Genomic DNA, 143,863 nt, shown 5'->3' with positions numbered 1-143,863 from the left:
GACTCACTCCAACAATGTCCTTCTTGTGCAGGGACCCCAGGGGTGGATGCAGCCCTGCAGGTGGGGTCTCACCAGGGCAGAGCAGAGGGACAGAATCCCCTCCTTCTGCTGCCCACAGAGCTTTGGATGCAGCCCAGGACATGTTTGGCTTTCTGGGATGCAAGGGCACATGGCTGGGTCATGCTGAGTTTCTCATCAGCCAGTATTACCGAATACCTTCTCCTGAGGTTTGTTCTCAATCCATTCCCCACTGAGCCTGTGTTTGTGCTTGAGATTGCCCTCACCAAGGTGCAGGACTTTGCATTTTTCTGTGCTGAATTTAATGAAGTTTACATGGGACCAGTCTTTCAGCCTGTCCAGGTGCCTTTGGATGACATCCCATGTGTCCAGCATGCTGACCACACCACACTGTAACCCTTTTTGATACTCCTTGGATTCCTTCTGTCTGCATCACTGATTCCCAGCAGAAATATCTGTTAGTGTTCAAGGCCAGGTTGAATGAGACCCTGAGTAACCTGATCTAGTAAATGTCATCCCTTCCCATACCTGAGGTGTTGGAAACAACTTTTTTTTCTATGATCAGGAGAGGATAATCGTCAGTGGACTGTACCAAGCTTGCTAGTGCCTGAATGGCACTTAATGCATGGCTGCACTACTAGCAAATTTTCTGTGACATCAAAGTATATTATTGAGATGGTTCTCTTGACCTCTTTTCAAAGGTGAGTTTCAGAAAATCATAACACTGTCATTTTCCTTTTGCTATATCAAGCCCGTGACTGAATTGCTATCTGTTCTTATTTTCCCTGAAATTTCACTCCTGGGCTCTTAGAGGAAACAGGTCTTGGAATACAAGTTCCAATTTGCAAAAGCTTGGAGGCAAAGCGTGAGAAAGTAGCTGAACTTTTGACTCAGCATTCCATCTTGAGGCTTACAGATTTATTGGTAATATCTGCTACGGTCAATCTGACCTGTGAAGCCAATATGTCAGTGTGCTGCTGTCACCACTATTTTACTCATTTGTAAAGACACCCCATTGCCAGCATTGACTTTTAGCCAATTTCCCCTTCTCTTTCAATCCTCAAGCTCTTATCGTTTTGTTTATCCCTTTCTGATAGGTAGAGTGGGAGAGAGATGAAGAAAAATGTATTCCAGAATAGTGTACAGTAGGTGTCCTGAGATGAATCATCCTTCCTGCCTATCTACCTCTCCTAAAGTGAGTCATTAGAAGAAGAACACGAACCCTCTTAAGGGTTAGGCTTTTCTTAGCAAGACAATCATTCACTGTATTCTCATGTATAAGAAGATCCATTCTAGTTAAGCTATTATTGTGCCAACATGAAATAATTGCTGAGATATTTTAAGTATTTGTCTAGTGCAAATATAAGGAGGCTCTACAATGCTGGTGCTCTGAGAAAAAGGAGCCTTATGGTTTAGTATAATGCTATTGATTTATTTAATAGCCCAAGCTTCAGTTGGTTGCTTGTTTATTTGTTAAGAAACTAAGATGTTCTGCCTTTTCCTTACTTGCACATGGAACAGTGGGAAGTAGCAGGTGGCCAGCTCTTCCTTGGGAGCCCACAGGGACTTGAAACCCTTCTGAGAGCTTCCTAATATCATTTGTGTACAAATACAAAAGCAAAGGTTATCCCTCCTGTCTCTGAGTGCCAGCACCACATGTACTTCTGCATTATTCCCTTCGCTACTCAGAAAAATCAAGAGCCACATTCAAGTCCTTTGAGAGCCTGGAAGAGCCAGCCTACCACAGCTGTTAGGGCAGTGAAGTTTTGAGTTCAATGAACCATCCAGATAATTTTAGTTGCAGAACTACCAGAGCATGACCTAATCAATGAAGAGAAGTTACCATGGTGCTTACACTATGCACCAATAGCTGAAGTCCTGAATGTCTCCCATGTTAAGCATTTATTCCCACCTTCTTTCCATCTTTCTTTGAGTGTCTCATGTAGAAGTCAATGACCCTTCTGTTATCCTTATATCTCCATAATGTGACCATTAATAAACTGTTTCTTGAAAACTATTTGAACTGGGGAGTGCTTGCACTGAAAAGAGCATGAGCTGTGAGTGAACAAACCACTGTGAAATATCTAAAACAAACAAAAGCAAGAAATGGCCTTTGCAGAAGGTGTAGAACTGCATGGTAGCACCCTTAAAAGTCTCTGCCTTTCCTGTCTCTCTTTCTCTAACTGCTGAAGTAATTAGAAGGTAAATCCATATTCATAAAACCACCATGGTGTCATGTGCAATGAATTCATTAAAGCAAAATGACACTCTCTTGAAGGAGCTCAGACAAGAAATGAAAATTCTTAATGAGCTGAACCCTTTCAATTGGCTGTGGTGGCTCTGAGCATTGTACCATGGCTGCTGGAGGTAAAGACAGCACAAATGAACTAACAAGGCTGGAGACCTGGATTAAATTAACTTTCAAGTCTTAAACTTGTCATTCCAGCACAACCTTCTGTCTAACTTTGTTCTCCAGCAAGGTAAAGCTGAAGTGCCCAGCGTGGTGGAGTTCAACCACAGCAAATGTGCCATGATGGCTTTCTCTAGCAAATGAATCAAGAGGGAAGCCTTTGGTGTTGTGTTTATTGAGCTTTTGGGAATGAAGTTATTTGATTCATCCTAAAATTGTTCTAGCCCTTCACACCTCTCTAAGATAATCTAACTGAACAGTAAAGACAACTGTGTGACATTTTTTGTCAAGTAGTTTTGTCAAGTAGCAATACTTCATGCTACTGCAGCTGGCAGTGAGGGAAAGAGTAATATATTTTGCCACGTTTTCCCAAATATTTTGAAATCCCGGAGGTATTGACAGCTGCTGGTACAGGAGAGGGTGGCACCAAAAACTATGGATTTTCCACCTACTGTAGGGGAGCCCTGATGAAGAAGGCTGAAGATTGGGTGTGGAGCAGCAGATAGATGTGGGCTAAAGTTGTCCCTGTGACTGATCCCCGGCTGCACCGGTCCTGTTTGCAGCACCAGCCAGATCCTGACTCTCCAGGACACTTCTACTTCACATTTGCTGTCTCCTCCTTGTTCCTCTTCCTACAGAGGGAACAGTGCATTCTCCTGCTTACCATCTCTTTCCTAGGGCAGCAGAGCTCAGTTTTTCCTGCTTCTGCAATGAGCTCTGAGCTGGCCCTGGACAAGAGCCCAGTTTGCATTTACACTGCTACATTTGCTAGGCTTTCAAACACCTGTGACCTGTCTGCAAGAGCTGAGCAGTACCAGTGAGCCACAAAGTTAGTAAGAACCATCTTTTAGAATGGTATTCACAATTTTCAGGGGTTTCTCACTTGAAAAATTCTTCCAAAGCTATATGAAAAAAATCCTGTCTGATAGGATCATGCTCAGGGCCTATTCAAAGAGTCAGTTCTTTAGTATATGATTCTTCTGCATACAGGATAGAGTAAAAAATATTCCCTTGACAATTTTTCAAAGGCAATTCAATTTGAAGAAAGACTTTAATGGCAAATGTAAAAACACCTCTTGAAAATGTTCATGGCTTTTTTTTGTCCAAAGACCTTAATCTTTTCCCTTGCAATGAAGAATGTTTCCATTTGCAGCTTTTGAAAACCAAAATCTTGTTGATTTAGTTTTATAACCAAAATAATTGTATGTCTGATATGTCAATAATGTAAAAAATTCTAGGCAGCTCTCTTTATTTATGTCACCATAGTACCAGTAGTCCTGGAAGGGGCTGGGAATTTTTACAATATGTGCAATACACTCAGAGTTCTCAAAAAGGATCTCTTTTGCAGCTTGATCCTCTTTCACTGAAACCCAGTTTTCTGCTGTCTCTCTTCCACAATGAAGGAAGGTGAGGTACTGAGGCAGCTGTCATCAAGCAATTAGTGAAGGCCAGTCTTAAATCACTAGCCAAAGGCTTGTCTTGTCTAGCTACAGTAAGATAAAACCAACAGGATCTTGTTTCTGTTAGGATTGCAGGTAGAGATGGGATGGTCTATTGAAGATAGTTAACACAACATCTTTATCTGAAAATTTTAATTGCTAGCCTCTTCTTGTGGTATTACTAAAATCTTTTCATTAGGATTAATTTAGTCTGTGTTTAACTTTGCCTTATATACTTAAATAACAAGCTGAGAAGAATATTTGTTACCTTGGGCAACCCAGAACTGACTGACAATAATTTTAGTTTTTTTTCTTTTTAGCATTTTGTTCCTAAACAGAGCTAAACAAACAATTAGCAGCAGGCAATTCATGCGTTTGTTTATTTATTTATTTCTATTTTCAACTTCCTTTTTTACAGGTTTAGACCTGATTCTCAGTTGATGTGAACTGCTGTTATGCTGCTACTGCTGCTGCTGTAGCCATACAGATTTGGCTCATCTAGACTAGACATTCTGTCTTTCACTAGGATGTGAATTACCTTTACAAATTTGCTATCCACAAAAGCAGGAATTTGTACCTTTAGCTGGTTAGGACCTAGTCTTTGCATTAATGATTTTGAGCTTTGGTGGTTCTTTATTTTTTCATGGTGCTTGTGGATGTTCACCTAAATCACCCAGCTTTGTTTCTGCTCCTGGCTGAATGCCTGTGGCTGGCACCTCTGGTGTAAGTCATGTTCTTTGCTCGTAGGAGTGTGCATGTTAGAGTCTGAGTTTGATAACCATTGGATAAATTTCATGCCAGCACCATCTCACTTGCAATAATCTTTATGGAAAAAATACACACATATTGCAGAAAAACCAGTCAGGATGCCTGCATTCACAATCAGTCACTGCATTCATTAGCCCCAGCACACTTGTTTGCATGCAGAAACTAGGGAAGCACTAGAGTATGGACCATGCCAGGTCATATCCAGCTCAGTCCAACCACCTGAGGTTCTCAAGATCTCAGACTGCTGCTGGTTTATCTTCTAACCTACAACGGTCACTTTTTGTAAAGGGGGAAGAGCCTTGACCCTGGCTGTACTTCTCCTACAGAGCTGGTGTGGCATCAGGTGAATTTTATGTTCAGCTTCTCTTGATGAGATGACAAGCCCAATTCTCCATCATATCACAGGAGTTTGCTCCTCAGTTCATGTCTGAAGAACATTTTCAGAGCTTTTACATGATGATGTTGAGCAGTGAGATTTGTAGCTGCTGTTATGAGGCAAATCTGTTCTTGCCAGTGAGACAAATTTATTCCTAGAGACCTGGAGCTGCTATCTTTAGAAGGCTTTTCTGAAATAATCCAGTATTTCTCTTATTGTTTAGCAGTTATCCTTTTCTTTCTTTCTTTGACTTTTCACCAGATGAACCTGGACTCTGGACCAATCTCAGTTTTAATTTGTATTTTATTTGATGTTTCCTCTTTTCTTGTGTACACCAGCCATTGGGATATACTTGCTTAACAAAACACAAAGAAGTGAAGCAGAGGAGGAAATTTAAGCTGAAGCTCAAATGTTCAGCTAGCCCCTATTTAATTAAGGAAAAAAAAAGCCTATTACCTAAAAAGTCCACATCTCTTTCAGAACTGACAGTTATTCACTATTTACATGGGACTTAATAACACTATTTATTAATCAATAGGGATATCCATGGCAACCTTGGCATTACAGGGCTTGATATCTTGTGGGAGCACGGCTGAAGAAACACTAATTCTTAATCTTTAATACACAGTTCTTTTGTGCCAGGTTTCAGAAGAAGGTAAATTTTCCATTTTGTGTCTTAATCCTTTCCTTAAAGAATAAATCTGCTTTTGGTCACCACGCCTTTCATTTCCTTTCTCTTTTAACACCTGCAGTGTGTGATACAAGTAAAATGCTACCAAGGGACCAGGAGAGGAATGATGCAAGGTGCAGTGGCATCAGATTGCATTTGTATCCCTTTATCTGCATCTGTATCTCTAGAGCTTTATGTGGACCTAAATATTGAAATCTGTAGGATGGACTGCTCAGATGCCATTTATTTGGCCCAGAACATATCACTGCCTGCAATACATTTTTACCTACCTTTGGCAGGTTTTTTTTTCTGTTGCACAAGAGTATTCAGCTTTTTCTTCCTCATATTCCTGCATTTTGGTCACAACAACCTCATGCATTGCTACAGACTGCTGAAAGAGTGGCTGGAAAGCTTCCTGGTGGAAAAGGACCCGGGGGTGCTGGTCAACAGCCAGCTGAACACGAGCCAGGGTGTGCCCAGGTGGCCAAAAAGGCCAGTGGCATCCTGGCCATCAGTACCAGGGTAGTGATCACCCCCTGCACTCAGCACTGGTGAGGCTGCAACTCAAGTCCTGAGTCCATTTCTGGGCTCTCCACTACAGGAAAGACATTGAGGGGCTGGAGCATGTCCAGAGAAGGGCAACGGGCTGGGGAAGGACGTAGAGAGTGAGGCATATGAGGAGTGGCTGAGGGAGCTGGGGATGTATATCCTGGAGAAAAAAAGGATCTGAGGGAGGCCTTATCACTCTGTGCTACTCCTGAAAGGAGGTTGTAGCCAGATGGGAGTCGGCCTCTTCTCCCAGGCAACCAGGAACAGGACAAGAGAAATGGCCTCAAGATGCACCAGGGCAGGTTCAGGTTAAAAATCAAGAATTTTTTCCCATTTATTAAGCATTGAAACAGGCTGTCCAGGGAGGTGGTGGAGTCACCATCCCTGCAAGTATTCAAGAAACAACTGGACATGGCACTTAGTGCTATGGTTTAGTTGGCATGATGGTGTTCAGTCAGAGGTTGAAATCAATGACCTTGGAGGTCTTTTCCAACCTTAATGATTCTATGATTCTATTCAAATTTCTATTGCTGTTATTTTAATTGCAAAATAATGAAGGTTTTTTTTTTCTCAAATTGTTTCTGGTCCTCCAATCAAGTATCATCACCTAGTTCTGTTTCAGCCCAGATTTTATTAATATGCTGGTAGAATTTTAGATAGATTGTTAAGCTTTGATTTTCTTTGCAATAGTCTTTCTGCTTAGTCCTTATGGCATTTGTACTTGAACATTTTATTGTTCTATTTTTAGTTAGAATTTCAGCCAGTTTCCTGGTATTAAAATGATAGTCTGGCACAAACTCTCAGGGAGGGCCTTACAGACCTGCTGATAGGTATGATTAAGGCTGGCTGAAAATTTTCCATTGAAACTCTCAGTTAATGAAAACTGGTTCATGACTCAGAGACAAGTGTTGAGGTTTATTTTTGCCACAGAAGTTTTCATTGAACAAAAAACAACACCAGTAGAGCCATTTCAGAAAAGTTGTGGTACCCCATTCCCAGAAGGCTTCAAGGTCAGGATCAATGAGGCTTCAAGCAACCTGATCCAGTGAGGGACATCTGGGACTATGGCAGGGGGGTTGGAACTAGTTGATTTGTAAGACCCCTTTCAACCCAAACCTTTCTATGATTCTATAATTTACATTGTTGAGTAGCAGCCCCCATGGAATCTGATTTTTTTTTTTTTTTCTCCAAGATGCATCAAGATGATTCAGGTATAATTGCCTGAATAGATGAAAACATCAAATAATACATATCTGAACTCTCAAAGTAGAAGGAAAATATTCTTTCTCACAAATGGAGTGTAACCTTTTACACCTGCAGCTGGGCTTAAATGGAGTCAAAACATGTCTGTGAATAATAAAGCAGCTATAATCCCAAGTACATCTTTACAACTCCACAGGTCTGGGATGGGAGGCTTTGTGATGTAAAATAAGCTTTCAGAAATGGAGATGGGAGAAAATTTAATTCTGAATTAATTGCTGCAGCATCTCCTTTCAGGATCTGGATGCTGATAATAACCCTCAGAAAGTAGCTGGAGGGAGCTGGAAGTTTGATCCCTCATGGAAATGATCTGTGTTTGTGGACTAATATTTGTGTAGGGATGGACACACACCTTCCACCAGCCTGCTGCCATGTGACATCTTTTTCTCATTTCCTATCAGCTTAGGGCAAATGGTAAAAAATGCTAATCGCAGAAGGATAAGCCTTAAGTGTCTAATGAACACTCTATGGTCACAAGTAAAAATGCACATCCCAGTCCTGAAGGTAAAATGTGTATCTCAATCCTGGAGGCGAATAAACATCCTGCAGGTCAGTTTCTGCAAGGAAAGCTGTGCCTGATGTCCTGTAACTCAAGGGATGTGCAGGCCCTAGCTTCTCCCCGGGTGTAAGGAGAGTGAAATTCCTGGAACTTGAATATGAACTGCAATATCTCTGTATGGTTAGTTCTTACAAAGGTGATCTGCAAGTAAAAGTTTTACAGAATTAGATATAATTATTTCTTCTCTATTTAATATTTGCTGTTTCCAATACTATTGGACTATGAGAAGATAAACCACTATAGAACATGGAGCAAAAATATGTCTGGACATTTGCTCAAATTGTATTTGAAAAGATTAAACCAGCAAATGATGTATACTGATCAGAGAATTGATTGAAAAGATATGTCATTAATATTTCAAAAGATAGTGGCTTCCATAAATGCAAGGTTTGCCTGCAAGGTCCTCATTGTGACGTGATGAAGGAAGAATCCTGATGAACTCTGCAGAAACTTCAATGACAACTGAAGACCATAATCCTGTAGGAGAAGTGTTTCCAGAAAACTCTGATTTTCAGTCTGAGTTCTTGGAAAACCAGCTGCTTTCAGGTGTCTGCTGTGGCTTTTAAGAAATGTCCTATTCCTATTCCAACACTGGCTTCAGTGGTATTTAGACTTCTAGAGCCTTTGAAAACCTGCTAGGTACCTTTGAACACCTGTGTATATTCATAATCAATCATGGCAACTGTTGCTATAACTCAGTGCTTGCTGAAGCTGAAGGCACATTTCCTATTCCCTTTCATAAGATTAGGCCAGTGCTTTCAGCATTCTGGAAAGATCAGAGTTTTGCTTTCTTCCAATTTACCTCTAAGTTGGATTAATGCCCAAAAATGCATTGACACATAACAACAACTGAATTCAGCTCTGTTACGTGAGAATACAAATACATTCACCAAGATAGAGCTGTATGGTCTTACTGACTTTTCCAAGAAAGCACAGATTTGAGGGGGTGGGGGGGAAATAATCTGTTTGTTTCATTTCTTTAATTTTTAAAAAATCTAGAAAATTTAATTTTTCAACTTGCAGCCCCCTCACGTAGCAGTGATCTACCAGATGAACAGAGATGAAATGACACTTGCTATACAAATAAAAAAAATGTGGGTCAAACAAATGTGTAGTAGAAACAGTAAAATGTTAAAGAAAATGAAAAATAATCATAGAGCTCAACTGATACAAAAAGCTAGAGGCACTATAATGCTCCTGTTTCAAAGGCACAAAAGCTGTACTGGTTTCATGCTATATGAAGGAGGAATAGAAAATTCTTTTGAGGTATCAGCAATCATGAATCAAATTCCTAGATTATGTTATTTAACTTTCAAATGTTGTTCAGAGCTTCATCTAAGTGCTACATGTTTGAGAGATTGTTATCTGTTGGCTCTTTTTGACTGTGAGGGATGATCTCCAAGGTGATATTTAATTAGAACACCAGCTATCACCATGATATCTCAATGTTGGCTGAGTCTTTCTTAAGTTTTATTTGTAGATAAAGCATGATATATTAGAATTTGCATTAATTTTCTCCTTTGCTCTAAATCTTTTCCTTGGTGTGTCTGTGTGTTTTGTGTGAGAACATTGGTAGTTTCCAGGTCCTCTGCACAAGAAATGTTGAATGTGTAGGCAGTGGCAAAATCTCACTGATTTTGATGGGGCCAGGATTTCACCTGAGAAATTTCAGCCCCAGTGAATTTTAGATGAATGGTTTGTTTCCAGCCAACAAATGCAAACTGGAAGTCATCTGTCCTCTTAAAATGAGTCTTATTGCCTCCTGGTTCCAAATTAGTTTTGGTGTTAGGAAAACATCCTCCCTTCATGCAGTCCTTCAAACAATGAGCTTTCCTGACATCTGGATGCTTATACAGATAGAGATGTGAGACATAGAAACTACAGGGAAAAAAAAATGAAAAAAAAATAAAAAAGGAGGGAAGAGAAGGTGTCCTGTTTGCAGATGTGTGTGTTGATGGCTGGCTGGCTTAGCTAAAGTGCCATGTGTGATTTTGGTAGTGCACCACATCGCTGCCTTAGCAGAAAGTAAATTACTGCTGTCACATATGGGGTCTGATGGAAACACACAGGAGGCCCCAGCTTGCCTGGGGACTTCAGTGTGAGATGGCCCAGCTGGGCAGGTCTGTTTGCCAGCAGATGTGACATGGAGAAATGCCCTCAAGGCTTTGGAGACATTGATGCAGGAGAGGCCCTCAGCAGGGACCTGTGTCGTGTGGTCTGATGCAGAAAGAGACTCCAGGTACCTGTCCCAGCAGCACTGCTGTCCAAATCCTAACCATGGCAGAAATGTGGCTGAGAAGAATCCCTCCAAGTGGGGGATTTACTTGGGAGGTGAAGTGATACCGTACATGCTGGCTCTTCCAGCTGCCTGCCTGTGTTGTAGGTGAAGCATTTGAAGATATAAAGTCCTATTAAATACAAACAGGGTTGTGTTTTATTCCTAAGAGCATTTTTTTCTTTTAAATTTTAGCATTTTCCTTGAGCCTTAAAATATTTGTCTTTACTCTCTCCTATCATTTTTCCCACTTGTCTGGTACTGTACAGCAAGCAGAATCCAATTAAAATATCAAAGTTAGGGTGCTCTATTTTCTGCTGTGGATGACACCCTCAGGTGATGGTTTCTTAGGAAACAATGTATGTCCTCTTGGACAGGAGGAAATATATTCTGTCAGTCATTGGAGAGTCAGTGTTGGAGCTTATGCTGACAGGTGCTGGCTCTTGGAAGGGAGCAGATGGCAGAGAGACATCCAGCAGATCTAATTAAACTGTGAGGCATCATATTAACTATGAAGGAACTGTACTTAGGTCCAGTCCTGTCACACTTGGAAGAAGTTCTGTCAGGGTTGCTTGGAACTTTAGAAAAAAATGGTATGTTATTATTATTTATTTTATTAGGTGTGTTGACAGAGGGGTTAGCCTCTCCAACACACACTCATCTGTGCCATCTCCTCCTTGGGATGGGAAATCTTCAGGAAGAACCAATGTGAAGAGTACACAAGGCAGGAAAAGCAGGATGCTGAATTATGGCCTACAGAATAAGAGGGGCTATTGCCTCCTGCAATAGCCCATGGATTAGACCTCATTCTCTAATGATTTTTTTTTTCTTTTTTTCCTGGTTTTTTCTTTGCAAACAAAGGTGGTCAAGAGGTTACTGTCTCTGATCTCCTTTCTCTGCAATATGAATACAAGAGATTCAGAATGCTTGAAAGTCTCATTTTTCAAGTGAATGCTTGGAAAATGCTAATTATTGCATAGTAAAAAGGGTTTGTATATATTACAGGATTTTTTCTCTCAGAAAATATCTAGTTTTTGTTGAAACAATTTTTCTTTGAAGCTGCAAACCATTAGGCATTGTATACAGCTAGTATGCAGATATTATGCTTACAACCAAAATATCATTAAAACACCACTTTCTAAACAAAGCTGGAAACTTTTTGTGTAAAAACCGTTAGGATCACTCATATGCACAGATACCAATTCACTAAGTGGTAGGATAATGAACAATCTAAGGCATACACTAAAGTGCAGATAATGAGACTCCTACTTATTCACATTTCATTAGCAGTATAAAGGATCTAAATCAGCTCTGTTGCTACTCATTCCATAAAGCATTGTCATCACTTTCATTTAAAAATACTGATCTTAGTTCTCTATAATTACTGTATAAAAGCCTGAGATATTGTTTCCAAGAGATCAGGTTTACTTTCCTGGACAAAAATGGGTATGGTCATCATAATGAGCTTCGTATCAGCTAGTCAGGTTTATTCACCCCTACAATGGCTCATCTTACTCTGGAAATAAAGGGACCTCTGGCTGACCTTTTGTTTCAGAGTTCATGGGCCAGGAGCCTCTTTTAAAGCACAGCTGGCCCTGCTTTGGAGCCAGAGTGGCTGTTCCCTTCAGACAAATACACCCACTGAGATAAAACTCTCCATGAGCAAAGGTCTCAGCAGCTCCTGCAGACTGGGAACCCCATGAAATGCTGAGGGTGTGAGGAAGAGGAGGTTTTACCTCCCTGGGCCCTGCTGCAGAACCAGGAGGCTGCCCCTCTGCTGCAACCCCTCAGTGCTCATTGCTGCAGCTGCAGGGAGCAAGTGTTACCCAATATTGTACCCTGGACAATTACATTGACCCTGTCCAGAATGGTTTCTACCGTGAGGATGGTTGGTTTGCCCCCACAGCTCAATTGCCTGTCTCCTCTTTAAGACACTGTAATACCTACATAAAAGTTACACTACTGGTTTTTTCCTTCATCAAACCCATAGTTCTCAAATATTTTGAGTATAAAAACCTAGAGCAGATTATTCTGAATGCTGCCAACTTAATATTTAATAACTTTTATACTCTTTTCTACCTAAATGTGCTCTATTTAAAAGGAAGATAGCTCTTGCTTATGTTCAGAGAGCGTGATTGATAGTCAATTAATGTTTGGTTCACTGGTACACCTCATCCTGAACCTGCAGCTCATCCTAGACAGGAGTTACTAAACTTCACTGCATTTATGTGAGAAATATTCTTGAAGTGTAGTAACTTTACTTCACATGAAGGTTCCCCCAAGTAGTGAGTAAAGGATTGAATTGCCCATGGTCTCCCAGCAGAGCTGTGGACAAGACAGACAGAAGACACTGTCCTGGGTATTCTTTGAAGCTCTGTGTGGCCCATTGCTCTGAAAATACAGCACATTACTTTTATTTAGAAACAGTGAATGGATCAATAGAACAATGCTGCAGCAAGATTAATTTTGGATCACAGTCGTTCTTGGAAAATATTCATGATGACTGAATAATTGCTTCACAGTACAAAATAAAAGGGACAATCTTGGTTATTTAAGCATATTCTTATTATGTAACAATCACTTTATTTAGCAATAGAGTATTATTTTTAAAACCACCTTACTGAGAAATAGAGCATTTTTGGGTTTAGTAGCAATCTTTGAAAGCAGAAAAAGATTTTTTCTCTACAGTACCAGCAACCCATTTATTGATTAGGTTGATAAATTTTTGTTCTTGTTTTTAAGGTTTTGTTTATTTATTTATTCAGTTTGCGTAGGATTAAGGAGGTTACATATTTGTAACATGATTTCATTCAAAATTCATTGATGTGTCACTCCATTGAGTAGAGCATGAAAATGCTTGGGTCGTGGTGCCCAGATGCTACAGAGAGAAATCCTTCCTGAGCTTCACTGGCACCACCATGGCTGAGACCAGTTTGATAATATGGTGGCTCCAGTCAAAGAAGCTTTGGTAGAAGTTCTGTTGACTCATAAAAATACATCAGCTACTATGCATGACACTGATAATCAGAGCCCTGCTTATTAAAAATAAAATTAAAAAAAGAAAAAGGACAAAAATTTCTCAGTATTTTTAGAGACATGAGCCTGAGTGAGCATTTTAACATCTGTAAGCCCATGTTTTGTTTCTTGAAAAGGTGAATTCAAATATTTCTAAGTGCTTTATCAAGGAAGAAAAGACAGGAGCTCTTCCTCCTGGGCTTTGCAATTTAACCCTTTAAACCTGTGAAAAAACAGCTCCAGAATGCTGCTGGATCTATGTGGGAGTTTGTTTTTTCCTTTCCTGCTTTGCACCAGTGAAAATGATTTCCCAGAATGCTGTAGTTAGTAGACTTATTCTGATATTCCTATCTACTATGTCAAATTTCAATCAAGAAACAAAGTCTGCATCCAATTAAATGAGGAAAAAGTGGGTTGATTTTTGCAATGCTGTTTCCATTGACCTTGATACACTAGTGGGTCTCTGAGCAGTTTCCAAAGGTGGCACAGTGTTTTCTGTTCCAAGCTGAAGGCTAATCAGGCTGGCAGGGAGGCAGTAGGAGCTCTTGGGAGGAAAGATGAAGCTGATCACTGCTGTTCCCCCTCTCTGCAGGCTGTGGTGGCTTTCAGCCCTCATATTCAAGCCCAGATATTCACTGATTTTTGCCACCCCAGGACTTTGCACTGCCAGCCAGTACAGAGGCTGGGTTCCCACTGGCTTGTTCAGTTTGTTGTGCCCTGACTTGGTGCAGGTTACATCTGTCCTGAGAAGTGAGACAGTGAGAGCTGGCAGAAGTGGTTTGTACTGCACGTGATGGTGATGACCCTGGCTCTACAGTGAGTGCATTTCAATGCTTGTGAAGTCCTGCTCCTGGTCCTGTGCACTGAATTCCTCTTAGAGTATGGTAAGTGGAGACAACTGCCAGACAACTCCTTTCAAAGCTGCACCCATGATCCAAACACATTACAGCTCAATGCACTGATGCAGGCAGAAAGATCAAGAGGGAAAATAATGATAAAACATCCTGGTAAGTGGCCCCAGAATTTCACTGAGGATTGTCTTGAGAAGAAAACAAACCCAGGGACATAACAGAGAGTGAATAAAAGGCCAGTGAAATTTCTGAGAGTTAAATGCTTAATAATAGCAAAATCCCAGAGAGAAGTTGTCAGGGATTTAGTTTTTAATTACATTTTTTATTATAAAATAGGTGTGTAGGAGAAGTTCAAAATGGCAGAATAGAAAGAGGATTATTTGGAAAATAAAATTTCCCCATATTCTTGTGCTAAGCAAGAGCCCAACAAAAGGACGAGAGATTAATCCCTTAGGCTTTTTTTTTTTCAAAAAGCAAACTGTATTTGGACAATGAATTTTATTTGTACCATTTTCCTATAAGATAATGTAATGATAAATATTATTCATTAGTTGCAAAATACTTGCTTCTTAGTCCCTTAGGATTGTCAGTGAGATACACTGCCATAGTTGTCTGCTCCTTTCCCTTCTTTCTTAAGTAAAAATTAGTTCCTCCCTCCCCTGGTTTCCAAGTGTCTTTCTAAGAAAAAAACATAGCAACTCATTGTCATCTGGTTGGGTGGAGAAAGGGTGTGCAATGGAAGCTATCCAGAGATGTGTTTCCAGGGAAAAACATATGCCATGAAATTCTGAATGAACCAAACTGCAGACTGCAAGGACTAAAACACAGCAGAGGGGGGAAAAGGAACAGGCATTTAAACAAATGTGCATTAAAGCACCTGAGCCTTTCTGGTCTGTTTAGAAACTTCTTGCCAAATATAACATTTAATTTCCATGCCAGCATCAGCCTCAGATATTATCTCTTCTACTTGATGCCAAGTAAGTTATTATTAATTGCTGTCTGAGTGCTCATCTTTATGCAGCATGTAGAGACTGACTAATGTAGCATTTGGGGACTTTCAATCAATTCACATAAATGCAAGCCAAGGACTATTGCAGGGAAGTTCCACAGCAAGCATGGGACTGGATTTAAAGTTTATTTGCTGGAAAGACATTAGGCAATCATCTTTTACTGTCCAAGATTTTGTTTGGGTTAGAATCTGACATAAAATTACAATTGTTGTAATTCTGACGGTTTCCATACTTTGGTAGAGAATGAATTAAAAAATGTAATTTCCAGTTTTACACATTTAAAGATAGTATTGATACTTCTCCCCTCTTTAAATTTCTCCAGTTACTGCCTATTAATCTTTGCTTTTCATAGTAAATTACAATTGCTCTTTGCAAACCCTTTCCTTCTTAACTGCTGATTTTTAAGGGTGAGTTATAATAGCAGATAGATTCCAGAAAATTCTTTACTCTGAGCTGTTTTCAGTTCTCCTTCTGTTTTTATGATAGATTGATATCCTTGCATGCATACTGAAATCTTCAAAGCCTGCTGTTCTTTTCTGAAAGAAAATAAAATTCTTCAAACAATAAAAATTATTCCTTCTTAATCTGTGTATCTGATGTCACTCAACCTTTCTTTCTGAAGCTAAATAGAGCTTTTTCCAACCAAGCATTAGTAAAACTAGGATATTATTTTTCTCCATGTCTAATGTATTATTTTCTACTCACCTGATGATTCCACTTATTTGGAAATCTTTAAATACATCTTAATCTGAAAAGGTACACTGATTAGAGTGCTCCTACCCTTGTTTGCAATCAGGCTGTGTTTTGTTCCCTGAACTTCAAAGAGCTGATTATAATGTATCCTGGCTTCTTCTGGGTCTGCATTTTGATCTTATTCATAATAACATAAATGGGAAAAACTTGCTTTAAATCACTGTCTCCTGTCAACAAAAATAAGATCTGACTTGGATTTTATTAAGAGAGAACTGTATTTGCTCTATTACTCACACTTCAATTCCCCATCCCTTTTCTGTCTGCCTCCAAATCCTCCCTGCAGGGTATCCATACAATGCAGAGACACCTCAAGAACTCTAAACCTAACTTCTGTTTTTCCCACTATTATTTTCTGCTTCTGGTGCTCCTGCCTTCTGCTTGCTCTCTCTCAATACCTCTACAGGGTTTTTCACCCTCTCCTCACAAATCTCAGCTCTCTGTCCTGAGCTACTTAGCTACTTCAGCTGTTTGATTCATTGGAAAAGGATAGACACATGGGCTTCAAATCTGTATGGATCTGAGCTTCATTAACTGCACAGTTCACAGAATGACACTTTTGTCCTTATTCTGGCAGCTCATGGGCCAGTGATGGTCTCCTATGAAGAGAATATAACCGAGTCAGGTCCTTAATCTCTCCCCTTCTAAAATCTCTCTCCTTCCTAAATCCTCACTGTCCTTCCTACTATTGCTACAGAAACACCAATTTCTCTCTACATTGACATTTCTCCCCTTCCTCAGCCCCAGCCCCAGGCCAGGGGCAGAGCCCAGTCTTTCTGTGGTGGGGATGGAGGCAGAACATACCCTGGCTGTTTCAGGGCAAGAAGCATGCACTCACTGAATGCCTGGAAAAAGGCTGCACTGAGGAGGGAGCTTCAGAGCTGCCTCTGATGGAGCCACTGAGTTGGCTTTAATTCCTTAAACTCACAGAAACTTGATGCAAGCAGCTCTTCAGCCAGGGAGAGTGTTTGATGACATTAAAAATGATCAGGTTCAATATAGCTTTATGCCTGTTAAAATCATGTAAGATCTCCCCCCAGGTTTTATGGCAAAAAAAAAAATCCTCTCTGCTTCTGACCTTCTGATTTTCAAGTACTCCAGGACTGCATTAGGAAGTCTTTACTGTTCTTTTAATAAACTCTTCATTGGGAAAAGAGTTTTAATAAACTCTTCGTTGTGGAAAACACAATATCAAAGTAAGTGCAATTAGTATGTGTAATAATATCCCTTCCAAGTACATTTATCATCATGGATCTAATCACCTTCTCTGCTACAGCTGCATATGCATTGTAGTATCTTAAAAATGTAAATTAAATAATCCACTGCTGAATCTGTTGAGGAGATTTAGCATATTGATGAAGAGGATTTCAGGTGCATCACAGAAGGGTTTTTTTTACAGCATGCATCTGGTTATTACTGATCCTTGGTGGGGAAAGGCTGTATGGTGGGATCTCTTTGGTCATCATGAGCACAAGCTCCATCTCAATGGCTTTGCCTGCATTCAGCTGGGTTGGAGTCTGAGGCTCAAATGAGATGCCCAGCCCCAAGAGGGACACCTGAGATTTACATATGTGTTTTAGAATCAGCCTCTGTGATCTCTGAATGTCTGAGGCTGTGTAGTCTAATGCAGAAAGGTGAGTTTAAGAGACTTTTAATCTTTGGCTGCTATTGGATCTTCTCTGACTTCCATATCTTCGAGTTTGGATATTTTTCTGCCTATCCAGAGGTGCTACCTAGTAAGAAGTAAATTTCCTAATCTTCCCACATAGTCAGTGGAACAAGAAAAGACTTGACTCCTGAAATTGATTTTATCTCCATTGTCTCAGTTGTGAGCCTGTGAGAGTTGCAACCCTAGTTTAGGTACTTAAAGATTACCTTGGGTGCATTTAGACTTGATTTCCATTCTCTCTCTGGTTACAACATTTCACCTCTAAGGAATGAAAGATTTCTGTTACGGTGCTGATACTGTAGCACATCCTTTAGGAGAAGCTGAAAGGCAGAAAACAACAGTGATCACAAATGAAAAAGGAAAGCACTGTTGCTAACAGCAGAAAAATAACTTCTGCCCATCCTCCCATCCTGAGCTGTCAGCCTGCCACTAGACCTCCCTACCCCCTCACTTCTGCCTCCCCTGCTGGGCTGGGCAGCAGTTTTCCTTCTTTTCTTTATTTTTTCAGTAGAGTTTATAGAAATCAATGAAGGTAAGAAAAAGAAGAGAGCAAAGGAAATGATGAAGAGACATGGGTGACAGTTAGGGGGTGGAAGTGAAAGGGTGGGTGTGAATGCTAGAATGAGAAAAAAAGAGAGATTGCCTTTTAAAAACAGGAAAGAGCTGATAAATAAATATAAGAGCCCTGAGTAAAGCCATGAGTACAGGAAAGAGTAGAGTAGACATGGAGAACACAGATCAAATGAAGACGAAAATACATGGAAATGAAGAATGAATAAGAAGAGTAAGACAAGAAAACTGAGTTTGGATAAGCTAATTTTATTTACATTTCCAAATAAAGGCTTCTTCCTGAAGTCATCCTACATCACAGTTAAAAACAAAACAATAAACAAACCAAACAAGTGATTTCAGGCAGATAAGGATGACAACTCATACTGCCTGCCTTCTTCAGTCTTCACAATAAACATATGCAAATGGCTCTAAGCACGGAACTCCTGCTGCAGAACTCCACTTCTGCCAGAAGTCCTGCAATGGAGAGATTGCAACATGGATAAGAAAGTCTTTGGAAGCCAGGCTTGTATCCCACTTCATCTTACACCACTTGCCTCCTTTTTCAGGTACATCTATAAAAGTGACTGAGAGGAAGATGGGGGCAGATGTACACAAGAAATCAGTACTTTGATAGAAAGCAGAGGCTTGTGGTTGGGTGTGTTTATCTCAGCTCTCTGGACTTTCAGAGGCCTCCCTCTACCCCAGGCTCCAACCTGCTCCTGCTGCTGCTTTTCCCTTGAAGGAGTGTTAGGTTACTGCTGCAGAGTTTTTAAAACAGGGATGTGAAATATCCTGCTTCTGTCACTCTTGCCTAGTTGATGCTTTTCCTAAGACTCCTTGAATTAGCTGGAGCAGGACCAGCTGGGACTTATTGACAATTACTCTGAGGGAAGGATTGAATTCTTCCCCATCTTCCATCACTACAAATCAAGCTGGTCAGAGGGAGGAGAGGTTATTTTTATATCAGATAACAGTGTTTGATGGAAGATAAGCAGAAACAATCAAAACTAAACTATAGTTTTTCTATTTCTTGAAAGTAGCCTTGTCTACCAGCTTTTGCTAACTATAGGACTTCTGCTCCACAAAATTACCTTCTTATGGATCTGCTCTAGATTCACTATAAGCATCTGCAGATCATGCAGAAACAGGAAATAATGGCAGGGAAGAGGGAAGCAAAGGGCACCCTCTTTCATCTGGAAAAATTAAGAGAATGGGCAAAATTTTGCAAGCCTTGGTAAGATAGTGTAGGAAAGATGAAGATTAAATATCAGCCATAAAAATAAGCAAGACAAGCATAGAAACAAAAAATTAATAACTAAATTACTCTGATCTTGCCAAGGGCCTTTCATTTATGGTGTTTAACTTTAGAAAAGCTGCAGGGAGTCTATAATTGGAAGATAAGCCAATCCAGAATGCCTACAGCAGCTTCCCTGATATCAGTAGATTTGCCCTGAGGCATGTTCCAGGTTTTCCTATGGTGATGAGCTGGTGGTCATGGCAATCCAGCTAGATGTTTGTGTGGTGGTGGTGTGTTGAAAACCCTGTCTGTGGCAGGGGACCTTTGCTGTTCCCCTGTCAGTAGGCTGCTGCTCTTCTCCCAGATAAGGAACATGCACTTCAGTGTGTGTTCAACCTTACCACGTATGAAACAGTACATCCCCCAGGAAATAAAAAGCAGATTGCAAACAGGCTTCAGTTTAGCCAGTTGAATTTTACTAGTCCAGTTTAAAAGATTGTTCCTACATCTTCTAAATTAGCTGATATGGGGGTCAGCAAGACTTGTAAGAACTGCTTTGGTTGGGTGACTTACCAAAAAGACATTAAAGCAGATTAGTTGTGTGTGTGATGTGAATGGGAACATATTGACAAATTTGTCATACATGGCTTCAGTCCTGTTTCTTCCAGCAAAGACACATGGTAGTCAAGTTGCTGCTAGGACTATCCCCATAGAGTTGGAGTCCTGGCAGATGTTCTCAGCATATATAATCCATTTGGAAAGGATGACCTGTAGGTCATTGAGAAATAAAATATGAAATCCAGCAAGTGCCAGCATGAAGGCTGGTGGGAGTCCGCTATTCTGGAATTCCTTGACACTCATTTTGTGGGCCAGTGTCCTCTGAAAATATCCTCACTGACCCTTGTTGATGCCATATTGATACATTTTGAATTCCAGCTCAGTTTATCAGATGGTATCACATGCTGTGCAGTCCAGGGAGAGAGCCATGGTCTTAATTTGTTCCCTCTTTCTTCTACCCTCCCTATGCTCCCATTAAAAAATATTCTTCGCCTGGCTCCACTGCAGTCAACCCTTTAGTTTTTCATGATACCTTATTTTATTGTGGCTTTCAAGTAAGAAATCATGAGGACAAGCAGTTAATTTGGCTTTTATTTTAATGAGCTGTAAAGACATTCTTGTCTTCATCAATTTCTTTGGACTGTACCATGGAAATTTTACACTTATGCCATTTTTTTCCCCTTCTGGTTCTTCTAGTGTTTATTTTTGTCCTTTCTAGAGAGTATCAGCACTGAGCCCTTCTGTTGATGTGTCTCAGGTTTTGTGTTGCACCAAACTTCTTCGTGAGGGTCCCCTCTTCCACATCATTTTAGCATGCACATTATTTAGTTGTATTTTCTTAAAGTTGCAATTTGGGCTGTGTTGATTCACATTCATTTCTGAGTTGTGTATGTACAGAGAAGGAGCTGTGCATTTTTTTTCAAGACATATTTATAGTTGTTTTTCTGACCGCAGATAGCTGACGAGGAGATTTCCTTGGAGATTGCTTGAGTTAACTTTGAATGTGGTCAGTGGTGATGCAGACAACATACTGAGCTCTAACACGGTTGCTACAGTTCCCACAAGTGCAATTACTGAGTAATCTCAGTGTAAGTTGCTGTAAACAGGGCAAGCTTAGTGTGGATGAGCCTAAAGTGAGTCCAAGTGCTAATCAGCACACTGAAGCACGCCAGGTTCATATCACAGGTGCTGTAATTACCAGCCAGGAGGAATCAGAACTGTTCTCAGTGAACTGAGTCAACTAAATACCAGTAAGTGTGGACATTGGCGTGGCTGTGTTGGCCTCAGAGCTGATATTCTAAGTTAAGCTGCAAGTCAACTTCTGAAAATACTGAGCTTTTGGAAATAGTTCTGTGACATGAAACTGGAAAAGGAGGCAATTGAGAGGCCCTGAAGAGAGATAAAAATTGGCAACTAATATCTGGTTTCAATCTCCTCAATTACAATTTACAGAATTGCTGTAGCTGAACCAGTTAAGCAAGGCCTGAGTTTGCTGGTACACAGAAATTACCTGTGTCTGCCTGCTGTGATGGCAGCCACAGCTTTCTCCTCTTGGTTGTGCCAGCAAGCCTCCACCTGTGCTAGGAGTTTAGCTACTCCCAATATCTCTAAAATATGTACAAACTCATCTTCTCGTGATGTGCTGGCTGAGTCCAGGTGATTAAAACAGAGCAGGAATTTCTGCTGCCCTGGGATCAGTGAACACAGATTATCCTGCTGCAAAACAAGTTATCAAAAATCAGGGATGTGGTTTACTAACGTAGAAGTAAAAAGCCGCAAAGTGTATTTCTCTGGGGCAGGAGTGACTAGTGTAAATTAATTGTGTGATGTCACCAAAGCTTAGAGGCTTGAAAAATAAGGGAAAGGAGGGGAAATATTTGGTTGCCACCCAAGTAATGACTACAGTACTGCTATTGTCAAACCTGCATTATTCAGGGTGTAGATGTTTCAATCAAAGGGGACTTTCATGCTCTCAGCACAGGGGTGGGATGTGCTCTTTGCCTGACAGATATTGAGAGGGATAATTCTCTAGCAGCTTCCAAGTAAACAGAGGTGAAATTGAAGTTTTCACTGGGAGATCAAACTTTATTAAGCAATAAATTTGCTCTGACTTACACTGTGAGTGCCTGCGCTGGCTCCCAGGTGGGTGAGCACGACAGGGGCAGCGTGGGTGCCACTACTGCACATTGTTTGTTTCTGTCACTATTCTTCCTGTTTCCCGAGCACTAAAGCTACCAGTAAGTTAACCAAGAGCGACAAAAATCACTTTGGCATGTCTCCAAATTCCTCCCACCAGCTGTAACTCATTGTGACTTAATTTTGGGCCAATATTTCCTTCTTGTTGAAAAATTGCCCTGCCATTCCCTTTAGCTCTTTGACCTATGACTCAAAAAGCAGCAGCCTTGGCACTGCTTGTTTCTGTGAGCCCTGGCACTTGATGAAGAGCACTCCAAACAAAACTCTGTGCCTAAGTAGACAAAAGATACATGCCTAATTAAAACCTCTCCTGCTGGCCACCTTTTTTTTTTTAATAATTTATTTAAAATGTAGGATTATCGATTTCTCTTCACATTAATTAGATTAAAATCCAGTGGGTATTTTCCTCTTTTTTTTCCCCCAGAGGTATTATCCTAACTTCTTTTAGATTCTTGTCTGCTCAGTCCTGCTTCATATATTGGCTAGAATTTTTCATCCCCTCTGCACCATCGATTACTGTACTCCTCAATGCCCCTTGCATTTCACCCTGAGAGGTTGCAACAAGTGTTGGAAAGCATAAATAAAGAAATATTTTTGCTTCAGTAAACTTGACTGCTGTTCAAACATCAACCAACCATGCTGTTTGTTTTAAGATACAATTGTTAGCATGACCCCATTAACTGCAAATTTGCTTGTTATAATTTCAGAAATCTGAAAAATCAATAGGTAAGGACCATGAACCCTGGAAAAATTCACCCCGTTCATGCGACATAGGAGGGGAAAGCTGAAAGTGGAGTAGCCCAGGTGATGTCAAAAATTAAGAAGTTCCCTCTCAAAAAAAACTTTTCTTTTGAAAATTTTCCTTGTGAAATGCTAAAACAATTTTTCTTCTTTCTGGGAAATTTGAAAGAGTAAAAAATAGCTTTTTAAATTAAACATGATCTAATTAATATATATATAGAGAGAGAAGGGGGAAATAGAAGAAAACAATAAAGGAATTTGATGAAAACAGCAGAAAAATGCAATGTCTTAAAAGGGGTAAGTATGGGGTCAGAGGTTGTCATGCTCATGAAAATTTGGCTGTAAATGGCTAAAGGTAGGGAGAAGGAAGCTGGTTTTGTTTTGTTTTGGTTTGTCTTTTTTGTACTTAAAGCAATCATAGTGAGAGTTACTGAGCTCACTGAAACACATTGCATCAAAACTGTTTCTATTACAATTTAGTTTTCTGAAAATTCTATTGATCTGACCTGTACAATAGGTAGGTGCTGAAAAAAACAGAAAATCTCCTGGTTTTGTTTTCCCTCCCCCGCAATGTTATCAAGACCCCCAAATTTTCAAAAGGAAGAGTGGTGGTAGTGGCAATGTGGTAACACACACCACCCAGATGGTTCTTTCTAAAAACGTTTGTGCTGCATATATTACTAGCCATAGCACATATTCTCATTCTGCTCTAGACACTTTCATTTGCTGCAGCTTCTTATAACCACCATGTGCTACTTGGGATTCTGCTAAGTGATGTGACTTATATGTATCACACTTCAGTGGTTCTTCTGTTCTTTTCTAAGGCAAGTTACTTAGAGAGTAGGAGTTTTGCATGTATGTGTTGCATACATAGTGTGAGGCTGTTGGAAAGGCTCTCACAGGCAGTGCTGGCTGTGGAGTTGGTGCTTTGATAAAGGCTTCATTTTGTCCTAAACTAGCCCCAGAAATTTCCCTTTCTTCAACAGATGAGGCTGTCACCAGTGACAATGCCCTGGCTGGAAGCTCTCTGGGTTGGAGAAAGAAGGTGAACAGCAGTTCACCTTCAGCCCAGAGCCTTGCAGGAGGGTGCTCAGCTGCCCTGAGGTACCTGCAGCATGAGGCATTAGGGTTTGGTGTGGGGGCAGTTATTGTGTTTTACTTGTTTTGTTTTCCATTCAGTGAATATTGCAGAATGAAATTCTGTCTCAGTTGTGGCTACAACAAAACTGAGCTGTGCTGTGGACACTGATGAAAGCCATCCTTAACCTTACTACTATAAACCAGCTGAATAAATCTATCCAGATTTTCTACTGAGGTACAGAGCAGCATCAGAGATTTGTTGTGATCCTTCAGCATCATTCCTCTTTATTTGGGTTGTCTCAACTCTTTATGATCTTGCAGCTTTCCTGTGCTGTTGCATATACCAGTATAAACTGTTACACCATGGAACGTCTGGGATGATGGTGTCATGAATAAATTGACAGCATTTTCACGAAAATACTCAGGGAAAGGTGTTTATGGAGAACTTGCCTTGCACCAACCAAAAATATTCTGGAGCACTGTGCTGGGAAGAGATAACAAGATATTAGTAGCATAGTTAGAGCAAACTTTGTCTAATCTGAATTTTTCTTGCATAGAGAAGGAAATCCCATCCTGTAGATGGTAACAAGTCCTTTGGCTTGGCAGCAAGCATGGACGTAATATGGGTCCATGCTAGGACTATAACTGTTCTAGGTAAAGGCATTTCTTACCACTGAAGCTTTGTTGAACATTGCAAATTAGAGTTGATTCCCAGGTGCAGAATTTGTGCTTCCTTTCTATGCAGACACAAAGTCCATCTGACAAAACAAATGTAAAATAAAGTAAACTTCAAATTGGAAACATGATTTGTATTTCTTAGAATCTACTCCCTTACTTATCTGAAGAGACAATGTTTTTCCTTTGGTCAAATATTTAAACTATTTATCCCACATTTGACCTCAGTAAAGCACTTGTATTTATTATATTGATTTTGTCTGCTTTACTATGAAGCTACTGAACTGAATAACATCATATAGAAATTTCTAATTTTCTTTTTTGAAGGCTTCTGTCCTGCACACTATCTCTGGCTCACAGATGATCAACACATATTATTAGTATGGGATTAGTTGGAAATTGTCCAGCAGATAATATATCATCATCGTAGATCACTTCAGTGGTTAAAGCTACCTTTTAGCTCTGCAGCATTTAAAGGATTTTCACAGTTCACTTCTAGGCATGCCCAGTCCCTTTTCTTATCTTTATACATCCATGGTTATAAATTGTACAAGTCAGATCAATAAAAAAGGATTTTGAAGAAGGGTGAAAATAAATGTCATGCTTCGTAATTTCTTTTAAGACATCACTATCTTTATTATTGTCACACCTACACTTTGCTAAAAATAAGCACAGGTTAGAAGCCAGAGTTAAATTCATTTTCAGATATGTCCTTTTCAGGTGTTCCCAAAGAAATATTTGGAACTGATATTATACACCACCACTCTTCCAAGTTATATTGCCTTCAAAAACTCAGAAGCAAATCTTCTCCGGGCTTCCAGTGCAAAGGATTCAGGGCATTGCCACTCACTGTGAAATCCCCTGAGAGCCTTTTGGGCCCTAAAGCACTCTCAGAGGAGAAAAAACTTGCCTGATGCTGAATTTGGGGGCTAAAGTTGCTGGTGGTTCTTTTAGATTTTCATGTGTATAAAGACCTGATGGAAAGGAAGAGAGAGGTGAGTAAGGAAGTGAGAGGGGAGTAAGGAAGAGAGAGCCAGATGCTGACAGTGCAGGAAATACTGGGCCCAAGTTAAACCCCATGGAATTCCATCTGAAAACACTTTTTTCTCTTGTGAGGATGGTGAAATTCTGGCACAGGTCACCCAGAGAGGCTGTGGAATCCCTGCTGTTGAAGATGCCAAAACCTGACCAGGTATAGTCCTGAGTATCCTGCTCTGAAAAGGTGAGGTTGGATGAGGTGTCCTCCAGGAGAAACCCAGCTACAAGGGGCTGAGGACCATTCCAGCCTCATCCATTTTGTGAGTCTGAAATTTCCCACTGGCTCCAGGAGCTGAATGTATCTTGCAGATGCCTTAACACATTGAAAGGGATGGTGCAATTCAACATCCCCTGAGAGAAATCTACCTGTGTGTCTCCTTTCACATGTGTGGAAACCTATTTCCTTTGGAATACACAGCATGCAGACTGAGCACTTGCAGAGATCACGTCTGAATGTACAAATATAAAAGCAGGGAGGGAAGAGAGAAATCTTGCTGGGCTGAAAGCTTTATTGTGAGTTATTGTCTCCTGCAGTGATCAGTGAAAGCAGAGGGAAGCTTCTTCCTGCTAGGAATTACCAGGTCAACCCCTTCATCTGTGAAGACTAAAGCTGTTGAGAGAACCAGCAGAGGTTATATTGGAGTTATTGACATCCCAGAGACATCTAATTTACAACACCAGGATTACATTCCTCTGAATTTTCTTTGTGATCCAACAGCTGAGATGTGGTATAAATGCAAAAATAAAGTATGAAATAGATAATTTAAATGCTCTTTTGGTAGTTTTTCTCTCTTTAAGGAAGGTAGGTTGCTGTATGTATGTGGATACTTTTTGTTTTGAAGTTCCCTTCCTTTACTTTTGTTACAGGTTTTATTATGGTTTTACAGATGATGGGATAAAATGAAATTTAAGGAGTCTGAAAGAAAAATGAAAGCTAGAGAAACAGCACTTACTGGTGCCTCCTTGGTGAGTTCATGCCTGCTACTTTGGTCTGGGGCACTGCCTTGTCCAGCAGCCTCACCAGACTGCTCCTAGCCCAGATGCTGCTTGTACAACACCAGGGTTGGAGGGATGTGGAAGACAGACCCTGTGAAGTGGGGGATGATTTGGAAATGTTTAGGAAGCTCTGCCTTCTTTAGTTTTAGCACTCATCTTTCTTTGTTCCAGCTAATCAATAGTGTCTGTGGCATTTTCTTTACCAGGGAAAGTATTCTTCCCTGGAGTGCAGAGCAAGGAGAGGTATTCACATCTCTGGTGGGGCTTGACTGTTAGGATTTATTGGCTGAGGCTGCAGGAGCACTTATCCTCACACCCCATTGCAATGGTAATTTCTACATTTTTACACATGCTACCCTCATTTGAGGTCATCTTGATACATCTGACAGGCCATCAAAACAAGCCTTCAACTGACATAATCAGACAACTTGTGCAAATAATTATTCTGAGAAAATTTTATGCGCAAGAACTGCTTATTAGGATAAATTGAGACAGAGATGGGGAAGGAGGCATCAGAGATTGAGACTGGGAGTGAAAGATGGATCCAAAGCAAACATATGCCACCCATGCTGCCAAATTGTTTGTTTTAAGGGGGGATTGGGGTTTAGCATGTGTGAAAGCACAGTACTGCTGTCCACCTTGATAAACAATTCTGTTGTCTCCAGTAGAGAAAATTGGACGGAATTCAACATGCAGCAGGCCCACAAAATTGTCTGAAAATTAAGCCTGGGTGGAAAAGCTGAGAAATCCAGGATTGATCACAACATCTTGAGCTTAAATAAGATTGCCTGAGAGGAAATGTGATGGCTACAGATACACGACAGGAAACAGTGGAGAGGTCAGGGATGGAGTATCACTGTTAATGAGTGAGGACAGAACACGAATAATGGGCTCAGTGTGAGCCTGGACTCAAAAGGTGACTACAAAAATGGCACAGTATCCAGGCAATCTCTTTGTTGTTTTTGATGTTTGAATGGCTTTCCCAGGCAAAAACTGCAGTTTAGCAGTGAGCTGATTGCAGCCTTGCTTTCTGCTCTGGGAGGATGTTCTTGCAGCAGAGGCTCCCTTGGCAGGGGAACTTCTCAGCTTCTGCTGGTATACTGGAGTTGCAGGAAGGCACAGTGTAGTGAGGGAGCAGGAACCTGGCAAAGGGCAGGAAAGAGGGGGTGCCCTGTCCCCCAAATCAGCACATCACAGGGTATAGACAGAAGCACACTGCAGAGGCCATGGAAAGAAGAAAAGTGAGGGAAATGGGCAGTGCTACCAGAGGGAGGGAAGAGAGGAGGTAGCCCTTAGGAACTACAGCCAAGAGAGGTGAATGGAGGGAGCTGGACAGCCCAGGAATAGGATGATTCCTGTGTGTGTGTGTGCACATTTCGCTGACCAGGGGTCTGAACTTGCTTTACTGAGTAAGTGAAAACCCCAGGGCTGCTGCTGCTTCCAGCAGAGGCAGGCAGCACTGGATGCAGAATTTAGTGCTGCTGTTTCCTCACTCCCATGCTCAAACAGAGGGACTTGGAGAGTCCAGAGGGGGTAGACAGAATGCTCCTTGGGAGGTGAGCAAACTCCCATTTTAGAAGCTTGGAACTACATTTTCTGAAAGCTTGTTTCCAACTTCAGTAGCACTGAGTTGGGTTTCTTCCTATAGCAGATTAATGTCTCATTATTAAATACATTGATTGCTTTATATGGAGATGGATACTCCTTAGCTTGGCTACCCTGTCTCCAGGACTGGTAATCAATTGTGCCACATTTATAGTATAAAATACTTTCCTTCTGTTTATGCCTTGTTTTGTAATGTATTTATTTAGAAAGTGAAATCACATTTCAGCCCAGGGTGAGCAAAATGAACCATCCTTTTTCACTCTTCATGACAAATTGTAATCTCCTGCTCAGACCAGTTAACCTCTCTTTACAACTATTCTGCTGTTAGCCCCTCTTTCTTGTGTGCAGTGGGCAAAACAAAGTTGTAGATTAAAGCTATTTTCTGTTGATACAGATTCCTCATCCTCGATGGAAATGTATGATGGTTTCCTAAGCGTTCATTACATAATTTTTGAGGCTGGTGAGTGCTAGTAGAATAGGTTTCATTAGTCTGACTTCAACAGCCTAAAAGACTTGAAGACAACTTTTGAAACAAAGGAGAATGGATAGAATAAGGCATAAAGTAAGGGTGGATTCTGCTACCTGTACCTGGTGAGCAGGGCAAAGTGCCCCTGCACTGAGCATACATGAGGTGGTATTGCAGGGAGGAATGACAGGCAGGCAGAGCTGCTGCTGCTTTAGCAACTGCCCTGCCTGTGAGGAACGGGCTTACAGGGAGGGAGGATGCTGTGAGGATGAAATCTTTGGCAGCAGGAATTTCCTAGAGGAGTTTTCCTGGGCCTGTCCCTGTGGGAAAACTCCCAGAAGTGTTGGCAATAATGGTCTCCACACAAAGTGCAGTGTGCTGATGAACTGGGTTTTGGCATCACCTATAAATAAGAATGGAAGACCATTTAAGGATAGATCTTCAGAATAAATAGGGTGAATGGACGAAGGAGGACCCAGAGTTTGTGATCATGATGTATGAGCTCTGGAAATATTAATGGGAAATAGCAGAGCGTGGAGCTGTTGGGGGTGGTGTGTCTAACTCCACAAACAGAGAATTTAAGGTAACTGGAAACTTTACAGAGGAGTCTCACACAGACTCAGTGGCAGCTACCAAGTTGTGTGTGCTGCCCAGTGTGTTGTACAATAGTTTTTCCATGCTCCCATTAGTAGCTCTTTTGCTGTGAGGAAACTGAGCATTGTCCTTGCCATGTGATCTGTGTCTGGCTGGGCTCCACAGGTTCCTGTGAGGCTCTGAGCAGACAGGAAAGCCCATTTCCACATGGAACCCCCGGTCTGGACCAAGACATCTGTCACTCTGATATCATCAGCAAGTGGCTGCATGGTACCTGCAGCAGCCAGGAAGCAACTGCTTATCCTTAAGGAGATGGAAGACTCCAGGATGTAAAGGAATGCTTTTGCCAGGCTTGCCCATTGATGCATTTCAGCATTACTTTCACAAATGCATTACTTAGGTTTCCAGTTGTAAAAATTCACTTATCCAATATTTCAAATAATTTAAAAATAATTGTCCTCTTTTGGGAGGGTATTCTTTCTTGTTAATATTTCCTGGTAAGGTGGTACCTGGTCTATATTTTAAGTCATTCTCAGGAGTGCAGGATCAATCAAAATCCCTTCTGCAAAGTATGACTATGCTATGCAAGTTGATGCAATTTGATTCCCTCTCTAATGTCATCCTGAGCATACCTTTAATAAAGGACAGCAGAGCTTGAACAAAACCCAAAAACCACATTCCCATTTTGAACTTACCTCAGATTCTCCTGCACTGCATATCCACAAAAAATTCAGGGTGTAGATTTAGATGGGAGATGTGAACGGGGGGAAATGTTTTCTGACAGGTGCTTGTGGTTTGTTTACCTGCATCGAGAGGAAGGACATGACTAAAGCGGTCCATTCATGGCTGTGCAAGCAGCAAAATCTTGCTGTCAGTAGATGCTTGTGTTTCCACTGCAAAGGTTTAGTGGTTCTGTATTGGACAGGTCCTTGAGTAATGGCAGCAAGCTCTCCTTCTGGTGAGGGCACTAATGGAGCTGCAATAAACTTTCCTCCCAGATGAGCAGCCCATGGACATGGAGATGGTTGAGCTGCTGGTGCCTCCATCACAGCTAAGGGGATTGGAGCAGGATGGGGGCACAGCCTTCAGATGGAGCTCCCCACAAATCTGGGATGAGGGCTGGAGGAGAAAGGGAGGCAAAATCTCTGGAAAGTCTCTGGAAAGACACACTAGGGAAGAGGTTCTAGCAAATGTCCACCAAGGCTGCTGTTAGAAGGATGAGGAGTGTGACCAGACTGAAATACAGATCTGAGATGACAGATATACCCCTGGGAGAGGAAATACTAATTTCTGAATGAGTCAGTCTATAGTATTGCTGCTGATGGCTGTTTTGTTTCCTTAAACAACAGTTTGCATGTATGCAGTATATTTAAAATCAGCTTTATGTAGAAATTATTTTAACAGCCACCAAAAGGCAAAGAGATACACCTAAAATATTTTTACAGGGTGGGTCATCTGCCTGTAAGGATGACCATGGCAACATGACCATTTGACAGCTGAAAGTGTTATTGATTCATAGCCCTGCACCACATCCTGGATGTTGGCTGTACAAGGGACTTCTCCAGGATCTCCTGGCCTGGAGTCATGAAAGTGCTGAACTGAGAGAACAGTCACAATCTAGGTTTGAATCCCAGTGTTATTTATATATTCCTAGTCATTGAAATTACAGTTCCACCTAAATGATGACCATGACACTGGTAGTTGTTGCAGCATCTGAAGATACACCCCCTGAAAGGAGAGGAGATTTACTCTTTTCTGTGAGTTGATAAATCTCATACAGACCTGTAAAAACAGGAATAATATAATTTATGCAAATTTTACCTACTAATTTGCTCATTATGGACTGTCAAGTGTAAGAGTATGCCAAAGGGATAGATTATAATTCTATTGTAATATAAGACATAAACTCTTGCATCTTTTTGTTAAGCAATGTGAATGTACGAAATAATAATGACTTGCAGAAACAGTGGAAGGCTGCCTCAGATTTCTCTGCTTTTTATATATGTAGCACTGGATTGTGGCAGTAAATTTAAAATTGGTCCTCCTATATTCACAGCAGCTCAAGTCAAATCTTGGCAGGACACTCCCCTTGAAATTACAGAAGGGAATGAATTTTTTCAGTACTTGAACTTGTGGAAATGTTGAAGCATGTCCAGCTAGATGGCTGCTAAATGTCTTTAATCAGACGGGGGTTTAGGTGAAGCTTACTCACCACAATATTCATTTCTTCAAGGATTTTCTTCCTTCTCTAAGCACATACAAAACCATAGGGATGATGGACAGATACTTTATTCCTGAGTACTGTTAGCTTTTTTACAATAACCTGAGTACTTTCTTGTTATCATATTAAATTTAGGAAAAAACTGAATGTATGTGCTAGAATTTGACATGAAAATTAGGTTGAATAAAGAAATATTAGAAAAATATTCATTTAATGATGCATATATTAGCTCTCCAATTCTGACTTCACATTTTCTTTTCAAAGTGTCCACATATTTCAGGAATCTTTGGGTTAGAAGTGATTAGGTATTTTTATCTTCAGCTCCTGGCTGTCTCCACTTCTCAGAACTAATGGAAGTTGCTCCTCTCATTTTTTCTTGAAATTTGACAATGGAGAGACCTCTTTGCTTGTGTGTTAACAGAGTTCAACAGATTATATAAACCTGCAAAAAATTGATTTTGCAGATGAAGGGTCTCAGATTAATTTGGATTATCCCTTTAAAGAGCTTGTACACTGATTAAATATACTAAGTGCCATTTAAACTAAAAAATTGTAGCTTTGTACAATTGAATATATTAATATAGCATTTCTAGCAGGCATGGCTATAAAAATGCACGCTCTCTTAAGAGCAGTGGTTCAGCTTTAATTTTAAGAGGTGTTCCTCATTTTCACTCTATAGATTTAAAGGTGCCACAGATGAATGGTCCATGCCACATTTCGGGCTGGAGAGGGTTACAAAGCTCAAGTCCACACTCAGCTCTCAGCAGCAGGGGAGCTCTCCCTGCCTCTGCCCTGGCCCCTGTTCATGAAGCTCCCCACTGCTGTAGAGGCTTGCCCAGCTGGACTCCTCTGCAAGACAGGGCGCTTTCTATAAGACAATAAGGAACAGTCCCATATCTGCCACAATTTCATTTTTTTAATGCAAAAATCTACATTTCTATGAATAGCTGCATAAAAACACCTTGAGTAGCTGAGCTGGGGTATCCCCAGCCCCCCTGTATGTGATCACTGGACCCAGCTGCTCCAGCACCACAGAATCTCTGGGATGCACCTTCTGGCAGAGCTGAGCTGGAGAGCAGAACTGGCTCCTTTGGGGTTGTGCTTTGCTCTCAGGGCAAGGCTGTGTGTGCTGCACCTGCAAGCACACTGTTAGCATGTGCTGGCACCTGCCTGCATTAGCAGCTAAAGGGGCTAGAGCTGCCCAGGGACCACATGTTCCCTGTTGGCACAGATGGTGCAGCACAAGGGTGACAGGGACTGCATCAGCTGGCAGGTCCCAGCAGGGCAGGCTCTGGGTGCCCCTGCCTGTGCATGACAGATCCTCATGCTCCTCTTGTGCTCTGTGCAAGAGAACTGATGCTGCTTAGTGAATGATATTGTAGGCATAGTCAAGGGCAGGAGGAGTCTGAATTATCTTCTTGATGGCTCTGTAATAAAGCACAGGGCAAGGCATAAGCCTGAATGCTCTGTTAGGACATTGAGTCAACCTGGTGGAGCTATGTCCTCTTACTGTCACAGTCTCTCTGATGTGAATTTGTATTATGGTTCCTCTTTGATACTGAGGACTTTGTGCTCTTTAAAGTTCTTGAGTGGGTCTTTTATAAGTGGGAACTAATGTCAAATGCTTCCCTGACTTGGCTTGTCAGCTGCTTAATGAGTCAGGAGAAGAAGAGCTGCAATATGTTTCTGGCAGTGGAGTTTAGCCACTGGTTTTTCTGATTTGTGCAGAGCTGCTGGGATATCAGCCCACTGGCTTGTCTGGCAAACTGGTCTGGCAGTGATGTACTGGTTTGAACCAAAGTGCTCCTTTAGAAGGTCATGTCAATGTGTAGCAGAGGAAGTGGGTTTAGACTATATAGAAACCCTCACAAAAATATACCTCCTTTTTGTGTTAAATATTTTCTAGCTTTCACTTCTTTATAATTAAAATAGATTCTCCCATTTCTAGCCTCCACCTCCACCTAATGCCTGTTTTTCTATCTATCCACTACAACATTTTTCCTTAAGTAAATAAAAAGATTTGATAAACTGCCATTCAGAGTAATTCCTTTCCCTTTGATGCCCCACTGTAATTTTCTTATGGAAACAATATTATCAGGCCAAATAATATTTTTCTGACTCCTTCACATGTGATTATGTTGTGACAATACTAAGTTCGTGGCATGTGAGATGTCCCTTTGAATCAATACAGGAGTGAAGTAAAGGGGAAAAAATAAATTATTCAGTGTGGTTCAGATTTGCTCATGCAAGTGAGTAAGCTCAGAGCTCTGAAGTGTAGTAGCAGTCAGAAGTTCTGCTGCCAGTCTTCCTCTCATAAAGTCACCTGGTTTTTTCCTTCCTGTATTCAATGTTGCATATAATGTGCACAGGTTGACAAGAAAACACTGCCTGCAAGGCTGAAAGCAGAGTACTGTGTGCACTAAAGTGCTTACTGAGCACTTTTGGGACTATTTAGGTTCTTGACTCTTGGAGATGATCTGTGGGAGCTGTGTGTTGAATTCCCATGTACCCACTCCAGAGAGAGGGAAGGACCCTCAAAGAGATATGCTAGTTCTTCCTAAAGCTGCCTTCATTCCTTTTCCAAATTTTGGGAGCAGTGAGTTCGCTTTGGGAGTACAAAAAATTAGGTCTGCTGCTCTCACTATAGATAGGGACACCTGTGGTGAGTGGACACCACCTTCCTGGAGTCCAGGTTTGGAGGAAATTGAGGGGAGGGAAAGAGGTTTCCTGTAGTATAGCCAGGTGACCGAGAGGCAATGTCAGGAATGGTGTAGGCAGCTGACAAGGAGTGAACCATTTACCAGTCCCTAACTAGAGCTTGTACTGGGGAGAAGACTAGGGTTCTCCCATATAGATTCCAAGGAAACTGGTTTAGAAATTCTTCAGGATGTGAGGGTTGAAGTAGAATTTCAAAGTTAAAGCACAGGCACAGTAGGAAGTGCTGTGGTTTTGCTGTGTTATAGTCACTTTACCTTTGCCTCTCTTTCTAAAGAGTGAAGAGGCATCCTTCAACTCAGTCAGAAGAGCCAGTTGTTTTCACATCCATCTAATGTGATGGATCACTCCAAAATCAGGGGCCAGAATATCTGGAGCTAATGACTGGGGAGGGAGATGGCAGCTCACATGAGAGAAAAATGAGATATGCTGTAAAGTACTCAAACACAGGAAAGAAATTGTGCCCTCGTGAATTGCCAACTCTCAAATGTAAAGCCTTCGTAGTGGCTTTAACTACTGCTCATGGTGGTTCTGGGAATCACAGAATATCCTGGCAATATTCTGAGCTGGAAGGGTCTCACAAGCATTATCAAGTCCAGCTCATGGCCCTGTGCAGGACAGCCCAGAAAACCACACCCTCTGCTTGAGAGCATTGTGCAAGAGCTTCTTGAATTGTCTCAGGCTTTGTGCTGTGAGCACTTCCCTGGGGAGCTATTGATGATATTTTTGCCCGATGAGGGGCAGAGAATTATCAGAAGACTAATTACTTTATTGTACGATATTATTCTATACTATATTACACTATGTTACATTACATCTAAACTGAATCTGCCAAGCACTCAACTCTGCACACAACTGCACAGAATCTCATGACTGTCAGCTGACAGGCCTCACACACACACACACACACACACACACACACACACACACACACACACACACACACACATCTATTGGCCCTGATAGGCCAAGGAAAAAAACACCATCACTTTGGGTAAACAATTTCCATATTGCATTATACTTTTGCACAAACACAGGCACAGCAAATAAGATAAGAATTGTCCTTCCCTTCTCTGAAGTTCAGAGAATGTGAAACCCAGAAATATTCTTGGGAAGTCGTGTCTTGCTTTTCTCTGTGAAGAGAAATGTGGCTATAGGGAGCCTGTTCCACTGCCCACCCCTCTGAATGAAGAACCTTTTTCTAATATCCAGCCTAAACCTCCCTTCACACAATTTCAGACTGTTTCCTCAGGTCCTGTCACTGGTCACTACAGAGAAGAGATCAGTGTCTGTTCCTCCTCTTCTCCTCGAGAGGAAGTTATAACTGCAATGAGGTCTCTCCCCAGTCTCCTCCAGGCTGAGCAGACCTGTGTGAGCTCAGCTGCTCCTCAAAACACTGAGTAGTTACATTTCTTCTGAAGATGAAGGCCAAAGCTGTTATTACCTTTCTATCATCTCTTGCAGATGCATTCTGTCTTAATTCTGGTTTTATTTCAATTTACGTGGCAGAGAATCACAGCTGTAACTGCTGACATTTCTCCACAGAGAAGCCACATACAAGGACCTAATTCAGCATAGCAGTTTAGTGCAAAGTTTGTCTTCCAATGAACTCTGACAAGCTTCAAGACAAATGTGTGTGTGATGGAGAAAGGGTCCATGTAAATGTCTGTTCAACCAGAGCCAGTGTAGGGTAACACCTGCCTTCCAACCCCAGGTTAGCTGGTCCAAGTCATGCTGATTTACTGAGGCTAAGAGGGAAACTTGAGCCCCTCTGCAGAAAATAAAGTATTTTCAGTCTTCAAGGGTGGTGTCTCAGTACTTTTTGTAACATTTAAATCACTTTAAAGGGTCTTTAAGAATTTACAGTAAGCCCTCAAGTTCTTCCACAAGCCACAAATTAATTAGCTTGTTCCTTAAATTCCAGCAAGTTAAGTGGAAATGCTTCAGAGGTTCCTTTCCTGAAAAATGTAAAACATCCTTTGATTAAGTCCCCACTTCATGATAATGAAGGCCTGGGGTTTTTTTCAAAGAGCTTGATGTGATTTTTAAGTTTAAAATCGAAGTAGGGTTTTAGTCAGTGTTTGAGATTAAACTGGTCTTTTACTCAAAGTTGAAGTGAAAGAATTTCGTTGGCCACCAGCAAGGAGAGACCCTTCTGCCAATGAGAGAAGGACCATCCATCTCTGCCTGCTGGCTGAGGCAGTTTGCAAAAAAGCCCAAAGCAATGTACTACTGCAAGTTACAGATGGAGACAGAGCAGAGGCTGGGGCTGCAAACCTTGTGGGTGCACAATATCATAGAAACATAGAGTGGTTTGGGTTGTCAGGGACCTGAAAGATCATCCAGTTCTGACCCGCCTGCCATGGGCAGGGGCACTTTCCACTAGACCTGGTTGTCCAGATGCCCATCCAGCCTGGCCCTGAACACTTCCAGGGGTGGGGCATCCACTGTATCAGATCCACCTGCTAGCTCAGTGCTCACAGCTCTCTGTGTCTGTCATGAGCCTGCAGAATGAACCATGGCTCAGCAAACTTGTAAGGGTGTTTGAGAGAGACCTGTGGACACTGCCCCTGCACCAGGCTGGGGCACATCCACATCCACGTGTCCTGTCAAACCATTGCCCTGGTGACCAGTCAGCCATCTTTCTTGCCACAGCCTCTGGAGATTTCGGGATCCAGATGTCTCCTCCTTGGCTTGCCTTTCCTTTAGTGCATACACAATTGTCCATCTTTTTCAACTGCTCTCAATGATGGCATTGGCTTCCCTTTCCTTGGTGCTTGTTTCTAAGTCCTGTTTCCTGGATCCCCTGGCTGGCAGATTTGAAGTCAGATCTCCTTATAGATGACAGTAAAGGGTAACTAAGCCTCTTGCTTAGGAAGCTGCTAAGTGAAAAGGTCAGATAAGATCTAAAGGGATTTGAGAGACTACAAAGAGAGAATGGGCTCCATACAGGTGCTGAAAACCACAACCTGGCCTGTTCCTGAGCAAAGAAACCATATTGCCATCTACCTGGAAATAAAATGGTGAGGGGGAGCTGTTCTTTCTTGCAGAAGGTCTAATTCCAACCATCCAGCTGAGGTAAGTTAATTGCCAGTTCCTCAGCATAAGTCCTGTGGGGTTTGGATCATGCATCCACAGAAGCAGAGGTTGGACATTACACCAGTCCTGATAGTGAAGCCTTCTGTGTCCTTGGAAGAGCTCTGTGGGCATACACTGCAGTAGATAATTGTGAGCAGGTGCGGATGTGGCATATCTGTGCCAAAATACACAGCTTTACTGTAGAACAGGCACCTGAGAGCCATATATGGTCCTTGAGCCAGGGAATGGCTTCAGGCAAAGCCTGAAAGGGTTAGCAGAGCTTAAAAATCAAGACTAACCCACTATATCCCTGTTCTCAGCTCCTCTCTGCCATGAGACTGAGGGCTAGGGAGGCATCTTCATGGCCTTCTGCATCCATGTTTACTTAAAACCTGCTCTTCCAAGTCCTGGGGTCCCTGGTTCACTTTCACTAAATCCTGGGAGAAAAAATTTTCCCACTGAGTTAAGTGTTATTTTTGCTTTGTAAATCCTGAAATCCTTCATGAGTGAGCGCTATTGCACCTCCAAAGGGGTGGTATTTATTTTGTGCCAGTGCTTGTGAGCCCTGGCTGTACAAGATGAGTCTACAGAGCTAGGTGCTATATCATTATGACCAGCTAGTTGAATTTGGAAAACAGCAGACACCCTACAGTTCCTGAAGTGTTTAACATCCCCAAAGGACCCAGATACACACGTGCCCCTGTAACATAAGAGGGCTCATTCCCCTGTCTGAATGGTAATTACCTCACAGGCCATCACACTGCTCACCTCTCCGTAGGCCCTGGGTGAGATGTCCCCCATCTCCTCCTTGCCCTTTTCTGCTTGATCCTCACCCCAGATATTATATTTTTCTCTTATGAAGTTGCAGGGGTCACTAGGCCTCACATTTTTGCCATCTCACTGAGATGCTCAGTTTGCTTTCCCAATACTGGCGAAACCTTTCGAACAATGGGTGTATCCTAAGCTGTCAATAACCTTGTTTTAGTTATGTAGTTTAATTTGGACAAGGCAAATTCACTGTTAAGGAATACTTGCAGTGTGTGTAAGAGTGTGAAAACCTCTACAAACTCTACTGGTGGCTGTATCCTTAATGCAAAAAGTTACTGCAGTATGGTTGCTAAAAAGGCCCTGTTGTTTTACATGACATTGGCTACTCAACACTAAAATCTCATTCCTTTAGAGGCATAACTTGGTTGAGTAAAGCAACTGACAACTAAACTTCAACTAAAGATTCTTCTAGTTACTTCATATGCCACAGAATTAAAAATTTGATGATTATCTGGCTCATAAGGGACATAAGACTTGGAGAAGGGAAAAATTTTATACCTGATCTTCGTTACTAGCTATGTAACAGTTGATTTTGTTTTCCAAAGGAAACAAAGTAGGAAGTTGCAAAGGATGAAAATATGTGGGCAAAAGACAGTTGAGGGGAAAGACAAGAGTGTAATAAACTGAAGCCTAATGAAAAGGCATTCTTAGAGGGTAGACAGAACAAATACTAGTGTGGTACGTCATGAAAGTCTGGGGAAGACAATCAGCCCAGCAAAAAACTGCTACAAGGTGGTTGCTTCTGAATTATGGCTGTTCAGGTGCTTTCATCCATCTTCAAAGTAAGAATAATGGAAACCTCTTTCATACTCAGGTCAAAATATACTGCTTTATTTTTCCTTCAATGGAGACATTATGGAAGGTTATGAAGTAGAAAACATTGCCAAGCTACTGCAGGAGAATTGAGTTCCTCTCCCTCTAATGACAGTTTTGCTCTGTAATACATCTATGTTTTTATACCAGCCTACTGCTTTTTTTATTTAGGTTGTGACATAAGGCAGGATACAGATTGTGTATTTCAATGACTGTAGTACTATTTAAGGAAATAACAAAAGCCAAAGTAGTTGAGAGTAAAATACCCAACCTTATTTTAAAGGGAAAACTTGCAAAGCAAGCATGCTACAAGGAAAGGCAGTTGTATAGTCTCAGAAAGTAGGTTAGGGTACCCAAGAGACAATTTAAATGAGTAAGGAAAAACAGATCTGGGACTGTTTTGAGATATTCCTCTGATGATATTATAGAAATGAGTAAATCCAAGGGAAAAAAAAAATCACATTTAATATCTACTGTTTCATGTTGTGCTGATTTCTCAAGACCTCAGAGAATCATCTGGATGTGAACTGTGGGAAGAGAGAACGCCAGGAGAAGACTAACATCTGTGACCCAGTGTCACAATAATATAGCAAAATTTACAAGGAAAGACTGGGTTTTGTTTCTTATGATTGAATGTAGGAGAACCTTTTGGGGTCTTTGTTTTTTTGCTGTGCACAGTGTGTATCCCTGCCAAACTGTTATAGTTGCTATCAAGGTTCAAGAATAAAAGTCTGCCCTGACTGGGATGTCACGGTTAGCAAGATACACAACAGGACTTAGTACAATTTCTTGGGAGGGCGCAGGAGAAGGAGTGAATCATGGCACAGCTGAGATGAGGAACATGAATTGTGGCGTGTGGGCTGGGAAAGGCTCTTGCTAAGGCTGCTCTGAGCACTTTACCTGCGGCTTCGGCAGCAGCGTCTCGGTACAGAAACTCATACGGTGCAAATAGCAGTCAAAAAGTGAAGCACTGCAAAATACAAGCCATCAGTTTAGGCTCTTGCTAGCCAAAGGCAAATCTTTTTGCCTGAGGCTGCTAATGGAGGGGGCTGTAGGCAGTCCCTGCTGCAATTGCTATGGCTCTGGGCACCTCTGGGGGTCTGGTGCTCAGGGTGCTCTCGTTCGGCCAGCACAGGAGGAGTTCACAGTACAGTCAAGCCTCAAATCTTTTAGCTTGGCAAGCTGGTCATTTTTTCTCTTAATGTAGAAAGGATCCTTCATTTCAAACACACTAAAATACTGACAGGCAGAATATTCAGTGGTCCTAGAGCAGCTTTTATGCCTTTGTTCAGTTACGCTCTAGTTGTTCTGTCAGCTGAGAACCTGCCATAGGGGAAAACACCACTTACGCCCTGTCCTTATTCCTCTGTAGCATCCCTAGGTGAACAACACAGTTTAAAAAAGCCCTCAGTATGACCTTCTATCTTCTTTATGACATGGCTCACTCACCTGAAAATAAGATTTTATCTGTTGGTAAAATTAGAAACCTTTGCATGAAGTCAAATTTATTTCTACAGCAGTTTGTAATGACATTTATTTCATTTGGGATTAAATTCTGCAATTTCCAAAGCAGTAACTGTGAATACTGCTGAACCTTATGCAGCAGAGCTGCAATTCTAAGCCCATTACAGACTTAGATAAAATTTCCAAATCAGCTGGAGCTAGGTTTACAATATAGGAACAGGAACAAAATACAGATTTTCACCGCAACGTTACCAGTTTTAACAATTTTGTCATATAATTATGGCAAAAGGAAATGTGTATGCAATTTTGCTTGCAGATGGTGATACTGATATAGAAAACAGAATTCAAAAATTTGAATAAAAATCTTGAGGAAAAGCAGGGGTTAAAAACAGAGGAGAAACTCTGTCCAGCAGTGTGTGACAATCAGACTGATCTTTCATCCCTCAGGATTTCCAGATTCAAGTACTACATATATTTCTACCTACTGGATGATAAGAAGGAACAAGCAATTTTGTGTGCACAGGGACGGATGAAGCCCAGTTTCCAGTGTGATGTCTGACAGTTGCATCCTGGCCCAGTGGATGTCTTATCCTTAGGGAACAGAGGGACCTCATAAAAAGGCTCATGTAGCTGGCACTGAGTTGTGGCTTGGACTACAGCTTTTCCATTTGTCAAGGCTCTTACAGCATGTTTTCTCTCTCCACTACTTGCTCAGCCCTTGTGCTTACGATACTTGAGGAACTAGAATATCTCTGCATTTTTTCTCTTCTTCTGTCAACTTCTGGCTGGGTGAGCTGGGATGAGCCGAAGGGTTCAGAAGTTATTAGAAGGAGACAAGAAGAAAGTGTGGAAGCATTAAGGCTTGTTCCCATAGAAACCTGTCTAAAAAGCATTTTTGTTGTCACATGGCAGGCAGGGAGAGCCAGCTCGCAGTTCCTGAGAGCTCGGCCACAGGCAGGGGAATGTGCAGGTGCTCTCTGATTTGTATCTTCATGTGCTCAGTTCTGTGTGCTGTTAGCAGAGCAAAACTAGGCACCAGGAATATCCCCCTGGTTGTCTTCTTCTGGCTGCTGATCCTGGGTGAGGTGGGGACTGTATTTTGAAAAAGGACTGCACGCCTGCACCAGGGAAGGAAAGCATGTTTTCAGCACAGCCCCACAGAGAGCCAGGAGGGGCCAAAGAGACCAGGCAGTGTGGAAGGGGCTAACAGCGGGCCTGTTAGCTAAAGGAGCGAGAAGAAGCTGAGAAGTAAGAAGAAACTGATAAGGAGCTCTCTCCAAGGCTGTAGCCAAGGAGACCGAGGGAAGAAAGATAGAAGAACTTTGCAGCTGGATGAAACATTTTTAGAAAGTTAATTAAGTCACCATAACTTCTCACCAATAGTATTATGTTGATTTATTGTAGCCAATAGTAAAGATAGAAGAAAGATAAACAATTGGAAAGTGTATAAAAAGCAGCCATATTCAATAATAAAGTGTTGCCAACTGAGACTACTTGTAGTCTCTGCTTTATGTCGTAACCGCCTCGACAGCGACAAGGCAGCTACTGAGATAAGCTTCCAGCTGGATTCAGAGAGACAGAGACTTCTCCTTAGGGCTCGGAGGCACTGCGCAGGACACACTGCAAACTAAGAGTCTTGATGAGGAGACCTAAGTTTAGCCCGGAGGCTGGGACAGAATCACAGAAACACAGAACAGCCTGGGTTGGAAGATTACACATTTACAACCCCCCTACCATGGGCAAGGATACCTTTCACTGGACCACTTGGTTGCTCTAAGTCCCATCCAACCTGGTCTTGAACTTGTCCAGGAATGGGGCATCCACAATTTTTCTGGGCAACCTGTTCCAGTGCCTCATCACCTTCACAATAAAGAATTTCTTCCCAACATCCAACCTAAACCTACTCTCTTTCAGTCTGAAGCCATTCCCTCTTATCCCATCACTGCATGCCCTTGTAAAAAGACCTCCAATTCCCTTGTAGGCCCCCTTTGGGTTCTGGAAGGCTGAAGTAAGGTCACACCAGGACCTTCTCTTCAGGCTGAAGAGTCACAACTCTTTCAGCCTTTCTTTATAGGAGAGGCACTCCATTCCTCTAAACATCTGCCCTGCAAGGTCATGGATGGCAAGGAAAATACTGGCTGACATCTTACCTGAAAGTTGATTTTTCATACATACAATCTTATTTTGCCTGTGAAACAAAGTCTCAGAGGTGACACTCTCTTATTGGCTTTGAGATCCACCTTTTAGCTTGTAGTGTTTTGTGGTGAACCAGTGCTTTGGCACTGCAGGGTTTCACTCCACATACCACTCAGCTATAGCGTGAAGATGCACAGCAGCAGAGCATGGCTGCTTTGAGCTGGGAGAGGGAATGGTTCCACTGTGCCTTGGTGAAAAGGACTCTGTTCCTGGTGTACACATTCTGCATGAGTGGCCTGTGGTCATTATGCTCTGTCCCTGGGAATCTGGGGACTGGGAATGAGCAGAGTTTCTAAAAACTTGGGACAAATTTGCATATTTCATCATTGTGTATTTTGGAAAATTATATTCCAATGTCCAAGTTTTCATGTTGTATCAGGCAGCATGCTGAGGCATTATTGAGAGATTTTTTTCCCTCTAGGTCCTTCCACATTATTTTCCCATTCCAAGCACAATATGTCCTAAAACATCTCAACTTGTTCTGCACACTGAGGCTGTCCTTTGCACTCCTGACCACTGCATGTGTTGGGTCACTGTGCAGAGCAAAAAGGATTATCCATTGAAGATGCAGGTTGTCAGCTCAGTGGACAAGATTCTACTGAGATCTGTATGAAGGGTGTTTTCTGAAAAACTTGTGTAGGGTCTTCCCTGAACTATTTAATAATGAGGAAAGAAAGAGAAACAAAGCCCAGACAAAATCTCCATATTTTGGGCTTTCTCCATTGCTTTTGCTGAATATCCATTTCCATGTATTCTGGGACCACATTCTGCTCGGTAAAGCTCCTCGTTTTGCCATCTTCAGTAGGATTTCAGCTCTTAAATGTACTGTACTTAATATAAGTTGGCATTCTTGTACAAATCTGAACTGACATTCCTGTATACGAGTGGTTACTATGGTCATCTCAGCTCCTTTTGAAAATGTTGTTCTTAAAGAACAGAGCAGTTGCAGTCTTGGAAATATGGAAAAGAGATGTGGAAGAATAATAAAATGATAATTGGAAACCATAACAAACCCAGTTCATGGCTTGAGGTGACTCCTGTTTCAGTTTTGACAGTGTAATTCTGTTATAAATGTTCCTTTCTCTTTCCTCACTGGGGTGAGTTACATTCTGGTGCTGATCCGAGATGGCAGGGTTGAAATGACAGGCATTTCTACCCTCCTTACTTGCAATTCTGCATCAAAGAAAATGAAAAGTCTTCCATAAATGTGTATGTAGCTGTGGCTGAGGGGTGAGCAGTTAGCATTCTGTTAAAGACCTGATAATGCTGAGCCAATTAAAGATAATTCAGGGTATCTAGGTTTTGATTCAGTTACTGCAGGCCAACAGCAGTTTTTGCAGAAAAGGGATAAAATTTCTTCCTCAACTATTTGGTTGGGGAATTTGAAATTATTTTTAAAACAATTTCTCTAAGCATTGATATTTTTTTCTATCCATGTCAGTTGAATCTGACAGCTGCAGATTTATGTCAGACAAATTCTTGCTTCTTTACATTAAAGTTTTTGTAATGTGTTCTGCCGGTGTCTTTGAAATCCTGAGGTTTTTTTTGTAAACTGCCTAAACTTGAGAAACTGATGAAGACAACCAATTTAAATTTTCTTAGAGAAGAACTGGGTCAAAAGTTTTAGCCTAAAATGTGCTGCTCCTTTTTAAACTAATTTTTTCTTTATTAAATTCTCTAAAACATTGAAATGGAAATCTTCAGACTTCCAGAATGACATTTTAAAGGCACAATGCTTTCTTAATGTCAACAGTTGTTTGTGGGTGTAGCTTGCATGTTTTAGAAAATTAGCTCACTCTCTTCATGAGAAAATGTCTCCAGTTTCCTCATATAATGAAATGTGAAGCAAATACTGGAGAGGAAAGTCTTGCACAAGGAGATGAAATAAGTCACTTGTGGTTGTGCTATCAGTCAGTTGCAGAGCTGGCATGGGTGCTTGGCCCTGGAGGGTCTCACCAATGCAGCTCATTCAGTTCCTAGCTTGAATTGATGGATTTTAACTATACCTTCCAGCTGGAAAAAAGTGGTTGGCTGTATCCTATTGTGCTTCTGGGGATGGTGGCTGCTTGTCAGGGCTGAGGAAAATGTGGTTGTAATGCAAACTTTGGGGGTGTCATCCTTTAGTGGTTTACAATTTCTGTTCCTGTTAAGGGGTGTGCTGAGTGATCCATGACTGAATGTAGCCACAGAGACCCATCTTATCAGCATTTCTACCCACCAACATTTTTAGTCTTTATTCAGAAATGGAAGCTATTTTAAAAACAGCCTATGAATACAGATTCAATGATGTTGTTGTAATTACTGTACCAGACAAGATGGCTCATTTCAGGAAGGGAAAAGTAGTTACAAATGCAGCATTTCATAAAAAGAGGGTTTAATTAAGTTGAGAGGCAAAATATAATGACGATCTTCTTAATGTAGACATGCTGTATCAAAGATCCTCCAACTCACAGGAAGATTAAACTGGTTAAGGTTTCTACATCAACATAACTCTTGAATTCAACACTTGCCAAAAGGAATAGGATCATAAAATAGGCGGGTTCTTATATAGCAAACTATGGAAGGTTTACAGGATTTAAAAAAAAATAATTTGGATGAAAAAGGTTTTATTCACAGTTAATGGTTTACTAGTGTATGTATTGGTATAATGAGAGATAGAAGATCCCTGGATTAATGAAAATTACCCAGGTTCCACCTCACTTCTTCCCAATAGAGCTAAATCCTGGCCATATCTTTTCATATATACAGGGCTATTCATATGTGCACTGCTCCCACCAAAGCATTGCTGGTCATGGTAGCAACTTCAGTGCTTTTCCCACTGAAGTTGCTACCATAGGAGCCCATGTGGGAGTCCTTCAGGGGTGGTCCTGTGATGTTCCACACTGAAAATGTCACTGGCTTTCCCAAAGTTCTCCAGCTCTTGTGCCTCCCTGGAGGTGTCTTTACATCCTACCCCAGCTTGTACATGTTGAATTCTTTCCTCTTTCTCTCTGTTTTTATTTATTCTCCATCCTTGGAAAGTGACAGAGCTTCTCTTTGGGACTTGGGATACAAAAATAATCGCAGTGGAAGCAATTAATTTTTTTTCCAAATTCTTATTCTCCACATAAGCAACAGATTCCTTGTGTTATTTAGGAAGCCAGGCTGTGTTGGCTTGATCCCTAGGACTGCCTTTGGAATGAATGGTCAGCCTGGGCCAGCTTCTGGGTGTCCCTTCTGCTTCTATGACATTGTTAAAGCCCCTGGGCTTGCCTGCTCAAGCAGCAGATGGGGACATCAGGGAGTAGCACTGGAGCTTCTACCCCAGGAAGGAAAGGGTGAATTTTTTCTGGTCAAATAAGCACCAAGTGCCTCTTGTGCTGTGGACTTATGCTGCCAAGTCCTTAAAACCTTGGACTTAAATCAGAGACTTCATTTCCCATCTTTGACACAGACTTCTTTTCCTAAGTCAGGTAGGTCAATGTCACTAAAGATAATTTTATAAGAAGCCCGACTCCACTTGCAGTGATAATTTCTGGTTTACTTCAGTGTGACTTAAACATTAGGATCTAAATTTTCTCTGTTTATGAGACGTGGATCCTTTGCTTCCTTGCCAAAGCTGGCAAGTGTGCTCTTTTATGCATGTGAAAAAATTTGTATAATAGGACACTACTACAGTAATACTATTAATTATTAGTGAAATTCTGGCACAGAATAGTAAATGAGGGTTGTGAATCACTATTTTCTTCAAGAACTTCATTGGGGCTTTAAAGTGAGGAGCAAACCAAGACTACAGTGCTATAGGCTAGACTGTCATTTAATAGTAATTTTAATTATAATGACCCTTTTGGATGAAAAGATATTTTGTGAATCAAAATATTTGCAATGATTCAATATTTCAGAGCTACCCTCCTATTGCTGACTGTCATTACTGGGAAGAAGCAGGCCTTTTGGAATTCAAATGATTTACAGAGATCATCATTCGCTGGGATGCTTCCACTTTTGTTGGCAATCTATCAAATAGGCTGTCAGTGGGAGTCTGATGCTGCAAGATGTCAAATCCACTGGCTCCACTGCACCCCATGCTGGTTTTCAGCCAGGTTTGGAGATGGGTTCCCAAACACCCATTCTCAGCCACGGCTGGTGGCGGGGTAGATCATGGCTGCTTGAAATTCTTTCAAAGGTGGGAATGTTTCACTGGCAACAGGAAAGATGGCTCCTGGGCAAGGGTCTTGTTTCTACAGCTCCAGAATTTTCAAAAATATCCCCAGAAAGGCATTTTCTCTACCTGTAATATTTTAGTTGCTTGGGGTCTTTTTTGCTCATCAGGTTTGTTGACAATGATCAGGATTTGAATAATAATGTAAACATCATCTCTTTTCACTATAGTATGTGCACAGAACTCTCGGGTGATAAATTACCTTTGTCTGGTTAAGGGTTTGGTTTGGTGGATTCTCCCATCTACGTTTAACCAAGAAATTTTAGGGGGCATTGTCTTGGTCTGGAGCCAGGAAGCAGTTTCCCTGGGCTGGGGTTATCTGTCTGCAGGTTTGGGTCAGCTCTCATGGCATGGTCCCACAGACAGGGACTCTTTAGGGCTATCTGGTTTCATGCAAAGGCTTCTCTGAATGATTCTTTGCTGGGCTACCTGGGAAATTCCTCTGCAGTCTGGCTGCTCTGCAGCTTTCAGAGGTATCATTCAGCTGTTTGATTTCTGTTCTGGGGCTGGGTATGCCATGAACATCCCTTTCCTGCTCTCCTTGGGGGCCACATACACCAGCTCCCTCACATCCCAACTGTCCTGGGGCCCCCTTTCCCAAACTGCCAGGAAAGCAAGGTCATGGCAAAGAAGGGGGAGGAAATATTTTTCTTCCCATCTGTCGACCCCCACATTATTAACATCTGAACTGTGTCCAGTGGTGGACAGTCTAGTTCATCTGAATTGGTTTGAGGCAAGTGCTTCTTGTTTTTCAGACCAAAGTGCAGAGATCAGTGCTCAGTGTCTGTTTCCCTGACAGCAAAACACTAATTTTGTGGGGAGGGAAATGCTTGGGAAGATTTAAATGGGAACCTTTTGGCTCTTGAAACCTGCTGGATAAACACTGGTTTTGTTCCTGGCAGATGTTCTTAGCACAAGTCTTTAAGAAAGTAGGATGTGAGGCTGGGCTGTCACTGAATGCCTGGGTGGTGCAGGGTGGTGCAATGCACTGGCAGAAGATGGGCTGGAGGAGATGTGGCTCTGCCTCTCCACAAAGGGCTTGAGAATTGATGAAACAAGGGCTAAATATGAGCCTGGTGATATAGTTAATGTTGTGATTGAAGTGTTGAACCAGAAAAAATTGAGAGACCAGGGTGCTCCTTTTTGCCCCTTACCCTCTCTCTTTGCCATCTTTAGCTGGCCTCTGCTCATCATGCCCTCCTGTCACATCCAGTTAGCAGCTTCAGGCTTTGGCTGCCTTCCCAGCCCTTCTCCACAGCAGCTGGGGACAGCCAGGGCTGCTGCTGGCCACACTATCCCAAGAGGCTGGATGAAAACACTTTCATCAGTCAAGACTAGGTTATCACATTCTTTAAAAATAATGAGACCTAGATATGAAAGCTCTTCTTGTGTCTCCAGCTGCACTTACACCTCTGCAAATCCTTAAGCATCAAAGTGTTCCACTGTTTGTTGTGGTAAGGTGTAGAAATAGCTCACTAATTTAAAGATGCAAACCCATGGTTATATTACTGGGTTATGTTCTTATGGCTAAAAGCTCTTCTTATGTACTGCTGTCCATTTAGGTAATATTAATGCCTGGATAGGTGAAAGGCAGTGTTGGATTTCTGTTGTTTTAAGTTGCTTCTAAGTTGCTGTCAATTTGGGAATTTAAATACCGTGTGTGCGTAGAGTTCCAGTCAAGCTTTAGAGGTCCCATTTGGATGCTGAGTATCAGGGTTATTTTCTGATCCATGGAGATACTAAAATGTGCTTTGTGCATGGGAGGCAGGCAGTGGTCAAGGATACTTGAATTTTTTATGACTTATTTGATAACTGAATCTTTTCTTCCTATTGCAACAATCAGACTAATATATTCAGTTTTCTGATTACTGTCTGAAATCATTCAGCAATTGCAAATGCTTAAGCACCTTCACAGATTTTGTTATCTGCAATACCAGAATTAAACATATTAAATAGAAATGAAAAGTAAATATTGCTTGCTTTTCCATTAGAAGTATTTCCCATTTAATTTCTGAGATGTCACCAGTATCTGCATGATGCCGGTATCATACTTAGAGAATGGATTTGCCTGGTAAAACATGAAAAATAAGAGCATAATATAGGTTACAGTTTCAGGCACAAGGAATTGCTCAAGTGCATAAACCTGCCTAGGTGATGATCCAGCCCTTCCCACAAACATGGTTATTTTCAAAGTTATAGAAGAGTGAAGCAAGAGAGTGAGCGTGTGGTAACACATTCACACCTTCTTTCCATCTGCACCTCCCATCTGTCGAGAGGCACAGGTGGTATTTCTCCAGGTTGATACTCTTCAGTGGGCTCCTGTCCTCCTCCAGATTTGTGTAACTCCGTTTTTCGCACCCACAGGTTTTTTGTAACCTGTGGCAAGGAGCTCTAGAGATGTTGTGTAATCAGGTATTTTCTGCGCTCTCAAAATTTTGTCCAGCTGGAGAGGATTAAATAAAACGGATAGGAGACAGGCTAAGAAATTGTCATCCTGCTTGTCTTCTCTGTCCCACCTGGACTTTGGAGCTCTCTGTGGTGCCTCTGATCTGTTGTCTCTCGCTGGCCTGAAGATGACCAGTCTTGAGCCCTCCTTGCTCTATCCTGTGTCCCTCCCAGCTCATCAATGCTGCTGGAGATGGAGGGCACCTAACCCACACACCATGACCTGGAGGTGATCTCTGCATGGCCTCAGCACCACAAGGACAATTTCTTTACTGTTCTTTGCTTCTCTCCTTATTTTTATTAGCACTACTCCTAACTGCAGCTGTGCTGAATTTTTCTAAACTAATCCCATCTATTAACAATATGGAAAAAATAATTCAAAATTCATCTTAGGCAGGATTAGATTTTTTCCATGTGTGTCACTGTATTTTTCCATTAATTACCTACCAGCTTGCTGCCCAAGTACTGCTCAGTGAGATCCTTCTGAAATTCTTAATTTTTTTTTTGTTCTAAGTAACTCCGTGTCAGCAGCAATATTTTTTGATATCATTATTCAATCTCTTTACAGCTCATTACATCTATTATAACTTTAGCATCCTTTTCCTGAATAGTAATGGATTGCTCAGAAACCACTATCATGGAAGTAAAGCAAGAGCTGTTCTTGTCTATTTATCCACATTGAATTTAATTTGCCATTATAGAAAATTATGTTGCTTTAAAAAACAGAAGATATTTATTTAAACCAGATTTTGTAAAGAAGCCAATAATGAAACACAAGATCTGTTTTGAGATATGAAATAATGAAAAGTGTATTAGGGCAGAACTTGTTTTAATAGCTGAGAATTTAAGTTGATATAAATTAAATAGACTATTTAAGAATGACATTGATTATTTTCAAAGCTAGAAAAAGTAAGACAATAAAGCTCATAAAAACCACCTCACAAGCATCTAAAACAGGGGTTTTTTTGTCAAAATAAGAAGTTTTACAGCTATTTCATCTCAGCAGGAATTCAGCAGTGGGGTTTATTTTCAGCAAGTTCATCTAGTTGAGCTCAAAGGGAAATTAATTGAAAGCTGAAAAACTGTTTCAAAATAGGAAAAAATGAGTGTGATTTTTCTGCATTCTCATAGAAGTGGGATGTGAGGAGAGCAGTTTTAATGTTTTCAATGTCTTGACTGACCCTGTGGTTTCTGATGGCCAGTTCAATTAATTTACCATAGACAATGCCTAAGTTAATAAATAAGAAACTATTTGAATAGCAATCATTTCTCATTAAGTATTTAAGGACTATACAACCAAAATAATTGTTGTATGTTTTTTATTTTTAAGTTGCTATTGTGCTTTGTATCTGTCTTTTTAGACAAAAAAAATCTTGATCCAAATTACCTAGGGAAAAAACCACATGCAAAGAATAAATCTTCAACTTATATTTTAAAACAAGAAATTATGAGCTACAATAAAAATTTGCAAACCAGACGTACAGATAAAGTTTATCCACCAGTCCTCAGATAGTACCTCAGGTACCTCAGTCTTTTATTAAGTTTTAAAATGTTGTATCCTGGTGAATGCTAGAAAATAAGAATGACTTGTTTTTTTAGATTCAAGTAACTTATACAAGATATGAATAAAATGAACTTGTTTCAATCTGCACCTGACAGAACCTATTGCAACTGATGAAGATTGCAGGTGGTCAGAGTCCACCCTTTAGGAGAGAGCTGCTGCCACTGTAGGTGCCCTAATCTCATAATCTTCCTTCCAAGTTTCTGAGCAAGATACCAATAGAGCCAGAGAGTCACACACAATATTGGTTTATGGCAATAGGGTAAATAAAGGCAAATGTCTGGGTACTTGAGTATATTCTGGCTAAATCTTGATGCAATTTAGCAGCTATTCCAGCTAAACTTAGTCACTGATAACAGAGATCTCCTGATTTGGAACAAACCAAGTATTCTTCTTGGTAATGCCTCTGACACACTGAACTTGGGCAAATTTTGATTTTTAGGGACCTTGGTAGTGACATGCAAATGGCCCTCATGCTGCAGCTTCTGCTGGGTGAGGTCTGGCACTAAAAGCTTCCTTAATTTCCATAGGCTCCTCCTGGACTCTTTCAGCACTGATCTGATTCCCAGCCAGAACAAATCCACATAAACCCATTGCCTGCAAAGGAGGCCAGGCCTTGTTTATGCACATGTGTGTTTTACCTCTAATAAAAAGAAACGTGGTAATTGTTCATTTTGGTAATTGCTCGTTCTGGTAATGGCTGCTCTTTTTCATCTACCCCCTTTGAAGTATGAATTAACTTTCTTGCTTCTTCTCTGATGAGCTAAACAGGGTGGCCTTCCTGGAGGAGGATTCAATCAGCATGCAAATATGGAGAATAGATGACACCTCTGTCTCAACCTTTGGGAACTTAATTCATAAAGCATTGTAAGCAAAATAATTGCTTCTCTTTTGAGTCTGTAATTGCCAAGTACACTATATTTGGCATTCAGGAAGAAATTATCACTGTGCTATCAGATAAAAATCTGGAGCTAATGGGAAACACAAAATTTCATGTCAGGGAAATACAAAACAAGGTCATGTAATTTCTGCACATCATTGTGATAATGTAAGGCCTAATTCAGTAAGACCATGAAATTCATCCACTGAACAGAAGTCCTGATCAAACAGGTAATTCTAGGAGTGGATTCCTATTTAAATAACAATAGTGAATGACATTCCTAACTAGATTTAAGTTAGGATAACAAGGCACAGTGGTAAGCATTCAGATAAGACATGTTAGATTTGATCATAAGATGCATATGTAGATAATAATTTAAAAGTTTCAGGGAGTCAGCTGACTTGTTTTTGTCACATATAGCTTTTTAAAGCAAAATATAAGGACTGACTGATTAGGGAGATAGTATCTCAATTGCTGATTTGAGGCAGAACTTGAGAGCAGATGTGCTGACCCCAGATCAGTGATGTAGTACAATCAGGCAGGTTGCTTTTGACTGTGGGATTTTTGTGGACAGACCAGATCAAGAAGATGGAGCTTCTCTTAAAAAAACCAGTTAAACATGTAAAACCAAAAAATACCCCACCTTTTAAGCAAAGAAAATGTGACTAGAACTACAATGTAAAGGAAGGGTGTTATATGCTGAAATCTCTAAACTTGCCAAAGCAAAGTACCTGTAATGCTGTTACCAGCTTCAAAACAAGCCCTGTGTTGGTAGCATTGCCCCCCAAGTTAATGCAGTGCTCCTGCAATAGCTCAGGCAGCAGAACACTGACAAAGCTGATTTTTTTTAAAGATGAGATGAGGAGGAGAAAAAAAAATATCTCTTAATGCAAAACAGGAACAAGAAATGACATGGGATAAAATAAGAGGTAAGGACTAGACTTCTCTGCAGGTTGTGCCTGCTTGGAGCAGCTCAGAAAGGACCATGCCCTTCGCTGGGGGCAATGCCCACCAGGCAGCAGGAAGGGATAATTGGATAATTGCAGGTGCATGAGGATGTGTGAATGAATGTGGGGACAGGTGGAATCACAGCTGTGGTAGGAGCACTGCTGGAAACACTTCCCATGCCCAGCTCTCCCAGCCTGGCAGCTGGTGGCAGGGAGGGGACAGCTCCTGGCAAAGGGACCAGGCTGGCCACACTGCACATGGCTTGGCCCTTGGGGATGACAAGGTGGAGTTCTTGGCAAGGGTGAATAAAGGTGTCTGTGTGCACATCAAAGGAGACCGTCTGCCACAGCAGCTGGGAGCCAGTAACTGAGGCAGCTTGGTGCCCAGTACTGAGCTCACCTGTCTTAGTGCAGAAACATGCTCTGTCTTTCCATGTATGATGCCCTGATGTGCCATAGCTGCAATCCTTCCGACAGGAGGCAGAAGCACCTCTTTTACTCTGCTTTTATTGCCACTTGATACAGTTCATGGAAATGAGCATGGCAGTGCCTTGGACCAGGTGAGGGAGTAAGCAAGCTCTGCCACAAATGCTGCCCATTGAGAGGTAAGATTATCCCTTGGAGAGAGATTTTCATGGCTATTAGATAAATCTAGTTAGGTTTCCTTGTGCTTACATTTATGAGTATGTTTGAATGAAGAAAAGACATGCTGCTGTTTCAGGATTCCCTTGCTGCCTGGGCACTGTGTGTCTCTGCCTGCCCCTCGACCACGTGTTGGTACCTGCTGGGAGCAGCCACAGCCTTGGCCAGCTGAAACTGCAGCTTCTCACACAACAGGACCCCAAGGCAGGGCATCTGGATGCTACCATAGGGTGAACAGCAGCCTATGGGTGGAGGTGCACAACATAAAATTTGGGAAAAAGAGATGCTAATATGGGACATCTACTGCTGCACTCCTGAATTTCAGAAACTGATATCTTCTGCATACACACACAGCTCTGTAACTGGGATTATTGACAGGACTGACAGTGCTCTCACAGTATTGGAGTGACATTGCAGTAATATTCATCTCTTTCATTACCAACTCCAGAAATAAAGGATATCTTATGTTGGCATCTGCATTATTTGCAAGATGTTCTCACTATTCATCACAATAATTTTGTTTCTTCCCTCTTTCCTCTTCTCCTCTTCTGTGTATAAATGCAGCATATTATCTAGGTTCCATGATTTTCTTCCTCTTATTGTTTCTCAGAATTGTATTTCCCCATAAGACTGTCCATGCAGTCTGATATTGCTTCCTTTCTGAGAGTATTAGATTTCTCAACAGATGAAATATGGACACTATTAGATGGCACTGACTTTTTTAAAGCTGTAAGTAGTGGCTGATAAAATCAGTAACACAGATCATTTTAAGTGACCTTTCATCCTAATAATTCTTTGGCTTTGTCTGATACGGAAATTAATTTTACATAATGTGAGAAGATATATGTATGGAGTCTTGAAAGAGCATATTTTCTTCTGAGTTACTGAAACTTGTAGCTGTATTTTCTCTTTGAAATTTGTGTCATTCTTTGTGGTAAATGACTGAAGATGCTCTCTGGCTCTCTCTGTTAAAATTTTGTGCAGTGGCACAGGTGGCTAATGTGCTGTGTAGGTATTGTGGTCACACTGTTTGAGTTTTACAACCCTGTGAGGGTCTGCAGGAGGCATCTGTGGCTGGCCCTGCTTGGCTGTTTGAAGGTGGCTGTTTGCCACCTTTTTTTGGTGTCTTATTGTCATAGACAGCAGCACCTCAACCACAGTGATGTTGTGAAGGTGGAGTGGCAAAGGGGCCTCTGCAGTGCTGGAGTCCTCTCCAAGGCTGTGACAGCAGCTGGAGAAAGCATGTGTGGCTGAGGATGAGGGTGGTGGGATGAAGCTGTGTGCCCAGGGACTGTGCTGTGCAAAGAGATCCAGCAACTTGTGATCTTCAAGTAGAAAGCTTTGCATAAAGAGCTGAAAGAAGGTCCAGCACATCTGTAACCCAGAGGTGTTGGGTTTTCTTCATTTACCAAAGACAGATGGGTAGAGTAGATCCCCAAATCCAGAAAAGCCAGTGCCCCAGCCTTCTCTGGAAAGAGCTGCAGGTACTCAGTAAGTGGAAGACAGAGCTCCCACCCTTGTCCAGAGACCATTGTCTGTGTCTGCACATGTGAAAGAGGACTGGGTTGGGAAAAGCATCCTGTGGCATTGGGATTGGGGTGGGAATGGAGCCAGAGAGTGCAGCTATTGCTGCTGCTGGAGAGGGACTAATGGCACCTGCTTTATCTGAGCCATGGAGGTGGATAGAGTGAGCTGGGGGAAAGCTGTGCTGGTGACAGAGCAGTGATATTGTTAATTCATACTGTGGTAACATTCAGAGGGCAACTTTTGGGTGTCTGCTCTGTTGAATGCTGGGTGAACATGTAATTGCCATCAACAAATGAGGACAAATGTCAGCTTTGCTTTGAGGCAAGAACACCCTTTAAATGAGGGTAAACTAAAGCCATGAAAGGCCCAAATTACTTGAAAATGTCATGTTCTGCAGTATGGTGCAGGGTGATACAGAGAAACATCTTTTGTGGGTAACTGAGCATGGAATCCTGGAGCTGTAACACATGACCATGGAAGGTCTTCCATCAGCTTCTAACTTAATCTTGCATTTTCTACTTTCAGAAACAGTAACTGGGCATTTTAAAGGGTCTAAAGATGACTGCTAGCACCAAAATATGACTTTTTTTTAATGGCACTTGAGATAAACCTTGTTTAGTGTCTAATCTTTTATTTTACTAAATACGAATATTATTACTAGTAACTTGTATTTCATTACCTTTTCTCTGTGATTCCAGACTCTTGGAGGAGAAGAACATTTAAATTTTCACAGCTGTGTGAATTTAGAAATACTAAACAATTTCCTTTCTCAACTCCTGTTTTCAGTTGATTCTGCCTTGTCAAATAAGACTGAATCCAAATAATGACATATTATACTACCTATCCCAGAGGTTGGTGGCTTTGCAAGCTTCAGCAAATTTGATCCATCACATTTGGAAAAAGCCTGACACAAACCAGTTTAATTTCCTTAAGTCAGAATTCTTGGAGCTCTTTAGTCTGAACTGCAGTGCCTCATTTTGGAGCAGGAAATGAAGCTCAGTAGGAGGGTTTGATTTGCAACCGGATCAGTTTTCGTTTTTCCCTCTCCTCAAATCTGGCCAAGACATAAACCTCTAAAAACACCCAAAACCCACTATTTCACTTACACTTTAGATATATGGTGCTGAGGGTGAGTTCTCAGGTGATTTCATCTCTGGACTTAAGGCTCCAGCCCAACATAATCTCAGGAACTCTTCCTCTGTAATCGGGCATGGGAGCCAAGGATGAAGGAATGCCACACTTGCAGTTCAGGCATATGGATGCATAAGGCAAAGCTGTGAAAAGCAGGTGGAGACAGACTAGTAAGTGGAGAACAGATGTAGAGATAGACAGGGTAATCTGGATGGTAGGAATAGGAGCAGGGTAAAAAGCACAGTAAGAAGCTGGAATATGAAGCAAGAGAAGACAGTGGGGAGGCAGGTGGGTTGGTAATCAATGGAACATATGACCTTCTAAGATCAAATTCAGGATGGGTGAGTTTCTTCAGCATGTTCCCCAACAAATGGACTGGAAATAACCTCAATTAAAATGTGAATGTCCTCCTACAGAGAAGGTGAAAGTTTGCTGTCAGCTCCGTGAGCTGAGTTTGAAGGGATTCACAGATCGAAGCAGCCCATGAGGTAAGGACTGCTTTGGGGTGGAGCACAGAGGTGATTGAGGTGCCTCACACACACAAGAGATGATGGCTAGTGCATCAGAGGGAAGCAGAAAAGCACTGAGACATTCCAGTATGAGGTCTCCTCAGGCACTGTGTGGGACAAGCCACCACAGAGGAACACTGCTGCCATATTAAGCAGACGAGTCTCTAGTGATAGCGTCTGAACAATACCATCAAAATGCTGGCAGACATGTTTCAGAACACTCTAATATCTTGTATAATATCAGCTAAGGAATGAATTGCTTTTCCAAGCTTCATCAAGAACTGGGACAGATTGGCAGAGCACATCATACTGCAGGATGCGTGACACTTTGAAGGAGGGAAGTACAGGAGACAGGATAGACTGAATTTAATGCCTTTTGTATTAACCCTGACAGCAGAAAATAGAGCTCTGTGTGTTTCTATGCTAAAACTGAAGTGAACCATTCCCCATATATGCTGAACCCTAGAACTCATTGCCATCTGGGTTAAGGGTCTGCTTTTCTCCTCGAGGAAAGGACTGTGAAGGGTTGGCAGCATTTGAGCAGGGTTGATGCAGAGACATAATTAAAGGACAAGACAGGTATTAAAATTTGTGGGTAGACACAGGGCATTGGTCACAGGAAAGGGACAGTCCTGCAGCTGGAGCACAGACTGAGTGTGATACCTTGGCTGGGAGAAGAAGTGAAAAGCTGGCAAAGTGAGGGATGCAGTGAGTCATGAAGGAAGGAGGATGGGGGGGGTTGGGGTGTGGAGTGCTTTGTGCTTCCATTCAGTGCAGGGAGATGTGAGCAGCAGTATTTCATTTGTAAATGACTGATGCAGGCTTGGTTTGAAGAAGTAGCTTTAAATCTCTGCAAAGTATTTTTTGGAGGTAACATTTGCAAGAGCAGTACATTTCCAATATGAGATCAGTGCTCTCAAAACTAGCTGAGGAGGCTTTTGTGGAAGGTGATTCACCTTGCAGGGAGATCAGGTGCACCCTTGTTGGGGAATGAGGGCCAGAAGACCACTGAGCAGTTTCAGCAGGCCCCCAGAGCAGCACTGAGGGGCTGTTGGCTCTCAGACCTCTCTTGAGTAGAGTTATGACATTCCCACACGGAAGGAACCTCTCCTGTGCTGCCAGTTACATCCTGAGTTTGACCACCTTGATGGGATGCAAAACAAGCCATCCCATGGTCACTGAATGGTTGTTTGTAGACTGTTAAAAAAATAATGGTTTTGTAAGAGCAAAATCAGTTAATTGAATTTACTCATTTGGAAATTTTTTCCTGAAGCCTTGTTTGAGATCTGCATGCATTTAGTATATGCATGTCTTGTGAGTGCCAGAAGAAATTGAATATGCAGGTCATGAAACAGACCTTTGGATGGCCTCTCATTTAGGGAAATGAACAGCTATTTCAAGCAAGACTGAAAATTTTCCCTCCAGGGAGATGCTTTTCTGGCAGAGATGGCCTAAACTGTCCTTTTCGATCACCATATCAATACAAAGAAGTGTGTTGGGGTCTTACTTTTAAAACTGGGCAGGTTTTAAACCCTCAAACACTGGATTTAGCAGAAGCACATAATGTAACCATTTATTGTTAACAATATATTAATGTAAATTTCATATTGAGTGCTGCCTCACCTGCACTTGGACTGAGACTAAAACAGAGCAGTTCCTTGGCCCTGTCCCCTTCAGCCTCAGTCCCCAGCTGGGACCAAGCTCAGGGTTTCCTTCCTGCAGAGTGAAGGGAGAAGTTGCCATGATCAGAATCCTAACATGGACCTGGGCAATGCCTTGGTCCCTCTACATGTGACAGAGCCTTACAAATATTGTTTGTATTATTAATAGTTCCCTCAATAAATTATTATTATCCCTATGGGCTTTTCCTTGCCTTGCAAAGGTCTGCATTAGAGAAACCAGCCTTGAGACACATTTTCAGTGAAGAAGTAATGTGCTCAACATACCCAGAGAATTTAGGATTCATCCCAAAGTAACACTTTCCTGAAGACAGTTTCCATGGGACATTTTCTTTGAGTACTAATGATCTACCTTGTAAATATGATTTTACAACTTTACTCATGTTTTTCATATAAGTAAAAGAATATAAATCATGAGCTTTGGAGTCTGAGTCAGGGCAGATAGGTAACACTTGAGAGGGTTTGCAAACTGGTTCTCCTGCTGGCTGCATCATATTTCTATAAATGTCATTTTCACTGCTGATACCATCAACATAGGCCTAATGAAGCAACACTGTGTCGAGAGAAGGAAATACAGAGAGAAGGAAAAAAGCTTCAGCTTGGAGATGAAATTTACTTTCTTCTTCTAGTCTCATTGGTTTTGTATTACTCATTTAATTCTGTGGTCACTTTTCAAGATCCCCATGCAGGGGATTTTGCCTCTTCCTCTTCCCTGGAAAGAAGGTTATGCAGGAATTTTCCAGCTGTGTTCAAGTACTGAGCAAATATGAAATTTAAAAGTGAAAAATCTGTATTTTTAAAAGGTGAGAGCCAGACATCTTTCTCAGAGTTGCAGGAAATGATAGATGAAGTTTAGAAGGTTGTTATGAACATGAGTGGTGCTGCTGCCTGATCTATTTGGTATGTACTTAATTTGTGGCTTAGCTTTAAATGAAGCTAAATGCCAGCTGTCAATCTAGCTCAGAAATGGTACAAAATCCGGGATTCTGGCTGCAGAACTCATGTTGCTCAAGGCAACCTGCATTAATAGTTTAAGGTAGCCCATCTTGCTTTTTCTACAGTACACAGTCAGCCATTTGGGTGATCTATATGCTACTGTCTACTGTAAGTGTTGGTGATACTTTCCATGTAGAAAATTCCATCAGTGTGACAGATATGCACTGCCAACACATCAAAATGGAAAGCCTGCTGCAATTCAAATAGAAATATCCTGGGAGGTTCTCAGCTATGTTGAATTAAGGCAGGAAGAATAGATCAAATGTTTTTTTCTGAGCTCAGTTAACTCCATGAGAACAGGACACAGCTGTGAGTCCCTTCAAGGCAGTACACTTGTCTGCCAAGTTAGAAAGCAATTATTCTTCATAAATCTGTCTTTTTAAATCCAGGCAGATCGATTGTCTCGTCCATCCTTTGCCTATGCAAGCAGCCAGAAAGGCTCTTTTAGCACCACCTACAACCAAGCACCCCTCTTTTCAGGAGAGCCCCACCATGGAGGTGATGGAAGCCCTGGCAGCCCTGCACATTCCTTTACAATGGTGGATGTAAAGGTATGTTCATTTTGCTCACATTTTTAGTGCTTTAACCAAGTTCCGGTTTTAAACATCATCCTGGCTTTAGGCATCTGACATCTATGCAAAGAAATAGAATACTCCTAAAAATTTATTGTCTAGCTAATAGGCAGAAAAGTGTTGCAAGAAGACAGGGTGGTTTCCTTACATCCATGTCATGGTTACATCAGTGTAGAGCTTCCAGAGCTGCACTAAAATTGGCTTGCTTACAAGACAGTCATCTCCTAATAGCCCTATTTTGCCAAATCACCCAGGCTCTGAAAGTCAAAATGGCTCCTGCCCTTCCTGGTGACCTGTAATCATGGGTAGACATCCAGCAGATCCAGTGAAAGCAAAATCTGTTGTGAGCAAAACCTACATGAAAATATGTCCTCATTTTGATCTGAGTAACATGCTGGTGATTTCACTGGGGGTTTTTTCTTCTTCCAGATAGAGAGAATGCTTTTCAGTATTTGCAAAGTGCATTTTGAGATTGTTCTGACTACAGCCATTACTGCTACGGTGTGTCTTCTCTGGCTGACATTTGGCCCTAAAACCCCAACAAATGCTATAAGAAAGTGAGAGGAGCTGGCATAAATTGTTCTCTCCCATGCTGCAGTGGCACAGCAATGAAAGAAACTGTGTTCATTTTTCTTTTATTTGAATTTTATTTTAAAGACCATATGGATATATGTATCTATTCTGTTATCATGAAACAAAGGAAGGAAATGAGATGTTTGTCCTTATTAATGAGCCTCCTGACAAAATCCAGCAGGAGAAGTGAGACAAGGAGAGATGAGGGGTAGGATGTGGTGTGGAACAGATTCAGCAGCAAGCCCTGGGCCAGCTGCTTGGTGGCACTGGGTGTGACTGGGGCAGCCTGGAGACACACCCTAATCATTGGCAACATAAATACAGTGGAAAAGTATGTTCTTGGTCTGAAAAAGTATGGGAAATTCTGCTGGCACGTAGGAAGTTTCTGATTTAACTCTGTTGGCATCATAGAACAGTCCTCCAGGTCTTAGTCCCACCTCTGATCACAGTATGACCAACTTAAAAGTTAGGTGATATTGTCCACATTTCACTGAATTTTGAAACTCTAGGATGGAGAAAACATTGCTTCCCCGGATAACACATCCAATGCTGGACTATTCACCCTCATGATGAAAATGTCTTGTTTGATTCTCCTGCTGCATCTTTAACTTCTCTCCCTTGTCCTTTCAAAGTGTGTATCTGTGAAGAGTTGAAGCACCCTTTGAGATGCTTTGTCCTTCCCTGTAACCCACCATGCTATTCAGCAGCAGGAGGCTCCTTGCCTGCAAAAAAGCAAATGAAGAAATTAGGCTTGAGCCAATATATTCATGATAGTTTCCGGGAGACTGAAAGGCCATGTGAATCTCAATTGTGAATAATTTCTGCTACAAAAGCAGAACAAATTCACAAAAGTGAACAGCTTGGCATTGGCACTTCCAGAACAGGAATTTGAGGGGGTTTTCTTTAATCTTGATTTTGAAGAGACTTAGAGATTGACAAGAAATGATGGAAAGAGTTAAATAACCTGGATGCTGAACAGAAACTCTGCTCTTATTTTGACCCATCTGTAATTTGTTGTTTATATTTCAGCTCCACACAAATGGAGAGAAAAGCAATGAGCATTGCTTTCTCAGCTCCAGAGGAGACCAGAGCAAAGCCTGCTGGTGATTTCATGGGGGCTTTGCTCCAAAAGTGGTGAGGTGTCTTAGACAAGGGGGCTTCCACTTTCTCCCAGTATCTCCACTGCAGTGTTGAACTACATTTTTAAACCATGAAAATGTGGAAAACTGCAGCTGTGAATCCTCTGATAAATCACAGAAGAACAGGGCTAGAAAGAGTCACAAGGGCTCATTTAATTTTTTCTCCAGCCTCAAGGTAGGTTGTACCACTTCATCATTTCTAACCACCCCCTGTCTGACCTGCATGTAGGATGATGGAAATTTCAATCTCCCTAACTGCTGTCCTTACCTGCAGGATTTTTTTTTCCCATTCATGCTCTGAATTTTTGCTTGCTTTAATTCAAGCTCATTGCTCCTGCTTATGGTAGGCATCCATTTATGACAACATTTTAAGTAGATGGGGGATTGTATTTCCCTTCAGGCTTCACATATTTAGGCTAAATCCATATTCAGTCAGCCTCTGCTCCTGGAGTGTTTTCTGCCCCTGTTTGGCAGCTGGGCTCTCTCCAAGCTCCACTCCTTAAGACCCAGCACATCACTCTGTCTGGTGGGGAAGGGTGATTTCCCATTGCATGGGCTCTTCTCCTACTATATCCACACTAGAACATCTATGTTTTCAATTGTCATTCTGCCCTTTTCCTGCCCACAGCTCCCACCTGCTTTGCTTTATCCATAAGCTTACAGGCATACTTTCCATTTCTCCATCATCTGAACCCTCAGCAGATGCTCTTCCCTTTAATTGACCCTAATGTTTTCAGACACAAGGGAAAAATATGTGATGCTTTACCTGCCACCCACTTTAGAGCCCTAAAAAGCTGAGTTTCAGAGAAATGGATTTTGTTCCCCTTGGAGCAGGAGCCCACAGCAGAGCTGGATGCATTTTTGGCTGATCCAGTAATTCTTCCTTCCTTTCTCCATTTGCTTCATGTCGAGTCAAATAACTCCTGCACTTGCAAATGAAGGAGAGGATATCTGCTTATAGTACACACCCCTCTTGTGCACATTGAATGGCAATGGCATATAGGAGAGCCTTTTGCTTTGGAAGACACCAATGCTCTTAGTAAATGAAGTCTCTAGAAAATCACAGCTCACCACTATGAAAAGAGTCCTTGTTTGATAATGTGCTAAGGCAGTGCCCAGTAACTTTGCCATAGCAGGGAGCTTGTGGGAACAGGAGCTGACACAGGACAGACCCTCTGCCAATTCACATATGTCCTCAGTCAGGAGGTATGACTGGAAGTGCCTGGTCCTGTGCCAAACAGGACACTGGACATTTAAACAGCTCCTCTGAAGTAGTGATAATCTCCTTGTTGGTCACCTTATGAGCAGCCTGCCCCTTCTGGCTTGCATAAAACTGAATTCTCAGGTGATCTGCTGCTGTTACTAAGGAAAAGCAATAAACTCCTGCCTCTCTCTGGGTATGCTCTTTTACCAGAAAACAGCAAATAAAGGCAGAGTTGGTCTGGGGGATCCTGTGTAGAGTCTTGTGGAGATCTGTGAGATGCTGAGGGCTCTGGGATTGCATATCTGCCATAAACTGGCTCCTCCAGCACTCAAGTAAAACATGCCAAGTACACAGCCTGGCTGCATGTGTTAGCACACAAACTATAAAAATGCCACATCTCCCTACCTGAGAGGAGTGAGTTAAATGGGCAATCCCAAAGATTCAACATCTAACTGGGCACAGAAATGACTGGCTTTAAACTTAGGAAAATGAAAGAAAACTTCTGTGTTTGCTTGCTGATGACTCAGGGCTCAGGGTTAATGTTCTCAAACGTGCCATGAAAACTATAGACTGGAAATATTACTGGTTAGGAAATTGAAGGTCTGTGTGTGCAAGCAACACATTAATTCCAGCATCTGGGGCTTTGAAAAAAGCCTACATGTGATATGGTCTGCAAAACACCTGGGATTTTATGAACTAGTGGTAACACAGTAGACATGATGGTGGAAGCAATGTGCTGAATCACTGCTGAAACTCTTACAGGGAAGGTGACCCAGTCCAACACTTTCAGGAATACTCAGTAGACATGGAAGTTGAAGTAGAAGGGAAACAGGTTAAACTACCATGTAACAAAATATTTCAGAAAATATCACTCCCTATTTACACCTGGGGCATGAATGTTAACCTGAAACAATTGTGCTCCTTTCTTTCATGCTTTCCCTACCAAGAGATGTTACTGTAGATTTCTTCTCAATTCATCAAGTTATCTGGTAGGGACTGCTTTCTCTCCCTGGGCTGAATCCACCCCAGGAGGAGCTGTCTGTAAGACTATACAATTCTGCCAAGTCTGAATTGGACCCACTATGCTCAGTTGTCCTACTAATGCATCTGTCTTGGGTCCAAGTGCTCTCCTGGTTTGAACTATAATTATCCTAAAACTAGATTTTTCTAAATTTCATTCCCTTGTAGCTTTTTATAGTTCTGTGAATTAATTATTCAGAGCTGTAGAAGTTCTCAGCAGTGCTTTTCCATAGCTTTTATGGACATGGATGCATTTCACTCATATAGAGCAGAGAACTTCAGATGGGGACAAGGGAAAGACTTTGTCCAAATGTTAAACACACTGAGTTCAGCATGTTCTCCTCTGACACCATCTTCTTGAATCTTTTGAGGTATAGATAATCTCTGAGGCTAAAATTCTCTGTATTCCCTCCCTGGCTTTTTTAGGCTTTAAAGTCTCCCTTTCCCTGTTAGAGGTTGATGCCACCTGTAGAACTGTGGGGCAGGTGGGGCTGCTGTGAGCATGAGGAGCAGGGTGGCTGCAGAGCTGAGCACTGCCAAAAGCACCTCCACATTTTGGCAGGGATGGGGCTGAGCTGCAGCTGGAGTGCAGTGGAGATGCAGAGGACACAGCTTTCTAGCCTGGAACCAGAAGCTGGGGAGAAGTCAGCAATCTCATTTTGCTACTGAGGGAGAGTGGATGTGTGTTTGGGAATGGCCAGATTCTTGGGGGAAAGGCATCTTTGGGAATGCAGGCAGAGGAAGGTGTGTCCAAATAAATCATAAAGCTTTGTTTGAATTTCACTTGAGCAGGAAGTTAGTAGGAATATTTGAAGGTTCTGGAGGCATCAAATCACAAAACCATTGGGCTGCTACTGGCACAGCTCCTCTGGCTGGCTCAGCTAAGCCTGAGCAGTCCCCAGAGCAGGTGTGTGGGGAGATGTGCCCACATGGAGGTGCTGCTCCTGCTCTCAACAGGCTCACCCCATCCTCCCAGGGAGTTACAGCCCCTTCTTTCACTGGACCCTTTCCTCTGGAAAGGACACTCACACACTGGGGGTTCCCATCACCCAGAGCAGAGAAGGGGAAGGTCTGTGCTGCCCTGCCAGGCTGTGAGCAGGATGCTGCTTTCCCTGCCTTTGGCTCTGCAGAGGCAGCACAGCAGCAGCAGCAAATGAGATTGAGCCTCTTCTGCCTCCCACATCCTCCTCTGGGTAAATGCAGAGTGTGTACTTTAATTAGTGATGATACATGAGGGAGACAGGAGATGAAGCAACATTCAAATTAAGTATCTGCAGAGCTGGTAAGAAGGTAAATATGAGCTCCTAGACTTGGGGATTTTCTTCAGTCCCTTCTTTTGCCACAACAGTTTGAGTTTTAATTCAAAAAGCAAACAAATCGCTGCTGCAACATTTTTTTCCACCAAAACACACCTTTGAGGTCCACCTCCACAGGGCTCTGAGCTTCATGGCACTGCAGAGCCCAGGGTGGGTTGGTGGGGCACCCACTGCAGCTGGGGCCAGGCCATTCCCAGGCACAGCATTCCATCAGGCTGTTGTTTCCATGCTGCAAACCCCCAGTGACACCTGCACCATGCCAGCCCTCAACCTGCAGCAGATCTCCCTTTGGCAGAGGCAAGCCACAGCAGGTTTGGAGTTTTTCCCCAGGAAGAGAGCCTTCAGTGACTGCTAACTAGCCTGGCTCCTCTCTCCCACCCCTTTGCTCTGTCAGGGGAGCTGTGAGGACACCTCTGCCCCCAGCTCTGCATTTATTTCTGCTCCCATGATCAGGAATCCCTGCTCACAGCTGTGTCCTTTGTACCACTGCTCATCCTGGGACATCTGAACAGCTCCTACTGCACACTGAGCATCCTCTTTCCCACTGTCATGGACAGGACTTCAGAATGAAAGCGGGTGGGATGCTGAGCACAAATATTGCACAGGTGCCAGAAGGATAAATTAAGGCTTATTGAATAATAAATTAACCTTGCATTAAATTTTTTTTATAAGTGCTAAACTTCCTCTATGCCTTATATGACAGATTTTTGTTTGCTTTTGTAAGTAATAGAGTACTTAATTATTGGACAAAGCACGTTTCATAGCAAAAAACGTTTTTTAAAGCATTTTGAACTGATAAACAGCAAGTATTCCCACACCCTTTGCTATGATTTCACTTTAATAATGATTTTGGTGTTTCAGTATGAGTCAGTCAGAGGAATTGCTGAAGAAATTTTGCTAAAAACCTCTCTGAAAAAACAGTTATGAGTCAGAGGAAACACAACTGAATTTTACTGGCTCAGGACTGGCTTGGTTGGATCTGTAATTTCAGAAACCAAATTCCACATCTGGAGCTGTCTACAGTTTAGCTATTAATAGGATGTCTGTGTTTTTACTTCAATGCCACCAATGGGAGATGGGACCTTCCCTGAGGAAGGGGTGGCTGCCACCCATGCCAGGCACAGAGAACCCCACTACAACAGGAGAGTTCCTGCAGTGATGACTCAAAACAAGCAGCCTTGTTTCCAGTGGAAAAATGCATTGTCAGTCTGAAAGAAAAACATAATTAACAGAGGCCAGAAAAGGAAGACACTGGAAGACCCCAAAAGCTCCAGAGTCCCTACTTTTGCTTTCTGCCCTTGCCAGTGTAATTTGTTTATTTATCTTTTTGTTATCAAAAATTAAATTTTATGTGCCATTAAAGGCTGGCTGTTTCTGACAGGATACCAAAGAAAAGCAGCAGTTGTGTCATTTTTGGGAGCTCATGTGTGGAAGGCCGGAAACCTGTTCTTTGCCTAGTTGAAGGCAAACTGTGTATTAATTAATCAGTGCTGAAACTCTTACAGGAAAGGTGACCCAGTCCAACACTTCTAGGAATACATCTAGTTTAGGAACTTATTAGATGCTCTTAATTATTTCTCAGTTTCTGTCAGCATAAATGCATGCCTTTAAAACCTCTGTCAGAATAAATTTTGCTCAGATACCACCAGGATGGAGTAAATAACTGAATTTCTCTTACTTGCCTGGATATAATTTGATATGAAACACCTGGTATAATGATAATATAAAAAAATCTGGTGGTATTTGCATGGCATTTGGAGCTCAGAGGAGCGGCTGTGGCTCCAATAAGCTTTGTGCCTTTGAATGCTGTCAGGAGGATCAGCTGAGCATGGCTGTACCTTGCCAGGACACCAATGGGATGCTGATAATAACACAGTGTCACACATTGTCCAGGATCCTGCTAGTGGGCTCTTTTATTGGATTATTATCTGTTTGGAGAGGGGAAAATATCCTCTGCTTGAAGCAGATTGCCTCATGGTTTGTGTTGTGATAAAAGGTGATCAAACATCCATGGAAACTGTGAGATTTTTTTTTTTAGTTGCAAAGTTGCTGCCTCTCTCTCTGTTGGCTTTATTTAAAAAGTGCATGTTTTGGTAGTGCTGTGGCAAAGGTAGTGCAGGATGCTGGGCAAGGCTGGAAAGCAGCCAGCCCTGGGGAGAAGTCCTGCCATTCCAGCAGGAGTCCCCTGCCCTTGGCTGTCACATCCCTTGGGGTGAGCAGCCCCAGCTGGGGGATCTGCTGCCCTGTGCCTGCCCCAGACTGGCCACTGCAGCTTTGGGGGGTCCCCTGTTGGGCACTCACTTTAGGGAAACACACGTGGATGTTTCAGGCCAGGGAGTGAATGTGGCTGTCTGCATGCTTGGAATTAAGTGTGGTTTTCACTATTTGAAGTCAAAGCTTGAGGCAGGAGAATCAGGACATGCCTGCAGGAGCATGGAGGATCTGGTGATTATCTAAATGTGTAATCAATACCCCCATTTACTTACTAGTGTGCATTTGTCAAATGTCCAACAGTGTGATTACCCTATTTCAGTACTTTCTTCAGGCATAAAGCAACCTTTCCAAAATTACTAACTTTTTTCTCATTGAAAATGTTGTTAATTAATACTTTTAGTGTCCTCCCCTGTGATTTGCTTTCTCTTAATTACCAACATGAGCAATACAAGAGTGCTCCACTGCCAGTGCCAAAATTAAACTGACTTTCTCCAAATTGCACTGACTGATCCACATGGCTGTGCCTTCAGGTACTAAGCAGGAGACCTCAATCCCATGGGAAGTGCTGCTTTATGAGGCACTCTGTTTTCACAGAGCCACAAGTTTATTTGGGTTGGAAGGGACCTTTAACAGTCATCTAGCCAAACTCCCTGAAATAAGCAGGGACATCTTCAACTAGATCAGGTTGCTCAGAGCCAACCTGCCCTTAAAAGTTTACAGGGATGGGGCATCCACCACATCTCTGTGGATGTGCCAGTGTCTCACCATCCTCATCGTAAAACATTTTTCATTCTGTCTAGTCTAAATATGCCCTCTTTTAATTTAGACCCATTATTCCAAGTCCTGCTACAACAGGCCCTGCTAAAAAGCCTGCCCTCATCTTTCTATAAGCCCACCTTAAGTGTGGGAATTAATGTCAATAATTAGTATTTCAGGGTGGTTTCATGCAGATGGGAGCAGCATGAGGACATGGGTGGCCCAGCAGTAAGGTTTGAGCCCTGGCTGGGAAGTGCAAACATGGTGCCAAGGCCCTTAACCCCAGGGTTCTGGGGAAGCAGCATCCTGCTGCCAGTGCAATGCCCTGGCTTTTGCAGGGCTCTGGAAGATGTCCCAGAGTATGCAGGCTGGAAGGTCACTACAGCACCATCTTGTTGGCTCCAGCATCCCAGGAAGTGCTCTCAGAATTCTTTATCTTTCTCTTTTGTTCAGCCATATGAAAAAAAGTGGTCTCAGCAAAACTGAAAGTTGCTGTGGGGAAACACCAGACTTAGAATATTATTTTTCATTGCTCTGATTGAAAAAAAATACCTGGCTTTAGAAAAGCTTTGCAAGGCAAAAACTAATTTTCATTTCGACACATCAGTGTTTTTTTCATACTTATTTTCTGACTTTTGCATTCTCGAGTTGTGTTTCAAAATAGAAAAGAGTAACAGCATTGGTACTTTCTGCTGCAGTGAAACACTTGAGTCTTCTTACTCTATTCCCCCTTTCTCAGCATAAATTTGCCATGTTCAATGACAAAACTAGAGTTCACTGTTACATCTCACAGAAATGAGTTGTTCAATGGCTACTTCTCTCTGTGGGAACTCATCCATTTCAAGGGCTCTCTGTTATTTTCTGCTCAGACAAATTAGACATGTCATTTTGTGTTTAGAAATTGCTGCTGCTGCTGCTGCCAGCATGAGGAAATAGCCTGGGTGGGAATGCCAAGCCCAGGTGGGAATGCCAGGGTATCACGGGCAGACACCCAAGGCCCTGTGGCTCTGCCCTGATGGTGGATATATTTGTGCAGAGACGCCGTGGCACAGCAGGGCTGCTGGTAGATGCAACTGGAAATAATCATGAGCAGGCTAAGGAGTGTAGGAAATTCCAATTTTTTTGCTAATAGATACAGCTAAAATGCCCCTGGCCCCAAACTTTGTTTGATGATGATTCCCAGCAAGTATTGTAGCAAACCCCAGAGTGAAAATCTCTAGCAAAGCACCATAGCGAGAAATGAAGCTTTTACATTTCCCTTTTTTAGCAAAGTCTTTCTCTTTTTGCGTAAGAAACTTTAATATTAAAATCTTGTCTAAAACACCTAACTTTAGTGTCTGACATAGCAACTGCAGCCTGGGAGGCAAAATCAGGTCCTTTTTAGGTTTCCATGTAATAAATGGGTAGACAACAGTAAATTAAATGAAAATGTGTCAGTTTAATTCATAAATTCTTCACCTCTGTCAAGCTTAATTTTTTTTAATATCTCCACCCTCAGTCTTTCTATTATGGGAGAGAAAAACCACGCAGCCAATTTTCCTTTATGTTGGTTTAATTGTTGCTCTTTTTGACTTTGAAAAGCATACCAAGTGTTCTCATATATGTAAATGTGCCTGATGGCTTTGGCTGTTCAAATACTGAGGCCCCCCCATAGGCACTGGGGTATCCCTGGGGTAACCTTAATACAAATGTAGGTAGAAAGTACATTTTTGTATTTGTCCAGCTGTGCAGGCTCACATCTGCTGTTCTCAGGCTTGCTGCCAGTCATTGCAGCTCTTGCCATTTATTTTTCCTCGCAGGGGAAGAAAGCACCCAAGACAATCATGCTAAGAAAAGAAGAGCAATCATGCAAAGGTGGACTATTGACACTGTTTTTGTTACTTTCTTTTTTCATCTATCTGATGTTACTGGCATAGTGGTAGGCATAGTAAGTAGGCTGGAGATGAAAAAGCATGCAAAAATTACATTAAATATTGTGTTGTAGCTACATTCTCTGAACACTCATTTTCCCTTGCTTTATGTTATATTAGTTAAAGTAGACAAAGCACCTTCGGAGGTAGCTAGCAGATTTCCTTCTCCTGCCTCTCCCCATCCTACAAGGTCATCTAAAATAGGCCAGGGAAGTACACTAGAAAATACTGCAGGGAACAATCTTGCTTTGGCAGGAAAACAAATTGTAAAAGTCTACCTGCTCTTTTTCACTCCCCAGTTTCTGTGATCCTGAACACTGGCAAAACCCCTTGGCATATTTGTTTGGGTAGTACATTAAATACTAGCTCTGCCTGTTCAGGTGATGCTGCTTGCCTGCACAGAAGATAAGAACCATGGATGCAGCTGGCATTTCCCAAGTTATGTTTGTCTGGTTGGTCTGACTTGGAAATGCAAAAGAGCACAAAGAGGGGTTAAACCTCTTAAACAAAGAGGGGGCAAAGGCTCAAGCCCCAGCATCTGGTAGCAAAAATAAGAGGTTTTATAGATAAGCATCCATCAGTTTATCACTGGAATTCAAAATCTATCAAAGAAAATAATGTTCTGATATTATGTTTTTTTATTTCCCCAAGCACCTGCCAACCAGCTTGGTTTTATCACAGGTAAATAACACAGGCTCATGTCTCCATTACTGTTCTCATTTGAATTTCTTTAAAGTGATCCCTCATTAAGGGATTTCCAAAAACAAGATTAAAAGAGGATTTTAAAAACAATTACATTGTCCTTTGAAAAGTTGCTTTCTTCTTCATCAAACATACATTGTGAGGAAGTTCTGTGATGGAGGGGGCCTCAGGGCTGCTCCTCCAGCCTCTCCTGCAGCGTTGTTCTGCAGACGGCCCAGCCAGGTAGGAGCTCCTTCCCAGGCAAAGCTGCTGGCCAGAAGCTTCCCTTGGGGAAGTGCTGTGTGCTTCCAGGTCTGCAGTGTGGGGGTGACCAGGATGTCCCAGCTCAGTGTCAGAAGACATGCTTTTGGCTGTCACTGCTTGCAGAGGAGGCAAGTCCTGGCTCTTCTGGGAGAGGCAGATCAGAGCCAGCCTGACCCACAACAGCCTCCCCTGCCAGATGCCTGGCCATGTTTGGAGCACTTTGTCACCTTCAGCACACCACCAGTGCTTTCCATCCCAACAATCATGGCAGATATCAGAAGAGCAATGGGAAAAGAGGACCTCAATCCTTAATCCTTGCCAGCATTTTCTTCCTTTGCTCTTTGGTGCTGGGCTGGCCAGGTCAAGTCGATAAACTGCTCAAAAAAGGTAAATACCACTTTAATCTCTTCCTCCAGTTAATCATGGCAAACCACAGGAAGGCAGATAGTAACTCAAGATTAGCAATAGCCTTATGAGGCTCACATTATTACAGAAGAAATTTTAAAAGCCACACACCTCAAATACCTTAGTTTCCATATAATCCTTTGATAATTAAACCCCAGACAGCAAAAAAAATCACACATTATCTTCAAATTCTGCATAGTTGGAACGATGCAAATGAATCAAATTTAATCCCTCTTTGTTTCTCACTCCTAACTGTGGAAACAGAATGAAAAGCAGAAAGAAAAATCAAACAAAAGGTGAGATGCCAAAGCAGTTTTAGATTTAAGTTTGTGAAGGTCCATGCTGGGTCATCATGGGATTATTACAGATAGGCTTAGCAAACACATCCCATCAAAAGAAGAACTTTGAATAAGCCAAATATACCCAGTGGGACCAATTTTGCAAATGTTTTCACAGAATCAGAGAATCATTTAGGTTGGAAAAGATCTCTATACCATGTCCTTAAGTGCTACATCCATGCATCTCTTAAATACCACCAGGAATGGTGACTATACCCCTCCACCCAGGGCAGCCCATTCCAATGCTTGACAATGCTTTCTGTAAATAAATTTTTCCTAACATCCGATCTAAACTTTCTCTAGCAGCTTCCCTTGAGGTTGTTTCCTCTTACTCTACCACTTATTATCCTAGAGAAGAGACTGACATCCACCTAGCTACAACTTCCTTTCAGGTACTTGCAGGAAGTGATAAGGTCCCCCATGAACCTCCTTTTCTCCAGGCTAAACACCCCATCTCCCTCAGCTGCTCCTCATGAGACATGTTTTCTAGATCCTTCCCCAGCTCCATTGCTCTTCTGGGAGGGGAGAAGCAGCCCTCACAAACTCATTGTAGGAATGGATCTGCAGCCTCTTTTCATCTCAGATTGTTTGTGAGCAGTTGTCAGCTTTCTATGGCCATTTTTCTTAATTTCCCCAGGGATTTCTGTAGCTTAGGAATTGATCTTTAGCAAGCATTAAGACTCTAAATCATCTGTCATCTTGGTGGTATTTCTCTGATTGGCTGTCTATCTGGAGTGAACCAGCTTGCATGCTGGAAAGCTGCGATTCTTGAAGCAAGAAGTTGGGCATAAATAATAGCAACATCTCATTTGGATCTTGTTGTGTGTTCCCCAATAGTTGTTGAATACAGAATACAGAATTATTTTCAGTGTTTATGCAATTTCTTGTGGGATAATACACATAACATTAGAGGGTCTGGAGAGAGCAGCAGCCACAGGCATTTTATAAGTAAGTACCCACTGCCCATGGAATGTCCCTGACTCCCAACGCTGGCAGTTCCTGACAGACACGTTCAGAGCTGGGCTGAGCAGGGTGCAGAGCAGCACAGAGACCCATTTGAGGATCCCCCCACACAGAACACAGTACTCACAGCTGCCAATCCCCGTTTGTTGTAGTGAGTTTTTATACTTTGTAATACTTTGAAGTAGTTTTGTTTTGTATCCCCATATTTTTCCTAAATGGTTTATCCCAGACTGTACCCCCCTCCCTTTACCTGTGTTATCCCTCTCCCGGGATGAGATCATCCCCAAACCCCCACCCTGGCTCTCTGTCAATCACTCAGCATCCCATCCCCTCCATCCAGAAGCTTCGGTCCAGGTCGTCGAGTGATTAGCCAGAGGCTGGGAGTCAGCCCCCCAAGCCTTGCCCCATACACTGTCCTATATGTCTGTCCCCCAGTACCCATCCCTTAGGGTCACTTATTGGTTGGTAAAATGTTATCTACTTTTGGTTTCCACCTCCCTTTAAATGTGACCTTGGCACATCTCCCGGGGCTCTCGGCCGGAGGCCCCCTGAGGTGCAGGAGCTTTCTTGGGATCCTAATAAAGCCTTGGATTAACCCCTGCTCAGAGTCGGCCCTTTATCTTCTACCGATGTCTCTGGTGTCTCTTGTGCTGCAAAGGCGCCCACCCCAGGTGCCCTCAGTACCCTCGGGGCACAGAGAGTGTCTCCCTGCTGTCAGCCCAGGTGCCCTCAGCACCCTCGGGGCACACACAGAGAGTGTCTCCCTGCTGTCAGCCCAGGTGCCCTCAGCACCCTCGGGGCACACACAGAGAGTGTCTCCCTGCTGTCAGCCCAGGTGCCCTCAGTACCCTCGGGGCACACACAGAGAGTGTCTCCCCCCAGCCCAGGTGCCCTCAGCACCCTCGGGGCACACACAGGGAGTGTCTCCCCGCTGTCGGCCGTGTCGGGGCTGCCCCCCGGTGTCTGCCGACTCGGGACTGGCCCAGGGCTCCTGAGAGGCTCGCAGAGGGACCAAGACACCCATTGAACCTGGGCAGCCTGGAGAAGAGCCACTGCAGCCCCAGAAATGGGGTCTGCAGGTCTCATCTCAAAACCTGCCCACCACAGGTCACAGGGCAGTGCCACACAGAGGGAAACCTGCTGCGGGTGACAACCACACTGATAATGAAAGTGGGGTTGAGCACCATAAACTGTTTTCTCTTGCCAGACATGAGCCTGAGGGCTGTAAATCTTGGAGGAGGCCTCAAGTGGGTCACCTGTGCCATTGCCACCTATTCCTGGGCAGGGAGGTGTTGTCACCTGTGCCAGCACCCCGGCTGGCAGAGCAGCTGGGGAGGCACGGCCGGAGCCACAGCCCCATCCTTGAGTCCAGCTGTGCCTGCTGGCATGGGGAAGGCTTTGCTGGGAAATCAAGGGCATTACTCACGTGTCTCCTGAGAGGAGAATCCAGCTTCAAGCAGGTGAAGTTGGCAGCACTGGTGGTTAGATAGAGTTTTCCATTATATGTTCCTGGTTGAGTTGCTTCTTGTTTAAACTGTTCAGGTGCTTTAGTTTCCAAGTTTGTTCTTTTCCTTGGCTGACATTTTTATTATTTTCTTTTTAAACAGGCAGGATGGTTCAGCTATTTCTGAAGGGCCTTGGAGAAAATGGTTATTGTTAAGTAACATTTTAATCTCTGTAACATTTTCTTCTCTTTGCATCTATGTATCCAGTTTCAAGGTATTCCAGCTTTAGAGTACGTGTGAAAGGTTTGGTTTCTTTGTGTATTTTTGGTTGGTTGGTTTGTTTTTTTTTCATTTTCCCCTGTCCCTATGAAAATCTGTTGGACTTAATGCAAAGATAAGCTTTGAAAAACTGCTTTGATGGTTTGGAAATTTTTCTGTTTGTTCCCCCCCCCCCCCCCCCGTTTTGTCACCTAATCTTTTAGTATCTTTTTCCCGGTGTGGCCTTGATTTCAGCTCTATTCAGTTCTTATCTCAAGACAGCCCTGAAGGTGCTTGTGGAGAATCCTATAAGGGGACGCAGAGTGAAAGCTACCGATAAGGCACAGTGACAACTACATTAAATTCTCCATATATTTTTGACTTGAAAATGTGCTGGGCAGGAGCTGGGAGGGGGCAGGTGGGGAGGAATATCCTAACAGGAAGATTCACTTTATGCTACATGCCGTATTTCTCTGCAATGCTTCCAATCACCTCCGTCAGGAAACAGATTAGCATCAATCCCTAAATCCCCTCCATTTTGTGATGGGGTACGGGGAGATGCTCTGCGAGTTCATGTCTCGCACAGAACAGTGACCGAAGGGTGGGCGCCTGTCTCCAGCGAGAGGGACGGCACCCGTCCGGACTCAGCCGACGGCACCAAGTTCACCTGTGCCGCTCTCCACCCTGCTGGGGCCATGCCGGCACGGGATGGGGGCACTGCGGCGGCAGGGGGCTTGTCCCATTGCTCTGCTCAGAGGGAAGCGTGGGGTCCATGTGCTGGGAAGGGGCTGCGCTCGCTTCCAGCACCCGCTCCAAGCGGCTCCCGCTGCCGCGGTCCTCCCTCCGTCCCCGCGCACCCAGCGAAGCACTGGGCACCTTCAGCCGCGCTACGGGATACGTGCAGGGCCTGGGGCGAGCTGCGGCCGCGGGAGAGGTCCCTGTCCGGCGTTCCCTTGTTTGTTTAGGGGGTAAAAACCACAAAAGAAAAAAAAAGAAAAAAAAAAAAGAAAATAAAGGGGGGGGGGGGTGATGAAACCCTCCAATATCAAAAATCAGAACTTTTCCCGGCCGCTCCCGGTGCCCGCGGTGCCGGTGGAGCCGGCAGCGAGCGCCAGCGGGGCGGGCGCAGCTCCCCGCGGGCGCGCAGCCCCCTCTCCGCGCTGCCCCCCCGGCCCCGCACTTCCTGCCCGCGGCGGGGCCCTGCAGGGCCGGGCAGGGCGATACCAAGTGTCCGGCGCGGCGGGAGCGGCGGCGGCGGGCGGCCCCAGCGCGGGGCTGGGCGCTGCGCACGCCGCGGGGCGGCCGCGGAGCGGCGGTGCGGTGCGCTCCGCCCCCCGGCGCGCCCGCTGCCCCGCCGGGGAAGTTGCGCTCCGTCCCTCGCTCTCCCTGGTCCCTCGGCGACGGCTCCTTCCTCCCCCTCCCTCCCTCCAATGCGCCTCCCGCTCATTTCCTCTTTTCCTCCCCGCTCGCCGCCGCTCCGCAGGCGCGCGGCTCGCCCGGGCGCCGCCGCGGAGTTGTAGCTCCCAGGAAGCCGCCGCGCCCCCGCGCAGCCGCCGCCGCCGCCGCTTCCAGGCCGCCCCGGGACCCCGCTCCGCCAGCCGGGTAAGAAGCCGGGGCTGCTCCGCCGCTGCCCGCCGAGCGGCGCGGAAACTTCGGCGGGGCTGCGGGCGGTCTGCGCGCTCTCTCCTGCCGCGGGGACTGTCGGAGAGCGAAGCTGGAGGGAAGGGGGAGATTCCGGCTTTTGGCGGGGGTATTTTCGGGGAGAGAGGGCTCAGAACGTCCTGTCTGGATTGTGGGCGCGGGGCGCTCCGCGCATCTCTCACATCCCCGCGGGGCGCGGAGCGGGGCGGCTGCTCCCTTCGCCGCCCGGAGATGCGGAGCGGATCCAGGCGCCCTCTTCGCGCCCGGGGAATGCGAGCGGATCCCCCCTCTGCCGCCGCGGGGCTGCGGTGTCAGCGCTCGCCTCGCCCCGAGCGGAGGGAATTGCCAGCATTTCCCCTGGCCTTAAAAAACCCCAAGCCGTGTGTGTCTGTGTCCTTGCATGTCTGTGGGTGCATGGATATCTGTACATCTGTGTGTGCATATCCCCGTGCAGCCCGCGTGTGTGCTCGGCTGTGTGAGAGCCTCCCCGATGGTGAGGGGCGTTTCGCAGCTCTGCTTTATGGTGGTTAATGGTTTACCCGGAGAAGTTCCCGACGCATGAATGTTGCAGGGCCCTTTGAGTCAACTCCTACAGACCCGGACTTCCTATTGTCAACCTTCCCAATCGGCCTTTTAAAAATGCTGGCCTTTGCCTCTGGTGAGTTGGCTTTTTTGTCTGTCTCCTCGCCTGAGAGATGTTTGGGGCTTTGCTGGAAGCCGGGTGCCTGCGGCCAAGGTCACCCCAGTTCCCTGGAATCCGGGCAAGGGGGGACTCCCTACTCCTGTGAGGTTGTGGCAGCCAAGGCATCTGCCAGCTGCGGTTTGCATCAGGCTGCTGGGGGACCTGCTGGAGCACATGGCTCCAGCACACACTGCCAGCTGCCGAAGTAGGGAGAATTGCAAGAAATAAGAAATAAAACAAGGCAAGTGTGTTTACAAGAAAGTTTCTATGTAAATAAGTTCCTGCTCGGTTTGGGAAAAGGTCATCTAATGCATTGTCAGGAATGAAAGGTTTGCTGAGAAAAACAGCTGGGTGCTCAGTAGGTCTGTGTCTCCTGCTCATAGCTGGGTGATTTATACCTACGTGACAAAATCCTGAGCTTTTTCACAGGAATACTTGTAGTCAAGCACTATAGCAGAGCAATGTTCTGTAATCCCATTCTCAAGTAAAAATCTGATAGGAAGGTCAGATTTTCTCTGTGGGAGGAAGAAAGGAGGAAACAATCACTCCCTCCCCAAAATATTTTCTGTTTTTCCTAATGGGAGACATTTGTCGTAATTTTAGGTTCAAAAGCTCTTCTTGCCTGACATGAAATTTGAGCAAAGGCTGGGGGACTGTTTCAGCAGCCACTGATATCATGCCGTCAATGCTGGAGTCCACCAGCATTGTTGGGTACTTTGGGCCAGGGAGCAGAGCCAGGAGGAGCCTCAGTGCTTGTTCCAGGGCCAAGTGTCTACCTCAACTCCTGACCCCTCAACTCTTCTCAGGTGCTTGGATGGGGAACCCTGTGATTCAGGTGAATGGATCTTAGAGCAGAGCGTGTTTGCCTTCATGCAGTGTGGTGGTGCTTGGGGAAGAAGGTAGATCATCTCACATTTTCCTTAGGTTCGGTGAGGAGGTGCTGGCCAGCCAGCATCACCTTGTCCTCACACCTATTCTCTGCATTTCCTTGTTTCTTGCCTTTCTCTGTGTAGAGGTGGAAGTGTAGGAAACTGTGAAGGGAAAAAATGGGTGCCACTGTCGAGTGGCTGTTGCAACACTGTCAGGAGCTCTGCTGAGGAGTCAGCTCTGCTGGCAAAAAAAGTGCTTTTGTTGGCATAGCTTAGCCTGTTCAGGGAATTGCTACAGTGCTGGAGTGGGGTTTGCTCTTGCAGCTGGCTGCTTGCACCGGCAGGAACTTGTGTAGACAAACCTTTCTAGCTCTCAGATGAGGCTGCCACTCTCTCGGTGCAGGCGATGCTTTGCTTGCTGCACGCCGCAGCTGGCACTGTGGTGCCCCCAATCTACCACCCGAGCTCATGGCCACGGAAGTAACATGGGCAGTTGTTGGGAGATGGGGGATAGAGATTAATTTGTAGCCTAAACAACATTAAACTTGGATTATGACTCCACAAAAAAAAAAAAAAAAAGAAAAAAAGCAGAAAAAAAGAAAGCATGTGATCTGGGTTTAGAAATGTTGCAATTAAAAATCCACATGTGACGTGATTTTTTTTTTTTACAAGCAAGGCAACATTCTTCTGAGTGTTGATTAATTTGACACAGGGGAGACAAGACTGCTGGTAGACCAAAGGGGCTGTGTGAATTAAAATTCTATATCATTGGGGTTTTTGCTCCCTTTCAGTGATGTGAAACTGTAAGCAATGATTTTGCGCTGTTTGCTTGTGCAAGATGCACTGATACTCATGGGAAGAGGATCTCACACTTTTCCCTAGAACTGCTGGAATTTCCTTCAAGCATGACTTTTAGGTCAGATTCAGGAAAAAATGCAATGTGTTTTCCAGTTAATGGAAGAAATATGGACTCTTCTTTTTAAATGTTTTCCACCATATTCCTAGGATGCTTTTTTATATATGGGATTGGTTTCTTTTTTCATTATCTGTATTAGAAAATTGTTTGTGTCCAGTATCTGCATCTTCATTGAGCTTAACTAGGATACAAGTTAAATTTCTTTTAGCAAGAGGCTTATCTTACATTGTGTTAACTGTGTTATTGTGTTGTGTGTGATCCTACCCATGGATAATGAAAGGATTTGCTTTTGCAAAATTGTTGAAGTTTAGCTTTAATGAACAGAACTTGTTTTCAATCAGTGCCTAAAATTTCCATTGTTCCAATAACCCTCTATCAGCCGGAGAGTATAAGCAATGCAAACAGTTATCTTCACTACATCAGTCTTTTGCTGCATAAAAGGTTCCACAAGTCGGTTTTGTTTTGCTAACCTGCTAATTAACCCATTGATTTCTGCATTTCTCTACTCACCTGGATAGATATCCTCTGTCTGTTGTCATGCTCTGCTGGCAGAGTAATTGTGAATCCTTGAACAGTGAGGGCAAATGCCCTATGAGGAGTTCCTTACTTTACCTCTCAGAGTCTTTCAGTGGATAGGAGAGAATTTTCATCTGACTCTCCTGGAAATGTGACCTCTCTGGAAGTCTGGTGTTGCTTAATGACTGGGAGACCCACAGGGTCCACCGCAGGATGAATTATGCATTCTCCTGCTCTGATTGTGATGGAATTAGAAGGCAGGAGCTGAGGGGGGGAGGGCACATCAGTCTTGTAATCTAAGAAATGTGCAGTTCTTCTGGATTGCACTGCATGAAAGATGCCTTTATTATTATTATTAAGAAATGCTGCTTATCATTTGCACAGTAGGTTTGTAGATCCCTGTGAGTAACCAGTGTGAAAGAAATGGCAATGCTACTTGGCTTGTTTCAGTGTTTCTTGTCCTGTAGGTGTGTATCTTTTTAAATTCAAACAGAGTAGCAAGTAATTTAAGGAATTCTCCCTGGTGATCAGTGTTAGTTGAGATACTTGGAAACCCATGCCAAGCAGTATTCTGTTCAGAAGATGCCAGCTACAACCTGGCCAGCCTTTTTCTTCCCTTGCATGCAATGTCTTCCCCAGTGATTGAGCTGCCTGTCTGAAGGGGCAAAATCTACTTGAAAAAGCAGCAAGAAACCTTAGACATAGCTGTAGTTGCATACACTTCAGGCATCAGCCTTTGAGAGCTTCTACCAGTTTTTTGGTGACTCCTTCAAATATGTTCTAACCGTTTTTTCTTTTTCTGCCCTCTGTTTTTAAAGGAAATCAGGCTGTCTGATGGGGAAGAGTGCAGCTTCATAATTGCATGTTTAACAGCTGGGGAGAAAAAAAGAAGGATGCTTGCTAGTATCTCAGTCGCTGTAATCTTAATGCATTCAGAGAGGTGTTTAAGCTGATGGTATCCCCTTAAATATGCGCTTGGGTTGGAAAACGCTGGATTGGTGACAGAAACTTCAAGAGAGGAAGGCATGGCTTGCACCTACGGAGATACTTGCTGAAAAACAGGCGTACTGAGATCCTGATATGTTTGCCAAGAGCAACAGCTAAACTTGGGCAGCTGGTTTAGCAATTAAATAATGTTTTTGTTTTGGACAATGGGTTTATCATAATGAATTAGCTGGTGGACTAGTCAGAGTGGCAAAGGGGTTTGTTTTTGATTCCCCAACCATGCAGTATACCTGCTTTGGGCATGTACTTCCCAGCAATGGAAGTGCAAGAAGCATTTCACACGAATTGTCTGGGAGTGGGAGCGTGTACTTGTGTGTCCCTTGTGTGTAAACTCCAGATTCTTGTAATCTCTTGAAAATAAAAACGTGATGGATGGTATAGCTTGGGCATGGAATAAGGAAATACATGGTGCCTTGTGCCTAGAAGTTGGCATGTGGCTCATGCAAAGTCATTTTAGAATAGTCGGGGGCGGCGGTGGGAGGAGGGAGGAAAAGAAATGCCTTCAGGGGGCTGGGAGCCAGGCGTGGGCGTGCTGCAAGCCGTCCTCGCCAGCCTTCCGCGCCGCTCCTCATTCACCTCTGCTCCGCACAGCCTGGCCTGGCTCTGCAGAAAGGAGCTTCTTCTTGCTCGGAGGTAGCAGGAATTTTTTTCAGGTTTCTTTTTTTCTTTCAAAAGGGCATTATGCGCAGGATGCTCTGTTCTTGGCAGCTCGCCCAGTGTGTGAGGGGAGAAAGCTCACTGGTTTGGTCACAATGCAGATAGCCACTGTCAAAGCCAGTTAGCATAGGCAGGGCATCCTTTCCTTTTTATCTTAAATAAAGCTTTTTAAATTTTTTTTTTAGCAGGCAAATTTAGTTTCTCCAAACACAATCACTTTCTCTTTCTTCAAACTTATCTGGGGAGAATTTCTTTGTAGGGCAGTTGGGGGTTGCTGGCTGGAAGCTGCCAGTGTGTGAGAGGAGAGTGGGAGTTCCATGGGAAGATGTTGTGGATGCATAACCATTAGCACCAACTTTGGTTATGAAATGTGTGTTCAAAAAATAAAAGCAGCCAAACTTTGCAGTGCTTAGGAAAGGCCTAGAAGCAACACCTGTTCAGTATGTTAGAAGATGTTTGAAAACCCTGTATCTCCGTGGCCAGATCTGAAGGGAAGGCAGCAGCTTGAAGCCACGGCTTGGGAGCAGGGGCCTGGCAGGAGCTGCCTGGCCAGTGCCTGTCACAGGCAGCTGCCTTTCATCATCTGCAGGGTGATCAAAGCACTGTCCTGGAACAAGCTGGGCTTTCCGCTTTTCCTTCTAGCTTCCATCCAATTCAAGGTTCTTTTTCAACAGTCAATACCCCTGTCTCTTGTGTCATCTCCCTGATCTCCCCTCCATGGTGTCCTCGCTTCTAAAGCTCTTGTACTGAGAGAGCTGGAGTCACTGTACAAGGGCAGGGGGGAAGAAAGTGGCATCAGTATAAAGCCCTCCATGGTTAGTCACCACAATTTTTCTTGGGCTGAGTTTTATTGCTCTTGAGCTCATGTATGTCATCTTTTCTTCAGAGGGGTTCTGGGAGGCTTTCCAGAAAATGGGTGCTCCTGTGTGGTAAGAGTTTATTAAAGGAGGCACTTATGCCAAATAAAACATGGGTTGAAAACACAGATGTTTGACAGTTGTGGAATCACATGTGTTTCTGAAAGTCAGAACCATTTAAATGGGAATGTGCACGTGCTTGTGTCCAGCCTTTCTAATGGCTTTGTGCAATGAACCCTGGATGGTTGCATCCAGGTGGAGGATTACAGACCAAGACCACCCCTGATGTAAGAAGCCTGATTTCCCCAAATCCCATGGCAAATTATTTCCCTTGGCTTAGGCTTGACGTGAAGCAAACTGGCTGAAATCAGTTGTGGGAGACCTTTTAATTTCAGGTGGTTCCCTGCTCATCAGCGGGGGATGGTTCACTGGGTGCTGCACTCTCAGGGATGCTGAAGCCCCTTCTCTGGATGTCAGGAGTTTGGTCATTGCACCTGCCTGTCCCCACAAGGAGCAGAGTGTGAGCCTGAGGTGCTGTGATCCTCCGTGCCAGGCTCATCCCAGGAGCAGCAGCTCTTCCAGGACAGTCAGGGTTTCTTCTAGGGTTATCAGAAGATGCATCAAAAGATAATTTTTTTTTAATGGAAATTAGATTTCATTCCAGCTGAGGGTAATTGAAGCGGTGGTAATGGTCTGAAAGTAAATGAGATTCAGCTCTGTAGACTGCAGCCACAACTTTCTGTTCTGCTGGTGTCATGCTTCTTAAAGTGGCATTCATTCCTAAATCTGGCCCTAAAGCTCTGTTACAAGGAGCTCTGTTTGTCTCAGGAGACAGGAAAAGATCATGCTTTAATTCATTCTTTAGCCCTCATCTCCCATTTCCTTAAGGATTCCCTGAACCTGCAGGCTGAATTTTCCAGCCAGGTTTGTTCCCATGGGAAGCCTCCTGACCTGGTGGGATTTGTAAGGGAGCAAAGAATCCATCTTGTCCTGTTCAGATGGAGCAGCCCTCCAAAGCAGCTTGCAGTTTCAGGCTGAATAATCTGTGATTCCAGCAATGCTTCTTTACCAGTCACAAAGAAGAGAGGAATCTTTGCAGGGGAAATTCCATTGCTGACACCTGCCAAGGTACCACTGGACTGTCCAGAATGGAGGATGGATGCAATTGCTGAGCCTCTCACGGTGGGGGGGGGGGGATCTCCCTGTCTCTCTTCTGACAAAACGTCTTGGTGTACCTGGGGTTTGCCAGATCTGGTCTGTTCAGTCACACCAACTGTGGTTTCTCTTCTCTCAGATTTCCTGGTGTTTGACTGTGTCTTTCATGGCCCCTGCTGGGGGCTGTTGGCAGGCTGTTCTCATGGTGTGTGCTGCAGCTTCCCAGAGGTCCTGTCCCTTAAGTAAGACACGCTGTTCTGAACTGATAGCACCAGAAACAGCTGAATTTACTGAGTGCTTGCTTTTATGGGTGTAATTCAGAAGGCACAGTTTGGAAATGAAGGTGCACTTGCTGGCCATTTTCAGAGGTCTGATTTGTTGCAGAACATTTTCAAATCTGATGGCTCAGATTTGGCTGAGCCATCACCTTCTGAGCACCAGGGGCTTCATAGACAGGTGTTGGTTAGTCCCATTTGTGTTGGGACATTTTGAATTAGCTGTGCTGAGCTTTGTTTTCAGATGTTTGATGCCCACTGCTGGTGCTGGGGTCTTCAATGTATCCCTAATGGGTTTGATGGCTTGGTGGGGAGACATGCTTCTAACAAAAACTTCTACATGCTTGCTCAGTTCCAGGAAGGGATTGCAAAAACATTGTGGTAGAAGTTTTGGTATCCTTAAGGTGTATGCATGCAAAAGTCCAAACTGACTATTGAATATTAATGGCTCTTCAGTGGCTTGTGAGAAGTGTGCCTTGAGGTGGAGTAGCCTTAGACGGAAAGATGGAAAGACAGACTGTGGTATGTGAGTACCATGAGGGGTTTAATGCTGTGCCTGCAGCTCTCCATGCCAGCACACTCCCTCTGTCCTGCTCGGTGTTCAAATACAGGGGGACCTGAGGAAGGTGTGCAGGTGCTGGGCCAGAGCAGCGCCACAGGCTGAGCCACTCAAGGCCAGCCACCACTGCCATGTCTCTCTGTGACAGTGACATCCCTGTGCCAGGTTCTGTGGCTCTGGCTGCAGCCTGTGGCTGCTGTGCTGCAGGGCTTGCAGGTGCCAGTTTGTCACTGCTTGTCTCCTTGCCTCCCCCATCTCACCCCGCTGCCCACATCAAGCCATGGAGATGCCAGGCTTCTGCTCATGATATCAGCCTCCATTTAAAGCCATTTCTTAACTGGTAATCAGAAGTGGGTGAAAGGAGAGGGAAAAATCCCTGACTGGAGTAGCAAAGGTGACAGGTCTCAAAGACGTCAGGGTGGTCACTGTCAGACTTCTCCAGGAGCCTGGCTTCTCACAGGTCATGGCTCCCACTGAGCAAAAAGACAAGAGGACTTCCAGCAGGGTTACCCTGGTGTCCCTGTGGCTCCTGAGGAGGAGTTTGCCCAGATGTGTTCCAGAGAGCCCTGCTGCTGGCTGAACCCATCTGCACGTGCCCTGGCTGTGCTGGGACAGGCTGTGCCAAGGTGAATTGTGGGCTGCAGGAGGGCTGCCTGTGAGGAAGGGACAGCCTGTCCTGGCAGAGCAGAGAAGACCCCTCAGCTTAGAAAAATCTTTGTCACCTGAGGTTGATATTTTACAGCCTTTGAAACTGCAATTGATGTGTGCTGGAAGTTTTGTACTTAATGTTGCTTTTCCAGCTCTCTGGAGGTTAACAAGACACTGGTGCATCTGGTTTTTGCTTCCCTTCCAAGATGGTTTTCCCCTTATAAAGATGAGAGTGTGTAGATTTTTTTAAATTAATAAATGATTTGCCCAGGAGCACTGGTTTGTGATAAACTTAATTTAAATGCAGCTGCATATTCTGTAGCTGGAGTGTGGTTTTATGTAGCATAAAAGAGCCTCAATATGCAGAGAGGATTAAGGTTATGTGAGGCACCTTGGCTGTGGCATAACAGCTTATATCACTATAATTTGGGGTTTGAATTAATTCAGGTTTCATTCAGTCCTTGGAAAATTTTTGAACTATTTCAACTATTGATTTCTTATATCCCTCCATCTGGTATCTTAGCTAATATAAATTAGTCTGCTGTAATAAAAGGCATTTGACATTAGGTCCTGTGTAGCTGATTAGCAAATCTTATTTTAGCAGATACCTCCCTTCCTGTGACCTTCCTCATTCATTCTATCACTCCCAAATCTTTATTGTGTAACTTGAATGTAATGTTTAGTTTAGAGCATCCTATGAAGCAGGGAAATGCATCTCAAAAAGGGGCTAAAAAGGGGAAGAGAGAAACTTCCTGACCAATGAATGTGTAATTGCACAATTTAGTTAATTGTATTGGAAAAAAGTTTAAGAGGAAATAGGATAAATAACTGGCACTGCTCTGTCCCCAGCTGTCTGTACTGTGTTTAGCTGAAGGCTGATTGCTAGTGTGCAAGTCAGACCAGGCAGTATGTGGCATTTGTCAATAGTCTTCTTGGGAAAAAAAAAAAAAAAAACAATATCTAAGCAGCTCTGTGATTCAGTAAGGGAAGTCAGGAGGGACAGGGGCCAAAACTGACATATAATGCAGAAATGCAACCTAGAAATTTGGTCTGGGGGAATTTCTTCCGCCTCCACTGAGATGAACATGTGGTGGAGTAGCCCATGATGTGTTTCATGAAAGGCCAGGTTGGCATGCAGATTTCTCCTTTGCACAAGCTTCTTCTGGCTTCTGTTGGTTTCTCTGCTGTTTCTCTGAACCTGGCAGGGATCACTGCTTGTTATGATGACATCAGTCAGAGATAAGACTCTTGTACAGAAGGCTTCAGGCTGTCAATGGTTTAACTACCACATTGCAGCTGTGTTCAATAAATAAACCTTTGGGAATTCTCAGAATGGGGGTTTTGGAGGTGTGGAACAACAGTTAGTCACTGCAGACCTAAGGTACTAATGTTGGTCCTACTGTTTTGGAGTCTGCTCCAAGTGTTTCTGTGCTACAAGGAGAGCTCCAGTAGGGCAGATATGCAATGAACATATATAGGGCAGCATGGAGCATTTTCTAAAGTCCCACAGGAAAAATCTAAGGCAATAGATGTGTTCATTTGGTAGGATTTCTGTGACTTCTGTGAGCCCACCTCTGATGTCTCACAGCTAAGGCATGGTGTTCCTGCTTGGGCAGGAGCGTAAGTCACAGCCTTCCAGAGAAGGATGTTGGTCTCTTACTCACTTGGAGAGTTTAATTTAAGCTCCCAGGTGAATATCTTGTGCTCTCAAGGACTTGTTGACTTACCTGATAGACTGATTGCCAAGGGAAACTGAAGGAAAGCAGGGCAGAGATTATCCACCATCCCTGCCACACCCAGCAGACCCACTCTCCTTTGTTTTAATCTGGGTTTTTGTTTGTTTGGTTTGGGTTTTCTGTTTGTTTGTTTTGTTTTTTTTGGTGTGTTTTTTTTGTGGAATTAAATTGTTTTGGGTTTTGTTTGGTTTTTTGATGGTACAATAAGGGATAATGGTTTTAAACAGAAGGAAGGTTGCTTTAGCCTAGATGGAAGGAACAAATCTTTTACTGTGGGAGTGGTGAATCATGGACACAGGTTGCTCAGAGAGGTGATTGATGCCCCATCCCTGGGAACATTCATGGTGACATTGGAAGGCATGCTGAGCAACCTGATCTAGTTGAAGATGTCCCTGCTCGTTGCAGGGGTGTTGGGCTGTATCACCTTTAAAGGTGCATTCTAAGCCAAACTTTTCTATGATTCTACCTCCACAATTCTTTGGGTTTTTTTCCCTGCTGAGGTGTGGACCTGGCTTTGCATTTCACTTCACTATTGCAGGTTAAATTCACCAAGCAGTGTCAGGGTGGCTTTGTGAACAGATGTAAGTACCAGTGATACAGCAACAGGCTTCAGGTTGCACAAATTTATGTTGGAAGGTTGTCTAAGTAAACTGCAGAAGGGAAACCCTGGAGGCAGAGAGCTGGCAGGAATTGGACACGTGCTAAAAACGCAGGCTGCTTTACAGCATGTGAAATCAAAGCAGCCTGGGAGCCTCTTGAAGCTGTTCAGTCAATAGGTGTAGAAGGTGTTCCAAATAAGCAATATATGGCCTCCAAAGAATGTTTTGAACACCTCCCTGTTGCTATTTCCTGATACTATCAGTGCCTGGTGTTTCCTCCGTGCTCTGGCATTCTTATTAATATTGTAGTTGCTGAGGGTGTTGCAAGCACATTGCTTAGGTGAAATGGTAATGGAGAGGTGCCACTAGAGGAATCTGAGGCAGAAAAAAGGAGGGCAGCTGTGAACACAGCATCAATCTCTCTCAGCAGTACCAGCCTCTCAGGTGATGCACAGTCCAAGGTGTTTCTGCACTGCAGCCACAGCAGGGTATTGAGAAGAACACTTGAATTAGCTTTTACATTAGCCACTGTCTATTTCCCTAACTGTAGCACCCTGGAGGTCAGGAAGGGCTGCAAAAACTGCCCAGGAGCCTGGCCTCTCTTGAGTCAGGTTTGCAGTGCTCTTGGGCAGTGACTATCCTTTGGTGGCCAGAGTGAACTCACCAACAGCTCTGCTGGAATGTAGGGGCCTTGGGGCCTCTGTTTCTGCCAGGGAGTTTGTTTCCTGGCATTGTGGGTTGAGTCATATGTTGAGGTGGGTTCCAGGCATGGTGGCTTATGGGCTTGGTGTGAGAGATGGGGAGGAGAAGGGGGTGAGACGTGAGTGGCAAGAGACTGTGCATTAGAGGAAGAGGTCAGTGGACACACGGCAGAGCAGTTGGTCAGCAGCACAAGTGCTGGCATGGCTGCATGTCAGCAGCACAAGTGCTGGCATGGCTGCATGTGCTGTCTGGATGCATCCACAAGCACGTGCAGAAGTGAACAACCAAAGCTGAGGTGCAGTGCTGGGAGATGAGTGAGCTGGCTGGGGGGGACTGGAGGAAAGTTAGAGTAGAATAGAACAGCTCAGTTGTAGAGATCCTACAATGATCATTGAGCCCAACTGCAAAGCCACAGGACAATTAGTTCTTGACTGTCCATGGAGTATTGCTGCCCACACATGAAGGGAACAGCAAAACTGCGTGTCCTACAAGCCTTCATCAGTTTGTATTTGCAAGAAAAAGGTTTAAAAAACCCCACTCCATATTTATAAAATAGCAGAGTCTACTTGGAAAAGAAATTGCAAATAAGGGAGTGCAGAGTCTTAGTGTAGTCCTGGGAGTATCTCGGCTGCTGCGTGCGGCGTTTGCAGGCAGAGCACGCCATCCACAAACGTGGCAATGTTAATAACAGTATTGATTTGTCTTAATGCAGTTATGAAAGCTGAACCTCAGAGGTGTGGGAGGGCTTTATTGGTAAATGGCATCGTGACTGATGAAGGATAGTATCAACCAAAGGGGAGCAAATGGATGCTAGAACAGGGCAGGGTGAAACAGTTACCAGTACAGGAAGAAAAGTGGCCACAGCACTTGAGGCTTCTCCATCGAGTAGAAAGAATCTGCTGAAAATGTAATGCCTATGACTCAAAGTAAAGGAATGGGGTTAAAATCACTTTGGAAAACAAGACAAAAGAAAAGGTGTCTGCAGTGCCTCTGGTACAAGCCAAGGCCTGTCCAAGGATTTTGCAGGACATGGCAGAGCTGCAATACCTGTGGGACAGGCAAGGGTGGGTGATATTTGACCTCTCAGAGGGAGTTTTACCCCTGTCAGATCAAAATATGTTCTGAAAAAATAATTTGTCACCTTGGTTTCTCAGGTGTCTCAATTAAGCTCTCTTTGTAAGGAGGATCTTTACATATAATTGTTTGGAGCAGTCTTCTTAAGCTTTTTGCTAGCAGCTCTGAAAATAGCAGACTGATGCACTCACCTCTTCCTGCCCAGCCTCCAAAAGTTTCTGACATCTCTTCCTTTAATTCTGCTTTGTAATTGAATTTCTGCCATGAGTTTCTTTTGCTAATTCATTTATAGCATACTTTTAATTGTCAGTGAATTTGAATACTGCATGGACTGTAAACATAGAAATTAATGTGTCCTATCCAGTTACCCTCTACTCCTGCAGGTTGGAACAAAGGTTTTATATGATTTCAGACATCCCTGAAAATCTTCTGGGATGCCAAAATTCAGCATCTGGACTGTGAAATTCCATTTACTTTGAGCATATAAATATGGCCAAATAATATTGCACTATTTGGCTTGTTGGACAGGGAAAGTACAACAATTTTGTAGCAGCAACACAGAAGAGAAAGTAGAAGTTAGTGGGTTGTGTTTCCTATTTTGCCATTGACCAAGTTCAGTCCCTATGTTGTTTTTCCATTGGAGTTTGTTTGTTTTGCAGCTTGGAGAAATAACATCCATCTCTCTGTAAGATAAGGATACTAAGTTTTTATCATAAAAAGATGTTGAATCTAAAATGATTTGCTTAAATGTTTTTGTTGCTTCCAGGTTGCAACATCTATGAGTGCCTGCCCAGGGATCTCATGAGTAACAGAAAATTTCATGGTAACAGAAAATATATTGGAATTTACTTCCTGGGAGCAGAAGACTGGTGTAATTAACACTTGCCCTGATGAGGCAATGAGGAGATGGAATTGCAGCGCAGTCACTCTGACTTTTATTACAGTCAGAGTAACTTTTTCTGGAAGTTAATAAATTATTTCCCACCTAGTCATCTTCTGGGTGCTTATGAGTAACAGTCAGCATGGGTTAGTTTGGAACAAATAATGTCAGACATGCTAATTACTCTCTAGAGCAGGCTAACATGTCCTGTAGATAGAAAAAGAGCAGATGATATGATTTACTCCAGTCCTAGTTAAGTTTTTGGCGATGTTTTGATATTCATAGAAAAAAAAAACTAAGGAAAAGAAATTTGGTTGAAACTTATGGATAGTGCAAGGTAGGTGAGCTGATCATTATCCAGACTTAGCTTCTGTGTGTGATCAAGCTCAGAAGTAGTGTTGTGTGAGAATTTCCAAAAGTAGACCCTATGGCGTGGGTCATTGTTACTGATGCATTTGATAAAATACTCAACAAGTAGCACCAAACTAGGGGGTATCACAAGTACTTGGGGAGAGAAATTTATTTGATTTTCAAGTAGCTTTGGACAGAACCAGAAGATGACCTTGGAGGGTCCATCATTCCCACCAGAAGGCTTTTAGTGTGGGCTTGCATTTATCTCTGGTGAAGGGGTTGGCTGTACAGAACACTCAGGGGTGCTTGGAGGGCCTCCACTGAAAAGTGTGGTGGGGTCATGGTGGGTCATACATTGCTTTTGCAGCATCACCCTGCCCCAACAGCAGCAGACACATGCTTCCATAAACAGGGGGATGGACTTTGTGTACAGTGTTGGGATCTCCTGGTGCTTTGGCATTGCTGGAGTACTAAAGCCTGCTTGGGGCACTGCATCTGAGGGAAGATGTAAAAAATGGAAAAGGCCAGCAAGGATCTGAATAACAGGACTCAAGAGGAATGATGGGAAGGAATAAGGGTGTTTGGTCTGGAGAGGAGGTGTAGGATTGGCATGAGGAGTTTACAGTGTCAGCAAACAGCAGCATCTTGCTGTAAGGGGAGAAATGTGAACCCCTGTGTCTGTAGGGGTTAGGGCCAGTGGAAATGAGTGTGAGTGGTATCATGAAAAGCAGGAACTCCAAACCAGGTAGGGATGGTGAAGTGTCAAAAGGAGGCTGTTGGGAGGCTCTGTCTGGGATGTCTGTGGCTGGGGTTTGACACCGGGCAGACCACATGCGTGTGCTAGGTTTGGGCTGGAGGCACCTGGGGGCTAAACACAGTGGGATTTTGTTTGCAGAAGTTACAGGGTGACTGGGTCAGACAGGGATCTGGCAGGAAAGAAGTTGGTCTATTGGGTTGGAGAAGATGATTTCTGCCCAGCTGAGCTTGGCCTTGCTGGTGGAGGAGAATCATGGTCAGCTCTGTGAGAGAGGGAGTCAGAGCAAGTCACTTGCTTTCGATTTTCTAATCCACAGATTTTGAGAGATTAGGAATCACGGGAGAAGGTGAACCTTGCTCCTGTGCTCTTATCTGTGACTCCTTGAAGGCTTATGAACCCTCAGCATTCAGAGCTGACAGATGCTGATGGGATGCAAATTTCTTTATTTTTTTTCCTTGAGAAACATGCTCAGTGAAAGAAAAGTGATTCCTAACCTTTCAGAGCAACGCTTAGTGGCTGCAGTAAACTTGGAACTGGCTCTGTCATATTCTTCCTTTATTTTGTTCCAGTTTTTACATCTTGGTGTAGTAATATTCTGTGGTATGAGCTAAGAAAGCCTTCTGAATCTGAACTTGACACTTACTTATTTTGAAAGATGACTTTTTAAAAAAAATATTTAAAATAAAAAGGATGATTTCAACAGATTATTGAACATCAGAAGAATTTGCTGTCTGAATTCAAGACAAATCTGTACATTTTTCAACATGGAAATATTTCTTATTTCAGGACAAATAATAAAATGCAAATACACAACAAAGATGTTTCCCATTGTAGGGTAAGAACTGGAGCAGGGTTTTTGCATGTTTAGACTATTTCTGGGGTTTTTTTTGAACTGGGAACAGTAGCTTTTACAGGAGAGGCCAAGAGTATGAAGATTGTCACTTAGAGAAAAGCTGTAATGTAAAGCATGTTTGGTTTGTGCCTTCTCTTCCAGGTAATCGAGCCCTGTGGACCTTCTCTGAAGAGATTCCAAAATAGGTGGTGAGTACTTTGCAGACACTGCTCCTTTTGAGGTACTCTCTAATTTAGTAATAGTAAAACTAAATGAGAAATAGAAAATGCAGGCTCTTTGTTCTGCATTGAGGGCAGAAGTTTGCATTTGCTGAGTTAATGGTGTGCTTTAATTTTAAAGCTGGCAGGGCTAATCTTTAAGCAGGGGTTTGTTGTCAAAATGTTAAGATTTGCACTTAATAATAACCTTTGCACTAAAAATAATTTCCTGAGATTTCATAAGTGAACTGTTACATTAAAAAAATACTTGATTTAAGGGATAATCTGTAAAATTACGCTGCATTTTTTACTAAAAGCCTACACATCCCACTGGGGCGGTGTTTTCTGTGTCAGAAAGCAACCTTAGGATTTTTTTCCCTTCTGTTTTGTCCAAGGTGTTAATCCAAAGGAATGCAACTTCCAGAGAGTTATATGAGCTGCATAACCCATGCTAATCTCTGCCACATGTGACTGATTTTGTCCTGCACCCTTGCACCCAAGGCTTCCATGTATTTCATTTTTATGCACTTCGTTAGGTTCTTATTTGTGAGTAAGTGAAACATTAAATCAGTCAAGAGCTGCAGGAGGATGAGATTGCTAAGAACTGCCAATTGGTGCCATTGCAGGTGCAAAATGCCGATGTCAATCAGTGCAATTTCTTTTCTCTGCTGGAGCTGGTCTCTCCAATGGTGCCAGCTGAGACTCTGCTCTGTAACACCCTTTGCTGTTTGTTTTTGTTGTTTCTAGAGAAATACATACTCTATTTCCTTTTTCAATTCTAGATTTCTTTCCCATGAGATGAACCAAATTATATAATTACCCATTAATTCCTCAGGAAGTTCATTCTTTCGTTGCATTTCCCTAGTGCACAGGATACAGGCCATTAGAGCTCTTGTGTGTTCAGACTGACTAATGAACCATGGCCAAATGCCCCAAACCTCTAATGGACTCCTCTGTCTTCCAAATCTGTGCATTTCCCATAGATCAGATGCCTTTTGATACACATGGTCCCAGGCTGATTTGAAGTGTCCATATAGGTGAAATGTAGCCATCTACACTGGTCATTTTTCAGGGCAGAGGAGGATGATGGAGTTTGGTGTGTCTGTCAACCTAAATATATGTTCATTGTGCTAGAAAATGGTTACTTGGTATTTATAAGGGGCTTACTTAACACCCCTTAAATGTATATCTTATCAACTCCCTCTTTCAGCATTCCTTCCGCAGTAAGCTGTCTTATCCTTATTTTCTATATTGAGCCTTACGTTCTAAAACTTGAGTTTTACAAGCCCAAATCACGGATCCCACGTGCCTTTCACCAGAATGCTCTTGTGAGCAGTAGCATATGAACCCCTCCTCTTTCCCAGCCCTGCAGCTAGGATAGGATCTGTATTGTAAACCTGCATGGTTTGTATTGCTAATTTCTGTATTGGGACCTGAATATTCAGTGGATCTTCTTTGAGAGGTTGAAAAATGAAACAAAACTCTTCTTTTGAGGACAGAGAGGAGTATGAGATGGATGACAGTAATACCATGTGTGCGAAATCCAGGTAATTTTAAACTGTCTCTTTAAATTGTACTTAAAATTGGATTTTCTTGTTTTCTTGTTTCAGGTAACACCTGAACAGGGTATGAGTAAAAAAAAACACTGGTTGATACTCCAGACTGTTTGTTTAATATGTCTGACTCCTGGGTAGTCTCTTTGGGTAGTGCTTTGAAAAGCTCCTGTGGTCTTTCCTGGGAGCTTGGGCTCCTGATGCACCTTTGCTAACAGAGCTTAGAGTTGTTGGGTTGTTGCACATCACATTTTTTGATGCTTCAATGCTCTCTATTCCTCGTGTTTTCAAGTTCAGGTGTGTCCATGATTTCAGTTTGGGAATTCATATGATCCATACCAGCAGAGGTACATCTCCAGAGCATAACAGCTCCTGTATGGAGCCTTACACTGGTCAGGCTGTATCAGTTCATGTTTAACATGAAGTAAGAGGCAGACTTGAAGGCAGACCAGTGCTGACCCGGATGGGCATTTTCCAAAATGTAATGTGTGGCCAGTGGCACATGGATGGCTTCAGAACAAAGTATGAAACTAAAATGTTTATGAGCCTGCCTGAAGGTAGCTTGAATTTTACCCCAGCTACACACATCTGGAAGTGAGGGTGCTGGCCATGGAGGGGGAATTGACATTTGGATGCTGTCCTACTGGGATACCACAGGTCTGATGCAGCAAGCTGCTTACCTGTGTTTCTGCCTGTAAGCACATAAGCAGCTCTGGGCAGGGAAGACCAGGGAGCCAGACACATGATGGGACATGCACCCATCAAGGCCACCCTGCCCAGGACACCTGAATGCACAGCTGGGTCAGGGGCCCCGTGCCTTGGCCTGTTCCAGGGTGCTGCTGGGTGCCTGTGCTGGGAGGTCAGAGCTGGGATGTGGTCAGGAGTGCTGTCTCTGTCTGGGTGCAGTGCAGGGGGCTGTGGTGTTGGCATTGCTGTAACCCCAGTGCTGCTCTGGAGGAGCACATAAGTGGCTGTGGCCCATGGCCAGGGAAGGCAGAGGATGGGACGTGAGGTGGTGTGAGCATCATTTCAGAAACTGCCTGCTGCTAGCATGGACTTGGGGCTCTGAGTCTGGAACAGGGCTCCCCGCTTCTCTGGTCCAAAGCTGGTGTGTTTGATGCATGAAAGTGAAAGTTTTTGCAGCCAGACTGACAGATCTGTCCTACCAAACTGGCTTTGAGAAACATTCTATTTTTAAACTGAAAGCTGAGTTAAGACCTCTGCAGCCTTTGTGTTTGTGGGAAGGGGGGTCACCTTGAGTGGGAGGTTGCAAGAAGTACTGGAGGGCTGAGCTTCTGAACATATCTCAGGATCACCTGTGGCAAGACATGGAAATCAGGGAATGTTCTTGCCATTGGTGTTGGGAAATTTGTTGGAAATATGCTGTATGTTCTGCGCACAGAGCAAGGCCATGGGCATGTCCCCATGACCTGGTTCTGGTCATCACTAGGATGTCCCCCCTCACCAGGACCTCCTCATCCTTGAGTCCTGGTGCCTTTCAGCTTGGCTCTGCCTCTACTGCCCTTGTCAGCATTTCTCTGCCTTCTCTACAGCCTACCTGTATCCCCATATCCAGGGTCCCATGGGATCACCCTTCCTGGGAGCATTCAGGCTCTGCAGGAAGAAAAAATCCCAGCAGCAGTGCTAGGCTGAGCACCAGGGCAGAGAAGAAGGGAGCAGGCAAGATAAGTGGGAATTTAAGGCTGTATTCTCCTTCCTCTGGGCATCATCTGCACTACAGCCTTGAAAATCTGCCTTGTTTCAGAACTCTTCAAGTTCTCTTGGGGAAAGGAAGACCTTTCAGTTCTGTTAACTTTTCCTGTTACCTTTCCCTCCTGTCTGGAGGGAGCTGTGAGTGCCACATGTCTGCCATACATAAATCTATATTGTGGGTACAGGGAGGGGAGATGGAAGTGCAATTAACTGGAAAATGTGTCTTAAAAAAGAACAAATGGGTGCACAATAGCAAATGAAGCACCTTTTGTGAGTAGCTTATGTAACAAAGTAATTGAAAATAATTCATTATGGTTTAATGTGTCTTCAATCAAAGCTTCCAATTTTTTCCTTAGCCACCTTTAACAATTGCTATTTGAGTCTTCAGCTTTTACATTCTTCTTATAAAGAGGTTTTACTGATGTCTTCTCTGTTTAGACCTTCTGTGTTGTACTGCACTTTTACTTTCCATATTCACTGTTTGCTCATTCAAGGATGTTAAGAAAAAAACCTCAGAATGACTGTGCAACACTGCTGTTCAGCTGTGTTTGTTTTTATGAATGAATCTCCTGAGTGCCCACAGGCTTTGAGATTGCTCACTTTTGAAAAACTTTTAAAATTCAAACTTTTTCCTTAATTTTTACTGTGATGGGAAAAAACTAAAGCAGGAATTCTTTCTAAAAAAGTAAACTCTTAGCCAAGATTTCCAAGTTGGAAGATAGTGAGGCTCTGTAATTGCCCTGTTTTCCCCACTGTGCTCCCCCAAACTCCACCTGCCTTCTCCATTTTGTAGAGATGTTGCTATGTAGCATGAAAAAGGAGTGGCTCCTAATGCAAGTATCTCGTGTTGATTCACTGCTATACAACTGTTCATCCCCTAAGAGTGTGGGATTACCAAGCATTATCATGCTCAGATTGACTCAGGTAGTACTATTTTTATTTAAGCTGTATTAAGGTATCGTTGTGAATCTTTGGTCTTGCAGCATGGGTGTAATACGATTTACTATTTTTATAAAAAATCAACATGTCTGTACAAATCCTGTCTATGGCAAGAGCTGCAAAGATTAGTCATGAACTCAACACTTTTTTTGCCCTCTCTCCTCTACAGTGAGTTACTACATTTTTAATGTTCCTGTGACCTCTACCGTGCTAGCCAGGCTCAGAATAAAATAAGGTGGTGCCTTGGCTTTTGCTGTCAGGGACTTGCTGGGAGAAGCTTTGGTGTAAGTGGGGGGCTTTGTTGAAAGAGGGAGCAAGGTTTGGGAGTGCTCAGTGGAGTTTCCTGGGCAGTCACCAAGGGAGTGCAGGGGGTTTCACCCACCTGAAGCCTTGAGGACCCTTTTAATTCAAGCAAATGAGACCTGCCATGACCAGCAGTTCTGTCCATCCACCTTGCTGGCTTTTATATCAGGCCCCACCAGTCTTAATTTAAAAAAATGGTGATTTAGAGTGGATCCTTACCTTGCTCAGCTCCTTCTCATTACCCTGCAGCAGCTTGGTAACCCTGGTAATGCAAAGATTATACAACCCTGGTAGTGCATCCTAGGGTTGAGCTTGGCTGAGGGATGCAGTCAGAAATATCTCCAGACAGCATGTCTGTCCAGCTGCATGCCTGCAGGTTGGATAGACTGCCAACCACTGTGTTTCCAGAGGGGAAGGAAAAAACCCATGGCCTTTCTTGGAAAGGGAATGCAATGAGATGAGGCCTGATTTTCCTCAACTGGGACAAATATGAAGGTGATCAAAATAAGTTCCTTTGCTGAGTGGAGTTACCACTAAAAGTCAACATGGTTTGCAAAGATGATGGGTGCAAAAACTGCTTCACTACATTGCTTTGGTGATCTAGGAATTGCATAGCAGAGTTACAGAAGCCCAGGGAATATTTCCCGAAAGCTGCTTGTATGCAGTTTCCTTTCTGGGGAACTCAGTAGAATGGAGATTGCCACTCCTAGACTTCCCACCTCCAGAATTCACTGGGATAGGTGTTGCTCCAGGGCTGGGAATGCAGCACTGTCTCCTGAGGGGGAGTTTCTGGGAGCCTTTCTGGCTTTCATCAGCATTTGGAAGGAGGGGTGATGGAGAAAGAGGCTGAACGTGGGCATCCTCCTGGGCTCTGTATCCTGGGACAGCCTGGCTGGTGAGCAGCTTAATTGCTGTAAGTGGCTCATGGCACCCAAAGGCAGCAGGAGGCAGCCATGGCTGTGTTGAGTGTGGTCTGCAGTTGTGTATGACAGAGAGACAGAAGGAGCATTTCCATCCCCAGCAAGCCTTCATTTGAAATGAAGGGGGCATTTGGGAGGGGGGTTACAACCTTCTCCTTAATTACCAGGAATGCAGAATAACATTCAATAGATGCTTGACTACTGCCTTAAGTAGAAAAAAAATCTGTGGTAATGGTTGGATGCTCCACAGTTCAGTGTGGGCAGCAGAGTGTCCAGTGAATGGGGGAGAAGATGCTGTGGGTTTGCCAGTGCAGGTCCCCAGCCAGGTTCTTGCAGAGTCCTGTTCCCTGCTGACCATGAGCTGTTGCAGCAGGTATGGAAATCAGCTGGTGAATTCTGGTCTCTGTTATGCCAATTTAGGGTAGAGGAACATAAAGTGCCAATTTTGCCATTACAAAATATATGGATAATTTTGACATAGGATGCGCATTGCTTTGTTAATGGTTTTGTTTGGCAGGCTTTGTTTGGGACTTTTTTGGGAGGGGAAGTTCCCCCAACAGCACCAAGTGTTGCATGTACATCTGCTGTCATGTGCAGACATTGCCCTCCTCCTGCATGGTGTTCTGGTGAAGTTCCAGCAGAGCATCAGTGGGGCTGCTGTGGTGCAAACTTTTTGTGTGAACAAAGGGAGTCTCAGCTAAGCCAGGCTGTTTTGTTTCCTTCTCCCTATGCTTTTGGTATTTATAAATATCACCCTTGGGCTACCATAAAATCTGGTCTCTTAGCAGTAAAAATCGTTGTTCCTTTCCAGAGAGCCGACATGAATTCCCAGGAAAAGCAGACATGGCCATCAGACCCTTGTCTAGATTGTGTTGTTGTCTGGAAAGAAATATTGGGATCCAGCATGCAGTTGGACTAGATGATCACTCTAGGTCTTCTTCCAACTAAACTACTTTGTTCTATTCAAGTGCAGACAGGATTGGAGAGCTGGAAGAAGACTGGGCTGTAGGTCCCAGCTGTAGCTGTGTTCCTGATTTTGAGCAGGAGTGGTGGGAGAGATTTTCTTTGCTACATACTTGCTGGCTGACTATCTTATACCCTAAAGCCCAAGAATTCATTATCTCAATATTGAATTCATCAGTAAATTGAGTGTAGTAAATCTGTTATGGTAAAAATGAAGTGAATTAAACTACAGAACTTTTTATTCCACCCAAAAAATCGTATTTGGCCTTCATTGAATTTCAAAGGGGATATAATTTGTCATTTTATTCAATGAAATGCCCCAGGCAAAATAATTTAGGAAAAATGTTACATTTTGTAATTTGGGGAGGAAATTTCATTTTAGGTATTTACCATCCAGAAATTGTTTTGTGAAGACATATCCTTATGGGTGTAGATCATGTCTCATTAGTTGTTATTTAACATTACTGCCTATTTGTCAGAATAGTTAATTATCTAGTTCTGATAATTTATATTGGAATCACTAAGGCAACTTGTTTTTAAATCCTTTTTTTTTCTAGGTGAAAATACCTTCTCTCTGAATGATAATGAAATATTTTAACACTGCAACAAGGAGCACAATAGATAGGTATGTTAATACAAGTGTCTGAAAATATAAAATTGAGAGTATAAAATCTGTGCTCACTGGTTTCAGAATATGCCAGGAATACCTTCCCCGAGTTTTCACATGTTTTGTAACTGTTTTGAATCTGAAGAAAAGAGCCCTTTTCTTTCATTTTGGTTGGTTATTTGTATTAAGTTTGACCAAGTAGAGTTCATAGACTCAGCTCTTCAGTCACAGAGTGAGGTAAGAGGATTAAATGGTCCCTGTTCTCCACTATAAAAATAGTGGGAGGTGAATTTACCTGCAAAGTGGCACCTGCGTGGAGGACTGATAGAAGATAGCAAGCGCGAAAGGAATTTCACAGCCGACAGGTATTAAATTATTCATTTTGTGTGGTACCTGGGAAGTGACTTCTGAGTGTCCTCCTGAATCAGTGTGTTTTAAAGATCATAGCCTAGGACTCTAGAAAAAAGGGTTTGGTTTTACAGGTTATCTGGTTCTTCAACTGTTTCCAGATGTTTAGCAACTTTGTGGTAGTGTTCCCCTCCAGCCACATTTTCTCTGCACCCTGGATGAAGTGGGACTTAGTAGGAGAGTGGGCCTTGTCATACTTTCCACCCCTTCCGAATCCTTCCCATGATGATAGAGAATGTCTAAACAAATGCATAAGTTTTATTTTATTTCTCACTGCATCTCAAGCATCCTTCTCCCAAGCTCTGCAAGATGTCCCAGCTGGGGATGATGATGTCTTTGCCTGGACAGCCAGGCATCCTGGGGGAACTGAGCAGCATCCACCTCCATGACAGCTCCCACGCAGAACACAGGGTTTGTTATGCCTAAACACAACTCAAAACTTGTAAGAAGTGGTTTAATAATGGGAATATCAGCAGACCCCTGAGTATAATGCTGCTGCTGTATGCTTTCATAAATCTGGGGTTTAGGTTATGACAGTTACGATACATGGCATTGGGAGTATGTGAAACAGCAGTCATTAAACAAAAATGAGCTTTTAAACTAATGACAGCTGCCTAAATGGCTTTGCAGTGAAACAGATTCCCTGAGGCTACCATTCTTCAAATAATACAGGTCCTATTGACTTTAAAAAAAGCAGAAAAATATTTTGTTTTCATGATGTAGTACTGCTTTTGCATTCATCCCAGAGGTCAAGCTGTGAAGCGTTCGCTAGGCTTTAAACTGGAGGTGTTAGAAAAAAATGAATGGTAATATTTCCAGTAATTCATTCACTGTTATTCCCCTGAATTAAGCCATATGCAATACCAGGAATTCACACCTGTTCCAAAATGGGTTTAGAAATAAGTATGGGGACACTTTTCTCCATCTAAATTCAGCTTAGTGTTTAACTCAGTAGGTAGTTCTGCACAATAGCTCTGTTATATAGAATTTTATCCAAATGTCTTGATCAAAACCTCTTTCAACTCCTGCTGGTTTAAAATTATACACAATAAAGCAGCATGTTGCTTTGTCTCCTTTGAGGACATCATTCCCAGCCTAAAGCCAAAGGTTTAAAGATGCATGTTTTGTCTTTTGCTTCATGCCAGATGTCCTGATGGACCATGGCTACCCATATCTGAAATGCATTGGCCAGTTTCCTTGAAGACACATTTTAAGCAGGTTGATGGTTGCAGAAGACCAGCCTATTCACAGTCAACCACTTCCACATCTTTTTGACTTTGGCTTTTCCCCTGCCCAAGTTCGTTTTCTTCCTGAAAGTGCTTGTTTGGCTTCTGTCTTCCTGTCCCCCTCATACTTCACCTTTATCAGAACTCATGGGTTTATTGTTCCTCCTTTTATTACTAGAGATAGCGGAGAGGGCAGAATAACCCATACTGTGAAAGGATGTTAAACAGCAAAATTTGGTTGTTTTGCATCATATCTCTTCATACCATAAACAACTTGGAGCCCACTTCTTGTTCTATAAACCCAGCTTCAGCCTCGTGCTGGCCTTGCTTGCTGAATAACTCCAGATAGTTCAATTTTTATATAAAGCAAGCAGTTCCACTACAAATGTATGTGAAATCTGTTGAGAGCAGTCAAATTTAATTTTCTTCCTGTCATGAGATGGCAATTTAAAGTTGAATGTTGAAGTGCTGTCTGATGTTCCTTGGAGCCCTGCAAGACTAAGCAGAGATTAGGAAGGATGGGATGGAGGGTGGGCCAGAGGTCTCCTGACAAACCAGGGATGTTGTGTGCAGCTTTGAGAACCTGACAAATTCTCTTGCAAACCTTGCAGATTTCTCACCAGAAATTCTGGCTCTCTGCAGGCTTTGGTGCTCCTGGGAGGCCTGGATAATACACTGTTCTTTCCACCACTTTTCTTGTTTGCCTCTGTGGCCTGTCCTAACCACAAAGGAGCTTTTTGTGGGCAGCTCTCCGTGGAAGAGGAGGGCTGTCTAGTTGTGGTGACTTCAGCCATATTCTTCCTAGGGATTTGTACTCCCATCTTCCTGGGGAGTATGCTTGAGTCAGGAGAGAAGAGTGGAAGAAGAGTTATATTAACTAAAACATGAACATTTGAACAGATGGCTGACCTCTGTAGCACCAAGAACTGTTTAATTTTAGAAATTTGCAGGCTGTTTCAAGTTTGTCATGCTCCTTACAACCATCTGAACATAGATACACAATGACTTATTACCTTACTGCAAAGCTTTGTTGTTTAATTTCCCTGCTGTTTGAAACACTGAGCTTTAGGTTGAATAAGCAAGATCCTGGATCATCAATGGGATTGGTTCCCTTTGTGACAACTTCCTTTGAACCATTGAAGGCTGAGGGAGAAGAGGTGCTCCCAGTTGTGGTGGAAGGAGTTCAGCTCCTCTGTTTTTCTCACTTCCCCAGCATGCTCAGCCCTAGCACAGACAGGGGCCATGGAACAGTTAATTGTGGGCAGGGAGGAGACAGATGATCATCCTGCCCCAAATCACTTAAACGCCTTAGGAGTCTACCCTTGCCTGTCTGAATGAGCCAACTAATCTTTCAGTGAGCTGCACAAGTGAGCACTGAGTTATATATGGTACAAGGAGGGAGATGACACAAAATGATCAAATTCCTCTATCCTACCTCTGCCACAGCAAAACCTGTGCATCCTTTGCCTGCTTAATGGTAGAAGAACATCACTGTTTGAAGAAAATTGTTTCTGGCTATGGGGAGTTCTCATGCTCTGGAGGCTTTTAGGTCAGGGTTGCATATCTTTTGAAAACAGGTGCTACAGGCCAAATGGGTGGTGACTGGGTACCAAAATTCTTGGAGAAATTATTTGAATGAAAAGGTATTGGACTAGATCAGTGGTTCTCAATGCTTTTTGTGAGATCCCAGTGAATTCCCAAGAACTGTGCTTCGGGCACTTGTGTGGCAATTTGAAAGAGCAGTATCTGCTTGGTGACCACACATAAAGTCTTTGGTGCTGTCCTGGAGACCTGCTGGGATGAGTGATGCCAAGAGTCCCATCTGGGATTCAGTGAGTCAACATTGGAAGAATAACTGAAGGACTTGAAAAATGTCTTTATAAGGAGTGTACCATGTTAGTTCACCAAAAAGTGCAAGAAAAAAATAAATCTGTATCAGTGCAGCCTGTATTTCTTTTATAGAGATCTGGCTTATCACTATGGTTGGCTCTTCTTAATTACTGCTAATGCTTCTGAAGGCTGTGCAGTTGGAAATGGAATGTGGCTGGCCCAGAGTCAGGGCACAGCAGCTTTTATCAGGGCCACTCAGAGGCAGACCATCTGCAAAATGTATTTATTTTTTCCTTGGCTGTCTTCTCTAAATAAAAATGTGATGCTGTGAGAATGTCCATTCCATCCTATTCCTATACTCCACCAAGTTGTCATTTTCTGACGAATTGTTTTTTTGAAAGTTGTATTTGGCAAATGTCTGTTGACTTAATTCCTCTTTTGTCATTTGCTGCTTGTCCATCCCTGAAACCCAAATCTCTTTGCATCCAAGCTCAGCTGTAGCTCAGCTCAGAGTATTCTTTAAAGTGTAGTTGTTTTATGCTCATTTGGGTTTTTTTTAGCTCCCTTCCTTTGGCAGTGGAGGAAGTGCAGGCACTTCACACCTGATGCAGGCAAAGCTGGTACCTGCAGAGCCAAGGGCTGTTAAGGAAGCCCTTGTGTGGGCTAACCTTGTGACCTGTGTGGTCAGGGTTCCTTGCTCATCCCAGGTGTTGGAGCTTCAGCACCCCTGGTACCCCCTAGCTATAACCCAGGAGTTTAACAGGGATTAGCTTTGCAGGAGTGAGTGCCTTCTGCCTGCAGAAAAACTTGTGAAGGTCCTGCTGGCTTGGGTCTGTAGCCAACAAAGGAGACTTCATCATTACCATCAACAAAATTGTCTTTACAGGAGAAGACTTGGAAGAAATAGCTCTTTTTTCTTTTTCAGCAAGTAATTTCCCTGGTCATGGTGCCCTCTCTGAAGTGAACTTAGCTGCTTGGGACACTGGGTTTTGTTTTAGAAATAAAATAGTCCTTCATCATAGAGCTCTATTCAATACTGTGATGTTCAAATCAGTGGGGAAAAAGGGGCAGTCCCTCTGTGACACTGATTTTTATAGCAAATTTTTTAACTGATTTAAACTTTTAAAAGCTTTTTTTAAGGCTTTCCCTAAAAAAAGTGAGCTTAAGCAAATCATAGCATGTTTTCCCCATAGTTACAGTGATGTAATCCAGCTTTGGCCATCCTTGCCTAGCAGTGGGTGTTTCTGGAGGAAGGTAGAGAATAGGGACTGTAGTTAGAAAGGCAAATGCAATTACAAGAGCAAACAGTTGTTTATATTTTATAAAATTGGTACTCATTGCTCTCAGGTTCACCTTCCTTGCCTTAAGGTTTTCTCATTAGAAGCAGTTTCTGTAAATACCATCTCTTCCTTTCCCCTTGGAGAGATCTCAAAGAGCTGGGCTGGAATTAGTGTCTGGGTAATCAATAAACTCTAATCTACATGATGGATTTTTTTTCCTTTAAGTTGGTTCTTTCTGTACTGGAGAAAACATGTCTAAAGCAAATGTAAAATGAAGAAGGGTTAGATTCAACCTGACTCACTGTTACTATATGTGCTTACAATTTTGCAATATGAATGTCTTCCAAAACAATTAGAGTTAGTGCAAGGTTGACAACTAAATTACTAATCTACTGCCAGACAGCCAGTGCAGTAGTGTCTTTGAAACAATTTTTGTGCCTCTTTCCTGCTGTTCTTTTCCACCATGTCTGATTTGAAGATAAAACACTGACCATAAGATAAATTGTGATGAGTGGCCTGCTTCTTTTTCAGTCTTCTCCTTTGCTTCAGCATTGTGATTCTGTCTTGCATTGAAAAGTGTGTAATGAAAGGATCTGAAAACTGCCCTGAGCCAGAACATCCAGTCTTGTATTTCATTTGAGGCACATGCTTAAATTATCTTGGGGTTGGCTGGATTTGTTTGTGCACTCAAGTGCAAGCGCAGTTTTAATCCAGGTGAATAATGATACTTGAAAGATTTTGTTGATGGGAGGTCACAAGTGTTTTGCTTTGTGTTAGTGGCATAGGTGCAGAGCATGGGAAAATATTCATTGGTCATCTCTTTGTCTGGAGCAGTCCTTGTAAGGGGAATACCTGCTTATATTCTGGTTTTCTTCTCAGGAGGTCTTTCTATGTAGCGTGGAGGGAGAACTTTTCATGCTTAGTTAAGGAGCTGAATATGCAGCTGAGTTTAGAGAGGTGACTAAACACCGTAAAATCCAATAGTTTGTGACAGAAAAGGCAAGACCACAGAAAAGATTCCAGTTTGGTTCTTCATGCGTTCTACAGACTTGCACATTTTTAACATTTTTACAGCTGCAACTCTTAACACTGTGTACTATGCTGCATCGAGACAACTGACTCAGAAGAACCCTCTCAACACCTGTTGATGCTGTGGACCTGCCTCTGTGCTAGTTCTAGTTTTAATTGTCTTCCTTTTTAAAGAGATGTCCTCAAATGTGACCTGAGGTTAGAGGCTAAGCTGTTCCTCATTACTCTGAATAGCAATGATACATTTGGTTGGATGCCCTGTTGAGCCAGCTTGGAGCCAAGCAGCAGTAGTGGAGCTGAGCATAAGTCATGGAGTTACAGCTTCTTAATATTTTCCTTAAGTTGTTTTGGTTAATAATACAATGTAATAATAATTCTGGACAATAAAAGGTTTGCTTCTCTGGCTTGTGTGATGCCAATTCTGTTGTTGCAGAGGTTTTGCATTTAGCTCTCAATAAACATCAGGCACAAAGCCAGTTGCTGTGTGCATGGTTGACCACAACTTGATGAAGCTATAGCACATTTTGTCTGCACTTGGAAATATTTTCTTGTCCCTTAAAGGCAACTCTGTGCTCTGACAGTGAAGCTTTCATTGGAGAATGAGAAAATTTTGACACTGGCCTCTACTGCCCACCTTTACAGTCCCAGCTTTCTCAGGTACAAGAATTGCCTTTCTTAATTCCATACAGTGGAAGAAACAGTACTGAAGTGCTCATAAATTATGTACTTTGCATTTGCTCAGTATGCTGAATTTTGGAGTGAGCTTCAGGGAGATATCTGCACTATGTTAAGGTTATTCAGAGTAAAGCTTGGTTTTGGTCTTAATGCCTTTGCTACCAAATTTTAGTAGATAAAGGTGAGACAGACTGCTCAAAGCTAGCAATAAATTATTATTGTTTTGTGGGGCAGCTTTGGTGTCTCTTCAGAAAGGACTCAAATGACCAGTGCTTATAAATAAGCAGTGTCCCTTCCTCTCAACCTCCAAGTTTGGGAGACCTGTGCTGAAGTCAGAAAAGGGATGCAAGGGGAGCATCAAGAGCACCCTTGCCTTGGGGTGCTGTGGGATGAGGCTGCAAGTGGAATGATCCCATTTAACCTCATTTTTAAGATATTTTGCTACATTCTCATCATCACACCATCACACTCTCATCATCCTCTTGTTTAGGTTTCTCTGTGAGGTGTTTGTGGTCAGCACATTTCAAAATAGCAGATTTCATGAGGTTGTGTTGATTGCAAAGCCCAGTCTCCTGTAGTTGCAGGGAGTAGACTCCAGCCCAAACAAATTGCTCCCCTCTTGGATGCTTGCCCTGGGGATAGGCTGTTCACCTCCACCCTGACTAGAAACACCTTCAGTTTCAGCTTGATCGTGGGCTGTTTAATAGTTTGAAGGGGTTTTTTGTCAGTGCTGTGGGTTTATTTTTTTCCATCTGCTGTTCCCCATCCTGATGTAGTAACAACAAAAGCTCTTTCTGCTTTTATTTTAAGATACATCAGCCAAGTGCTGTTAGTTTCCGCTTTCTGTACTTTTTTTTTAAAAAAATTGTATCATTGAAGAACGTTTTGATCTTTGCTCTTTATTTTTATTTGCATGACCTAATTCAACTTGACTTTGGCAATTTCTCTTTCCCCCTTTGTTTCCTGACCTCTGACACAGCTGTCTTTGATGAGTGGCCCTTCTTTTCCATTCCTCATATACACTCTGCTTAGCCCTAAAAATCCCTTTTTGGTGATTTTTTTTTTCCTCCATTTAGACTGGGACTCATTCCCTACATATCTCCCCTACTTTGTTTGGGGTTGCTCAGTACCAACTTTTTTTTTTTTTTTTCATCTTTGCCGTACAGATATTCTAAGCTTCTTACAAGTGTGTTCCTGAGCACTTCCATCCAGCTGACTTCCATGCTGAGTTCCTTAGATTCCTCAAAGCTTATGAGGAATTGAAAAGATGAGTTTTTGTGTTTCCCTAAATCACCTCTCCATGATTACAATTGCCTCCAGAGTTGCTTTCATTGAGGACTTTTAGCTACTTACTGTGTCTAAATTAGAGCTGCCCTTTTCTAGTTCAGCAGCTGGAGGATTACAATTGTCTTCTGCTTCCAGGAATATCTGTGGTCAGCTCTTTACGTTAATAGTGGGTTCTTCAGTTGAGTATTTTGGGAAGTTGCAGTCCCACAGAAAGATAAGCCCTGTTGGCAGTTCTGTCTTGCTGTGAACCTGGGAATCTGCACTGCACTGCCATGCAGGCTCTGTAGGGTGTAGGATAACCTGTGATGTGGCCCCTCCTTCTTCCAAGTAGTGTTGATTCCATACCACTGCAGTCCTTTGGAGTTTCTTATTCTGCTACCTGAGTTTTCTCTTGCAGTGCCCTTCCTCTTGGTATCAGTATGTTAATCCATGCTCTTGTTTCTTACTCATCATCTGTGAATTCTGACTAATTATCTAACATCCTATCTGACTGCTGCTATTAATATTCATATGCTCTTTGCCCTCCTAAGTTTGGGTGTTATGTGCTTTTTTGTCCACATTTACCAATCCCCCCATCTGTTTATTAAAACCAGATGTGGGAATTAACTGATTTTCCTGATTATCCTGTCTCTAGAGGTGGTTTTTCTGTAGTTTAAAATTCCTGTCTGTGCCTGCTGTGATCGCAGAAGGACGTATCTCATACACAGAGAAATGTCCTTTTTTTCCATGAATGCCTTCTGCTGGTGGAACACCCTAAAACTTCCCTTTCAGTGTCAGCACTTGAACCATATGGATGACATTAACTTGTAATAGCTTTTCCTTCCTTTTGTAGCATCGAAAGGTCCTCAGGGGTGATGCTCAGAGTCCAAGTCTCCCCAGACTCTCTATAGCCGAGAGGGAGGCAGACACCACCAGAGAGCATCTAAAATAGGCTCCTGCTCCAAATTGCCTTCCCGGTCTACAGACAGAAAGACTATCCTCTTCTGGGCTAAATTTAGTCCTGAGCCTGCTTCGTGCCTGTGGTTGAGTTCTCCATCTGCACACTGAGACCAAGAGCCCTTCTCTTACTGGAAGGCCAGAGATAAACCTCTGGGGGAAAAAGGAACTAGAATACTCTTAGTAAGAAGAATCAAATGAAGTGGTATAAATAAACAGAGCTGAGGACAGTACAGTGGAGCAGCCAGGGGTCACGGAATGGAAAAGAAGATGGGGAACCGGAATATGACGGATTAGAGTCAGGCCTCCAACATGTGAGCTGTGGCCTTGCAATCAGAAGCAGCTGAAAGACCTTCCTGGTGCAAAGACATCTTGCATCATCTCTCCAAGCAGGAAAAATGAGTCCAGATTGCTGTGTCTAAAGAATTTTTGTTTTATTTCCCATTAGGAGGGTAGACACAAAATCAGATTTCCACTCCAAGTTGTCTTATATTTTTAGCCTGTGATTGGATTGCAAATGCACACTGGATATTTACATTTCTGGAAGCAGACTCTGGTGCTGTTGTCTTAACCAGGATCCAAGTTAATTTGCTGAGCTTCCAGATGGGAGCCATTTGTTTCTCTATTACACATTTGCAGGAATGCTTGATTTAATCTAGATTTTCTAGCTCAGTAATTTGCCTATTTTAGCATTCAAGCATTTTCCCTACCTCCCCCTCTGCTTTTTTTCTCCCTTATCTTTGAGCTGAATTATCCACTGTGCAGAATAAAGAAAATGGGTTTTGCAAAAGGAGCCACCTGTCCATCATCCATCCAGTGCGGAAGCTCTTGGGGAGCTGATTGTCCTTCCATCTCCTACAAAAGGTTTCCTAAGAGGTGCCTAAGTGCAAGGTGTAGCTGGTACAGCCTCTTAGCCCTGTTTTACTTGCTTTGTTGAGGCTCATTACATTTTGCTATTGTCTTTGTTTTAAACTATTTAATGATCACCTTATTCTGGTCTAGGCCTTGTGCTGAATATAGATGTTGCTACGCTATTGGCTCTTTTTATGTTGTGGGTAGATAAGGATATTTGCAGGAGGAGGCTCATAATTTTCCTTAGCAACATTCAGCCTCCAGTGCATTGAGTGGCTTGTGATTATATTATAGCCATTTCTTTAATGAAATTTTGAACTACATGACTCTCTTGTAATCACTTCTGCCTGGGGTTCTTAGATAGCCATGCAAGCACTATGTGTATCACTGCTGTGATGTACAGAACATACTGAAGGAGCAGATGAGGTGCAGACAGGTAATGTTAGCTCATGAGCCAGCCCTTTTCTTCACTGCTGCATTTTCCATAACAGCTAAGACTGTGGTAGGAAAAAATGATGCACCATGTTCTAGCTACTTTAGTTTCAGAATGAGTGTATTGAACCAGCTTGAGGTCAACTTTATTATTTCTTCTTCTTGTGTTACAAATTCCCAGTGCTCCAAATAGCCAAATGTCATTCCAGAAAAACACAGAAGTGCTGCACAGAGAGTTTACATCCCAGAGCCCTGGGAACACAGCATGTCCAGGGTGACAGGCATGACTGAGAGCTCATCTTGAGCAGGTTGGGCCCACTCTGTGCAGTAGTGAGCATGTAGATGGATGTGTACAACTGCTCTCGGTGGTTTCTGTGTTGCTTGTGGTGATGGAGCAGCTGAAGGAGGCTGGGGCTGGCAGGGAATATGCAATAGGCAACTGTCCTATATCATTTCTTGCTGAGGTAAGTTGTCTGTGAGGCGGTGATGATGGGAATGATGTGAGGCACCAGAAAACATCCTTTTATTCTTCATCTGTACAACATAAAGTCTTGCTGCCTCCTGGTCTGGGACTCATGCCCCAGGTCTTAACCAGGATCCAAGTGCTGGGGTGATATTTTCAGCCAGGTGGTGCCCAACCCTTCCAACTACAGTGCAAAGTGGGATAGCTGCCTGTGCAGTCAGGTACCTTGGCACTTGTGCCTTTTGGGCATAAAAGAGTCAACTTTGGTTTTCTCCACAGCACATGAGCAGACAGGTTTTGGAGTGCTTCATCAGGTGATGGAAGAGATGAGGCAGGTGAGGTGAAGCAATGCTATGGCTGTACCCTGGAAGCTGGCACAGGCTCAGCAGTGTGGCGCATCCTCAGGACCAAGGGCAGGGCATACATCTGGGACATGCTTGAAGGGTCAGGGCAAAACTTGATGATTCCCAGCACCACTGGCAGGCTGCTAAGCACCACAAAGGCAAAGGTGAGGTAGTGGAAATATTACAGCAAAAGATTATTTTGTTAACAGTACTCAGGTCGGCCTGCCAGGTTAACAGACAGTAACTCAAACAGGGTGGAACTTCTTTAGAAGGAATAAAGTAGTATAAGAGATTTTTAAATTCTTGTCTTACATATTTGAAGACAATAATGAATCATTAATGGGAGAACTGGTTTAATTTACTTACAGGAACTGGAATGACATGATATATTTGAACAGGAAAGTAATTTTTTACATTATTTTATATAAAACTTATGTGTTTTATTAGAGTATTGTTTCTTATCTCTCTCTACCATTGTAAAAAAGGATGAATATAAAGAAGAAAAAATTGCACTTGTAGTAAGTTCTGATGTGTAGCTGGGAGATAAGCTTGCTGCATGGAAAAGGCCATCCTGGAAGTTTTCTCCTGCTTATGCTGTGCATGCAAACTCATTACGACCCTCTAGGAGTTTCTCAGACTCTTTTCCTGCCTCAGTGTGATCAGGACACTGAAAACACAGGATAATCCCCTATGCTCCCCCCAGTCACAGTGGCATGCATGTGTTGTGAAAATGGCTCAGCAAGGCTGCCCTGCAGCAGCCCCAGCTGGTTCAGGCTACCTAGGAAATCCTATTAAGTCACAAGTGTCAGTACAGTATGCACAACTTTGGTGCAGAGGAGACTATTTATAGCTTCAGTAAGAGTATTGTGTGCACAGGGCTTTTCTTTCATGCCTAATCAGGGACCTTGACAGACTCACAGTCTCTTTTCCCTGCTCAGCAGCTCGGGTGCCAGAGCTCTGAGAGCAGCAGTGTTTTAGCTGGAAATCCTCATCATCTTCTAAGAGCAGCTGGGGGCCATTGGGGAGGAGGAGGCCGTGATTTTCCACCTGCCTCTCTGCACACCATCTCCTCCTCTCCTGACTCACTGGGTTCAGCCATTTGGCTCCTGGGGCGTGCAGTGCCCTGCTGTCACCATCAGCCTTGCTGTGGCAAGAGGAGGGGTGCCATGTATATGTCAGTGATATCATTACATTTCTGAAGCTCTTCTCAGTCATGAGTGAGCTTTGTGGGGTAAAGTGTGTATGATTGGGATGTTGGAGGGACATAATGTGGCAGAGCTGCAGGATTGGTAACAGGGCAAGGTGCTTAGCCTTCATAGGAGAGATTATTTTTGCACCCCACTGGCAATGTCTGTTCATGTTTTTTTTAAGTCTGACTGGGGAGATAGGAAGGACTCACCTATAAGAAGTTTCCAGGCTGGAATAATCCAGTGGTGGAGCAAGAACCTCCTTTGTGAGCGTGTGTGTGTTCACACTCCAGTTTTAAGCTTTGGCATTTGGCAAGCACACTAATAGTATGTCAAGGAATTAACATGAATTAGTTTCAAAATAACACAGCATTGAGTGGAGCACAAAGAACAAAGAGGAACATGTTCCTTCCAGCAGCTGGCCTGGACTGGGGTCCCCCCACTGCTACCAGCCCCCTGAGATCCTGCCACAAAGTGCAATCCAACGTGTTAACAAAGTGTGTGAGCTTTCTGCAGGCTTACTGCATCATATCAAGTGAGTTGATTAGAGAGACTCTTGATTTTCCTGGGTTTTTATGTTCTTATTGGGAGCCATTTGTCAGTCTGCACAGAAATCTGATTAGCTGAGAATTGCTGTCTCTCTGGTATATGTTGACCTATAACATGAAGGATGCAGCAATAAACACAGTCAGCTGGGCTGCTGGGAGAATCTGTAGGATTCTTTGGAGGCTGGGAAGGAGACACTTGAATGCTTTTCCTTTGGGAACTTGATGATGTTTGGCCTGAGGGTTCTGTGCCAGCATTCCTTGATGGGGCTGGCAGCATGTTTCAGCCCTCTGGTGCTGCTCTGTGGGGTGTCTGTGCCCACCCCTGTGGTGAGACAAGAGGGAGCTCCCTTGTTATGGCAGGGGAGCAGGAGGCTGATGTTACTGCAGTTTCAAATCTACCCTGTTGGCAGAGAGGTGGGGCAGAGCCTCAGGCAGTGGGAAAGGGAATATGCTGCTCCTGCAAAGCAAGGAAATTGTAGCTGACTGTGGTGTTTCTGTGATGCTTGCTAAGTGAGCACACTGCTCCTTGCACAGTGTGGTTGGTTAGTTAGTTAAGTAGGTTTAAATTCAAGGCTCCTTCAGGAAATGGGGCACAGTATAAGGCTTTTCCTTTGCCCAGCAAATGCACCTCTCTATCACTCCACAGAAAATAACATGCAGTTCTTAAGCAAGGGGATAATTAACCTTGGCACCAAGCACCTTGGTGCATTTTTAGAGGATGCTGGTTGGGCACAGTAAATAATTGGATAAAGCATGGACAAGGTAGCTAATGACATGCACAACAACCAGCAATGAGCTGGTTTGAAAACCCAGTTTGGCAGGTTGAGATGGGCCAAGAGGCCTGAGCAAGAGTGGAGCAAGGGATGGTTATTAGCTAACATAATCTGCTGTCCTAAAGCCAACAGCTTACCACGTTTGTTAGGTTGGACTTGGAGAAGATGTTCCACTTCAGCTCTGCTTTCTAAAATATACAAAAATGGTTTCCAACAGATTTTTGAATTAATTAAGGTATCGTCAGGGCTGCATTGAATCTACTCTTTATCCTAGTATAGAGGAGCACAGTGGTTGGAGTGACCCAACCATCTTAGCTTCCACCTTTTTATAAACACAAACATATTGTTTTTGTTGAGGTTGTGGAGCAAAGTTTATTTCTTCAAGTCTTGTAATGCTTGAAGCTGTCCACTCCATCCTTGAGCTGCTGTGCAAACTCACCAAATTCTTCTTGTCTTGGAGGTAAAAGTCAGTAGGGAGCTATTAAAATTGAGGCAGATGTCTTCTTGTGATTTCAAGTGCCTTGTTTTATCTCAAGTTTGTTTTCATCAAAACTGATGACTTACACTTGCTGTCCAAGCAGTATGGTGTTCAGCAAGTAGTGAGGACATTTTTCTGCTTGGGATGAGGCATTGCCAGCAATCTCAGGGTGGTGCAGAGCTGGCATGGCGTTTGTAAATGATCACTCATAAAGCCAGTGCTGTGATTAATTAGTGTTTTCAGAGCTCTGAAGCAGGCATTTCTGCATGAATAATGTTCATGTCTAAGTGGCACTCTGCTGGTATGGAGTTTCTCTTTGAACAGAAGTTGAAAACAGGTAATTTTGCCATTAGAGCCTGAATGTAGCCACATCAAACTGTGGGCACAAACTGGGCCTTCTGTTAAATGTATTTGCTCCTTAAAAGTTTTTGTTGCTCAGATTCAGAAGTCTTGCTGCTCAGGGTGTAGATATGTGCGTACTGACCTAACGCCCCCCTCCCTTTTTAAGAAGGTGAAGTTTCAATAGACATTTTGGAAAAACCAGGGGATCTTTCAGCTTTTTATTTTAACTTTGAGGGAAGCAAGGTTCTGTACCAAAAGTTCCTAAGGTGAATGGGTGGTTTCGTCCTAGCTCAAAAGTTCAACCTGTTGACTGTAAAACTGTCTGCTGCTGGGAAACCCTTTAACTCTTTCCACCTGCTGCACCTCTGCAACTAAAGTTTGAGGAGTCACTTGAGATCCTGTAGCTTGTTTATCTGAAACACTCAAAGGAGTTACAAGGAATGACATCTGAGGAGCTGCAGAAGAGAAGCAAGACCCAGCTTCTAGTTGGTAGGGATTCAAAGCTGTGGTTGAACTCATGGGAAGGAACTCATAATCCCACACTAGCTCTTCTTTCTCTGAAGAGTCTGCAATGAAGCTTTGGAAGTGTGAGCTGCAACTTCTGCCAGTGTTCCTGGATGTCCTGGATGGATTTTGGGAAAGAGGAAAAGGGGAAGACAAGCTGAGAGCAGAGTCACCCTCACTGATCTCTTTCTTCAGGCTTTGCCTGCTTCTTGAAGATATTCAATTCAGTGTTTGAGAGACTCTTATTTTGCCAGTGTAGGACCAGGGCTACTGAGGGGCATAATGGAAATCTGTGGGGTGATGTCTGCTCTACATCATTGCCCAGGAATTTCTGAGCGTTGGAAGGATGCGAAATGTAAAACCCGTCACTGGGTGGAGTGAGTGCGAACATGTGGTTTGCGCATGTGGTTTTGCTTTTTATTTACGGGAGAAAAAAAAAAAGCTAAAAATAAACTGCTGGCTTGCCTCCACTTCCTGGTTCACACAGGGCTGTGAAAGAGCAGCCAAAAGGATGGGGTGGCCAATCCAGCCTGGAGATCCTCCTGCCTGAGCCCAGGGCACCTGGAGGGGTGAGGTGAGAGGGTGAGTACAGGGCAGCCAGCACCCTCTTGGGCAGCCAGTGAGGAGAGGGGCTGATGATGTAGGGCTGTTCCTTCTCTGGGTGCTGGGGGGTGACACTGCAGTCAGTTGGTGTCTGTCCCAACTGGGATGGCTCTACACCAAAGTGCAAAGTTCCTCTACACCCATAAATATTTGTTGTGGGGTGAATGTTTAGGTCGTCCATCAGTCCCAAGTGTATGTTTTGGCAGTGAGGGAAGGGGTCGGCTTTAAACCCTAAATTCCAGAGAGCAGTTTAGAGGTCTAGAATGGCTTAGAGGTCTAGGTGAAATGGGTAAGCAAGCAGAGAAATGGTGAAGCCATCAAAAACATGTAATGTAATGGCAGCCCCTTGTGCTGACACAGCAGTGTGGCGATAGGGTGGTGTCACTGGTGCCAGAGCTGAGCCACTGGGCACTGTGGGACACCAGCTGTGCCAGCTGCAGAGGGCTTGGCTCTCCAGCCAGGGAGGAGCAGTGCGTGCTGGGGTGGTTTGCTGAGCCGGTTCTGGGAGAGCTGCAGGGAAGGGAGAAAGGCATCCCCTGGCTGAAGGGATGGTGCAGCTGTGTTTGTCAAGAGTTGCCCTGAGAGTTTATTTTTCCATGAAGGTTACTACATTTTGGTTGTTTGTTTGTTTTGAAAGAAAACCTAATGACACTGTGTAGGCAATGCACAGGTGATTAAAATGTTCATAATACGAAAATGTTTATGAATAAGTTGAAAAAGCAATAGGAAGTTGTATCATGTTCTCTGCTCTTTACAGGCAGGATTGAAATTCCCCAAGGTTGTCATCAGTAAGGTGTTGTGGAGCCTGGTTCTCGCCCAGGCTGCCAGCAGTGATATTTATGCTATCCGTGTGAGCTAAATTTGTTTCACTCCACCTTGTTTGAACCTCCATGAAGCTGCCTTACTTGTCTTAGATCTAAAAGAATGATTTGGAAAGATTTGTCTGAAAATCCTCCTAAATTTTATCAGTGATTTAATGTCATTAGTCCTACCAACGTCTCTGTATTTACATTGCATATTTACTTCACAGCTTGGTAGTTCTCAGAGGTTTAGAAACCTCCTGGAAAAATTTGTATCAAGCAGTGAAGCAACCTGATGGGTAATCAGTGGCTTTGGTCTTTTATGATCTCAGTTTTCTGGTCTATATTAATGTATTTTCCCACAGCTTGGAGGAGATGGTGCAGGCAGGTTCAGCTGTGGGCTGGTAGAGTGGCACCAGGAAGGTGTGGGCTTGTTGAGCAGTGGGTTGCACATCGGGGGTGGCTAATGAGAAGCATTTTAAAAGCATCAGAGGATAATGGATATTATGTCTGTATATAAAAGGTACTTTAGACAGTGTCAGGAGGGGTTGCAGATTGCCAACTAGCTGGCAAAGCATCTGAATGTCAGAGCTGCGTGGAGAACCATCTTGCCATACTTGGGACTTTTCTGAAAAAGAATGAAATTGATTAATGTAACTTTGTGGAAAGAGAAACATGGCTGGTGTGGTGCAATTGGGCAACCTGGGTTTCTTTCCACCTATTCTTTTCCTAAAGCAAATCCCAGCCCTGGTGGCTCCTTCTCTGTTGCATGGCACTGTGGGGATGCTCTGGGCTGTGGCCACTGAGCACCAAAGCATCCAGGGAAGAGGTGCTCCAAGGGAAGAGGTGCTCCAAGGGAAGAGGGGCTCCAAAGGAAGAGGTGCTCCTGCATTGACGGGAGCACTAGCACAAGGGCCAGGAGTTTGTTTGCCATCACCTCATCCTTGCTGCTGTTGCAGCCCAGGGATGGCTTGTGGCTTTTTATGAGCTGCAGACTGTCCATCTGTTTGGTTTGCCTCTGTGGGGGAAGAATTGATTCCAGCACAGGGATGCTCTTGGAGCATCTGACAGTTTCAGCTCGCCTTGAATTTTGTGACTAATTGCTGCAGCAATTGAATTTGGTGTCTGAAGACAGCACTGCAGTCATGCTTGATGGGAGGGGACAAAACTAATTTTTCTGTTTAGCTTTTTTGAACAATTATTTTAATCCAGCCAGTTTGGCCGGTTTAGTTGTTGGGTTTGGTTGGGGTTTTGTTATTTTGAGGTGTGTATGTGTTTGTGGGTTTTTTTGTTCTTAAGAAAAAAATAATAATCTCTTGCCTCTTTTATGTAATAATTAGCAGAGCAAACTATTGAATGGCTCTGGCTAAAGCTGTGAAAAAGTATTTTTAACTTCATGCTGTTGCATGAAGGGTTTTCCTTTTTTGCCTTTATGATGCTTACTGCTCTTTTATATTTTAGCATCTGTTCCTGTAAGAACATAGAAAGAAATGAGCTAGCTCAGCAGAAACTGAAACCCAAACTAATCTCCTGCTGTAGTAAATGCTCAATAGTTTCATTGTCCACTGGCAGTTCAGCAGCGAATCCGGGGGGTGGGGATAGCAAAACCACCATTAAACCTGAAATACATGGCAGAGAAAGCACCAAAGCCCTTTTGATGTTTTCCCCAGCATCCCACAGGCTTCACTCTGTGGGCCATGAGCACAAAGGCCAGCAGTGAAGCACCTTTGTCTGTGTCTGTGGCTCTGGGCTGGGCCCTGCTGCCAGGGCACTTCAGGCTGGCTGCTGTCACCTGTGGCTGTGGCTCTGGGCTGGGCTCTGCTGCCAGGGCACTGCAGGCTGGCTGCTGTCACCTGCCTGGCGGCAGGGCAGCCGGGCGCTGCCAAAGCTCCTTATGGGCTTTGCGAGGCTGGCTGTCCCGCAGAGCCCTGCTGTCCTTTCACCCCGTGCTTCCCTGCTTGCATAACTGCCTGAGGTACTGCACTCCCTGCCCTGCTTGCCGTGCCTGCAGCACTCCTGCATCACTCAGCCTCTCTGCTCCAATAAATTGCTTTACAGCCGAGTCACGCCTTAGGTGAGGCTGGAAGTGTTTTGAGGCAGAGGCACCAAGTTTACATTCTTGCCTATTTTGTTTTGGGGATCTGTTTCATGCCTAAATTCACTGGGATTATTTACTGAAAGTATATGGAGAATAACATTTTTCATTACAAAAAAATCCTGGTAGCTTGTGAACCTGTAGTGCTTTCTCTGGTCAGAAACTGAAAGTGAAATGGATTTTTTTAATTGCTTTATCAGACTGAGGGAAGTGTGGAGATTAGTAGAGCATACACAGAAGGAAGCAAAGCATCTCTCGAGTGCTTTAATGATCTGAGTGGCTAATTTGTTTAGTATGAGTTGTCACTGAACCTTCAGTTTGGCACTTAGGGTTTTAGTTTGTTAAATAGGAATAAATAAAGCATGGAAATGGAGTTTCTAACTATTGTGGCCCAGTTTCTAACTATTGAAGAATATATTGCATATATTCTTCAGTCTGTCAGGCAGGTTTGCTCAATCTGTGTTGGTATTCCCCAGCTGGGCTTTTCCATGTGAGATGTTGACAGGTATGAGAAAGATGTTCCTGACCCTCTACTTTGGTGGGACGTCACCTGGAGCACTGTGTCCAGCTCAGGAACCTTCAACACAGGCAGAGGCATGGACTTGTTGCTGTGAGTCCAGAGGAGGGTCGTGAAGATGGTCAGGGGGATGGAGCTCCTCTCCTGTGAGGAAAGGCAGAGAGAGTTGGAGTTGTTCAGCCTGGAGAAGGGTCCAAGGAGACCTCATTGCAGTCTTTCAATATGAAGGGGCTTATAAAAAAACATGGAGAAAGGTGGGTATTTTCAGGGGCCTGTAGTGACAGGACAAGGAGCAATGGTTTTAGACTGAAAGAGGGTAAGTTTAGATTGGACATAAGGAACAAATTTAATGTGAGGGTGATGAGAACCTGGAACAGGTTGCCCAGAGTTGTGGATGCCCCATGTCCTGAAGTACTCACAGCCAGGCTGGATGGAGCTTTGAGCAACCTGTTCTGGCATAAGCTGTCTCTGACCATGGCAGGGGGTTGAACTGGATGATCTTTAAAGGTCCCTTCTGACTCAAACCATTCTGTGATTATGTGATTATTTCAGTCTGATCTGGTGCCAAAATTTGCATCTGTTTACTGGCAAGGACTAATATTTATACTGTACTTTAACAACTGTTGGCACTACTGCTTGATGAAGGTAAGCAAAATTCCTCTGAGTGGAAAAACTGTTCTTCAAGTTTAAGACATGAGACCTCTAATATTTTCAGTCATGGTAAATGTAGTGATATTTAATGGACTGGGAGGCAGCATAGGAAAAAGGACCATAACCTTTTTTTTTAAATTTTTTTTTTTTGCTTGCTTGCCAAACATTGCCATTTATCAGGCAGCTCCTCTATCTTTAGCCCACCTTTAGACCTGCTAAGGACTGACTTGAAAGGACTCTCCACCTCATCAGTGCAGGGTGATGTTTGCTGCTGCAAAATGTGTTTCTGCAGCCAGCTGCTTGGCAAAGCAGGGAAGCCCTATCAGCTGCCTTTCAGCTTGAATTACCCACTTTTTGGCACAGCAACAGGCTCTATTTGGCCCAGTACATAGTGCCTGGCACAGCAGAAGCAAGATCTCAGCTGCCACTTCTCTGCATTGCAGCAGGAGCTCTTCAGCATCGTGCTTTTGTTTTGGGGCAGTCACTGGCAGGTGTTCCCTCTTGCAGAGCTGGAGCAGTAGGCTTTGCCACTAGTTAATTTTAACTTGTACTAGCCTTGGATGTGCTCTTAGTGAAAAAATGGGAGTTCCCACTGCTTGCGTGGATGCTTGAAACTGGGCTACTCGTATCAAATGTAGCATGGTCTGGAGTGTGTGCATGCATTTCCATGGATTTCTCCTGGAAAGCTGCAGGCTTGGAAATCCTGGGAGTAACAGCATCATCAAGAAATTGGATGTGTTTTAGTGGGGTTATTTGTGGGCAGAGAGTGGTGCTGTTTTTCAGGAGCTCTGTGAGCATTTCCTGAGGTGCTCCCAGCAGCCCCTGTGAGCTCATGGTGCAGCCTTGAGGAAAGTGCTGCTGCAGCTTCCTCCCTGCTGAAAAGAGCACATGGTGGAGAAGCACTTTCCATTGGAAAAGTCAATATGGGGGGTTTTATGCACACACAAATTTTCTTCAGTGGCATGCTGAGACATTTTTAATGAGTCACATATCAGCAGTATTGGGCCATCAGAGTGAGTGCCCAGTTGAGCAGAGCTGTGCCTGGCCAAAGATGCCTGCATGCCCCAGTGTACATCCAAATGCCATTATGGCATAGCCTGAAGCTCTGGCAAACTTGGGGTATTTTTGCACAGTTTCTCCCTATCCATTGGCTTGCACAGTGATCCAGTCCAGAGAGACTTTCTGGTTTGCAGATCATGTTGTGTTACTCTGGTACAAATGCTGCTTGGAGCTAGGGGAAGAGTTGTGCTAGATCACCCATGGGTTAGAGCAGCAAAGACACATTTCTTTCAATGTAAAATTTCTTTAAAAAGGGAAAAAAGTGCTTTTCTCAGCAGCAAATCTCTCATTGACTACAAGCACCATGGATCTGTAAGTGTGCATGAATATTTGCTGAACTGTTTCTGCTGCCCCTACAGTGGATCCTGAAACTCCTCACACTCCAAGAGGCCTGCAGCCTTCTTGAAGCATTCGGGGGTATTTTCAGTCACCTTTTCACTGCTTAGTGAGGGGGGATTTCTTTACTGTATTTTCAGATCAAACTGCCTGATGGACTTTCTGCTTGTTTCAGCTGTTCCTCAGATGTGCCAGATCTGAGTCTCACCCTTTATGAGGAAAAAAAGCCTGTTTATTTTGAATAAAATAGAAATATATGTGTGTAATACACAGATCCTGAATAGCAAATAGAGAGTGATTGTGGTCTCCCCTAGTTGAGGGTGTGGTTACATTTGGTTCTTTGGTTGGCTTTGTCCAGCCCTACTATTTTGTTTTTAAAACAAATAGGCTATTATTCCCTGTTCATGCACTGGATGAGTGATAAAAGTGGTCCTCCTCATTCACCTGTCACTGAGAGCTAGAGAAGAATCTGGAAAAATCCTTGTATGACTCTCACTACTAGGTTTTACATGTGGAGATGTTCCAGTAATGTGCTGGATCACTTACATCTTGGCATTGTTTTTCCCCTGAGCTTTACATCTCATCCATTAGACCTTGTCAGCAGATGGGTTTTGAAGCTCCACATTCAGGGATCAGATCACGTATCTGGTGCCATGACACTGCCATTTGCCATCAGCTTGGAAAAAGATCAGGATGTCATTCTGAGAGAGCAGGGCACCCCTTTGGATGGCAGGAACAGAAAAGGCATGAAACAGAGGGGTAGTCTGCCCCTGAATAGGGAAGAAGCTGCTCCCTGGAAGTGTGGAGGAGAGCCCAGGCAGAGCTGAACACAGATTGACCCAAGGCACTAAGGTCAAAAGGCAAATCCCCTTCTTGGAAGCGTTCCCAGTGCAGATAAGGAAACTTGGTGTTGAGATGGTGCGTGCAGTGCCAGGGGTCAGGAGGCTGTCACTGCACAAAGTGCAGGGGAGGATTTCTGTGACACGGGGACAGGACACTTTGTGTCTGAGAGGAGGCAAGAAGAACCTGCTCAGGTAAACTAGGAAAGCCAAGGCTGATGTGGGAGTGATGGCTCTCTATCCCTGTGTGCAGCAGAGGGGAAGTTCCAGAGAAGACAGTGTTGGGACCAGAGCAAATGTGGTTACCAGCACTGAATATATTTGAGGTGAAGTTAGAAGTTGATTTTTGAGCCAGTAGAGGAATGAGGCCTTGACTGGAGTGGTGGGAGCAAAGCCTGGCTGGCTTTTGGGATAAAGCTCAGGAAGAAAGCCAGTGACTGACACTATATCTGCCATATCAGGGCCTGAACATAGTTTTACTGAGAGGAGCAGCTTGTCTTCAGGAATACTGGAAATAATGAGCATTGACTGCATTAAAGTATATTAAGCTACATCCACTCTGACATAGGTCTGTACAGAAGCCATTAGGACAAAGCTGAGTAACAAAAGCTAGTAGGACATTAGGACAGCTTGGAAACAACAAGAAATAGAGAAATATATATATTTCTATAATAGCTGAGTTGAATTTGCAGTAATAGTGGCAATCAACATCTTTGCTTCAGTGCATGCCAGTGGTGGATATGCCTTTCCAGGGCTGGCAGTTGGGCAGTTCTGCCTCTCTCACTCTTGGCTGCAAATTTGGTGTTGGCATGGGCTGCTTCTTACTGCACTTTGTCTTATTTCAGCCCAACAGTCACCCCCCCTCCCACAGCAGAGTGCTAGTCAGATTGCCATGGGTTGTGAATTAGCAGGGAAAATCCAGGAATTTTAAAAGAACAGTACATTTATTGAGAGCAGTTTGCTGTCCAGTGAACCCAGAGCCTAGCAGATAATTGCTACAAGAAGTAGTTTTGACTCTTTTGCTCCTTTGTAAAGCAGGACAGCAGTTGAGAACTTTCTCTCCCAAATTTGGACCAAGAACAATTTCAATGACTGTCTCGGCAGGTCAATATCACAGATGTCTGTTCCAAACTGCTGGGTAATTGCTTTGTGCAAAGACATTAATGAAATAATTGTTTTCCTCCAGGAATATGAAATTTGCTTATTCGATCCCATGAATCCCATTGAAGAAATGGCAAAGCCATTTCTTACTGTAGCAGAATTGTATGCACAACTCAGTTCTTTCTGACCTGCCTGTAGCTTTGTTTTTGTTGTGAGAATATAATTTGGAGTATATTTTTCCCCACATTGCTTCTTAATCTGTCTAGCCTGATATTTTTCAGACCTGTGGTTTCCTTCCTTCTCTCTCTTATTTTCTATTATTAAATCTTCCACACCACTGAAAATGTCTGAGATGTAAATTTTAGCAATTTTGGCACAGCACAAGTCTTCTTTTGGGTTATAATCAATGGATGCTCTAGCAGACTAAGGACAGGTTGAAAAACAACAAACAGGTTTCTTGCTGTGGGCTGATGCTCAGGATGGAGAACAGGGAAGATTGGGGTTATTACAACTAGTATGTACCCTAAAATGAATGGATAAGCTAACTGATGTGGTACTGTACAGAGGAAAGATCTGGATGGTTTGCAAGTATGTATTATTGTATTTAGGGTCTGATTCTGTTACATCCAAGCAAAGTAAATATTCCACTGGTATTTGTTAGGAGGGGGATGGTTTTTTGTAAGTGCCAGTCATTTTCTCATCAGTATTGCTCCCAATCCTGACTCCCATGTTTATGGTCTGTGTGTGGGACCATATGAGAGGAAGGAGAGAGGCAAGGCTGGAAGATCCCATGTAGCTGCAGAGGTGGAGAAGGTGGAAAGGAGCTGAGGGGGATGGAACAGAATGAATGTCTCTGTCCATCAGAATAAGCATGCTGCTGCAGCCTCATAGGCCACACAAGAAAGGGCTAAAGAGTAAATGGGTCTGAGAAATGGCATGATGTTGGAATGGCTTTACAAAGTGTAAATGTACACTTTGATATACCTTTTTCTTCAAAAGATGTGCTTGATGGGCAAGTCTGGCTCTGTACCTTTGGTGGCAGAGCTGAAAGCCCTGTCAGAGGTTTTACAGGCTTTTTTGTCTAGTTGATGCCAGTCACAATGGGATTGTGGGCAGCCCTCCCCCCTTCCCACCAGCATGCTGGAAACTGCAGCAGAGCAGCAGAGTTCCCTAGGAGAGCCCTACCAGCCTACAGCTGGGTCCCAGTCAGACAGGACTTTCTTTCAGCAGAGCTCAGGAGGAGGTTTATTTAAAGCCCTGGTCCTTTCTGTGGAGGAAGTAGGAAACGCTTCCTCCCTGTAGATCTCTATCCAAAGCTTTTGTCCACTTTCTTACAGTCCCACCCTGCTTGGAATCGCTCCAAAAACCAGCACGCAGCCAGAGCTGTGTGCTATTGTTCAGCAGGGTCATCCTTAGCTGCAGCTCCTCTCCTTTTCTAAAACACAGTTTGGGCACCAAATGCTGAAGAGCTCTGTCCTGAGCTATGGCATGTATAAATACCCATCTGTCTACTCTGCCTCACCATCCTCCTGCAGCTGGAAATGTCAGTTGCAGAGGAAATATGAGGGTCAACCTTCCTTTGGGAGGCTGTTTGATTCTTGCCACTGACTTTTAGTTGTGAAACTCAAAGAAGGTCTCAAAATAGGTCTGACAAGTCATGATCTCTGCAATAGAGGGTCAAGAAGCTAAAAAATTAATGTTAACCACAAGAATGCAAGAACCTAAAATGCTTTTAATGTACTACTGCTTACTCTCTTCAGAGGAGGGGTGGGGAAATGTGGGATTATTTCTGTTATGCTGTGTTTATCTCAGAGAAGTCCAGCAGCAGGATCATGCCTGTTTTTGCAGGGGGGTAAGAAGAGTCTGAATGACAGCCTCAGTCAGGGGAGAGTGTCAGTTGGAGGATGTACCTGGTTCTTCCATGGTCCAGACTAGCTTCAGCTGAGCAAATAAAACTTCATCTTCCTCTGGCAGGAATCTCTCCCCCAATGCCAGTGTGACTCCAAACATCTCTATCAGTTATAGAACTGACTCCCCTGACCCTGAGGGTGGTACATTTGCCGGCCTTCCCTTTTTTAACATATGTAGTGCCAACAAAGAGCTGTTAGCAGGTTTGAAGGCAAAGGGAACTTGCTATCGTGTGCTGAAAGATGTGTGTGCACCCCCCAGGAGAAGGCATCGCTTCAGAAACTTTCAATTCCTGCACCATCCTCCACCATCAGAGCCCTCCTTTTAACCACTGCCACAGCCTTTAAACACTTTTTTCCTGTTCCTTTCAAGAGGAAAAAATAAATGATAAATTATTGTGTTGATCTTACGCAAACGTTGCATTTACGGAAAGATCTTGTTGACATGGTTTCTCGCACAGGATACCTTCTCCTCCTGCAGAAAAGTTGCTGAAAGCTTTCAGGGAAATAGATAATGTTATCCTTGGGGAAGGGAAATTAAAAAAAAAAAAAAAAAAACAAGCCAAAAATGCCAGCCTGGTGTGGATCTAGTGTGGATCTTGGCTTGCAAAAGATGCAGAATTTGGTTTAGTAGGATTTTTTTAGTCCCATTAGAAGTGGAGCAGACTAGTAGTTGGTACCAGGTGTATCTTAGGTCTTTTCAGAGTCCAGAGTGATAAATTAAGAGGTTACAAAATGGCTGAGGTCAGTATCCTGACCACCTGCTGTGGCCATACCCAGGAAAGCTTATCTGTCCATGGCCTGATATGCTAAAACCTTACAGATTAGGCACTCTTTTTGCATTTGCTAAAATGAAGTTCATGAAGATCCTTCCACCTGAGAGAGCAATTTTAAGGGGCTATCAGGAGCAGATTTTCTCCCTCATCCCCTTCTCCTCATGTGAACATGAAAGTCCATCTTCAGCATCACTGTTGAGAGAAGACACATTTCCTGTTTTTGCAATCGAGACCTTCACCAATGCGGCACCAAGGCGGTGGGACAGGATGTGCCCCACATGTGGTCTCAGGTGCAGGTCAGCTCTTCTCATCCCACGCCTGTTGGGATGCTTCCTGCTTCAAAACTATCACACCTCCTTCCTGTTACTATACCCAGTTAGGGAAGAAAATACACCCATTTGGCCACTACTGGCATCAATTAGATATAAATATAAAATTCAGCATGATTTGATTTTCCATTTGTTTCTTACCCAGCCTGCTAACAAAGGCTCAGCTCCAGGCAGCCCTCACCCACAGTACTCAGAAAAACACAGTTGGTGTGGGTATTGCTGGGGATGGAGCCCTGTGGTGGAGGTTAATGAGAAAAGTGATGTCTTGAGTGCAGATTGCATGATTTGCTTCCAAGATGATTTGCATTGAAGTGTTAAACGCTACACAGAAATGCCAGAAGAGAGAAAGGATTTTCATAGGGCTGTTCTTGGTGCCCCTAAAATTACCAACATCTCTTCTTTCTCCTCTGATGTGGAGCACTCCCTTTCTTGGAGACAGACAGTCATATTGTTCTTCTGCATAATTTATAGTGAATGCACTTAAGAGCAAATCAAACTCTTGAGTGTTCTGGATTAATGGAAGTTGCAGCTACTAAATGTGTGGGCTGGAACTGGAGGTGTCCTGCCATGCTGCTGCACCAGCCTCCTCTTGCTTTGGTATTGACAGCTGGGAGAGTCCAGTCAGTGCTCTCTGACAGCTCAGTGAAGGGATGGTGCCCATTTTTGTAGGGATTTTAGAGGAACTAGTCACAAAATCATATGGTTTGCTGTTTTCTGGAGATAACTCTCCCATTTTTAATGATGAAAACTGAAGTGAGAGGTGAGAGAAGGTATTATTAGATCCCTGAGCATCATGCATGGCCAGAGAGATGGTCTGTCATATCACTGCTGGTCAAAAGGGCCCACTGTGTTTGGGGTCCACCTCACAGGAGCACCACTGCTCATCCCTGTGATCATTTGGTCTGGAGTTCACACCATCAAGGCACTGCCTTGGGCAAACACCCACGAGTGCCCTTGTAGGTGGTTGCCTGTGGGGAGCCACCAGTCTGGTGTGCCTTGGCATGGGCAGTCCTTGCCATGCAGGGAGGACAGCAGGACAGTGCAGGACAGCTGGGTGTCCACATCCCACCATAAATGTTGCTATAATCCAACACAAGGTGCCTGCCATTGTGTTCTCAAGCACAAAGGCTGCCCTGAAAATGACCTGAGCACAAACCTTGCATCATATTCCTGGTGTGACACTTTGTCCAGGGTCCATGGCTTTCCTGCACAGGATAGTAGTCACTGTAATTTTGGCTCCCTAGTTCTAAAAATTAATTTTGAAAAATCCCTGTGAGATTGGTACAGTCACATGTACCAACTTGAGTAATATCCTTAGCTATTCTAGAGCTCGGGCTGATTCCTACCAGCAGATTTGGTCTTCTGCTCCTTGAATTCCTGCATCCAGCAGAACCAGGTTCCTTCCTTACGAGTGGGATGCTGTTCTCATGTAGTTATTTCACTCTCAGCTTTTAATTCACATCTCTGTAAGGAGAAAAATCCAGGAAAGTTATACTCTAGGTTTGCTATTAGATTTGAAACTTCAGTGTTTTTCTCATTCAACAAATAGAAAAATAAAGCTGTGAAACAATTTGATTACTATTATTTACCACTGAAGGGGAAATAAAATACTGTTTTGAGAAAAAAAATTTTTTAGTAATTTTACAAGGAATTTAACTAGTGGCTTTTATGCTATTTTGAAGTGATGATCAATTTTAAAAAAAAAGGTACTTTAGAAACCTAGATTAATAAAATAAATGGGTGCATATATATTAGATGTCATATTTTTGGAACAAAAGCAACCTGTGTATTAGTAGTAAAAATTGTTAGCCATAGCTGTGAATTTGGAGGTTGAACATGTTGGTAACAAAGAATCTTTCTCTTTTGGTTGATTTTTTTCCCTCCAGTATATCTTAATACTTTTAGTTTATGTTGAAATTTTGTTAGAGCTAGCTGGTTGGCATATTTCCAAAGCCACATTTCGTAGCATATTTTTGATGCCTTAAGTTTTAGCTTTCATATTTTCTCGATTCTGTTCTATGTTAGGGTGTAACTCTGAACTTCATATAAAATGTTAGCAAGTTTTCTTCACAGTTTAGTTAGACAAAACAATCCTTTTCCAGCCAAGAACCAAGGACACCATTGCAGCTTCAGGCCCAAAAAGTACAAACAACAGCGAATTGCGGAGAGCAAACTGGGAGGATGGGACTTCATAACCTGAAGTTGTAATTGGACAATTAAACCCAGTATGTAAATGGACCAAAACTTATAAAAGTGTAAAAACTTGTGACTTGGAGTCCATCTTGGGTGTAGCCTCAGCTGGGCTCTTGTACTGCCCGGGGTGTATCCTTCAAAGGCCTTTTAAATAAGTACCTACTTTATTCCTTTAACCCTGTCTAGCCTCTGTTCAGGGAGCCTCTCAAGGCATCATTTTCACTAAAGATACACCTGCTAAAGAAAACTTTTTTAGTTAAATAAAAACGTTTCTTTTCACTCTTTGAAAGCAAACCCAACTCTCTTCCCTGCTCTTTTTCAAAGTAGCTACCCTGAAATCCCCTTGATTCCTCCAAGCCCCGTATCTCAGCACAGTACCTGCTGCTGGGCAAGGAAAGGATGTCAGATCTTTTCCTTGTTTTTTTATTTAGGTATCATTAGCAGCGAGGATGGTCTTGCAGACCATGCCTGAGAGCTGGGTATCATCTGTCATTGTCTAGTTAGCCAGTGTCCTTGTCCCCAAACTCTCCATCTTCTCCACAGGAGTGGCTCTGATGCTGTGGAATTAGCTCAGGTGCCATTGGCTGGCTCTTCTTACTGCCAGAGTTTGACTAATTATTCTGAAATTTAGTCCGGATTCCTTTCTCTCAGGGCTGTGATTATTCTGTAGAGAATTTTTCTGTGATTTACCTTTATCAATTAAATAAATGCATCATAGGAAACTTCTAAAATCTAATGACAAAACAGCCCAACTGTGCTACTTCTGTGGTTTTAATTATATTAACAACACAGTGCCTTGTGCTAATTTTTGTCACTTTTCTTCTCTTTTTCTAAAAGTGTTCTCTCTGATTTCCCAGTTCCCATCAGGAACCTTCCCCTATCCTGCAGGCCAGCACTCAATGAGTTTTATTAAAAATTATGTAATACAATACTACATTCAGTGAACATGACGTGGGTTTTTCCTCATGCAACCCAGCCTTCTCAGAAAAAGACCTTGTGCACTAAGACATTGTGCAGACATGTTTTCCTTGATCTGCAATATTGTGTAAACAAACTGTAATTTTTTTAAGCCTTGCCAACTTTGCACAGCATCTGAAAAAATAGGACTGGCTGCTTCTCCCTTGGTTTTGTTTAAAAAGAAAGGACAAAGGGAGGAGATGAGGAAAATCCACTCATGATTTTCTTTTCCTGTCTGCAATCACAAGCTGCATTACTGCCCAAACTGCTCCCACCCAAATTAACCCAATTTCCTAATTTACTTGAAATATTTCTGTGCTTTTCTTACTGCATTGGGAATATTTGCCCTTTACAGTAATAAGCTCTCCTCCCTGAGATGGAGAACATCATGGAGAGCTCCCCAAAGAGCTGCCACGTTTCTGGTCCCGACATGGGTCTCATTTATTACTCACTAGCAACAACTCATGGATGTTTGGGGGTAGTTTGTGATTCTTTGGCTTCTTTTCAGTAGCTTGTAACCATACCATCCATGGAAAGCTCTCCTCTGCTGGTGGGGGTCAGTGTTGGTGGGCACAGTGGGCAGCAATGGGTGCAGCAAGTGTCAGCATCCCCATGCTCTTTGCAGTGACTCCAGCACCTGGGAAGATCCTGCCACAGGGATCTGCAAGAGCCTCTTCCCCACACACTTGTGATCTGAATGTAAAATGGTTCTCAGGTTAATGTACTGATGCTCCATGTCAGTGACTAACTGATTTTTCCCTGTAAATCAGGAATATGATCCTGAATAAAGTGACTTCAATAGATGGGAGCAGACACCTGTAAGCGAATTTATTCTGTTTCAGCCTTTGCAGCTGACTCTGTGAAATGACTGTGCCAGCCTTTGTCTCACATAGCTGTTTGCAGGGTTGGAGTATTTGTAATTATATCGTTCTTTGGCAAGGTGAGGGGTAGGTGGCTATTTATAATGGATTTTCATCCCAGACATGGAATCAGATTTTCAAGACCATATAGTTCCCGGGTATGTGTTTATGGATAAACTTAGACAGTGAAGTGGCTCGAGGTCTCCTTACCAATTCACTCTACCTTTCGAAGGACATTCAATGAGCATATGTGAATTGTTACTGAGTTTTCTGAAACTGAAATGTGGGTGGTACATTGAGTGGTCTTTCACCCACTGTTTTTAATAAACTTCTGAAAATGATTGAACTTGAAAGTAAGTTGCAAATAAGCAATGTTTCTTATATAAATAAAAGCAGATTTAGTCACTGAAAGTGAAAAATTTAAAAAGACCATTTATTTATTTAGACTGGTTTTTTCTTCACTTGTCAGGTTTTGTTTTTCTTTCTGTTTCCCTGAAGGCAGCAACAGAAGCAGCTTCAGCCCCTCTTGACAGGAGCCTTTTGCATCTCAAACCCTGCAGGCTTTGAATTTTTTGCGGCATTATTGATTAAGGTATTTCTTTTATCTCACTGCTAAATTATTAGCTTTTCAAGAGGTGATGATACTCCTTTTGCAATTCAGACTTTATCAAAAGGTGTTACTTTTGGGCCTGTGTCTGCAGCCTGGGAAAATGCGACAGGTGCAGCAGTGGCTGGTATGTGGGTGTCGGCTTTTGCCGCAGGGCAGGAAAGAAGTTCACACGAGTTTACCAGGCAGGACCAGATATCTATAGCAACGTATTTGTATATCCTGTGCCTTGTCTGTTGCAACGCTCGTTGCTTAGGATACTGACATTAAAACATGTAACAAAATCTGCTCTTCACTCTGGAGTTCATTATCTGTCCCAGCCCATGGAACTGCGCATTTCCCTCCATCCCCAGCTCAAATCAGAACCCCTGAGCAGCCCTCGGCAAAGCAGGGTCCAGAGGATGTTGTTATAATGCTGTTCTGCAGCCTATTGCTGCATGATCATTTTTTACCTGAACATTTGTCACTAGCTGGGGTGTGTGGGAGCCCATCTCCCTCTTACAGCCTGGCCCGCGGGAGCTGGAGGCTTCCTGAACACCTCTGTGTGTGGCTGAGCTGGTGGGAGCTGCTGCTGCTAACCGTGCAGGAAATGTACTCTCGAGGGCGTGCTCCTGAGCTGTGCCAACACAGATCTTCAGTGGCTCAGGCTTGCCTTTGGGCTGCCTGTGGGGAGTTTTTTGTGGTGTTTTGTTCGGTTTGTTTTGTTGTTTGTTTGTGGGGCTTTTGTTTGGGGTTTTGTTTGCTTATTTGTTTGGGTGGGGTTTTTGTTGTTGTTTTTTTGCTTTGTTTTAGTTTTTAATACAAATATCAAACTTTTAAAGATAGAGCCTCAGTGACAGATCTGGTGCTTTAGGTATTTCAATAAAAAAACATTCTACCCCTGTTGAAATGGTTCTTGCATTTCAGACCAACCCAGAGCAATGTTTGCTGCCTGGCTTATGCTGTTAATTTTCTTTGGGCTCCTGCAGTCATGGAGCAGCTTCATGACTGTAACAGATTTGACACACTTATTCTGCTTTATAAGTGAGCACTGCAAGAGAAACGGTGCTACACTTCCCCCCTGCAAAGCAGATAGCTCAGATAATATGAAGAGTATTTGTTCTGTTTCTCTGTGCACTGCCTTTCTCAGCTGGAAAGCACCTCTGTCCTATAGACAGGCATTTCATCAATTTTCCTCTTTTTATTAGCACTAAATTAGTATCCAAGGGGGTTTGCACAAGGAAATACATATCTAAGGAGTTATTCTTCCTTTTGCAGCTGTAACTGATTCACTGAGAGGATCCCATGATGAGCTCATTTCAAGGCAGTTTTGCTTTCACAAGCTTTGCAGTAAAAAGCTGATTTGGTCTCTGGCTTTCTGGGTTACATGGTCAAAGCACACTTCTACCGGCTGTGACTGGTGGTTGACAGAGAGCTCTTGTGAAAGTGGGATGCCCTGAGCTTTGTTACAAGTATTTCAAGTACTTTAGTGTGTGGAAGCTGACAGCCAGTCCATCTGTTGGTTAAAACACAGAATTGCTACTTTAGCTGTTTCAAACTTTGCTACAGTTACTCACCCTGTGCTGCACAGTCCAATCTTGTGGTTTAACCCCAGCCCGCAGTGGGATGAGGATGAGAATTGGGGGGGAAAGGTAAATCTGTGGGTTGAGATAAGAACAGTTAAATTACTGAAATAAAAGAAAATATTATTATAATAAGTATGATAACAATTGTAGTGAAAAGGGAGATAATAAAAAGAGAGAGAGAGGTAACATCCAAGAGAAACAAAAGTTGCACAGTACAATTGCTCATCACCTGCTGCCCAGTGCCCATTGCATCCCTGAGCAGTGATCAGCCCCCTGCCCCGACAATCCCCCCCAAGTTATATTCTGACCATGACAGCATGGATTATCCCCTTGTTCAGTTCAGGGCACCTGTCCTGGCTGTGCTCCCTCCAAATTTCTTGTGCACCTTCTCACTGGCATAGCACAGGAAACTGCAAAAATCTTTGACTTGGGGTGAGCACAGCTCAGCGACAACTAAAACTTCAGCCTGCTATCAACATTATTTTCATTCTCAAATCCAAAACACAGCCCTGTGCCAGCTACTAGGAAGAAAATGAACACTGCCCCAGCTGAAACCAGGACACCAGTGTGTGTCTTGGCCTCAGTAAAAGACGTTTTTGCTCATCGTTAGGCTTTTGCTATGAGATTGTTGCTGATTTTTTGTAAGCCTAGAAAGACAGAGTTTACATTCAGGTGGGAGTTCTCTGGCAGCTTGGTTTTGAGCCTGGCTAGAATTAATTAGAATTAGAACAGGCGCCACATAATTTTAACAAAAATTTTGGTGTGAAACTGGAACAAAAGTGCATCTGCATTTCCCCCTGTTTAAGCCTTACATGGCCCGGGGTCTCTTTGATGAGCAGTGATTGACTTGCTAAGGCCTCAGCTCTGCATTTAGAGAACCAAGATGCTCCTTGTCTGATCACCTCAAGGGCATTCCTTCGATTGTTTTTCTTACTGCTGTGATAGTGCCAGATGCTCTGAGGGCTTTTGCTCATCAAGGAAAGCAGGGACAGACCTTGCTGCAGTGTATGTGATATCTCTTCCCTGGATTTCACCTTGGTGTGATGGGAATTGAGGGAAAGGCAAGCTGTGCTGGAGTTAGGTCTCTGCTAACTGCCCAGGGCAATGTTGGGTGCAAGGATGTCTCTTCTGCTTTGCTTTCTACACCCACTGTAATAAGTGATTTAGCTGGTAAAGGCTTGTTAAAAAAAAGCAACAAAACACAGCCCTAATCACAGGACTGACCAGAGCATCCCTCCCTGTGATTTCCATTAGCAGCCATCCTCTGAGTGGTCTTGTGGCTAAATCAGCTGCTGAGCCTCTGGAAAGTGATTTGATGAAAGCATTTTATAGCAATCGAATGAAATGTCAGTTGGATGCCAGCAGCAGGGGTTGCTGTCATGATTAATGAGATATTTAGGCATTTCATTTTGAAGGAGCTACCTGCAACACAATTTACATCAAAGCCGTTTTTTTAGATGGGCTTTAATAAATTAATGTTAATGTTGGTTATTTAATTATTCACATGAAATTGGTTACAACTGCAGGATTGCATTTGGGCTGAACACGTTATGAAGCCTTTCAGAAAGCTCATATGCAAAAAAAGGTTGTGTTCAGAGCATTGCACATCTTCTGATATAAAGTCATGTGAAAGAGGAGGAAGGGTTGAAAGGGCCTGTAATCTTTTGAATGCACAGATTGCTTGAATATAGAGGTTTTGAAGCTGATATTTAATGAGCATCTCTTCAAATAACAAGATGTATCTAGGAGAAGTAGTGACATCTAGTTCTAGATTTATTTATTTATTCTATTAATCTAGAATTATTACCTTACCTCTCTGCTGTCTAGGGGTGTCTATTTTTTTAAGGGAACAGGAATGATAAAGATATTACAGGAATAGGGAAAGATTAAAACCTCTTTTAACTACCAGTTGTAAGTTTTTCAGTCCTTAACCCTGAGAGTCAATAAAGCTGAGACAATTTCTGCTTATGTGTTAAGTGGGCTCTGCTGTTCCTCCTGCCCCTCTCCCAGGGAATTCTGAGGCACTGGTTGGTGAGGCAGGGACTACTTTTCCAGACACTAGTTGTTACAAAGCACCTGAGAATCATGAAGTGGAGTGGCTCACTGAAGGCTGGAAACTGCAGACACCTCCTCACTCAAGGAGAGGAACATACTATTACAATTTCTGCTCTTTAAAGAAATGGATCACATCTGATCCATTATTCGCTCCAAGCTGCTCTTTTCTGCAATTTGACTTCAGCAGACTGGAATATTGTGTTTTCTGCCCTCGGCACTGCAAGGATGCCTATCTGGAGCAGAGAAGATTTGAAGATGGAAAGGCAGTGGCAGTAGCTGAGAGTTAGTGGTTTAACTGGAGGGCAGCCTGATGCTGTCCTAGGGGTGATAATGGTGGGGACCAGGAGCTGTAGCATCCCTGCAGGTTGGGAGCAAGCAGAGGCATGTCAGGTATATGGAGAAAACTCTGCAATATAATGGAAAAAATAAAACTTTGGAGTTGAAGTATTGGCAGCTTTTCTGGAAAACAGAAGTGCTAATGATAACACAGTTGTCCGTTAATGCACGGAACTAACGAGCAGCTGTTTGTCTCTGAGCATTAAGCCACAGAGCAGGATGTGGATTTTTTACATTGCTGAGGCAGTGCACAGACTAAATGGAATACAAATAAAACAAGCTTACATTCTGCTGTAGAGCAGCTTATTTTTTGCTGACCTTTAGCATTTTAAATTTTTTTGGGTTCTTATGCACGCTTGGAATTTTTACTCTCTGGGAAGTGCTTAGCCCCTGTTTTTCCTGGTTTCTGCATGCTTTGCAGCCCAGCTCTTGCAGTTTCCAGGTAGTCTGCAGTGTTGGCCTATGACTAACCTGTCTTCTGCATTGGCTCTGAGCAAACCCAACAGGCACAACAGCCTGTGCAGAGAAACATCATTTATGCAAACCAGTCACGGGGGTTTGTGCACACTTGTGAATAAACTTCTTGAATATGAGGAAGGACATGAAGCTCAACCTCTAGCTCAGCAGCATAGTTTATATTGCTAGGTAGCCATGAAAGACTGCAAGGGATAAAAGTAAGAAATTATCAAGGTTTTGTTTTTTCCTTGTTGTTGCCTAAGTGCAGAATGAACATGTTTCATTTTGCTAAAGGATCTCTCCCATTGCTGGGCAGTCTCACCTTGTGTGGCACAACATGGGCATTGTCAAGATAGAGGACAGACCCAGCCCTCTCGTGATATCCTGATGAAATTCTGGATTTAAATGTGCTTTGGCCCTGGTGAGAGAATATTGAACCTACTGAATAAGCTTCTCTAAAAGTATAAACCCAAGTAAACCTGAAAAGAGTTGCTTTGCCAAACATTTTGCTTTAAAAAGCCTTATTTTCTGATTTTCTGGGCGGGCTGGAAAGGATGAAATCCCTTGTACTGGTGCTGCTGTAGCAGTGATCCATCTGCTCATGCTGCCTCCACGTCTGAGAAGAAGAGGGAGAAGCCTTTTGGGGTGCTGCTGCTGAGCATGAGCTTACCCTTGCTGCACCCTCCTGTGACCCTCAGGTGCCACAAGGAGCACCAACCAAGGCCCACCATACAGGATCAAGCTCCCACTGCTGTAGGGCAAGGGATGCGGGGAGGGAGGAGAAGCTGTATAAGCCAAAGGGTTTCAAAGAGCATCTGGACAATGCAAACATGATGGGCACAGAGCCACCTGCCCTTCTTGCTTCTTGTTCAGCTGCATTTACTTTCACTTTTGAATAGATGGATTTGTCTTTTCATCACTGCTGCTGTCCCTGCCCGCTCCCGCTCAGTCATTGCAGCAGATCAGCCTGTGTAGGAATCCAGAGCTGGACATTGCAAGCCGTGTGATGGAGGAGTGGGATTGCAGCACAGAACTAAAATACTGATCTTTATTGTTTACCATATAATAAGGATTAATAATAAGAATGAATATTTCCCAAATACTTCCTCCTGAGCTATTTCCCTTCCACAGCATATTAGTCACTGAGAGAGCTTAGAGGAGAGGAAAGGGAGCCAAATTAAATGAGGTCTTTTCCTGGTGATTTATAGCATCCTTTTTCTCCTCTTTCCCCCTTGCCCCAGGGGGACCCTCTGTTTCTAGCAGGGTTCTACCTCTCCCCAGCCCCCTCTGCCTAGTGTGGCTGGAGCTCAGGCAGATTTTTCTCTTGCTTTGCAGCTGCTGAACCCAGACCCAGAAGAGGATGGGGAAGCAGAACAGCAAGCTGCGCCCCGAGGTGCTCCAGGATCTGCGTGAGAACACCGAGTTCACAGACCACGAGCTGCAGGAGTGGTACAAGGGCTTCCTAAAAGATTGCCCCACGGGCCATTTGACTGTAGAAGAGTTTAAAAAAATATATGCAAATTTTTTTCCCTATGGCGACGCGTCGAAGTTTGCGGAGCATGTCTTCCGCACCTTTGACACTAACGGCGACGGGACAATCGACTTCAGGGAATTCATCATCGCCCTGAGTGTCACCTCCCGGGGCAAGCTGGAGCAGAAGCTGAAGTGGGCGTTCAGTATGTACGACCTGGATGGCAACGGGTACATCAGCCGTGGGGAAATGCTAGAAATAGTGCAGGTGAGCATTATCTCTATTGGACGTCTTCTTTGTGGTGATGTAACCTCTTCACCATGAGACAGCTGGAGCTGGAGATGAGGGATGTGCTGAGCTGGGTCACTCCTGCCCCGGGGAGGTTCCTGAGCCCATGGTCTTATAGGACCCATGATGGGACCTACAAGATGCAAATGAAGAAAGGCCTGAGATATGAACAGGGCACTTGTGCAGCTGGCCTGCAGCCAAAATTCTGCAGCTCTCCTGGGGGTTTCTTAGTGTGATGTTCACAGGATCAAAAACCCTAAATGCAGATTCTGTTGACCTGATTAATCTCAGAATTAATGCTTTGAATCTTCAAATCTGAGTCAATGTGAACTCTGGATGAAAGGCTGTAGCATGCCTTTGTGTCCCAAAGGGAGAGGACCTGTATACCACAGGCTGTAGTGGGGGCAGGCAGCACAGTCCCCTGTGCCCCTACCTTATGTGCTGGCAGGGGTTTGGCCTCGGCAGTGGCTGCTTGTCACCCACTGTGCAGCTGAGATGTGTGTCCTGTGCAGTGCAAGGGAGTCGTGCATCATCCAGTGCCCTAACACTGGTACTCATGGCTGGGATGGGATAATTTAGGTGGAAGTCTAGGACTGCAGACACTCTAAAGAGGTCTTATCATTATTCATGTTCTTGTAAGTCAGGAGAAGCATTTCTTTACCCATCCCCAAAGGCAAACAACCCCTATTGCTGTATATTCATATTCACCATAATCCATGTAGCACCCCACATGCATACATACAACTGGGTGGAGGGTGAGAGGCAAAGAGGCACTGGCTTAGCCCTGCTGCACCATTGTCTCCTCTATTTCAGCTCAGTCCTGCTCATACATTAGTCTAGTCTCTGACTTTCAGTTAAACTGACCCAGCTCTTCTTTTGAAGCACAAATGAATACAGGAAAGAAAAATAAATAAAAAGCTGCAGTCAGAAATTCCCATTCATTTTGGTTTATAAAGTCCTGCAGCTGCCTGCCTGGGTCAGCTGTCTTTTTTTGTTGCTACAGGCTTAAATTCTTTTCCTCTGTCCCATGCTTTATCATTTGGGTTATGTTTTTCTTATATCTCTTTTTTTAAACTTTTTTTTAATACTCAGGCAATTTACAAAATGGTTTCATCAGTAATGAAAATGCCAGAGGATGAATCCACTCCTGAGAAGCGAACAGACAAGATCTTCAGACAGATGGACACAAACAATGACGGTAGGATTGCCACTGGCACCCCTTCCTAAGCTCTGGAAATAAAGGTTTTCTAGCCCAGCCTTGGTAGATGGCAGAATTTCAGGAGAGTGGAGAAAGTGTAGGAATGTCCCCACTGGTGCCTCTGGTCTCTGCCTGGCCTTGTTAAGCATCTCTGGTCCATGATAAATAGGATCAATAAGTGAGCAGTGAACAGAGGGTGAATTTTCCTGCTGGGGGGCTGATAGGTGAATCCCCTTCTGCAAAGGCTCCTCTGAAATCCCCATGTCTTTGGGTTATTTTCTCTGGGCATAGCACAAACCTGGCACAAGATTTTGTTCCCACTGCCCTTGATAGGGTTGCACTCCTGGGTTTGTCATCAGTAACCAGTCCTGAATGTGGTTGGGCACCTGAAAGCAAAAATTCCCCAGATCCATAACACTTATTTTCTGTGCGTGTTTATAGCGTGTATAAACACATGGTCACACACCTCTGTTGCACTATGAGCATCAGGGAGATGTAGCAGCTCCCAAGCCAGGTTGTGGAGCTCCTTGATAAATTATCTGACAATGTTCACATCACAACCTCTCCACCTGTGCTGGCTCATTTCCTTGGGCTTGAAAAATACAGGCAAAAAATGATCAATTTCTTCTTCTCATCAGCCTGATGACATGTTTCCTCTATTCCCAGCTGAGGTGGAGCTTTTGCCTGGGAATTACCCTGTCAGAGGCTGAGGTGGCAGCTGCCCACATCAGTCAGGAGCTGTGTCCTATTGATGTGCTCAGTGAGAGCAAAGACTTGATTCTAGCACTGAGATATGGAGACCTGAAAAAATACCATTTTATGTACATCAAGTGTTTTATTTAAGAGGATTTTATGGCTGCATTTTGGTGTCTGCTGCTGCAGTCCCCAGGGCAAGTTCCTGGCCTTGCTGAAGTCCTCAAGTATTTTACCTTTGACTTCATCAAAACTAGCACTTCATCCCCTGGCTTAACATGTGGAGGGCTCTAAAATAACATGATTAAAATATTTTTGGTCTGTGGAAAGTAGCAATGCGTGCAGATGTGTAACAGAGTAGTGGTCCCAAAATCTGCCATATAAATGCATCCTCCATCTGTTGCACTTTGTTGCTGAAATAAAATCATCCTATTCCCAGTAAAATATCAGCTCTGCAATCCATGCAGTGCCAAGGAATAACATCTGCACATGTGTGTCTGATGGCTGAAAATGTTTCTTCCCCATCTGACTGTTGGGCATTGCAAACAGATTTTGATTTGGGCTTTGCTTTTAAGTAATACAAGGTAAAGGGCAAACCAGTAAATATCCTGATAATTAGGAGACCTCTGCTTTTGTTAAAAACACTTGGTTTGGGAACATTAGCTTAAAAGCCAGAAATTAGTGTGCCATGGGTTTTTAAGCTTCTGTAATTTCTCTAAGAGGAAGGCCTGCTCATTCATGCAATCACAGAGCTATGTCCCTAAGTGCCATATCTACACATCTTTTAAATGCCCTGGGCAGTCTGTTCCAATGCTTGACAACCCTTTTGGGGAAGAAATTTTCCCTAATATCCAATCTAAACCTTCCTTGGTGCAACTTGAGGCCATTTTCTCTTGCCCCATGTTGTGTTACTTGGGAGAGGAGTTCCTCCCTGTTCAACCTGTTTTCGGTGCTGGCCACCAGGGTCATTCCTCTTCCATCCCCACAACAGGCTGGTAGCATCCTGGGGCTGGTCCAAACGGGCACAGCGAGCTGGTACCTCTCTCTCTTTGGGTGCATGTGGCCAAAAGTGGCAGCAGGCAGCTCCCAAGTGCAAGATGTTTGTGTGTGGATCCTGTCTTGAGCATAGCAGTTTGGGGTGGGTAAGGATAGCCCCGGGGTGTTGTATGAGGGTAGGGTAGGTGAGTGCACAAGCTAGTAATCTAGACATGTCTAGTAATCAATCATGCTTGTTGCCTCCTTTTCATAGGGAAAATTGCTTTGTTCATTAATATTGCCACATCCTATTTCTGCCGTGGTTCTGAATGGTGGAGCAGGGGAGTATTGGTGCTAGCTACCTGCCAGGGGGCTGGGTCACCCCACCATGAGATCTGAAGGACCAGATGGAATATTTCCTCCTTGCTGTACCATGACATTCCATGGGACTGTTGGAGCCAAGGGACACTGAGGTGGTTGCTCCTTCAGAGATCAATTTTCAGACCCTCAGACTGTTACAAGGTCCATCCAAGTCAGTTCCTCCAGCCTAAATTAAAGATGTATAAAACAGAAATGCTCAGGAGCAACACATAGCAGTAGGTGTGCCCCAGGGCTGGCTTTGCTTGTAAAAAAAGAAAACAACAAAACCCATCCTGTTCCTGTACACCCAGAAGGGCACAGCAAGTGACTTGCAAAGTCATGGAATCATGGAATAGCTTGGGTTGGAAGGGGCCTTTGAAGGTCACGTAGCTATACACCCCTGCAATGAGCAGGGACATCTTGAACTAGATCAGGTTGCTCAAACCCTGGTCCAACCTTGTAGGTGCCAGAGAAGCCATGACTGTTCAGCCCCACGTGTCACAAGAAACAAGAGGACAAAGTGGGGATATTTGGAATATTTAGGTTTCAAGTGTTGTAGTAATAAAAGCATCATTTCAAAGCATACATGTGTTTAGGTACCATACCTTGTGTTCATATGTCACGTTATTCATATAGTCTGATTCTGAGCAAAAAGCTGCCAAATGGTATTGGAATAGTTGTTTTTAGATTTTGGACTTTTAAAATAAAGAAATAGCAATTATTATGCTGGATTGGTTTGCAGAAGAAAAATGCATTTGAGCTTAAAGGCTTGAGTAGGATTTAGCTGCCGTGCATTGCGCTAAATTCCCCTCGATGCCTTTGCGTAGATTAAATAGATGTTACATTGCCTCGTGAAGAGGGATTCTCTGCTACAACAATGGTGACAGGAACAACTGACTCTTAAAAAACGATTTCCATTTTGGTTGTCCTCCCTATCAGGTAAACTGTCGCTGGAAGAGTTCATCAAAGGTGCCAAGAGCGATCCCTCCATCGTGCGGTTGTTACAGTGCGACCCCAGTAGCGCGAGCCAATTCTGATGAAAGCGGACAGTGCGCTCAGAGAACCTCGGCTTGTGTCCTTCAAGCTTTGCTCGCAAACGGATGCCTTCTCAACCATCCCTCCACACTTCGCGGATAAGACCCCGTTGCCAGATTGTGTGTGTGCGTGTGTCCGAGCGAACCAGCCCTCGCTCCCCCACTAACACCAGTGCAGTTCTCCTGCGGCAGCTCCGGTTCTGCTTCCCAGTAACGTTACCATTCACTCTGCACATTTGAAACATTAATCGAAAGGTTTGTTTACATGCAGCTACAAGAGAGTTCAATGGCTGGCGAGATACCACTTCACTTAGTCTGTGAGAAAGGTGATGTTCCCATAGTTCCCGAGAAGATGCTAGGTAGGACTTTTACCCAAAATAGCAGATGGTAGATAATTTATTTTGCTTCAGAAATTACTATGTTGGGGGGGAAAAAAAAGGAAAAAAAAAAAAAAAAGTGGACTGAATGGAGTAGAAAGTTAAAAAAAAAAAAGAAAAAAAAAAGCAGCTTTCCTGGGCATGGTTCCAATTTTCTTTTTGAGGAAAATTGCTTGCACTTATCTAATGGTCTTTACTTTCTTTTAATATATATATAAATTATATATATATGGTGAAGTAAAATTTTAAATATTTAGGTCATCTATTTAAGGCATAAAATAGAATTCAAGCTTTGTTTCTTCTAGTCGTCTGTGATTTATTCAAATCTTGGAGATTGTTTTTTTGTGATATTTATGCATTAGCAAATTGCTGTTCCAAAAGAAATGCATGACTAGCAGTTTGTGGATATTTCACTCTGTTTAATTCCTGAATGCAAATATTTGTTCATTTTTACTGTCAGTCATTCTGGTATTACTGTATTAACAAAAGACCTGAAAGGAGTTCATCCTCATTTTGTATTTCTCAGTGGAGTCCTAATTTCTGGTGGTTGCTGCGTTAAATGGCTTTTGAGTGCCCTGAGGTGATGTGACTGGCACTGCTGTTCTCAACTTGGCTACACCTCCTCCCTTTTGCTGTCGATATGTTAATAGTCTTGTGCATTCCAGTGTTATTTAATATCTGCCTAATGCCAAGAAATATTAATTGAAATAAAAGACTACTTTTCTTGTCACTGCCTGTCTTGATCTAAGGCATGCACCAAGTTCCCAGTGTCAGGTATTTGGGGAAGGGCAAGGATGGCTCCCTGCACAACACCTCTCAGTCTTGTCTAAGACACATTGCCTTTAAATGCATAGGGGTTTTGGGAGCTGGCTGTTGTGGCTGGGTTAACACAGTGGTGTTGGTGCCTGTGGGATCCAGCTCTATCCCAGCTGAATCCAGGGTAAAGATTGCAGAAAGCTGACAACTCAGTTTCTGCTGGATGCAGAGCAACTCAAGGCAATGAAGGAAAAGCTGCTGGTCCTGCTGGCTGGGCTGCCATGGTCACAGCTTTTTAAACTAGTTCCTGTCAGGTACCAGGTACTTGCTGGATTAACATTTGACATGGATATCATGGGAAGCAATTTTCTCCACATTCATCAGGTCTGCCAGTAGCTGCATAAGCCTGCCCTCTCTGCAAAATAAAGTATCAAAAAATTATTTGGCCTGAAGCTAATGCTGGGCATGTAATGAAGGATTTTTTGCTATGTAGAATGTTCTAGTAGTGGTGAACTAGAATGTTCTAGTATGTGATAATACTTTAAAAGAAAGAGAAAGAAATATTTGCAATTTCCAAGTGGAAATACATATAATCAGACTGGGTCTACAATACAAACTTGTGTCAGTGCTAGCAGCAAAAGAGTGTGTTCTTTTTTCCCCTGGAAATTCAAATTTGAGCAATTAAACCAACAGTCCTTTCAACCACAGCACCCTGCTGATGAGGCAACCCTGAAAGGGGTGTTAATCAGAAGCTTGCCTGCTTTCCCAGAGCAAGCCCAGTAAAAAAGCCCAACTATTGAAAAAAGTGTAATTCCATGGTAGCTGATAGTCTGTTTCCAGCCAGCTTGTGTTCATGCTGTCAGTCTGTCTGCCAGGAGATGCTGGAGTGTTAGATATGCTGCAGATGTTCTTACACTAATGACTCTTCTTGCATGGGTTGGGTCCAAAAGCAGCTGTTTAGATGTGAACTGGCCACTGGGCTTTATCATTTCTGTATTGTTCTGAGTGTGAAAAAATGTCATTGACCTTGTCCTGGGATGGTACCTCTGAGGTGGACCACAACATTTGAATCTTGTTTCTGCATTCTTAAAATGAGTCAGGCATAATCATTCAAGCATTGCATGATATCTTGGGTACTAAAGATTTAAAAACTGTTTCACTGCAGCATTCATAAATGCAGCAGCTCTTTTTCATTTGCTTCTCTAAGTGGAAATTTTACTGCCTTTTCCTGGCATCTCACTTCTTCTGGTTTCCTTTGCTGACTGTAGTGAATAGAAAGTTTAAGTAGCTGTTTAATAAAGCCCAAACTCTTCTCATTTGGAGAAAAAAATCTCCTTGCAGAAGCTTATTTTGATAAATAAGCTTACCTTGTTTTTGCAGAAAGAAAGAACCTAAATTTTAGAGGTTAGAAAGTTCCCATTTCTTTGATGTTAGACTTTTTTCTCTGAAATGTGCCAAGGTATCCATGATGGAGTTTGCTGCTTGCCACAGTCTGACAAGCTCCTGCCCAGCCCTGTGCAGACACTGGGATTGTGTCCTGCTTCATTGGACCCAATTTCTTCTGTCTTTCCCTTTGCCTCTTTAAACCATCCAATCCCAGATTTGGGGGGTTTTCCAGTTATCTCTCACTGTTTTCATGGCTTTTAAGGAATTTCTTCTTTTCAGGGCAAGATGATTTCATTTCAGACTGGGACTAGCACAAATTATGTGAGTAAGATACTCCCAGTTTGCCTTCTAGGAAGAAGTAAAGGAAGATGCCCAGGAAACGTGGACATACATGGCATCCCAGGGAAAATGAGAGATGCTCTGAAGCCCAACCAGGCTGAGCTTTTCAAAGGTGGCTTCTGATGTGGGGGACCTTTTAATTAAAAGGCCAGCTAAGTACTGGAAAGGGTTTTATCTGCTGCTGCCAAGCAGCTCTCTTAAAATCAGAACTACTTCACAGGTTGAGGTACATTCACAGTCATTGGGTGACTTTGGCCATCTTGGCTGTGCTTGAGCAGCTCCTTGGAGGGTGTCTCTGCTTTCCTGGGTGGTAACAAGGACTCAGAACAATTCCCAGGCTCCTTCTCCAGGATGTCATTTGCATGTTGATAAAGGGAAAGTTCAAAACTAGCTGAGAAATCAATGAAAAGATGAGAGCTTTATTGCTTGTTGGGCTCCCAGGAATGTCTTTCATAGAGAGACTTGTGTAGAAGGGTTAATCATTTGGGAAATCAAGTCCAGATGATTAATAGGAAACTTCAACTTGTAAAGTCTTTAAGTGTTTTTGTGAATTGTATTTTTAGTCAAAAATGGAGTCAAACTTTGCAGAAGTAGTTTAGTACAAAAAAAATCTCATCACTGTGTCCATTTTTACCTCACTTTAATAACCTATGTGATTATTTTCTTGCCATGGAGATATTGAACACTCTGAGAGCTCTGGCTAATTACTACATAAATTCAGGCCTTTCTGTATGAATTGCAGGTCTTGTTAAGCTAATTCAGAATTATGTCACTGCCTTTCGGATAAAGTCTGTCTGGTTGCAGCCTAACTCCAGCTTGGTTGGCAGATGTGCTTGGGTTCAGTTTTGGGTGTCTCCCTTGCCAAGTTTGAATTGGCCCTTTGTTTTGAAATCAGGCCCTTTGCAATGTATTTTTAGCATTAGCCTCTGAGTAATAAACTCCTGTGAAGAACAACATGAACATTTCTGCAAGCATGGGGCATATGGTCTCCATGGATAGTCCTCGATCCATTATGCAGGGCTCTATTCATATTTAAAGGTTAGGAACAGCCATTGACTTTAATAGTCCAGTGGGCAGACTGGCATTTTGAGCTCCCTGTGCTGCACCAGGGCAGATACAGTGCTCATGAACCTGATAATTGCTTTTATCTCTTTTGGGAGGAAAGATGCTTTATTGAAAAGAAGGAAAAGGGTGGGAGAGGAGAGCAGAGCATCTCTGTGTAGGAGCTTTGGAGATGTGCCTGCGTCACTGGGAGCAGCGTGCCTGCAAGCAGACCTTACCTGTTGCCTACACATATCCACTGTGGTGGTTTGGATGCAGACACACTTCTGAACACTCTCATGTTCACTGTGCCTAAAGGGCAGCCAGTGCATCACCAGAGGGTCAGGTAAATCCCAGGCTTTCAGCCATGTCACATGGCTGAAAGTTTCTGAGTCAGAAACCACTGCCAGAAGGAGGAAAGGAAGTGTCATGGCAGCAGCCTGGTGTCTGTGGGGACAGACGGGCAAGGTCACCATCACCAGTTGGGTGGGTTATTTTTAGAGCTAGCTGGCTCTTCCTGATGGAGGAACAATTTATCACAAACAAAATCTGTATTGATTGAGCCGTCACTAGAGGGACTTACCTCTCACATGAAGGTGAGAAGCAGGATCCCTTCCTTGCTCCTCTCTACACACATTCCCACACCTTGGTGTTCGGAGTTGCTGGGGCCTGGGTGGGTCATGATCAGCTCCCTCAAACCCTCCCTGCCTGTGGACTGTAGCTTTGAACACATCTTTAGTGTCTTCTCTACCCTGTACCTGGCACTGGGAGCTGTGTCACTAAACCTCTGACCACTGCCAGTTCACAGCTGTGCTTCCAGGGCACCCACCCCAGCAATTTTTTTTACCGTTCCAAAACAATGCAAATCCTTTGCCCAGGACTTTGGTAGGTTCCTTAACATTTTTTTTTTTCTTTGAATAAACTGTTCCATAAAGCAGTATGGGAACTTAGTGCAGAAGGTGGGTCACACTCTAAAATTCAAGATGGTCACAGATATATTATAGCAATTATGACAAATTACATGCTGGGTGAAATTTGCCTCTGCAGTGTTACCCAGGCCATTCTTCAGGAAATGAAGTGTAAGCAAGGGAGCCCATTTTTCTCTGGCACTTGGCTGTACCTTCTCTTTCCCAGCAC

At 43.3% G+C, this 143,863-nt stretch overlaps 1 protein-coding gene and 1 long non-coding RNA gene across 4 annotated transcripts; one reads left to right on the top strand and one right to left on the bottom strand.

Annotated features, from left to right (window-relative positions):
• Positions 1-69,515: 69,515 nt before the first annotated feature.
• Positions 69,516-74,426, bottom strand: LOC136554883 (uncharacterized). The gene is made up of 3 exons (XR_010783392.1): positions 73,969-74,426; positions 71,353-71,493; positions 69,516-71,210 (listed from the first exon to the last, which is right to left on the bottom strand). It is a non-coding gene; the product is annotated as an uncharacterized lncRNA (long non-coding RNA).
• Positions 74,427-75,616: 1,190 nt separating this feature from the next.
• On the top strand, positions 75,617-139,934 carry HPCAL1 (hippocalcin like 1). Of its 3 annotated transcripts, none has more exons than XM_066547219.1 (6): positions 75,617-75,847; positions 91,119-91,165; positions 128,259-128,381; positions 134,144-134,546; positions 135,660-135,765; positions 138,733-139,934. In XM_066547219.1, the coding sequence occupies exons 4-6, from the start codon at positions 134,169-134,171 to the stop codon at positions 138,828-138,830; spliced, it is 582 nt and encodes a 193-aa protein (XP_066403316.1). In that variant the 5' UTR covers positions 75,617-75,847; positions 91,119-91,165; positions 128,259-128,381; positions 134,144-134,168; the 3' UTR covers positions 138,831-139,934. The 3 variants fall into 3 exon arrangements, with proteins under 3 accessions (XP_066403316.1, XP_066403317.1, XP_066403315.1); XM_066547220.1 differs by lacking the exon at positions 128,259-128,381 and adding an exon at positions 98,123-98,190; XM_066547218.1 differs by lacking the exon at positions 128,259-128,381 and having other exon boundaries at positions 75,618-75,847.
• The last annotated feature ends 3,929 nt before the right edge of the window (positions 139,935-143,863 follow it).

This window comes from Molothrus aeneus, chromosome 3, assembly GCF_037042795.1.
Source record: "Molothrus aeneus isolate 106 chromosome 3, BPBGC_Maene_1.0, whole genome shotgun sequence".
Classification (NCBI taxonomy): Eukaryota; Metazoa; Chordata; class Aves; order Passeriformes; family Icteridae; genus Molothrus; species Molothrus aeneus.
The sequence above is the reverse complement of the archived record's forward strand: the minus strand, read 5'-3'. Positions and strand labels throughout refer to the sequence as shown.

What these genes read in the sequence shown, in the direction of transcription:
- HPCAL1 (XM_066547219.1), top strand. Translation starts at nt 134,169, where the DNA reads ATGGGGAAGCAGAACAGCAAGCTGCGCCCCGAGGTGCTCCAGGATCTG. An exon ending in AAATGCTAGAAATAGTGCAG is followed by an intron (nt 134,547 to 135,659) that starts GTGAGCATTATC and finishes TTTAATACTCAG; the next exon opens with GCAATTTACAAAATGGTTTC. An exon ending in GATGGACACAAACAATGACG is followed by an intron (nt 135,766 to 138,732) that starts GTAGGATTGCCA and finishes CCTCCCTATCAG; the next exon opens with GTAAACTGTCGCTGGAAGAG.